The sequence below is a fragment of the Scyliorhinus torazame genome, chromosome 17 (genome assembly GCF_047496885.1).
Source record: "Scyliorhinus torazame isolate Kashiwa2021f chromosome 17, sScyTor2.1, whole genome shotgun sequence".
Classification (NCBI taxonomy): domain Eukaryota; kingdom Metazoa; phylum Chordata; class Chondrichthyes; order Carcharhiniformes; family Scyliorhinidae; genus Scyliorhinus; species Scyliorhinus torazame.
This window is the reverse complement of record NC_092723.1, coordinates 124,524,453-124,668,631: the sequence shown is the minus strand read 5'-3', so window position 1 is coordinate 124,668,631 and position 144,179 is coordinate 124,524,453. Positions and strand designations below refer to the sequence as shown.

General features: G+C 49.3%; 1 long non-coding RNA gene across 1 annotated transcript; it reads left to right on the top strand.

Annotated features, from left to right (window-relative positions):
• Positions 1-56,517: 56,517 nt before the first annotated feature.
• LOC140393573 (uncharacterized) lies at positions 56,518-112,464 on the top strand. The gene is made up of 3 exons (XR_011935671.1): positions 56,518-56,567; positions 109,236-109,301; positions 112,428-112,464. It is a non-coding gene; the product is annotated as an uncharacterized lncRNA (long non-coding RNA).
• Positions 112,465-144,179: the final 31,715 nt, after the last annotated feature.

Here is a 144,179-nt window from a genome sequence, read left to right as displayed (position 1 = left end):
GAGAGAGAGCAGGCACCCAGGTTTTCAGATACCGCAGTACCTCTTGGTGACAGAGGTGGAAATGAGAGTGTTCCTATATCTACTGGGTCAAAGAGGCTAGCCAGACACAGGATAGCTTTAAGTAGGGCAAGTTAGTAATGATATTGGGGTTCTCTGCAGATGTGTGCAGCCTCTGAACAGTGCCGTGAACATCAGCTACTCATAAAAATCATTATAATGAGCAAGCAGCGTGTAGTTGTCCTGCCACCTGCTTTCCATTCAACGGGTGTAAAGTAACCACACAATGCAATACCCATGTCCATTTTAAACACAATGGTGGAGATCAATGCCAAGAATATAGCCCCATGGATCTGAATGTAGTGCTGCATAATGTTTAATGTCCTCACATGAGTGGTCAAGGTCAGTGAAGGCATCTTCAATATCTCCAAATGCTATATTCCACCAAAGAGCATTAAAAATAGACCAAACGCATAACGCTCTGAGGGATTATTTTGGAGGGATTTAAAGATTCACTTCCCACAGTAGTGAGAGCTCATGTGGAAGATCAAAGGGTTAAAACTGCGAGACTAACTGCAGAAATGGCCGATGATTTTGAATGAGTTCATAAATTAAGGTCTGGTTTTCATTGTCAATTTCAATCTGTGAAGGATAGAAACTGCAGAAATTAGAAATCTACAGGTGTGCAAGGCAAAGGAGGTCTCTTGGAGATATGAAGTAGAGTTTGCCTCATGTTAGAAATGGAACCTATGACAGTGGAAGAGAGATAAGAAAACTTAAATCATTTCATTGTAATAAAATAAAGTTGCAGTGTTTGTAGCTGAAGAAAGATACTGGGAAGACAGAGCCATTAAAACAAGATTATTCTGGGCAATGATATAGCTGGATCGCAGGTGGGAATGATGCCTACTGAGGTTGAAAAGCCAGTGGAAAGTCAGACAACTGGGGTGTTGCAAGAAGCATATCCTTGGGTGTTTCCTGATTGTGTGGGGAAAAGATCACAAGACCACAAATTGAGACAGGAGGAGGAGACATTGAGGACTACAGATAGGGAGGCTGAGGTTCAGTTATCAGAAACAATCTTTGACCAGATGGTGGATAAAGAACAAGAGCAGGTAGTGGATCAAATGGATATTTTTGGTTGAAGAAAATTGGTAGAATTACAGCAGAAAGACTCAGAGATAAAGCAGTTGTATCAAAAAACATATACAGAAATATAATCTGAGTTTATGCCCGAGAGTTAGTACATTAGAAATAATGTATTAATGAGGAAATTGAGATAATTGCATATTTAGGCAGATGGGAAGTGGACAGAAGTTCATCAAGGTGGCACAGTAACACAGTGGTTAGCACTGTTGCTTCACAGTGCCAGGATCCCTGGTTCAATTCCCAGCTTGGGTCACTGTCTGTGCGGAGTCTGCATGTTCTCCCCATGTCTGCGTGGGTTTCCTCCAGGCACTCTGTTTTCCTCCGACAAGTCCCAAAAGATGTGCTGTTAGGTGAATTGGGCATTCTGAATTCTCCCTCAGTGTACCTGAACAGCTGCTGAAGTGTGGCAACTAGGGGGTTTTCAAAGTAACGTCATTGCAGTGTTAATGTAAGCCTACTTGTGTGACAATAATAAAGATTATTAACGTGGTATTACCAGTGTGTTTTGCAGGTAGAGCATGAGGTTCCAGGAGGGGTCCTTTAGGAGTAAGGAAAACTCAAAACAAAAATTAAAAAATAGTTTTTTTGGCCTGGACTGCAGAAGTACATTGCTGAATCTTGCCCTACATATCACACATGTCAGGTAATAGGAAAACCTCAAGCGGAATCACACTAGCACTCTTAATATCCCTTCCAGCATTAGAGGAACATTTTACTAAAGTCCTAATTGATCGCGTGGGACCCCTGCCTAAAACAAAAAGTGGGAATCAGTATTTGTTAACCTTAATAGATATGTCTACTAGATTTCCGGAGGCCATTCCATTAACAAATATTACAGCGAAGAGGATCGAAGAGGAGTTACCTAAATCGTTTCCCAGATATCAACTACCAAAAAAAAATCGAATTCGATCAGGGATCCAATTTTATGTCCAACTTATTCAGGGAAGTTATGGATAGCTTAGGAGTAAAGCAATTTAACTCAACTGCGCGTCAATCAGACTCACAGGGAGCATTAGGAAGGTGGCATCAAACTTTAAATTGAGAGCCTACAGCCAGAATTGTCCAGAGGATTGGGATAAAGGAATTCCATTTGTACTATTTGCAATTAGGGATGAACTTAATGAATCAACTAAATTCAGTGCATTCAAATTGATTTTTGGTTGTGAGGTAAGAGGACCACTGAAATTGATCAAAGAGAAATTGGCGAGTCAGCGTTCGGAGATTAGGTTGTTGAACTATGTGTCAAACTTCAGGGAGAGATTAACTAGGGCTGGTCAGTTGGCTAGAAAACACTTAAAACTGTCACAACATGTGATGAAAAAAGAGGCGGATAAGAAATCCAAAATTTGTAGTTTTGTTAATGGGGAGAAAGTATTAGTATTATTACCAGTGGTAGGTGAACCATTAAAGCAAGGTTTAGTGGGCCTTACCAAACCAAAATTATTTTGATGAATTATTTAATAAAAAGGCAAGACAGAAGGAAAACTCACAGGATGTATCATGTTAATATGCTCAAAAGGTATTTTGAGAGAAGGAATGGAGGAAGAGGTTTTAGTCATTTTAACTCAGGAAAAAGAGATAGATCTGGACTAAACAATTGTGCCATGTACATTGACGATTTGGTGGCGCTTAGTCACATGTGGAAGGAGCATTTGGAACATTTAAAGAAATTGTTCAATCGACTACAGGAGGCTGGATTGGTGGTAAACGTGGCTAAAAGTGAATTTGCAAAAGCTCAAGTCACATTCTTAGGCAATACGATTGGACATGGTCAGATGACCCCACAGAATGTGAAAATTAAAGCTATTGCAGAGTTTCCAGTACCATCAACAAGAAGCGAAGTTCTGAGATTTCTGGGCCTGAGTGGTTTCTCCTGGAAATTCATGCCAAACTTTAGCAGTGTGGTTGCTCCACTGATTGAACTTCTGAAGAAGCACAGGAAATTTCAGTGGATGTCGGGAGGTATTTGACAACCTGAAAACTGTGTTATCCACCATAGCATGTTGGTGACACAAATTATGCCAAGCAATTTAAGGTGGCAATTGATGCGAGTAATGTGGGTGTTGGTGCTGTGCTGTTACAGGAAGAATATAAAGGCCTGTTGGTTATTTTTCTCAGAAACTGAATATTCATCAAAATAAATATTCGACCATCGAGGAGGCAACATTGAGTTTGCTATTGGCTTTGCAATATTATGTTGCTAAGAATTCTTCGGAAACAATTGTATATACAGGCCATAATCCGTTGGAGTTTTGGGGAAGTTTAAGGATCGAAATGCAAGTCTGTTTAGATGGGGTTTATTTCTGCAACCATTTAGCTTAAAAATTATACATATAGCAGTAAGGGAAAACGTGATTGCAGATGTTTAATCATGGCTTTGAGATGTGAGAAGACTGGGACGTTTGAGGTGGGAAAAGAAAGACTGAATGGACTATACTCATGTTTAAAGTGCTTGCCTAAATCTAAAATGATAAACAAACTTATGGAGTGTTAGTGGTGTTTAGTAATGAGTAATATTTAAGATTTTAAAGGCTTTCGAAAATTAAACTATATTTTTATATTGCTTGTTCATTTATGTTATGGGTGATGTGTGTGATGAATGTTGAAATTTCAGATATATATTGTACTATATGTAGCTGGTGCAGTAATGCTTAAAAATCTGTGTGAGTGTGTGTATGGGACTGCTGCAGTAGTGTTTTGAAAAAAAACCATCCTGGTTTCAAAGACAGGTAGACACTCTGGGCGGGATTCTCTTAGCCCGGGACAGGGCCGGAGAATCCCCGTGACCGGCACAAATCGCGCCAAGCAGCCCCGACGCCGGGATGTGCCAAGCGGCCGTCGCAAAAAACCCGACTCCCGCCAGCGACATTCTAACCTTCTCTCAGCCGGTTAGCGGGACCTCGCCGTGGAAGGGTCCGGGGGCGGCCTGTGGGAGGGGGAAGGGGGGATCGACCCCAGGAGGCCCCTCCATGGTGGCCTGGCCCACGATCGGGGCCCACCGATCGGCGGGCCGGCCTCGCGGGCGGGCCTCCTTTCTTCCGCGCCGGCCCCTTTACCCCGATGCCATGTTGTGTCGGGGCCGGCGCGGCGAAGGGAGACACTGCGCATGTGCGGACCCCGCAGCTGGAGCCATGCTTGCCCCTTTTGGGGCCAGAATTGCTGATCCTGAGGCCATGTTGACGCCGTCCAGAAACGCGACGGCGTTTCCGATGGCGTCAACACTTAGCCTCAGGATCAGAGAATCCCGCCCTCTGGCTACAGAAGGGATAATTCAAGCATCATTAAAGTAAGTTCACAATTCATTCCAACCATATGTATTGTTGACTGAAATAGGGCGAATGGAATTTTGTTTACAAAAAGAAGGTTTGCTGGGGAGTAAATAATTGGAGATATTAGCCAGAATTCTCCAGCCATAGGGATTCTCTGCTCTTGTCGGTGGCGCACCCCTGCCCATGGCTTTCTCGGCATCGTGGAGTGGCTTCAATGGGAAATCAATCCCATTGATAATCGGCGGGAACAGAGAATCCCACCGCCAGCGAATGGCCTGCCGCCGAGAAACATGAGTCTGGGGGACCTGAGAATCCAGCCCATTGTGTTTCGCCTCAGTAAGATGGTCAGAACTCAGTTAGTGGCATAGGAATGATGTAATTAATGAGAGGAGCCAGGGGCTGAAGCAGTCAGGTGTTGAGTCAGTTTAGAACTTGCTGTGTGCAGAAGAGGAGCTTTTTGCAAACGCTGGGAGGTTAAACAGTGGTTTGACACAGGCAAGAATCTGCAGGCTGTTTCCTGAAGAATCTCTCTCTCTCATAGCAGGCTATCCAAGGCATCTCTATACAACAAGTATTTCTGGGTTTGCTAACTGTATTTAAAATGGGTTTTGACCTGAGATGAGTTTGCTTGATTGGATGTAAAGATAGTAGTTAGGAAACAAAGGGCGGGATTCTCCGTTGCTTGATGCCGATATCGTAATCGCCGATCGGGCGGAGGATCCCTGTTTATGACTGAATTGGGGGCGGTGCCTGTTTTCGGATGCTCTGCCCCCTCCAAAACGGCATCATCCAGGAGTACACCACATGCCATTGGAACGGCCTCAGGGCGTTATCTGAAGGCCCTCCCCAATGCTCCGCCCCAGATGGGCCGTGTTCCTGACGGTGCGGGGGACGTCTGCACTCCATTTTCGGGAACCCGGCGTGGTGGCTGCGGACTGTGTCCAGCGGTGCCACAGTTGGGGGGGGGGCGGGGGGAGGGGGGAGCGGGGGGCGTGGGGAGCCTTGTTGCTGCCGGGGTGTTCTTCGGCAAGAGCTGGGGGGACTCGTGGGGGGTGGCCCCAGGGTTGGAGAGGCTGCTGCAGGTCGTCGCCGTGGGCCTGCGCAGCCACGGATCCAGCAACGCTCCAGGTGTTTGTATCGGGAAGGCCGTGCGTTTTACATGGCACGTCTGCGATCCCCTCACTGGTCGGAGCATTGGTGCAGGGGCGGCACAAACGTTTTTGTCATAAAACCAGACAATCCTCCGGGCATAGCCTCAAAATCGGAGAATCAGCCCAAAGTATTTCATTTTATTGTTAAGCACTGTTTAATTGTTTAACTGGTCATGGTAAGCTATTTCTTGTATGACGTTAAAGTTAGTAATACTATGTTAGCAATAAAGTTTGTTTTAATATACCATATCCCTATTTGTGTGTGGAATCACTCCTCACAGTCTCACAAATTAAATTAAATATTGGGGTTTCTGTCCGGTATCCTAGCAACTACTGGGGTCTAGTCCGGGATTGTAATAAACTGCATCGCTAACCTCAACCACTGCTCAATTCACCACATCCCCATCATTCACCTACTAACAGACCTGGCACTTGCATCTCACAGGTTACACACACTGCCATCAAGTCAACCATGACAGCAACGTGACCCAGTGTGCACGACACTCGCTTACAGAGGAAGGTGGTGAACAAATTAGAGGCAGCGGGAAGAAGATAGAGGATGAGGGGCATGCCTGCACGTATGAATGTCACTGGAGGGGAGGCGGGCGTTACTATGCTGGCCATTGGGGGAAGATCCATGTTTGAGGCCTAATTTAATTGAAGGTGACGGCATCCTCATTACTATTCCTCCTTCGTACATCCCACTTCCCCTTCATCCCACACTTGATTCTGACTTACAAGATTCAGGTTGTGTAATCATGCTTTCCTCTTTTCACTCACTACCCATGTCCTTGTGTCTTTTTCCTTTCAGATGTCCAAAGATTGCAGCCTGTCGAGGTAGTCGACAAAGAGCAAGACGACAGTGATAACAAAGACACACCGTCACTTGATGTTACAGCCACTGGCTGATATTGAGATTACACCACTGTCGTGTTAGGTACACTGGTCTAACACTGTCTGCAACTGGATGCAGCAGAGATCAAAAATATACTCCAGACCTTGAAGTTAGTTCAATCAGGTTTATTGAACTAATAGCACAGTTAGCACAGTTCTCTGTGAGTTCGACTCTTTGCTAACTTAAGTGTGGTTACTCCGACTGACTGAATCAGACGAGCTCTTAGCCACGTGATGGGGGTGTGAGATTGTAACAACACCCTTGACTGACTCTCTAGATGTTCATCAGTGGAAAGAGGCGGAGTGTGAGTGCCTCGTATCTTTTATAGTCAGATCCCACCCCTGAGTGTCCTGCCTGCTTTATATCATTATGTGTGTGTCCGCATATCATGACATCTCCCATTTTTTTATGTTTGGATAACATATGTGAGTGTATTTACAAGAATAGGCCAATATTAACATATAAACATGCAGTGGATGTGGACATAGGTACATGTGAAAACAGCTCTCTAATGCGAGAACACAGAACATGGCAAACAGAACAAATGTTCATAAGTCCAGTCTCTGTGGCTTGCGTCTGAACCTGGTCGACCGCCGGAGAGGTGGTGGTGGGGACGACAGCGCCTTGATGGGCGGGATTGAAGCCTGACTGGTGGCCTCGTGAGTCGAGGTATCAGGAGGTGGCAAAACAACAGAAGGAAATGGAGAAGAATGTGGTTGCGGGCAGGCAACTTTGCGCAGTACCCGTCTGTTTCGTCGCACAACAGAACCATCAGCCAGACGCACAACATACGAGGGGGGGGCAGCCTGTCGAACAACGACAGCTGGAGCTGACCAGCCTCCATCAGGAATCTTGACCCAAACAATGTCTGACGGGAATAACACGGGCAAATCGGTGGCATGAGCATCATAGCCCTGTTTTTGCTGGTCTCGGAGTTGCTGCACCTTCTGCAGCACCGGGAGGTGATCCAGGTCGGGCACGTGTATGGCTGGAAGTGTCGTCCGCAGGTCCCTGTTCATCAGGAGTTGAGCTGGCGACATGGCAGTGGACAGTGGGGTCACCGTGTACGCAAGCAGCGCAAGGTGAATATCAGAAGCAGAATCCGCTGCCTTGCAGATGAGCTGCTTCACTATGTGCACCCCTTTCTCAACTTTTCCGTTTGACTGCGGATAGTGTGGGCTGGAAATGACGTGTTTGAATTCATACGACTGGGCAAACAGAGACCATTCATGGCTGCTGAAGCACGGGTCATTGTCACTCATGACAGTGAGTGGGATACCATGCCTGGAGAACGTCTCCTTACAGGCCTTGATGACGGTCCGAGATGTGAGGTCTGAGAGCTTCACGACTTCAGGGTAATTGGAAATATAATCAATGATTAACACGTAATCACGGCCATTTGCATGAAAGAGGTCGATGCCAACCTTGGACCACGGAGAGGTTTCGATTTCATGCTGCTGAAGTGTCTCCTTTCTCTGCGCTGGCTGGAAGCGTTGACAGGTCGCACAGTTAAAGTTAAGGACCATGTTTGCGATGTCCTGGCTGATCCCGGGCCAGTAGACAGCCTGCCTGGCTCTGCGTCTGCACTTTTCCACACCCAGGTGGCCCTCATGGATTTGACGGAGCACCAAGCTCTGGAGACTGTGTGGAATTACAATCTGGTCCAGTTTTAGGAGGATACCATCAACCACCGTCAGGTCGTCCTTTACATTGAAAAATTGAGGGCACTGCCCTTTTTGCCAGCCATTAGCGAGGTGCTGCATAACACGCTGCAAGAGGGGGTCTTTGGCTGTCTCCTGATGGATACGAATCACCTTCTCATCAGATGCCGGGAGGGTGCTAGCATCCAGCTGCACCTGTGACTCAACCTGTGACTCAATTTGCCGGATGACGTTCAGTGGTTCACTCGGCACGGTGATGGAGTGGGACAATGTATCGGCAATGATGAGCTCCTTGCCAGGCGTGTAGACCAGGTCAAAGTCGTACCTTCTGAGTTTGAGGAGGATGCGCTGCAACCGAGGCGTCATGTCATGTAATCCTTGTGGATAATGTGGACCAGGGGCCTGTGATCCATCTCGACTGTGAACGTCGGCAGGCGGTAGACATAATCGTGAAACTTGAGAATGCCAGTGAGAAGGTGCAGGCATTCCTTCTCGATTTGTGCATACCTTTGTTCGGTGGACGTCATTGCCCTTGATGCGTAGGCAACCGGTGCCCAGGATGAGATGTCATCGCGTTGCAGCAGGACCACACCGATGCCATCCTGGCTCGCATCTGTCGAGATTTTTGTTTCCCTGTCTGGTTCGAAAAATGCCAATACGGGTGCAGTGGTGAGCTTGGCATTCAGCTCCAACCACTCTGCCTGATGGGCCGCCTTCCACTCGAAGGCAGTGGACTTCTTCCCTAGGTTTCGTAGGGCCGTGGTGCATGAGGCCATGTTTGGGATGAACTTGCCCAGAAAATTGACCATGCCCAGGAAGCGCAATACCGCCTTATTGTCTTCCGGGATCTTCAAGGCTGCGATGGCCTTGACCTTGTCTGTGTCGGAGCACACGCCCTGCTGAGAGATCTGGTCTCCTAGGAACTTGAGTGTCGACATGCCAAAGCAACATTTGGCCCTGTTCAGCTTCAGACCATTGGCGTGGACACGGTGGAATACCTGCTGGAGACGGGAAACATGCTCCTCAGGGTTCGTGGACCATATGATGATGTCGTCCATGTACACACGAACCCCTTTGATGCCCTCCATCATCTGCTCCATGATGCGATGAAATATCTCCAATGCCGAGACGATGGCGAACGGCATACAGTTATAGCAGTACCTGTCAAACGGTGTGTTGAAGGTGCAGAGCCTTCTGCTGGACTCATCCAACTGGATTTGCCAGAATCCATGTGACACATCTAACTTCGTGAAAAACCTTGCACGTGCCATCTCACTGGTGTGTTCCTCCCACTTCGGGATGGGGTAGTGTTCACGCATTATATTCTGTTTGAGATCCTTGGGATCAATGCAGATGCGCACGTCTCCAGAGGGTTTTTTAACCACCACCATCGAGCTGACCCAGTCAGTCGGTTCGGTTACCCTGGAAATGATCCCCTGCTGCTGCAGCTCCTTGAGCTGTTCCTTCAGGCGCTCCTTCAGCGGAGCCGGGACCCAATGTGGTGCATGGACCACTGGCTTGGTATCAGGTCACAGTAGGATCTTGTACCATTATGGCAAAGTGCCCATCCCATCAAGCACATCTGGATACTGAGCGAGGATGTCGTCAATGCCAGCTTGAAGATCCACGCTGGAGGATGTAATTGAATAAACCCGCTGCACCAGGTTTAGCTTTTTCCAGGCATGCGCGCCCAGTAGGGATGCCCTGTCCGGCTTGACAATTTCAAACCTTAGCCGTGCATGGGTGCTCCGGTTGGAGACGAGTAGATGGCAGGACCCCACTGCCGTGATGGCATTACTGTTATAGTCCAGGAGCTGGAACGACCTTGGGGGGCTTCTTGATGCGTTTGAAGTCTGCCTGTGAGAGGTTGACAGAAGCACCTGTGTCCAGCTTGAACTGGATGGAGCAGCGGTTGACCTGCATCTCCGCACGCCATTCGCCCTCCGAATCCACAGCGAGGATGGACTGAATGCGAGATGAGTTAGGTGTGGCATGTTCACGTGTAGTACTGATGCCCACTCGGTAGGCGGACTCCAGGCACTCGTTCTCTGGATCCGTTGCACTGCCAGGATCAGAATCCTGTAATCGTCGTTGCACATTCTGGATGCGCCAACGTCGGAATTGGGAGCGCTGGTCTCTGACTGATGGTGCAGACCTGCACAAGGCTGCATAGTGTCCAGGCTTCCCGCAGTTTAAACATCGCCTGCCTCTTGCAGGGCAGTGTCCCTTTAAGTGGGCGTTGCCGCAGTTCGGGCACGTCACGACGTCGGCGTCGCGACGCGGTGTACGTCGTCGCACATGCGCAGTGCGGTCAGCAGACGTCTGCACCTGCACAGTGTGGGTGTCGGCCGCTTCGTTATCCCGTTCGCATCGCGCATGCGTGGGGCTCCGGGAAAAGTGCGCGAGATGGCCGCTGTCTTCTATGCTGAGGCGCTGCATCCGGGAGATGGTCTGCACACTCACTGCCTCGTGGGAGGCAAGTTTCTCATTTTCAGCCAATTTGTATTGGGAATACCGTTTTTTTGTGTGCTCATGCACTGTACATGTTTCAATCGCGACTGGCAGGGTCATATGCTTGATTTTTAAGAGCTGCTCTCTCAGAGGATCCGGGTGAACTCCAAACTCGATTTGGTCTCTGATCATGGAGTCAGCAAGATTACCAAATTTGCAGGACAGCGCTAGCAGGCAGAGGCTAGTTAAGAAGGCACTGAAAGATTCATCTTTACCTTGAAGACGTTGTTTGAAAATGTAGCGCTCGAAGATTTCATTGGTGTGCACTTCATAGTGATTATCGAACTTGTTCAGGATGGTCTGAAACTTTGTCTTGTCTTGGCCTTCGGTGAAGTTAAACGAGTTGAAGAGTTTGATGGCTTGATCACCCGCAGTCGAGAGGAGAAGCGCGATCTTTCTTGCATCAGACGCACCCTCGAGGTCTGAAGCTTCGATGTACAGCAGAAACTTTTGCTTGAATATCCGCCAGTTGGGACTGAGATTGCCAGAGGTCCTGTGCTGGTGAGGAGCCTGAATCTTCTCCATGGTGCCGGGATACATTTGCTGGTCGTCATGGAACGGACTGAGGTAAGCCACCTTAAATTAGTAGTCTCCTGGTATCATGTCGTGTTAGGTACACTGGTATAACACCTGCAACTGGATGCAGCATAGATCAAAAAGATACTCCAGACCTTGAAGTTAGTTCAATCAGGTTTATTGAACCAGTAGCACAGTTAGCACAATTCTCTGTGAGTTCGACTCTCTGCTAACTGAAGTGTGGTTACTCTGTCTGACTGAACCAGACTAGCTCTTAGCCACGTGGTGGAGGTGTGAGATTGTAACAACACCCTTGACTGACTCTCTAGATGTTCATCAGTGGAAAAAGGCGGAGTGTGAGTGCCTCGTGTCTTTTATAGTCAGATCCCACCCCTGAGTGTCCTGCCTGCTTATTGGTCATGTCCTGTTCTCTGTGGCCATTAGCTGCTTGTCTGTATATCATTATGTGTGTTTCCGCATATCATGACAACCACCTTGGCTGATAGCAAAGAGGGGGATCTGCATGTTATGGGAGGCTGCATGCAAGTGCACTGTAGTTTGGGCAGGGATAATACAGTGTCAGCTCGCCAGAGGATGAGAATGAGATCACACATGATTTGGGCTGAAGAGGACTCAGCTGAGAGCTTCAGTTGGTCAGGCCACAGAAGGCCGCTGATGGGGTCTACACACCCAAATGCTCTGGCCATTGAAACGTCTGCCAGAAAGCCTTTGTGCAAATATCGGGGGGCATGGGTGAATCTGCCACCCACTTGGCACAGGGCTTTGTGCACAACTTGGAGTCCATCATTTCAATGGGAACGGTGGGCAACTCCTTCAACACATTGGTCAAGACAAGCATGATGGCTAATGTCAGAGCTTTGCACGTAACTGGAGTAGAAGCTGCCGATATTTGAGTGCTGTTATGCCGGATCAGACTGCTGCCATCCAGACTGTGGACATCAGTATTCAAAGCAGCATGTCAAACATGCAAACTGTCTTCTGACAGATTATGGGCACTGTTGAGGTGGTTCCCCAGGGGACAGGCAGGGGTTCTGTGGAGCACAAGCCTGCTGGCCTCTTTCTAGAAGACAGAATTTGTCCTCTCACCGCTGCCACTCTACCAGCGGCCTTGCTGTGGTCTGCCAGCCAGTCCAGATTGCTGTGACCAAGCCTGACATGATGAACTTTGGTCTTCCAGGCCCAGAGTTTTTTGAGCGCATTGGCAGTGGTCTCCTGCAGTCTCCCTCACTGAAACTTAGAGGTTTTCTGTAATAGCCCGTACGGGGCCAATGGGGTGGCCTTGCGGAGTACAAGCTTCCCTCGCTAGGGGAGGGAGATCGCTATTAACCTTTGTATAAAAGGTTGGCCAAGAAGGCACATACCAGTACAAGAACCCGATAAGGATCTACCAGACAGTATATATATTGTGTTGTAAATAAAACTACGTTCCTTTATTTTATTCGGTGTGGACTCCCCGTGCCCTTATTACATTTTCCACCAGCCTGGGGTATCATGGTGTAGGAGCACAGACTGGGAAAAAACACATCAGGGTATTCATGAGGGTGATTAGTTTAATTTTGTTTGCAACATGGCAACAGTATCATTTATATCTGTGGTTATTTTGCCTCGGCTTTTATTTCTGACCAAGAGGATGAAATGATGACCAGTGACAGAATGAAGAGGAGTTAATGGGGAATTAGGACTGAGGTTACTGGCATTGCACTTGATTAGTATTTTCTTGAGCAGACTGACCATAAAGTGGCTGTCGAGGTTGCAACTTTCCTTCCTCTCCCCTCCTCCTCTGGCCTGAATACCAGGATGAGCCTCCCCCACTCTTCCTCAAACAGCATGAGACTTTCTTCAGTCACATGAGAAGGTGGACAAGACCTCGGTTTTAACTGCTCATCTGAACCGTGCATGTCTGACGTACAGTATGCCCCCTCAGTGCTACGCTGGACTGTCAGCATTGATTTTGTTCTCAATCTCCCGAGTGGGCCTCAAACTCACAAATGCCTGACCCCAAAGTAAGACTATCGAATGAGTCACCGCTTGTTGCAGTGCATGATTAGAGTCCCATTGGCATTATTTTAAAGGATTGTGGGTGGATGGAGAAAGTTCTTCCCATGGCATTCTTCCAGGTCTGAGGAGATTTAAATCGTCAAGGTGACGAAGGAATTGAAAATCTATATTTCAAGTACTTCCTCTACTAAACCAATGTTACCCCTGGGTAACACTTTTACTTTTAAATTTTACACATTTAAAATATGAATTAAAGATATCATCTTCAGCGTAAGGCTGGTTCATGGAGAATTTGATGAGCGAAATTACTGAACAGATTTAAAAATCATGCTCAGAGTGAACATGTTAGGAGACTGGCTCTCCCGGCATCCCCCACACTCACTCTCTGCCCCCTCACTTGCCTCGCAAACAAAAGACAAATGAAAATGGCAAAAACAGGACAGGAAAGACGGAGTGATATTGAGGTCATTGTGTGGGAGCTGAATCTGTCTGGAAGATGGCAAGTGAACGAAGTAAACAAGGTTATGCAATTGGGACTTCCTGTGTCACCATCTCTCATTCGCTGTGCGCCAATGGTCTTGACCATTGACCCTTCCAAATGATTTATGTTCAATCCTCCCAAAAGTACAAGGTCCAGTGCCGGTCCCGCACAAAGCGGAGGCGGCACCGCCTCAGAGGCTTTCTACACTTCTTTCCAGCTCAGTCTGAACAGTTCAGAAAACGAGGCTGCTATTTATGCAAACAAGAGACTTTAACACTTTTCTGCATTGAAAGCAACCCTTAACTGATATCTCTGTTCAAAGTCACACAGTTATTCGCCACTCAAGCGTCCTGGCTTGAACCCTTTTGAGTTTCCTTTGTAATCTACGCACTGTTTCTATTAACCATCTGTCTTTGGGTTCTGAAGGTCTTTGATTTAATTCAATTATCCCTGTTCTTTACATCTGAGATTCTCCCCCACAGTGCTTGGTGAGGCTAATTTTGCTCTGCCTTCCCTACTCGATGTGTCTGCCATTCCAAGGTTCATTCTGGAGTTTTGCTTCTATCCATAGTGTAGTAAAACTGATATTCCGGTCAGACTTTCAAAGCATGGCCAGGGTACAGGACATCATGGTGAACACCCGGTCCTGACACCGCTCCTTAATCTCTCACGCAATGCTTATTTTTAAATGTGAATGTTTGGCTAAGAGGCGAGCAGGGCATTGAATCAGTGGCGCTGAGCATCCCCAGGAGGTGGGGCTTACCTGCCTGGGGCCAGCAGAGAATGCAGGTGGCAGCCATGAGAAAGCCTGCCGTTGCCTTGCCGAAGAGAGCAGGCCGTCCCTTCGAGGGCGAGCAGCAGAAACGCACATGGAGGGCGACCGAGCAAAACTGAAGCGCACATGATTGAGTGCAGGATACCCAGAGGCTCAATGATTTTAAGCATTAAATTGCAGTGAATCTGACAGCTATACTGACGTGGACCAGACTGTTTTCCAGAATCTCGACTGAAAATCACATTCCCGTTATCAGTGGCCTGTTCACAAACTTCTCTAGCTTCAGGGGCCTTTAATTGGAAGAGAGCAGGTTCCCCATACCCACTAAGTCGGCCTAACTTTAAAAATTGCGGACCGTCTGGTGTTGCTATATTTACTCGCTATAAATATGGCAGTCAATAAGGTTGCCCTTCTTTTATCAAGATATTGATATTATCTTGCTTTCAGAGTCGCCAGGTATCAAATGATACCACCACAAGGTTCAACCGGATATCGATGAAAGACCCAACAACCAGTTAGTTAGTTCAAGTTCAACAATACTTTATTTACACCCAAGATTAACTTATACATGCAACATAAACACTACGAGCTAAACTACACCTAACAAGTATGACAACCTGTACTTAACTTCAGGTGCCTCACTTAGGTCAGAGGAACAGTGGCCTTTGTTCGAATCTGGATCTGCTGGGTCTGGAGAAGTAACTGCGGTTCAGCTAGGCTCATCCACCTGATAGCGAGCGTTGAACTTGGACTTGTTTCTGGTTGTGGTGATGCAGTTGGAGATGGACGTTGCCGGAGCACCAGGTCCAAAAGGGATCGAACACATGGCAGTGTCTCTCTTTATCCTTGGGGGTTTTCGCGCTCTTTTGGGCGGTCCTTAGGTTTGGACTCAATTAATTGGGCAGTTCTCGATCACTGCCTTCGATCTGAGCCAATAATGGGGCGGGTGCCTTCATGGCTGGGCATGTCCTAAGCGGTCATTGACCTTGCTGTTTATGCTTCCTGAGTAAAGGGAGTGGCGCCGATGTGTCTGGAATTGTATCGGTTGCCTGAGTGTCAGTCCTTTGTCTTACGGAGATGGGTCATTAAAATGCTAATCGGTTGGGGGTTTCGATGCTGTCTGGATTCTCTGCTCACGAATATACATGCAGGATCTGTGCCTGCCTGAATCTTACATTGTCCATATTTCCCTTTAGGCTTTGCGAACGTCCATGTTTCTCGTTGTAAGTAGCCATCCCAGATGGCTACAGTCCGTCCTCTTGATCCTAAACGCGAAGCGATTTGGATCACACTACTGAATCTTCTTCTGTTCTTTGGTGTGCCGGGTACCCTTAATCAAGAATAGGTTCTATATTACTCTGTCCTATGGATTGGAACATTTACCTAAGTTTTTAATACGTCACACATTTATAAAAAAAATCTAAGGGGCACTATAACATTTAATCAGACACTTCAACTTCTTTACACAAAGGGGAACCTCTAACTGTCCTTATCTAAACTACACTTATGCTGCTAGCTAATAACCAAAGGAACTTATATTACAGCACAAAATAAACAATAGCAGCATCACATTTCTACTTAACACTTATGCCATTTACAGAGAAAGTAATTTGTCTTGAAATCTGCGGAATTTATTAGGCAGAAAAGGGTTCAAAAAGAGTGTGGGGTCTGTTGATGTCCGAGAAAAGGGGCTCTGAGTGTGTATACTGGGGGGCGGGAGGCTCTCCTTCGCCATTTCCGAAGTCTAAGTGTCTGGACGACACTGCAAAGTATTGCTATAATCAATAGGGCTTCTACCGTGTAAGAAAGGGAATACCATTTTATGATGTTTCGCACCATGTTGGGGTATCAGTGGCTATTTCTATGTGTGGTGTAGTGTATGGTTAAGGCCTGTGTGGTGAAGGATATAGGGGCTGATAACGCGCCCAACTGTAGTGATCCAACGACGATCATGATGCAGGTTATCAGATCCGTCTTCATTGTCTCTTTGTCGTCCTCTGTCTCCTGGTATATTCGTATCTTCCTGGGGGTACAAGCATAATATCTGTTATTATCTTGTTGTTTAATATCTCGTTTGTCTGTCTATTTCTCCTTAACATCAATTTCCCGTTTAGAATTGTCACCATATGTGACTCCCTCATTTTTTTAAAAAAACAACCATTTGGGAGACATCTGAGAAAGAAATTGTGTCACAGTGCGAGCAATCTCGCAGCCTGTGTTCGATGCGCTGAGTGGGCAATTTTTCCGTCCAGTGTTGAGGTAGTTTTTCCTAGCAGCAAATTTGTTTCAAACAAGTGTTTGAACATGTAAATAGCAGGTGGGGGTTAGTGACCGAAGGGTCGCCGGAAAGCAAACAAAAACTGTGGCAAAGTGCATTCTTTAAACCACACTTTAAAAGAACAGTAAAAGAGTTTTGAAAAGAACTTTCCGAATGGGGTGCGTATGAGCCGTGGCAGGGCCACCAGCAGAGAGGTCTGAGGTGGGCAAGGGTGGATTCTATCCCTTGGTGTCCGTGTCCGTCATGGAATTGACAAATAATCTGGTTCCTGTCCTGGGTGGGGACCACATAAATACCATTCTTTAATCCATCATGTACCGTTAAAGTGTCTTTGAACCTATCATAGGGAGCTGGGAAGTCTCATTTGAAAATTTCCTTAAGCGTGTCGTCTTCCTTTTGTGCCTGTGCCAAATCTTGAATATTAGTCTGTGAGACCTGGACCGTGTGTACTGGGGCACTCTCGGGGGGTTGCCAAAAGTGACCATGTCGTGAGCCTGCTTTTGCTAGGGCATCTGTTTTTACGTTACCGGGTGGGGAGGAACAATGTTGGCTTCTAACCTTTATGATTCCATATTAGCGATCTTTAGCTTCTTTGAGAATGTGCTTTAGTAATGGCGCTGAGGGTAGGGGTTTACCATCGGCGGATATAAATCCTCTAGATTCCCACAGGGGCAGGAATTCCGTCAAGCTGTTGCAAACATATAAACTGTCCGAACATATGTCTTCTGGGGTCGGGAACGAATCTGGGTGCTGCACAATGTATGCAATGGCTGCTACATCAGCTGCCTGTGAACCTAAATGTCCTGGCAATTTTAACGATAGCTCCTCTAATGCGCGTCCCTGTGCGTCTTCTACATATATGCCACATCCTGTAATCCTTTTTCCATTATCAATGGTGGAGGAGCTATCTGCATAAATTTTTAGCGAATTATCTGTGGGCTGGGTTCTCTGTGGTCTGATGCCTATTTTTGTTGGTAACGATTTGGGAATAAAGGGTCCTGTGTTGTGCTTGGCTGCAATGATTTCACACTCATGTGGGGTTCCTGCATATTGTAAATTATCGGCCAGAAACGTGTGCGTCTTTGTCCTCTTCACTGTAATGTCGTGTCATTGTAGGAGTCGGGTCCAGCGCACTGCTCTAATTTGGCTTACTGTACCGTCATTTAGCCTACCGTCTAACAGTAGCTGTGTTGGGGTGTGTTCGGTTAAAATGGTTATGGGGTGAGTCCTGTTATGTACGCGAAGTACTGAACAGCCCAAGAAACTGCGAGCAAGTGCCTTTCGCAGGCTGAAAATCCTTGCTCTACCGGATCTAAAACTCGTGAGGCATAGGCTATGGGTCCTAAACGGTTGTGCCTTTCCTGGAGAAGTATGGCCGAAAGGGTTCGGTCGGTGGTCGCTATCTCTATTGCGTATGGGGAGTGTGGGTCTGGTGCCTGAAAAACAGGAGCTGTACTTAGGGCGCGTTTCAATGCATCTACGGCATCCGTGTGCTGTGGGAGCCATTTCCATGGGGCCTGTTTCTTAAGGAGCTTGGAAAGTGGGGCTGCCTTTGTAGCGAAACTGTCTATATGGTTCCTGCAGTAACCAACCAGTCCTAAAAATGACCGGAGAGCTGTAACATTATGGGGCAAGGGCAATTTAACAATACGTTTTTGTTCTATCTCACGCTTCCCAGGCGTTATAACTGTTCCTAAATAAGTGACCTTTTCTTGGAGAATGTGGGCTTTTTTGGGGTTGATTTTACATCCAATTTCTTTTAGGAGACCTAATAGTTCGGAAAGAAGCGAAATGTGCTCTTCCTTCATGTCAGTCTGTAGGAGCAAGTCATCCACATACTGAATGAGGCATTCGGGTCAGGAAAATTTCGATAATCCATTCGCCAATTGTCTGTGAAAAATGAAGGGGGAGTTGTGGAAAACTTGTGGAAGGCATGTCCACGTGTACTGCTGTCCCTGGAAGGGGAACGCAAATTTATACTGCCAATTTTTATCCAATGGAATGGACCAAGAGCCATTGCTAATGTCCAGAACCATGAAAAATGTTGACTGTAGTCCCTGCTTCAACATGGTCTCGGGACTCGTGGCAACAGTAGGGGCTGCTAACGGAGTTACTTTGTTTAATTCTCTATAATCGATGGTCAGTCTTCATGAACCATCTGGTTTTCTTACGGGCCAAATTGGGCATTGTTGAGGCTACGGGCCGAATCACACCTTGATCCAATAAACTTTGAATTACCTGAGCTATTTCTTCCTCGGCTTGCTGTGGAAAACCGTATTGTTTCTGGGGCTTAGGATCGGGACCTGTAATGGTGACCATTCCTGGAATTTTACTGCAATTGTGCTTGTGCTGGGCAAAAGATGCTTTGTGTTTCTTCAAGACTTCCCTAATTGTTTTGTCCGTTGTAATGGTTTATGGATCAAAGCAGTAATCTCCCACTGAGCTAATCCTGTGTGCGTAGTCTCCTACTCTGAGCGTGGCGGGGGCTCGTGCTGCTCTAGCCATTTTCCACACACACTTACTCACGGGGTCAAAAGAAAGATTGTGTGAGCTCATGAAATCTATCCCCAAGATGTGTTCTGCTGTCTGGGGTAAATCTACTAAAATGACTGAGTGCTTGGTTCTAATGTTACCGATCTGAATATCCACAGGGGCCGTAATGTGTCCCTGCTGGAGGTGTCCTGTAAATCTATTAAGTGTGATAGTGTCTGTAGTGGGCCATATATCTCACTGGTACATCGTGGAGGAGTTTAAAGTGGTTCGGGACCCTCCTGTGTCCCAAAGGAACTCTACGGGGTGTCCCCGGACTGTGCCTGTGACTACTGGTCTTCCGGACTTGTCCCAGAGCGTGTCGCAGACCCAAGTTGGGGAATCCGAACACTGTCAATCGGTGCCATTTATGGCCAAATTATTTGAACGAGCGCAACGCTGTGGATAGGCCTGGCATTGTTCCTAGGTTGGGCATTTGCGTGCTGATTCCATTGCGCGTTCGGGGGGGGGATTGCATTCTCGGGCGTAATGTCCCTTCTTTCCACAATTGTAGCATCCCTGCGTTTTAGGGTTGTGCGTGTTATTTCTACCTTCATTTACCCATGCGGAGTTTTGATGTGTCCTTACTGGATTCATGTTTGCTTCTACCTTCTCCTGCTCTATCTTTTTATGTAGGGGTTGTTCCCAAGCTCTAGAGAGTCTCTTCAGAACCCACACTTCATTGTGTGTGGCATCTGAGGGGTCATAATTTGCACATGCTTTTTGTCCTGCATCTGTGGCGTGGGAGACAAAAATACGGGTCCATTTGGCCGTATTGTCTACAGTTAAATGGGCGCGGGCTAAATCTCCAAATACTGCTGTGAAGTGTACTCAGAGGCATCTCCTTCCTACTGCCTACATCGGTTGAGTCCTTCTACGGGATCTCCTCTATTATAGCCAATCACATCTAGGATGGCTGTTTTCATATCCTGGAGGCTACCTCCGCCTACATTTTGTGGGTCGGGAAGGGCTGAACTAACGGATGGGTCAAGGCTCATTACTATGAGTTCCACTTCTTCCTGCTCGTCCAGACCGTACATGACTGTCTGTTGTCTAACTCGCTCAAAGAAATGGTGTGGGTCTGATGTGGGGTGAAAGGTTTCTATTTTATCACAGGTGTCCCTTAACTGGGTGATGGTTAGTGGGGTGGTGTACACAAAATCGGGTTGGTCTTCTGCCGGTACTCTGCGCTGTGTGGTGACTGGATTCATAGGGTTGGGTGCTGCCTGTGTGGTGCGGGTGCTTTCCTTTTTGGGGCCTGGGGGGCTCTATTCTGAATCTCTGTTCCGTTTACGTACCGATGGGCAGTTTCGTTAAGTTCCTGCCAATCGGGGCCATCTTCCTGGTGTAAATTTGGTCCAAAGGTGTCTCTGAAACCATTCTGAACTGTGAGCAGTGATTGCAATTTGCTGCCTGCATTTGGCATGGTCTACCGAACTCTGCCTTTGTTCCGTGGTGGAACCGTGGAGTGCTCGTAGAGCTGCTTTTAAGTCCTCACATTGTTTCTTTAATTGCTCTACTTGGTGTTCCATTTCTTCCCTTACCAAAACTGGGCGTTGCGTGTCTTGGTAGGCCTTATCATATTATGTCTGAAAGCTGCTTAGGTGAGCTAGACAAGATTGGTGTGCACGTTCGACATCAGCCATCTCCTTGTCCTTCGCTGCTAGCTGCTCTCGGAGTTGGTCATTTACTTTTTTGCATTCACTAACGTTTCCCTCATTACTCTTCTCTTTCTCTACAAGCTGCCTGCGGAGCGTCCTCACGACCTCCTCTGTGCCTCGCAATTGTGCCAAACAGGACACGATTGCCATCGGCTTACGAACTCTACCTAAACTCGGTCAGGTTATCCCACCAAGTTTGTCCTGTACTACCAGGACCTGTCTTTTCATTTGCACAAAACTCAGACCATAGGGGCCATCCTTTCCCCTTTAGGTATTTCCTAATTTCCTCCTCCCATATGGGACACTACTCTGCTCTATTGGTCGCTGCGACCTCGGGTTCCTGTGGGTACATAAGGCATTCCATTGCCTTCATTGCCATTTCTACGATTATGTCTTATCCTATCGTAATCTCTGGATCACTACCGTGAATTTGGGATGGGGAAATAAAGCAGTGATGCAAACACCGGGTATGGCTTAAGCTAAACTCCCAAAAGTTTTACTCAACAAAATCTAACGAGTTTACCTTATATCCCTGTTAGTACGCATGCAAATTACTACACACTTCCGAATCTTGGAGGTTTGATCGATACTGGTCTTACACTTGTGGTTTCTCTTACTTTTACAATTGGATTTCTACTTCAAACGTTTTGTGAGTTCTCTTGGAGTGACAAAATCACTTATGGGTCGAATCCCACCAGAGTCGCCAATAATGTTGCTATATTTACTTGCTATAAATATGGCAGTCAATAAGGTTGCCCTTCTTTTATCTAGATATTGATATTATATTGCTTTCAGAGTCGCCAGGTATCAAATGATACCGCCACAAGGTTCAACCGGATATCGATGAAAGACCCAACAACCAGTTAGTTAGTTCAAGTTCAATAATACTTTATTTACACACAAGATTAACTTATACATGTAACATAAACACTACAAGCCAAACTACACCTAACAAATATGATAACCTGTACTTAACTTCAGGCACCCGGCATAGGTCAGAGGAAAAGTGGCCTTTGTTCGAATCTGGATCTGCTGGATCTGGAGAAGTAACTGCGGTTCAGCTAGGATCATACGTCTGGTAGCGGTAGCGAGCGTTGAACTTGAACTTGCTTCTGGTCGTGGTGCTGCGATTGGAGATGGACATTGCCGGAGCGCCAGGTCCAAAAGAGATCGAACACATGGCAGTGTCTCTCTTTATCCTTGGGGAGTTTCACGCTCTTTTGGGCGGTCCTTAGGTTTGGACCCAATTAATTGGGCAGTTCTCGATCACTGCCTTCCATCTGAGCCAATAAAGGGGCGGATGCCATGATGGCTGGGAGTGCCCTAAGCGGTCATTGACCTTGCTGTTTATGCTTCCTGAGTAAAGGGAGTGGCGCCGATGTGCCTGGAATTGTATCGGTTACCTGAGTATCAATCTTTTGTTTTACGGCGATGGGTCATTAAAATGCTAATCGGTTGGGGGTTTCGATGCTGTCTGGATTCTCTGCTCACGAATATACATTCAGGCTCTGTGCCTGCCTGAATCTTACATTGTCCATATTTCCCTTTAGGCTTTGCGAATGTCTATGTTTCTTGTTGTAAGTGGCCATCCCAGATGGCTACACTGGGAAGTGTCAGGATACAGGGACAATCTGGGACCGTGATTTTTAAATCTCGCCTGGGGTCCCGACTCCACCAGCAATTGAAAATCTAGCCCTCTGTCACAGGCTACGATAAGAAAGCATAGACTAGAATTTTAAATACAAAGTTTGGGTGCGTGCCTGACCCGGAAGCACGTAAAATCACACGGGAGGATGTTGAGAATGAGCGCGAGTCAGAAGTGTACTCGACGATAATCAAGAAGCCAATTGAAATTAAGTAAACAGCAATTGACCGGGATTTTGCGTGGCCTGCCTGCCTTGAGAGTTGGCGGGCAGTCCGATTGGCCAGGCAACCTTTATGTTTTAGCTGCGACATCGACCAGGGTGGGATGAACTTTTGGGGCTCAAATAAAATTAACAAATGTGCCAGGGGACTGAGGTCTGTGTGTGACTGTGCCACCCAGACATTTGTGGCATCGGTTTTCACATGTCAGCAGCTCTCTGAGACAGCGGTGTAGTGGCTGTCCCCCTGAGGAAGTGCCAGGCCGCACCCGCCCTTTTCTCAGCGCCGTCCTGCTTCCTGCCCTTTTCTCAGCGCCAGCCCGCACCCGCCCTTTTCTCAGCGCTGTCCTGCTTCCTGTCCTTTTCTCAGCGCCAGCCCGCACCCGCCCTTTTTTCAGCGCCAGCCCGCACCCACCCTTTTCCAAGCACCTTCCTGCTTCCCGCCCTTTTCTCAGCGCCAGCCCGCACCCACCCTTTTCCAAGCACCTTCCTGCTTCCCGCCCTTTTCTCAGCGGCAGCCCGCACCCACCCTTTTCCAAGTGCCTTCCTGCTTCCCGCCATTTCCTCAGCGCCAGCCTGCACCCAATCTTTCCTCAGCGCCTTCCTGCCCTTTTCTCAGCGGCAGCCCGTTCCCACCCTTTTCTCAGCACCTTCTTGCTCCCCGCCCTTTTCTCAGCGCCAGCTTGCACCCGCCCTTTTCTCAGCGCTAGCCCGCTTCCCACCTTTTACTCTGCAGCAGTCCACTTCCCGCCCTCCCTGGCAGCGCTCAACCTTTCACAGAGCGCATTTAACACTGGGTGGCCGTTGATTGGCCAGCATAATATCGCGTTGACAACGCAATCTCAAAAAGAACAATAACAAAGAAATGTACAGCACAGGAACAGGCCCTTCGGCCCTCCAAGCCCGTGCCGACCATGCTGCCCGACTAAACTACAATCTTCTACACTTCCTGGGTCCGTATCCCTCTATTCCCATCCTACTCATGTATTTGTCAAGATGCCCCTTAAATGTCACTATTGTCCCTGCTTCCACCACCTCCTCCAGTAGCGAGTTCCAGGCACCCACTACCCTCTGTGTAAAAAAACTTGCCTCGTACATCTACTCTAAACCTTGCCTCTCTCACCTTAAACCTATGCCCCCTAGTAATTGACCCCTCTACCCTGGGGAAAAGCCTCTGACTATCCACTCTGTCTATGCCCCTCATAATTTTGTAGACCTCTATCAGGTCGCCCCTCAACCTCCGTTGTTCCAGTGAGAACAAACCGAGTTTATTCAACCGCTCCTCATAGCTAATGCCCTCCATACCAGGCAACATTCTGGTAAATCTCTTCTGCACCCTCGCTAAAGCTTCCACATCCTTCTGGTAGTGTGGCGACCAGATTTTAACACTATACTCCAAGTGTGGCCTAACTAAGGTTCTATACAGCTGCAACATGACTTGACAATTCTTATACTCAATGCCCCGGCCAATGAAGGCAAGCATGCCGTATGCCTTCTTGACTACCTTCTCCATCTGTGTTGCCCCTTTCAGTGACCTGTGGACCTGTACACCTAGATCTCTCTGACTTTCAATACTCCTGAGGGTTCTACCATTCACTGTATATTCCCTACCTGCATTAGACCTTCCAAAATGCATTACCTCACATTTGTCCGGATTAAACTGCATCTGCCATCTCTCCGCCCAAGTCTCCAAACAATCTAAATCCTGCTGTATCCTCTAACAGTCCTCATCACTATCCGCAATTCCACTAACCTTTGTGTCATCTGCAAACTTACTAATCAGACCAGTTACATTTTCCTCCAAATCATTTATATATACTACAAACAGCAAAGGTCCCAGCACTGATCCCTGCGGAACACCACTGGTCACAGCCCTCCAATTAGAAAAGCATCCTTCCATTGCTACTCTCTGCCTTCTATGACCTAGCACGTTCTGTATCCACCTTGCCAGCTCACCCCTGATCCCGTGTGACTTCACCTTTTGTACTAGTCTACCATGAGGGACCTTGTCAAGGCCTTACTGAAGTCCATATAGACAACATCCACTGCCCTACCTGCATCAATCATCTTTGTGACCTCCTCGAAAAACTCTATCAAGTTAGTGAGACACGACCTCCCCTTCACAAAACCATGCTGCCTCTCACTAATACGTCCATTTGCTTCCAAATGGGAGTAGATCCTGTCTCGAAGAATTCTCTTCAGTAATTTCCCTACCACTGAAGTAAGGCTCACGGGCCTGTAGTTCTCTGAATTATCCTTGCTACCCTTCTTAAACAGAGGAACAACATTGGCTATTCTCCAGTCCTCCGGGACATCACCTGAAGACAGTGAGGATCCAAAGATTTTGTCAAGGCCTCAGCAATTTCCTCTCCAGCCTCCTTCAGTATTCTGGGGTAGATCCCATCAGGCTCTAGGGACTTATCTACCTTAATATTTTTTAAGACGCCCAACACCTCGTCTTTTTGGATCTCAATGTGACCCAGGCTATCTACACACCCTTCTCCAGACTCAACATCTACCAATTCCTTCTCTTTGGTGAATACTGATGAAAAGTATTCATTTAGTACCTTGCCCATTTCCTCTGGCTCCACACATAGATTCCCTTGCCTATCCTTCAGTGGGCCAACCCTTTCCCTGGCTATCCTCTTGCTTTTTATGTACGTGTAAAAAGCCTTGGGATTTTCCTTAACCCTATTTGCCAATGACTTTTCGTGACCCCTTCTCGCCCTCCTAACTCCTTGCTTAAGTTCCTTCCTACTTTCCTTATATTCCACACAGGCTTCGTCTGTTCCCAGCCTTTTAGCCCTGACAAATGCCTTTTTCTTTTTGACGAGGTCTACAATACCTCTCGTTATCCAAGGTTCCCGAAAATTGCCGTATTTATCCTTCTTCCTCACAGGAACATGCCGGTCCTGAATTCCTTTCAACTGACACTTGAAAGCCTCCCACATGTCAGATGTTGATTTGCCCTCAAACATCCGCCCCCAATCTAGGTTCTTCAGTTCCCGCCTAATATTGTTATAATTAGCCTTCCCCCAATTTAGCACATTCACCCTAGGACCACTCTTATCCTTGTCCACCAGCACTTTAAAACTTACTGAATTGTGGTCACTGTTCCCGAAATGCTCCCCTACTGAAACTTCTACCACCTGGCCGGGCTCATTCCCCAATACCAGGTCCAGTACCGCCCCTTCCCTAGTTGGACTGTCTACATATTGTTTTAAGAAGCCCTCCTGGATGCTCCTTACAAACTCTGCCCCGTCTAAGCCCCTGGCACTAAGTGAGTCCCAGTCAATATTGGGGAAATTGAAGTCTCCCATCACCACAACCCTGTTGTTTTTACTCTTTTCCAAAATCTGTCTACCTATCTGCTCCTCTATCTCCCGCTGGCTGTTGGGAGGCCTGTAGTAAACCCCCAACATTGTGACTGCACCCTTTTTATTCCTGATGTCTACCCATATAGCCTCACTGCCCTCTGAGGTGTCCTCCCGTAGTACAGCTGTGATATCCTCCCTAACCAGTAGCACAACTCCGCCACCCCTTTTACATCCCCCTCTATCCCACCTGAAACATCTAAATCCTGCAACGTTTAGCTGCCAATCCTGCCCTTCCCTCAACCAGGTCTCTGTAATGGCAACAACATCATAGTTCCAAGTACTAATCCAAGCTCTAAGTTCATTTGCCTTACCCGTAATACTTCTTGCATTAAAACATATGCACTTCACGCCACCAGACCCGCTGTGTTCAGCAACTTCTCCCTGTCTGCTCTGCCTCAGAGCCACACTGTCCCTATTCCCTAGTTCTTCCTCAATGCTCTCACCTTCTGACCTATTGCTCCCGTGCCCACCCCCCACTACTGAAAGAAATAATACCAGGGGCCACTTGCAACCAGTCTTCCCCTTTGCTGAAGGCCCTGGTTAGAACTGCTGCCTGTGCTCTTTGAAGGATTGCTGGTCAAGCCAGGATTCAGTGTTTTGCTCAAAGCCTCTCATATTTTCTTGGTCTTCTGCACAAGAAGTCTAGGGAACGCAGTAGGAGGCGGAGATTCCTCCACAACTAATAGAATACCCCCTACTGAATCCAGAATGATAAGTTTAACATGGGGTCGGTAACCCTGCTGAATCACCCTGAAGTCTCTGGGAATTGAAGCTGAATCTCCAGGAAACAAGCTCAGGAGAAAATCCGGAGGGGCAATAAACAATATCATGTTTCCTTTTTTCTACATTTTCTTCAAACACTTCTGTAACAATATTGAAAACAGGCTGCCTCACGAACAGTCAAAATTAGTTTGACTGGACAACAATCTGTTCTCTTTCCAATTGGCAGTGCGAAGGCAGTGGTGGCCAGACGATGGACTGATGGCAATAGTGCGGGATCGTTGGAGGCAGGAGGCCATGTGAGAATGCACACAGGAATATACCCAACCCAGAGTTGGCAGCCTTATTCCAGCATGTTCTGTTCCCTCTTCCTTTGTGAACCTTTCCTTTGGCAACTGCCCACAGCGGAAGGACTGATTTCAGCGTGCAAGGGATCACAGAAGCAGATTTGGCTTCCGACATTGCATGGGCAATATGTTGAGCATTCTAGAGGATGCACACTGAGCAAGGCACTGGCTGGGAGTGTAGCCCTAACTCACACTGGGTTACAGAAATAAAGAGCTCAAGTCCAATGATCTAAACAACGCATGAATAAAATAAATCACAGTTAAGAGACAAAATTTAGGGAAACCAGCGAAAGGAGCTTGGCGTGTCTTTAACATGAATTGCCTCATGGCTGCATGTGGATATTTGCATATATGGCTTCGTTCCCCAGAAATATTGGCTTTGTTTTTAAACACACTTAGAATAAGTCACGAAGAAACAAATGCATGTCTACTGTGCCTTGAAAGTGAAAACCGCATTTTGAAATTAAAAGTTTCACCAAAAGTATGCACTGGTAATTTAGAAATCATAACAAGATGCGAAGTGACGGTGGCACAATAAAATATAGAGACACAGCAGTAAGCTGCCTCTGTGCCGCATAGATTGTCAGGGCTCCAGGTTTGATCTTCCATCTGTGCCAAGTTAGTTGAAATCAGCAGGCCTGGTAGTCAAGGTACTGCAACTAGTCCACACCAGCCTTACCACAAGCCTACACTTGGAAACGATGGGTGAGAACATGGTTGTACTCTGTTATGACATAGTCAGTGATCACTGGCCTCTTGGATCAGATATCATCCAAGCTAGAAAAGCACCGTAGGAGAGGAAAGGTTGCAGTGGAGGGTGCGTAGGGGGAGTGGGGGGGCGGGGGGGGGGGGGGGGGGGGAGCGGGGGGCGGTGGCGGAGCAGAGGAGAAATGTAGCCATGGTTTTGCCCAATTTAAAGAAAGGAGATGGGAGACAAAGGGCGTGATTCTCCCAAAAGGGAACAAAATCCGCTAGCGAGCGCATTTAGCCTTGTGTTTCCGGCGCTTGGAGTGTCGAGAAACACATGGCTATTGAATGTGGCTCAAGTTCAATAAGGGGCCTGAATGGTGATCATGCAGCTGGGCACCTTGGCAGTGCCAGGATGGCAACCAGTACTGCTGAGGTGCCAGGCTGGCATTGCTAGGGTACCCAGGTGGCACCACAATGCCAGGGCACCAACCTGACCAAAGAGCATGCAGCTGGGGGCCTCCGATCCCCTGGGAAACCTCCACAAGTGCCGTTCCGTCTGATTCCCATTTGTGAGGCCCAGTGCTGAACAGCACCTACCGAGGTCGCCGAGGCAAAACGGTTGAATCATAAATCCTAAGGTACCTCGGGAATCTGCACATCAGAGTGAGGTTTACTGTCTCGCTCTAATATGCAGATTTGTTAAAAAGTGATCTCGCCCATTTTCGGAGGGATTCACATCGCACCGTCTCGCGAGGTCGCGTTGGATGTCGCGAGGCGTTGAGAGCCGGGTACATCCCGGGAGCGGTGTCTCACGGCTTTCATTGGCCACGCTGCGCCACGGCGAGCTACTTTTCTGGCGCAGCATGGCCGATGGATTGAGTCCTAAGTGGACAACCCAGCTCCATCTCCAGGACTGGATTGCTTTCTCTTCCTTTCTCCTCCCTCGTCCTGTCCTTTCTACAACACATGTTGAATTGGGATGTTCTGGCCCAGTCATGGCGGAACCCACCACCGGAGATTCGGCGACCCAGCCAACAGTCTAATGACTTTCGGCAGGACTGGACAATCCTGGAAAACCCTGCCCGATGTCTCCGTCGAAGTGGTGAGACGAGAGCAGTTGGCTCCATTTGTCCCAATGACTGGCCGTGCCGCAAATTGCAAAATTAATTTTCGTTAGTTTACCATGCATGCAATGCGTAGCATTAGTAGATGGGTCTGCATCTCTCAGAAGGCATGCACCTGAACAGCCGACCCCAAAACATGGATATAATTGTTTTAGTAAACTGCATAAAATTGAGTTGTAAGATAAAATGAATCAATATTTTAGTTTATTTCTATGTTGTCATCTTGACCACAACTTTTTTCCCCCAATTTCCTGGAATCTATTGCACAAAAGGTCCTGCTGCCCTACAGGGCTCTCAATAACCTGCCTATACCTTGGCTGAGTTTCTGCTTCATACAGCCCAACATAGTCAAGACGATTGGGTCGATACTTTTTGCTGGATTCTCCATCCTGCCGTGCCAGATTTCTGGTTCAGCATGCCGACGGGATGCTCCGTTTCTCCGGCTGGTCAATGGGGTTTCCCATTGTGGGACAGCCCCATGGGCTGCTGGCAAAATGGAACATCCCGAGGGCGGAGAATCCAGCCCTTTGGGTCTGTACGAGATATCATCTCAGATTCAACTTCACTGGTTTCGGCTGGAAGAAGGACTAGTGTACCTGACATGCAGAAGTCTTCCCTTTCTGCCCAGTATCTAATCATACTGTGAACATGACCTAAGAAATGGTGCAATCATGTCCCTTGTGAACTGCAAATTTTACACATGCACCCACAAGAGTTTTTCCAATCATTTTGAGGGGGTAGTAATATTCACTACAGTGAAATAAGGTCATTTTCATAGCAACAAGCAAATTTGTTTCAAAATTATCATGTGAATGAACAAAATAATGTTTACAATTGATTTAAAAAAATATATTTAAAGTACCCAATTTTTTTTCCAATTAAGATGCAATTAAGCGTGGCCAATCCACCTACCCTGCACACTTCTTTGGGTTGTGGGGTTGAGACACATGCAGACACGGGGAGAATGTGCAAACTCCACACAGACAGTGACCCTGGCCGGGATCGAACCAGTGCTAACCACTGCGCCACCCACAATTCATGTTTAATCAATTTGGTTGTCCCCCTTGTAATATTTCTTGACGAGTAATTCTCCGAAACTAAATAGCATTAAACTTAAGAGGAGTCGTCTAACCCTTTATGCCTTACTTGTACTCAGGATTTCTCTTGACTTATCCCAGCTACACCGGGGGCCATAGAATCATAGAAAATTGGAGCAAGGGGAAGCCATTCGGCCCTTTGAGGCTGCTCCACCACTCAATTTAAATCATGGCTAATCATCCAACTCAAAAGCCTAATCCTGCTTTCCCCCCATATCCTTTGATCCCCTTTGCCCTAAGTGCTATATCTAACTGCTTCTTGAAAACATACAGGGTGGGATTCTCTACCAGGCGACGCTGAAATCGGGAAAGACGATTGGGCAGAGAATCGGTCGTGAGGCCAAAATTGTGGCTGCTGCCGGGAGCCCGCCAGACTGCGATGATCCGGTGCGGTCAATATGTTTCACACCACAGGTACAGTAAACGCTGTTCATATATCATTAGCCGGCCTGACACAGTTTTCTCTGGGACCTCTGCGATGCTCCGCCTCCACCAGGAGGAATTACCGGCGGCCAGTTTCACTTGTGGTTTTAAAAAGCGGGGAACAGGTGCCTTGACTGTTGAGAGGGAGAGAGGGGATACGGAAAGTGTCTAACATCTCCATAGTGTGTTGACAGTTGTGCCGCTGGCCAGGGCCGGGAGGAGTAGCGGGGGCAGCCAGGAGGTGGGCCTTGGGGTCGGGGTGGACGGGCACAGAATACCAGTGCAGCAGCCTGAAAGGCAGCCATGCTGCTGTGCATGCCGCAGACTGCCCACTGTGAACTTAGTGCCACCGGTCGTATGGGTGTCCCCTAGGCCACCCCCATAGTTACCCTCTGGCCTCAGCCGACCCATAAACAGGATGGATGCGCTTCAGCACAACCAGTGCTATCTTGTTTGCTGGAATAAATGTGTGTGGGGAGTGGAGTGCTAATATGCAGCTGCAGCTTGTCAGCCTCTTGAGTGCCAATCCCGACTCCGGCAAATCCAATAGAGTTTTCATTGGAATCGATTGTGTTCATGTGGTGCCGGTGCTAGCCCATTAACGGTTGATGAATTGTTCCGGGACAGGTGCCAATTTTGCTGTTGTAGAAGTCCACCGATTCTGTCCCAGCATCAACACTTAGGGCAGGATTCTCCATTAGTTGATGCTGGAATCGCAAAACACGATTGGGCGGAGCGCCGGTTCCGATGACGAAATCGCAGTGGGTGCCGGTTTCGCGCCAAATCGCGATTCTCCGTTGCCTCAACAGCGGAGTCAATGCATTCTTAATGCACGTACAGTAAATATCATTTGCATATCATTAGCGGGCCTGACCCAGTATTCTCCGGGGCCTTCGCGAATCTCCACGTCCGATGGGCCGGATTCCTAACGGCAAGGTTCACTTGTGCTTTTAAAAATTGTTAAACCGACATAGTGGCTGATGAGGGAGAGGGGATACAGAAAGTTTCCAACATGGCCATAGTATTCTGTCAGTTGTGCCGCTGGCCTGGGGCTTCTGCCAGGGCCAGGGGGAGTAGCGGGGGGTGTGGTCAGGAGCTGGGTTATGGGGCCAGGGTGGACGGGCACGAAGCACCATGCAGCTGCGCACGCCGCTGGCTGCCCACTGTGAACTTAGGGCCACAGGTCGTATGGGTGTCCTCCCAGGACACTCTCCTAGGTACCCTCTGGCACCAACCGACCCATCAATGGGATGGGCACACTCCAGCGCAACCAGTGCCATCTTGTTGGCTGGGGCGAGTGTGTGTGGGGAATGAAGTGTGTATATGCGGCTGCAGCTTGTCAGCCTCCTGAGTGTCAATCACAGACCTGGCGAATCGTGCACCATTTTTCATTGGAATCGATTATGTTCCATGTGGCACCGGTGCTAGCCCCTCCACAGTCGCTGAACCGGTCCAGGTTCGGCGCCAGACTTGCTGTCATGAAAGTCCACGAATCCTGCCCTGGCGTCAACACTTAGGGCTGGATTCTCTCATTTTGAGGCTATGTCCGGAGGAAGTGTCTACTTTTACAATGAAAAGTCGGCGGCTCCCCCGCCACGATGCTCCGCCCCCATACTCTTCATGCCAACTAATGTCCCGTCACCCCCCATCCCCTGCCCACAATGCCCCACGGGCCCTCATTTCCTGCATGACAGCTCCATAATCACTCACTCATTATCCACACCTCAGGAATCTGTGAAGATAAAAATAAATAAACTCGGGCAGCACGGTAGCATAGTGGTTAGCACTGTGGCCTCACAGTGCCAGGGTCCCAGGTTCGATTCCCCACTGGGTCACTGTCTGTGCGAAGTCTGCACGTTCTCCCTGTGTCCCACAGGATTGTGAGATTGTCATTAGTCCCCAGCCAATGGTAAGCAGGCAGGTTATAACACCCGCGCATGCGCGGGAGCGTCAGCGGCTGCTGACGTCATCCTCACGCATGCGCGGGGGGGGGGGGGGGGGTCACCACCGCGTCGGCCATCGCGGAGGTTAAGGCCGACGCGGAGGGGAAAGAGTGCCCCCACGGCACAGGCCCGCCTGCAGATCGGTGGGCCCCGATCGCGGGCCAGGCCACCGTGGGGGCACCCCCCCCCCAGGATCCCGGAGCCCGCTCGCGCCACCTGGTCCCGCCGGTAAGGGAGGTGGTTTAATTCACGCCAGCGGAATTCGGCGGGGGCGAGATTCATGCCGCCCCCCAGCGATTCTCCGACCCGGCGGGGGGTCGGAGAATCCCGCCCATTGTGTTTAAGTGAGAAAATATATTTTATTGCAAGAAATTTGTAAAAGTTGAGGTAGTTTTATGTCATTGTTCAACTGATAAAGTTAAACATTAAGTTAAATGTTCACGCGTTTCAAAGTTTTGTATTTATAAAATTATTTTTGTTAATAAATGTTTTACATTAAACTTTAGTAGCTTCAACAAACATCTTACTGAAACATCAGAAGACAACGTTGAATTGAAATAATTATAAATGAATAAGATAATTGAAATAAACAAGGCAGAAACATATTTAACATGGTGACACACTAGTTAGCACTGGTGCCTCGAGGGACCCGTGTTCAGTCCAGACCTTGAATGACTGTGTAGTGTTTGTACATTCCCCCCATGGATTTTCCAGAACCATGAATAGAACCATAGAATTCCTAGTGCTTTTTGCTGACACTGAAACAAAATGAAATGAAAATCGCTTATAGTCACAAGTAGGCTTCAAATGAAGTTACTGTGAAAAGCCCCTAGTCGCCACATTCCGCCACCTGTTCGGGGAGGCTGGTACAGGAATTGTCCTTGTAATATCTGATTTTATTTGATTCATCTTTAGAGAATCACTGCATTGTCGAAGAAAGCCATTCAGCCCATTCAGTCTGACCCTCTCAAAGAGTGCCTACCTGGGTCCACTCCCCTGCCCTATTCCCAGAACTTAACCTATACATCCTTGGACACTAAGGGGCAATTTGGCATGGCCAATCCACCTAACTTGCACATCTTTGGACTGTGGGAGCAAACCAGAGCATCCGGAGGGGAAACCCACGCAGACACGGGGAGAACGTACAAACACCACACAGACAGTCACTGAAGGCTGGAATTGATCCTGGACTTCTAGTGCAGTGAGGCAGCAGTGCTAACCACTGTGCTACCATGATGTTGCCTTTTCCTCCGGGTGCTTTGGTTTCCTCCCACAGTCCAAAGATGTGCAGGTTAGGTGGATTGGCTATGCTAAATTCCAAAAAGGATAGGAGGGGTTATTGGGTTAGGGGGATGGGGTGGAAGTGAGGGCTTAAGTGGGTCGGTGCAGACTCAGTGGGCCGAATGGCCTCCTTCTGCACTGTATGTTCTATGTTCTAACAATCTGATACAGGTCTCAAGCTGACACACTTAATAGTGAAAAAAAGAGCTCCCATTCATAGGACCCATTCAAAGCTTTTAAATCTCAAGTAGTTAATCTCTTATAAAAATAACTTCTATTCAGACCACATGTCAAAATTCCTCCAATAACCTCTTTAAACTGTTAATCAAACCGTGAATTTGTACCCCTGCTGTGATAATTGTAGATTCTGAAACTCAAACAAGTATTCACGATGACATTTCCCTTGAAGCAATGTTAACAATGAACTTTATGGAAATGACATAAATAGGTGCTACTTTTTTCAAACATGTGGCAAATGATTTGTCAATCAAAGCAGCCAGCAAAGGTTTTCTTTTATTCTTCATAACAGTTGCAGGCTGTTTTCTTTATAAGTTTAAAGAGTTGGTGATTTAAAAATCTTCAGATCATGACAATTATACAGAACCTAACCCCCCTTCAGGAGCATTTATATTTACTCCATCAGTTTGTGACACTCGTGCTGCATATTGAGGTGCATGCAACAGTTAAAATGGGGTCTGTTTGAACTGAGCGCTAGGTCTAAGTGGCCCTCTGAGTTCTGGTTTCCCTCCTGTGTGAATCATAGAATCCCTACAGTGCAGAAGGAGGCCATTTGGCCCATCGAATCTGCACCGACCCTCTGAAAGAGGACCCTACCTAGGCCCACTGCACCGCCCTATCTCTGCCCATATTACGCCCCATCCCCTTCCTCGACTCATCGCCCTGCTAGGAAAAGTCAGATCTGTCAGAAATGGCGGCTGGACTTCCATTCATTTTAAAACTCTGCAAAAATCCAGCTCTTAACCTGTTTGTCACCTCTGGGTTCATGAATAGGCCAATCTGTGGTAAAATGGACAGTGGCCCAAATTTTGGGCCTGATATAAAATTGGATACTCTAAATTAAAATTGGACATTTGAAATCAATTCACAGTCAGCTCCAGGACTGGCCTGATGGGAATTTGAACTTGGCCAAGTTTGCATACCCTGAACACAGACAAACTGCCAGGACATGTCTGGACCTGCCCTGTCAATCACACATCAGGAGATAATCGATCCTTGTCATATGGATTGATTGTTTTGGATTGCCAAGATGAAGCCAGACTTTCTGGCACCTAGATCACCTTATATAGGATAAGGTTGTGTGCGGATAATGCACCTAGCAATGGACCGCTGAGATTGGGTTCCTGGCGTCCTGTAGAGTTGCAATTGGCAACACCATTGGGTAATGCCACCCCGAGATCTCATTGGCTGAAGGTCAGAGAAAATTCTGGCAAGATGAGAAGAGGGGTATAAAGATTGACCACCGGAGAGCAAAGACTCGCAGAGGTAGCAGAGAAGATTGGACGACCGGCCAGAAACAGAAGGAAGCAGCGTGCGAGACCCCCCTTTGCGGTCAAAGGCCCTGAGGAATTGTGACTCAGAGAATCAGACCCAAGGCACAACTGAGTCAATTGGCTCAGATATCATTAAGGAACTTGGGATCTTTTAGTGTTGTTTTGGGATAATTTAAGAAGGGTAACTGTTTGTACTGTTTGATTAATACATTTGGTTGAATCATATACTTCTATTTGTCCTTTGTCCATCTCGCAAAGAAAGACACCTGGGTAAAACATTTGAGTGATTAACTGGCCGAAGTGTCTGAGCTTTTACAGACAACAACAATCTGTCAATCAACCAACCACCTCTCCCACCCCATTAGCATGGTCATCACTGACCATATCTCCCACTGAGTACTTGTGAATGAAACCATTTCAAAGGCACACCCAATTAACGCTCTGAGGTGTACAGTACTGATGAGTCTCATTATCTGAAGAATGTAGAGTATGCAAACAAAAATCCCAGATGGATGCTTCATTGAGCTCTAATATGATTCCTCAGATGTATGTATTTTATGGATGTAATCCATTGTGACCAAAATTGATCTCAGTAGTGATAAATTGGCTGAATATATATCACCCCAAATTCCTTCTTCCAAATAGTCAAAGATCTAGAAATGTGACAATATTTTACTGACTATAAGTTCAAAAATGTCAATTTGAGTTATTGGATTTAGCTATATCGTCAGACATGCGAAGAATAATAGTTGGGAATTCGGAATTTACCTTTGGTAATGGTGGCAAGACAAGTTGTTCTGTGCCCACTTAATCATTGAAAAGGAGCAGGATATTGAATCAGGGCAACCTACAACAGTGCACATTATGCAAGGCCTGTTGATTTAGGTGAACTTGATAGGGTAGCTGTCTTGTTCCAAGATGGAATTTCAACATCAATTGCAAAGAACTAGAATGGAAATATCTGCATGCACTGCCAACAGCAACTGAGAAATTAGTTTGGAGAAGGCACATGACTTGGGAATGTACAAACGTGAAATGAACAGATGTGGGGGATAACATTGCTCAATCGATCGGGGTTAATTATTGCATCACAACTATTATCACAGCCCTATACTGTCAACTTCAACAATTCTGAAACTATCAGTGCTCATTCTTGTAAAAGATGCCATAGGTTAATAAAACATAGCAATCGACAAAAGATAATATTATTCCTCTGGCTCCTCACTGTTAACCTTACTAGAGGCCAAAAGCTGTTTTTGGGTGCAGGAGTTACATTGAGCAAACTGCCTGCACCTAAATGTGGTGCTATCCCCGCATTTACCTGATTGTAGCTTAGGTCAACATCTGCTGAGCTGCTGGCGACCTCTGTCTAACAAGGGTCCAAGCTGCATCTGCTAACAGGACATCGTGCAGCCATTCTACTCTTCTTAAAGGCAGTCTGTCCCTCTTATCGGGCACTGTACTGAATTATAGAGGTTGCTACTGAATGCTACTGCTGCATTTTTAAACATTATGGAACAGCAGAGAGGGTGTTTCAGAGTTACAGATTTAGTCCTGGAGGGGGACAGGTAAGACAACACAGTTCTACAGAAGTTCAAGGGGCCCTTAAGGAAATATTTGAAGCTGACAAAAGTATTCAAATTGTGAAAATAAAAGGGAATAGAACAAGGGCTGGGATCACAGGCATTATGTCAGATGTGTTGATGGAGGTGGAGTGGTTACTCTTAACCTACTCAGCAACAAAAACAAGTTTTACTCCGAAACGTTGAATAAAGTCTAAAATCAAAGAACTATCAGGGAAATTATAAAATCCAGAGTTGGTAAATTTGACAGAAAAGTGCAGAATTTCCCATTAAACACAATGGTCTTTTTCAATCTTGCAGTGCGCAATCTGTGGTTGAAAGTATTTAAGTATAAGTTAAAAGAGGACCCTTGCTGCAATTGCTCCACAGTTATAAATACAGTTTAAAAGAAGAGTTAATTATGTATTTGCAAGTAAGTGTCAAGCAAAAGTAAAAATGTCAGTCTGCTATTCAGACAGCAACTTACACCTATATGACACTCTAATTTACGATAATGTCCCAAGGCACTTCACAGAAGAAATGATCAAACAAAAATATGGCACAGAGTCACATGCTGAGGTATTAGGACACCTGACCAAAAGCTTGCTCAAATAGGTCAGGATTTAAGGATCATCTTAAAGGAGGAGAGTGTGGTAGAGAGGTTTAGGGAAATTAATTCCAGCAACTGAGGCCTCAGGCAGCTGAAGGAGCAATGTCATTAACGGAGTGACTAAAGTCTGGGATGCATACTGTCATAACCACCATGAGGACCACGGGGAAACAATCAGTGAAATCCGTGTGGAACTCGTGGAGTACAAGCTCTCCAGGTAGAGGACGGAGGCCAACCACCTGGGGCTGGTTATGAGCAAGGTATAAAAGCAGGCCCAGCTTAGTGCCTGGTGAGACACGTCCTCCCCAGCTAGGATTGCACTGGGTGTGAGATGCTGCATTACACAGTGTATTGTAATTATAATGTATCTACTTGGACATATTCCTGGAGGTTTCATGACATCAGCTCCTGCTCCCAACAACTGCACAAAGAGCCTCAATTTCCCCACCACCCTATGTCCAATACTTTTATCACTAATAAACAAAAGCGTTCAAAGAAAACAAAAAGAAGTATTTTTCTGTTTGGTTTCCAGGAAGCAATGCCCGAAGAGACTAATCTTTAATTTCTGGAGAGTCCAGAGCGATCCTGATGGGTTGGTCATCCTGCCAACCTCCAAAGCATGTGCATTCTCACAGGTTAGGACAGTGAAACTAAAAAAACAATTAACTATTCATAAGGAAAATAAAAAATAACATTGATAAATGATCTGTTTAGTAACAGTGGGCACCCTTGACACCCAGTTTCATTCAAATGGACATGCAAATTTTCCACTTTGTTTGCAGGTTATTGAGTTTTTAATGAACTTTTAGTTAGCCGCAAAGCTTAGCCGCAAAGCAACAAGCAAAACTCAAGCCTCATATGTGCTCTCCGCCATGGTCTTATTGTGTCTCAAAATTGGACTTGAGAAAAGGTAATGATTCTGCCAAGACAAAAAGAAAGCAAAGGTAATTGATAAAATTTATTTATGTACTGGGAGTGGTGCCTCCTCAAGCTATAAGCCCCTGGGACAGACAAGCGACCTGCTCCAGGAATTACTAGCTATGGAAACGGATGGAAGTCTGCCTTCGAGAACCCCTAGGTGCAGGAAGAGAATTGGAAGGAATTTATATCTCACGTTTCATGGTCACTTGGCATCTCAAAGTGTTTCAGAATAAGGAGGCCTGTCCCCAAACTGTTATACAGTAATATTATTGCTGACTTTATTGTGCGAAAGACTTGCATATATATAGTGCCTTGCACAACCTCAGAATGTCTCAAAGCTAATGGGGTACCTTTAAAATTGTAATGCAGAAGATACAGCAAGATCCAAAAAAGGTAAGTTACCAAAATATGATAAAGACCACATAATCTATTTTTATTTAGTGATGTTGGTTGAGGAATAACTATTGACCAGTAAACCGGAAGAATTTCTCTGCTCTGCTTCAAATAGCACCATGGAATATTTTCTGTCCATCTGAGAGAGTAGAAAGAACTTTGGTTTACCACCACACCCACAAGGCATCCCCTCCAACTATACAGCAGACCCTCCTCATTAACTCTTGCACTGAAGTGTCAGCCTTGATTTTCTGCTCAAATCTCCAGAGTAGCTCTTGAGCCCATGAGCTGTTAGCTCAGATGGACAAGTGCTACCAATTGAGCCATGGCTGACATGATTGAGCTACATAAAATGTGTGGTGGCCAAATATTCCAATGGCGATCGGATCCTCGTCTCCAGGCATTTTCGCTTTTGGTGCAGTCAGCTGCATCTTCCATTTCCTGGCTGAGCATTTTGGAAAGAGATTAGATGAGCCAATAGGTAAAATGATCCTGTCAGAGGTGAGGCCTGCAATAAAGGACTTTCATGGCCTTGTTGCATGATATCCCTGAGAAGGCTGCATTTACTCTGTATCCTATTAAAGCGAGCTATCAGTCACCATAGCAACAAATGCAAGGCCCAAGGGTATAAAAGTCTACTCTCAAGGAGAAAGAGAAAAACTGGAAGAGACTGAAGAGGCAGGGCTGCAGTGTTTGCAAGGCGGAAGAGTCAAAACAGTGGCAGCTATGGTCTGAAGAATGGGAGATTAGCTAACAATGATTGCCCTGGCAACAAGATAAAACTAAAGGATGATGGGAGCTTTTGACAAGCGTGGCAGCTTTATTTTTTAAAGCCAGCAATGAGGGTTAGTTTATTAATAAGGACCTCATAACCCAGATCTCCATATTTAAATATTCATCTACTGCCAACATCTCAAATATGGAAAGCACTTGTAATATCTTTGGCTCATGAAACAATTAACATTTATTGCAGCATATTGGCCGGAATTATCCGACCGACCGCTGACGGCGGGATTCTCTGGGCCTGCCATCAGTGCACCCTGGACAGGTTTCCCGACGGCATGGGGGTGGCTTCAATGGGTATTTCCATTGACAGCGATGCGAGTAGAGAATCCCGCTGCCAGTGAACGGCGTGCAGCCTCCTGCTGCCGAGAAACACACGGCTGGGAGCCCGGAGAATCCCGCCCATTATCTTACAGAGTTTTGCAGCTTTGTGGCTGCCAGTCGGTGTCCGTAATTGATCCGAGGCAAAAGTCCCTGCTTGCTGGGTGAACCCCCCACCACCCTGGTCCCCTGACTGCTTTCCTGGGTCATGTGAACCTATCGACTGATCGCCCCTTGAAGGGGCCAGACAACACAGCACTCTTGTTTAGTATTTTTGAAAATAAATTTAGAGTACCAATTATTTTTCTCCAATTAAGGAGCAATTTAGCATTGCCAATCCACCTAACCTGCACAACTTTTGGGTTGTGGGGGTGAAACCCACGCAGACATGGGGAGAATGTGCAAACTCCACACGGACAGTGACCCAGGCTGGGATTCGAAGCCGGATCCTCAGCGCCGTAGTCCCATGCTAACCACTGCACCACCGTGCTACCCTCTGTTTAGTATTTTAAAAGAGTTCTCCAAATCCATCTTTTGGTGCATCCCCCAGATCAATGCAAAGTATAATTTAAAAAGAATCATGGGCTGGATTCTCCATTTCAGCGGCTAAATGCCGGCTCAAACCGAGAATTTGTGGGAGGTTTACGATGAAAGAATCGGCGCCGACTCCTCACTGATTCCGGGACCATTGAGAGGCCAGCAGTGACGCCAGGTGAAACTCCCAGATCCCACGCAGAAAATGGCCGGAGAATGGCCGGGTCCGTGGCCGAACATGCCCACAGCTGATGGCCTGCAGCGGTTGCACCGTACAACATGGCGCTGGCCGTGCGCGGACCCGACCAGCCATCCACATTCCCACAGCCCATCCCCGGCCACCCCCACCAGTCCCCCCAGCCCTCGCGGGAGCCCCCTGGCTAGTGGCACGGATCCCGGCCGAGTGTGGCGCCGCTGGACACAGTCCGCAGCTGCCACGCCGGATTCCTGCATGGCTGAGACCACACGTGCCCCGCACCGTCGGGAACTCGGCCCATTGGGGGCAGAGCATTGTGTGAGGGCCGGCCAATGACGCGCCAACGCCTTTGCAACGCCGCGGTGCAATGCCGCCATTTCTGAGGGGGCAATGCATTGCTGACTGGTGTCAAACCGGCGCCAGACCTGATTTGGGTGTTGGAGTCGATTCTCTGCCCGATCACCGATTACGATATCGGCGTCGGGCAACGGAGAATCCAGCCCCATACCTTTTCCCCCTGTGTTTTTGGTATGATTAGAAAATAGGCAGAAATTGTAAGCTGGTTCAAATCAATAGCAGTTGAAGAACGTCTCTCAGCTTGACAAGAGAATCGAGCTGGGAAATAATGGACAATCACCGTCAGTCTATGTGTAGGTATGCTACATTATCATCAGGATTCCCGAGAAGGTTAAACAACAAAGGTTTATTTAGGCATTCAAAATTGAAGGCCACAACGCAGCACAAGAGCAGGTGAGTTCTAGTCGGGACTACCGATCATGCCGGTCCCAATCCTAGCCAGCTTTGAAGTACTTGGTTCCCGAGCCCCAGCTGCTAGGCCTCCGCCCCTCAGCGGGAGAGCTCGTAGTCCATGAGCCCCACAGGAAAATCAATTGGGTCATCTCCGTGGGTCTCCTGAGGGTTATTGATATGCATCTTGAGGAAAATGAAGTATAAAATTCCCCACAGCGGGAAATCCTCCGTGCAGGCTTTGGTGGACAATTCCCCAAACGTGGCCCTGACGCAGTGGACTTCGAGGTGGGCCAAGGGGGTCAGTGCCATACTTAGCTGCCCCCAATGCAAATCATGTCCTGCCCTTTCCCCCGACCAGTAGGGGCAACCTTCCCCTTCCCACTAGGGGAATAACAGGTCACTCCCCCACAGCAAGCATACGAGGATGACCTGATACCCCCAAGACTCCCGAGCCACCCATCAGATTCCCCAACAGACTGCCCACATCAGGGACCTCCATTAGAACCCCCATTTAGAGATCCCCATCAGTCACCCCTGCCTGAAAGCTGAAGCGCAATCCAGGCTTCATTTTCACTTACCCGTCCCTAACATCTGCTGCCTCTGAAAAATGGTGTTTAAAGCAGCAGCTGTTACAAGTGTCAGAGGATTCCTTATAGCAAGTACACTTGAAATTACTTCAAATCCATTGACAGCCTTTGAAATGCAAATCTTCCATTCAATTTCACACAGCAATACATTGCACTAGCCAGGGATTAACAGCCTTATTACTCCGGAGACAAGTGCATGGTGGTTTGTTTATCTACTTTCCCTTCACGGTTGAATGCATCTCAAGTACCAAGCTTTGATGCTTACCACAATGTTTATAAACACCTTTCCTATGATTGATAGTTCCTCATCCCATCAAAAGCAGCTAAGTGGTTTCACTTCCCCTTTTTGACAGCAGAATGGAACAGCGATATATTTCCAAGTCAAGATGGTGAGTGGCTTGGAGGGGAATGTCCAAGTGGTGGAGTTTCCATTTCTACAGTGGTGTTCATGCCCTCACGATATTCAAAAGCACTTTGCAACTAATTAATTGCTTTTGGCATTGTTGTATCAACCACTGTTGTAATGCAGGAGCAACGACAATCAGCTTGAACACAGCAAGATTCCATAAGGTGCAATGAAATAAATGATCCAATCATCTGTTTTATTGCTATCGGTTGTGTAATGAATATTGCTCTGAACATCAATTCCCCTGTTTTTCAGATAATAATAATAATCTTTATGATTGTCACAAGTAGGTTTACATTAACACTGCAATGAAGTTACTGTGAAAATCCCCTAGTCGCCACACTCCGGCACCTGTTCAGGGAAACTGAGATTAGGGCAAGGAGATCTTTTACGTCCATCTGGCAGTTGGTCTAGCTCCAGTCCTCCCGCCCCAGAAATAAAGATTCTGTCTTGGCTGGCACTTTTTCCAGAGGTGGGTGGGCTGAGCCAGGCATTTTCCTGATTCCCCCTACCCACCTCGAGGATGAAAATTCAGGCAGTACACATAAATCTGAAGTGAATCCTGCGCGTTGAGTTCAACAACTTCAGATCGTAACCATTGTTCACACTGGAACTCTTGGTGTCATTTCCATCTCCTCCAGACCATTCTCGTGTTTCTTAACTTGTCCCCTTACCTTCCTCTGATGCCTTGCAACATCATTCCTTTTGTCATTTAGAGCCAGATTTTCGCTCCTGATGCTCGAATTGGGGAATTTCCTGACTCGTGCAGGGATGTGGGTCCAGGATGGAGTTAGGCCAGCCACACTGGAAGCAGATCCTAGGCAACAATGGGGACAGGCGAGTGCCAAGGTAGCTTGCTTAGAAGACCTGCCTCAGTTCTCTGAGACTTTGGACCAGTTGTAATAAAAGTCATTGGGACCTCTCGCCCTCATCCATCAAACCTCCCCTCCACTTCCCAAGGCTCTTCATAACCTCCGTGACAACTCAATGCCAATTGATGCCCCCCAGACACTCCCCATGGAAATTGAATTGTTGCCTTTGCTTATCATCTTTCAATGGTTATAGCAAGCAGTTCTTTCTGTGCTCTCTTTTGGCAATGACTCATGTTTATTTGGATAAGATCATGTTATCTGAAATGTTTGAAGCCTCGGTCATTGATACTTTGATAGCCTGTCTGCCTGACACTTTTATAGGGTTATAGGAACAGTAGGTTCTTTTCAAAGAAAGTTTCTGAATTAGTGCCTTTTCCCGCAGGAGTTCCACACTTGCCATTGTTATTATATGGCTCGTTTGTTTATGCATTGTGCATGCCAGCTGAATGGGCAGGGAAGGGTCTTAAGTTGGCACTGAGTTGGCATGGAGGTAGTGAGCTTTCCTGGGGAGTGTCTGAAAGGCATGAACCTTAAGAAATTACCTTTCTACAAGTTCCCAAATTCATATTACGTGGCACAACCCCTTGAGATCTGTGAACCCAAGTCACGAAGAAGTTGGCCTGACTCCAGGAAAATTGTGGGGAGAGTGGGGGGGGGGGGGGGGGGGTGGTTTAGGAAATATCTACCCCTGCGATGTAAGTGCCAGGTCGGAAGTGCAGGGTGTGGGCTGGCGACCTGCGTCTGATGTGTTGGGTCGATGTGGACTGCACTTGATGCAGTGTAGCGAGAGACAGACCTCCAACACTTGATAAGATGCAACACGATTTTATTTAATGTCTAAACTATTATACATGTTCAACTGTGGGTTGACACTATGCTGACTTGACTGGAGACCTGATACTAGCCTAACGAGACTTACTAGCTAGCACATGGTGTTTGCACTGGCCAGCTCACTAACTCTGACTGTCTCAAGAGGCTGGGTCCCGAGAGAGCAGGAAAACTGGTGCCCTCTGGCTTTATAGTGGCCGTGTCCTGCCTGGTGATTGGCTGCTCTGTTCTGTGTGCTTACTGGTCATCCTGTGTGTCAATCACTGCCTGTCTGCACTCCATTATATACATAGATGTATATTATGACATCTCCCCCTTTTTCTTTTTGTATTGTGTGTGTTGAGATAATAAATATTAAGGTGCATGTGCGTGTGGATGTATATGTGCGTGACTATATACAGAATGTGCTAAAATGACCTGATGTACACAGGAAGGTGTCGCTAGTGCAGATATAGGGCAGATGTAACGGTAACAACGATATTTACAGAGGTCAAACCGATAAGGTAACACAGTTGTGCAAAAGTTCAGTCTATAAGTTTAGTCTCTGCGGCGGGCAACGAATTCTGGTTGACCGCCTCAAGGGTGGATCAAGGGCCGCCTGCACTTGGATAGGCGGGACCGCCACCAATGCGGTAGTCGCAGAGGTCGGCAGGATTGCTGGTAGATCGGTTGCCTCGTGGTAGAGCACGTCTGGAGGAAGCAAACGTTCCTTTGCATGCTTTAATCACCGCCTTCGACGTGAGGTGGACAGTTCACCACTTCTGGGTAATTGGAGAAGTAGTCGATTAGGAGGACATAGTCACGCCCCTTGGCGTGGAAAAGGTCGACACCGACTTTGGACCATGGGGAGGTCACTATCTCATGTTGCTGCAGAGTTTCTTTGGGTTGAGCTGGCTGAAATTTCTGACATGTGGGGCAGTTGAGGACTGTGTTGGCAATGTCCTGGCTGATGCCCGGCCAATAGACTGCCTCTCGAGCTCTGCGTCGACATTTCTCGACCCTCAGGTGACCCTCATGGAGTTGGCCGAGCACCAAAGCTCACATGCTCTGCGGAATCACAATCCTATCGAGCTTCATGAGGATGCCGTCCACCACCGTCAGGTTGTCCTTGACATTGTAAAACTGGGGACACTGTCCCTTCTGCCAGCCATTCGTGAGGTGCTGCATCACACGCTGTAGCAGAGGATCCTTGGAGGTTTCCTCATGAATTTGGATAACCCTCTCATCAGTGACCGGAAGGTTGGAGGCACACAATTGCACCTGCGCATCGATTTGGCAGACAAAGTCAGTTTGTTCACACGGTGTGGTGATAAACCTGGAAAGGGCATCTGCAACAATGAGTTCTTTGCCTGGCGTGTAGACAAGTTCAAAGTCATAGCAGCGTAGCTTGAGAAGGATTTGTTGTAACCGAGGCGTCATGTCATTCAAATCCTTCTGGATTATGTGGACTAATGGCCTGTGGTCCGCCTCAACCGTGAATTTTGGGAGGCCATACACATAGTCGTGAAATTTGTCGATTCCCGTTAGGAGACCCAGGCATTCCTTCTCAATCTGAGCGTACCGTTGCTCAGTGGGCATCATGGCTCTGGAGGCATACGCAACTGGGGCTCATGAGGAGGAGTCATCCCGTTGGAGGAGCACCGCCCCAATACCGTCCTGGCTCGCGTCAGTGGATATTTTGGTCTCTTTGGTAGGGTCGAAGAATGCCAGACCCGGGGCTGTGGTGAGTTTTGCCCTCAGCACACGCCATTCGTTCTCATGAGCGGGCAGCCACTGGAATTCCATCGACTTTTTGACGAGATGGCGGAGGGCTGTGGTGTGTGCCCCCACGTTGGGAATGAACTTCCCGAGGAAGTTGACCATCCCTAGAAAGCGGAGGACCGCCCTCTTGTCCTCTGGGGTCTTCATGGCGTTGATCGCCGAAACCCTGTCAGCATCTGGCCGCATGCCTTGCTGCGAGATGTGGTCACCAAGGAATTTGATTTGTGATTGACCGAACGAGCACTTGGCTCTGTTGAGTCAGAGGCCATGCTCATGGATTCTGTGGAATTCCTGCTTGAGGCGAGCGATGTGTTCTTGAGGAGTTGTGGACCAGATTATGACATCGTCAACATACACGCGCACCTCCTCGATATCCTCCATCATCTGTTCCATGATGCGGTGAAATACCTCTGAGGCAGAGATGATGCCAAAAGGCATCCGGTTGTAGCAGTAGCGACCGAATTGGGTATTCAATGTGCACAGCTTGCGACTGGATGCATCCAGCTGTATTTGCCAGAACCCCTTGGAGGCGTCCAGCTTCGAAAAGAGTTTGGCATGAGCCATCTCGCTGGTCAACTCTTCTCGTTTTGGTATCGGGTAATGTTCCCTCATGATGTTGCGGTTTAAATCCTTGGGGTCGATGCAGATTCGAAGCTCCCATGACGGCTTCTTGATGCAGACCATGGAGCTGACCCAGTCCGTGGGTTCTGTGACCTTTGATATGATGGCCTGGTGCTGGAGGTCCTGTAACTGCTGCTTGAGGTGGTCCTTGAGGGGTGCCGGCACCCGACGTGGTGCGTGGATCACAGGGGTAGCGCTTGCTTTGAGCAGGATTTTGTATCGGTTTGGGAGTGTGCCCATTCCGTCGAACACGCTGTGGCACTGTGTGATGATGTCATCAATTTCAGCCTGGAAGTTCTCATCAGGTGAGGCCGTCGCCTGTGAGGATGACATGGTGTGGACTCACTGAACCAAGTTCAGGAGTTTGCAGGCCCGAGCACCGAGCAGGGATGCTCTGTCAGGTCCCACGATCTCAAATCGCAGTGTCGCTTTAAATGACTTATTGGAAACTCCGAGTTGGCATGAGCCACTGGCAGCTATGGCATTGCCATTGTTGTCAAGGAGTTGGCAGGCCGGTGGAAAAATGCTTGGTCTGACGCGGATGGTGTCGAGATCGGATTTGGAGATGAGGTTCGCTGATGCGCCGGTATCCAGTTTGAACCAGATGCGAGCCTTGTTGACTGTGAGGACAGCACACCACTCGTTGTCGGGATCCACACTGAGGACGGGAGGTGCTTCGCTGTCTTGGAGAAAGGCAGCGCATGCTTCGTAATGATGCCCACCCGGTATGGAGATTTGAGGCACGCAGCATCAGGATCTGTTGGGCCGTCGGGGTAGGAGTCTGGCATGGCCTGCTGTATTGAACGGACGCTTCTGCGCCACGGCTGGGATCGCTGGATGCTGGACAGTGGAGCAGATCTGCAAAGGGCTGCGTAGTGGCCAAGCTTGCCACACTTTAGACACCGTCGTGATTTTGCCAGACATTAGCGCTTTAAATGGGCGGAGCCACAATTCGGACACGTCATGACGCCAAGGTCAGCGCGTTCCGTGCGCCATCGCTCATGCGCAGTGCGGTCGAACAACGTACGCACCTGCGCAGTCTGGTCGGCGGTCTCGCCGTCCCCTCGGTCGTGGCGCGCATGTGCAGGGGCCCCGGGAAAAGCGCGCGGAATGGCCACTCTCGTTGATACTTAGGCCCTGCATTTGTGCGATGGCCTGCACCCGTTCCACCTCGTGGGAGGTTAGCTTTGCCGTTTCTGCCGCCCTGATGTGGGAGTACCGATTGTTAGCATGTTTGTGGAGAACGCATGTTTCGATGGCGATGATGAGGGTGAGCTGCTTGACTTTCAGGAGATGCTGCCGAAGGGAATCGGAGTGGACCCCGAAAACGATCTGATCCCGGATCATGGAATCAGTGGTCGAGTCATAGTTACATGACTGCGCAAGGATGCGGAGATGGGTCAGAAAGGATTGAAAATGTTCATCCTTACCCTGAAGCCTCTGCTGGAAAACGTACTGTTCAAAGCTCTCATTCACCTCAATGTCGCAGTGGCTGTCGAACTTCAGTAGGACTGTTTTAAATTTTGTCTTGTCTTCGCCTTCAGCGAATGTAAGGGAGTTGTAGATGTGGATGGCATGGTCCCTGGCTGTGGAGAGGAATAGTGCGACCTTCCTGGTGTCCGATGCGGCCTCGAGGTCGGTGGCTTCTAGATAGAGTTGGAACTTTTGTTTGAAGATCTTCCAATTTGCACCGAGGTTGCCGGCAATGCGGAGCTGCGGAGGAGGGCGGACGTTTTCCATGTCACCGGATGGCTGTTTGCTGGTCGACGCTGGTTCACTCAAGGTAGGTCCGTCAATTTTCAGCATCACTCACTGGTACCATGATGTGTTGGGTAGGCTGGGTCGATGTGGACTGCACTTGATGCAGTGTAGCGAGAGACAGACCTCCAACACTTGATAAGATGCAACACGATTTTATTTAACATCTAAACTATAATACATGTTCAACTGTGGGTTGACACTATGCTGATTTGACTGGAGACCTGATACTAGCCTAACCAGACTTACTAGCTACCACATGGTGTTTGCACTGGCCAGCTCACTAACTCTGACTGTCTCAGAGGCTGGGACCCAAGAGAGCGGGAAAGTTGGTGCCCTTTGGCTTTATAGTGGTCGTGTCCTGTCTGGTGATTGGCTGCTGTGTTCTGTGTGCTTACTGGTCATCCTGTGTGTCAATCACTGCCGGTCTGCACTCCATTATATACATAGATGTATATTATGACAGCATCGTTATCCCATGCTGGTGAAAATTACTTATGCCAGGAATGGAGACAGGAATCCTTGATTCAAGTCCCACCCACCATTTAGTTCACCCCCACTTACTTTCTCTGCCTCTGTTCTTGCTTGAACCTTGTTACATCTTTACTTCTGTTTTGCTCTTGATAGATACTGACAGACCTGCTGAGTGCATTCCAGCATCTTCCATTTTTAGCATCGGCAGATTACTGTAACTGTTAATTCTTTGATTGCATAACTTTGTGAAAGTTAATGCTTAAAAAGCCATTTCTGGATTTGATTTCTTCATGCATTCTCAGGACATGGGTGACACAGGTGAGGTATCTTTATAACATGCCCAGCTGTCCTGATGACATGCTCGGCCTTCTCCTTGTCCTCTCCTCCGACAAGCGCCTGCTGAGTAACGCATACTGGTTGGTGACCCAGCGATGAAGAGCACAACAATATCTGCCCAAATCAAGACAATGGGCTGGATTCACCGATTCTGAGGCTATGTCCTCACGCCGGTGTGGGAACGGTGGCGTTTTACGACAAAAACAATGTCGTAAAACAGCCACCGATCCTCCGTTTGGCCGTGAGCTAGCATGCCGGCAGCGTAGAGCACCCGGCTCTAGCTGGCAATACAGCCCGGAGAATGGCCGGGTCCGTGGCCGTGCATATGCACAGCGGCGTCCTGCAGCGGCTGCGCTGTGCAACATGGTGCCGGCCACTCGCGGACCCGGCCCGCAAAATAATCCCCACCTTCGGCCGGCTCGCCCTCCCCGGACCACCCCCTCACAGTGCCCCCAACCCCTGATAAAGTCCCCCACTGCCTGCAGATTGGCCCTCCTTGAACTTTGGCGGCACTGGTGAGTCTGCAGCCACCACGCCGAGTTCCCGACAGATGAGACCACGCGCGACCGACGCCGTTGGGAACTTGGCCGATCGGGGACGGGCCTAATGTCCTGAGGCCGTCGATACGTCGCGCGGCGTACGGCCCGGCCCCCAATTCGGTCGGGAACTTTGATTCTCCGGCCGATCACCGAACGCAATTTCAGCATCGCCCACCGGAGAATCCAGCCCGATGTCTGTCTTGGAGGGGAAGTTGGTAGGATTGGGATTCTTGTCCCTCTTGGGTTCGAAGGAAGAAGGTTGGTTGTTGCAGTGCATTCTGCAGATCATAGGTGACCAGGTCCATGCAAACTCACAGTCTGATAAAAGCCTCAGAGGTTATTAATTGATGACATGAACTTCGATTCAGCTTCTGGGCCTCTGGAGACTAAATACAAGAGAAATTTATTTTTCAATGCAGTTGCACCTTTCCACATTAAGATTATTATGGCAGTGGACTTCCGGTTGCGGCGATGCGGAGCTAAGCCGCACATTTCGGCGTCTCCCGCTAGAACGGACATTTGGGCTCTCCAGAGGAGCCCCAATGGAAATTTTTCGACCAATTCCCGTGTGGGAAGGTGAGAGAAAGGTCCGCCTTCCGTCGTGTATGGAGGGGACCAGAAGTGGAGCGGGGGAAAAAGTGGCTTTGGAGCAGCGGCAGAAACAATGGGAGAAAATAAGGTTGCGGAGGGCGGAGATCGAGCAGCATGGGGGCCCGATCAGCAGGAGTTTCTCAGGCGCTGCGTGGAGGAGCTTAAAAAGGAGGTGCTGGCGCCAATGCTGACGGCGATCGAGGGGCTGAAGGAGACCCAGAAAGCCCAGGAGGTAGAGCTCCGAGAGGTGAGGGACAAAACCACCGAGAACGAGGACGGAATCTTGGGCCTGGCGGTGAAGATGGAGGCGCACGAGGCGCTGCACAAGAGGTGGGCCGCAAGATTCGAGGACCTGGAAACAGGTCGAGGAGGAAGAATCTCCGGATTCTGGGTCTCCCTGAAGGGGTAGAGGGGGCCGATGCCGGGGCGTATGTGAGCATGATGCTCCATTCGCTCCTGGGTGCGGAGGCCTCTCCGAGCCCCCTGGAGCTAGAAGGGGCTCACCGGGTCCTGGCGAGGAGACCCAAGGCCGGCGAGCCGCCGAGGGCGATAGTGGTGAGGTTCCATCGTTTCGCGGGCAGAGAGTGTGTCCTGAGATGGGCCAAGAAAGAGCGGAGCAGTAGATGGGAGAATGCAGTGATCCGAGTCTACCAGGACTGGAGCGCGGAGGTGGCAAAGAGGAGAGTTGGTTTCAATCGGGCCAAGGCGGTGCTGCATAGGAAGAGGGTGAGATCCGGAATGCTGCAGCCAGCGCGACTCTGGGTCACATTTCAGGATCGACACCACTATTTTGAAATGCCAGAAGAGGCTTGGACCTTTATCTAAACAGAAAAATTGGTCTCAAACTGAGGTTCTGTGGTTGTGGGGAAGATGCCGAATGTATACAGGGTTGTAAATATGTGTAAAGAATGTTTCACGGGTGGGACGATGGATGGGGATGGGAGAAGAGATTTGATGGGGAGACTGTGGGGAATGTGGGCGCCGGTGCTGGAGGGAGGTGAGACCCGGGGATGGGGGAATTGGGATAAGGCCGCAACAGGAGCTGCGCCACAGGGGGCGGGGCTGGCTCAGGAAAGCGCGGGCATTTTCCCGCGTTAGGGAAGGGCGGGGTGGGGGGGGGAGGAGATGGAGGAGCGCAAGGAGGAGGGGGGATTTCCACACCGGGGGGGGGTTCAATGGGAAGGCGGGGGAAGCCGGGGTCAGCAGACTTACGGAAGTATTATGGGGAGAGCAAAAGAGCTAGATCTGGATCTAGCGGAGGGGGGGGGGGGGGGGGAAATAGGGTTGCTGCTGCATTGGCCCAGGGGGGACTGAAAACAGAAGAGGTGGTTGGGGCGGGGGTTCCCCGACTGGGGGACTGGAGGGTGCGGGAGGCGCGGGCACGGGACTGGCCTAAAACAGGAGATGGCTAGTCGGCAGGGGGGGTGGGAAGCCCCCCAATCCGGCTGATAACGTGGAATGTGAGGGGCCTAAATGGGCCGGTTAAGAGGGCCCGAGTGTTCGCGCACTTAAAGGGACTGAAGGCAGACGTGGTCATGATTCAGGAGACACATCTGAAGGTGGCAAACCAGGTCAGGTTAAGAAAGGGATGGGTAGGACAACCCCATTCGGGGCTGAATGCGAAGAATAGAGGGGTGGCAATACTGGTGGGGAAGAGGGTGTCATTTGAGGCCAAGAACATAGTAGTGGACAATGGAGGTCGATACGTGATGGTGAGCGGTAGGTTGCAGGGGACGTGGGTTGTATTGGTAAATGTATACGCCCCAAACTGGGACGATGCTGGATTCATGAAGCGTATGTTGGGGCACATTCCGGACCTGGAGGTAGGAAGCTTGATAATGGGTGGGGATTTCAACACGGTGTTGGACCCAGCACTGGATCGCTCCAGATCTAGGACCGGAAAGAGGCCGGCTGCGGTCAAGGTGCTTAGGGGGTTTATGGACCAGATGGGGGGAGTGGATCCGTGGAGATTTGCCAGGCCTCTGGCCAGAGAATTTTATTTTTTCTCCCACGTGCACAAAGCCTACTCCCGGATAGATTTTTTTGTTCTGGGCAGGGCGCTGATCCCGAACGTGGAGTGAACGGAGTATTCGGCCATAGCCATTTCAGACCACGCCCCGCACTGGGTGGAACTGGAGTTGGGAGAGGAGAGGGACCAACGCTCGTTGTGGCGGTTGGTTTGGGACTGCTGGCAGATGAGGAGGTATGCGGGAGGGTGCGGGGGTGCATTGAAAGGTATTTGGAGGCCAACGACAACGGGGAGGTGCAGGTGGGGGTTGTATGGGAGGCGCGGAAGGCGGTGGTCAGGGGAGAGTTAATCTCCATCAGGGCTCATAGGGAGAAGAGAGAGGGCAGGGAAAGGGAGAGGTTAGTGGGGGAGATTTTAAGAGTAGACAGGAGATATGCAGAAGCCCCTGAAGAGGGACTACTCAGGGAGAGGCAAAATCCCCAGACGGAGTTTGACCTGTTGACCACAGGGAAGGCAGAGGCACAGTGGAGGAAAGCACAGGGGGCGACGTATGAGTATGGGGAGAAGGCGAGCTGGATGCTGGCACACCAGCTCCGTAAGAGGATGGCAGCGAGGGAGATAGGTGGAGTCAAGGATGGAAGGGGAACTACGGTGCGGAGTGCGGTGAAAGTAAATGAGGCATTCAAGGCCTTCTATGAGCAGCTGTACAGATCCCAGCCCCCAGCGGGGGAAGAGGGGATGCGACGATCCTTGGACCAACTGAGGTTCCCGAGGGTGGAAGAGCAGGAGGTGGCTGGTTTGGGGGCGCCAATTGGGTTGGAGGAGCTGACTAAAGGACTGGGGAGCATGCAGGCAGGGACGGCCCCGTGACCGGATGGGTTCCCGGTTGAGTTCTATAGGAAGTACGTAGACCTGTTAGCCCCGTTGCTGGTGAGGACTTTCAATGAGGCTAGGGAGGGGGGGACCCTGCCCCCGACAATGTCTGAGGCGATGATCTCTTTGTTCCTGAAGCGGGATAAGGACCCACTGCAATGTGGGTCGTACAGGCCGATCTCGCTCCTCAACGTGGATGCTAAGTTGCTGGCAAAAGTGCTGGCTACGAGGATCGAGGACTGTGTCCCTGGGGTGATTCACGAGGACCAGACGGGATTTGTAAAGGGCAGGCAGCTAAACACCAATGTGCAGAAGCTCCTAAACGTGATAATGATGCCATCGGTGGAGGGAGAGGCGGAGATAGTGGCGGCTATGGACGCGGAGAAGGCCTTTGACCGAGTAGAGTGGGAGTATCTCTGGGAAGTGTTGCGGAGGTTTGGGTTCGGGGGAGGGTTTATTAGCTGGGTTAAGCTCCTATATAGAGCCCCGGTGGCGAGTGTGGTTACGAATCGGCGGAGGTCGGAGTATTTTCGCCTGTATCGAGGGACGAGGCAGGGGTGCCCCCTGTCCCCCCTGTTGTTTGCATCAGCAATTGAACCTTTGGCCATGGCATTAAGGGAGTCCAGGAAATGGAGGGGGGTGGTCCGAAGGGGAGAGGAGCATCGAGTATCGCTGTACGCAGACGACCTGTTGCTGTATGTGGCGGATCCAGTGGAGGGGATGGTGGAGGTCATGCAGATTCTAAGTTGTTTGGGGACTTTTCGGGCTATAAGCTCAATGTAGGGAAAAGTGAGCTCTTCGTGGTGCATCCAGGGGACCAGGGAAGAGGGATAGACGATCTGCCGTTGAGGAGGGCGGAAAGGAGCTTTCGGTACTTGGGGGTCCAAATAGCTAGGAGTTGGGGGGCCCTGCATAAACTTAATTTGACGAGGCTGGTGGAGCAGACGGAGGAGGACTTCAAATGATGGGACATGTTGCCGCTCTCGCTAGCAGGCAGAGTGCAGTCGATTAAAATGGTGGTCCTCCCGAGGTTTCGTTTTGTGTTCCAGTGCCTTCCAATTGTGATCACCAAGGCCTTTTTTAAGAGGGTAGGCAGGAGCATTATGGGTTTTGTGTGGGCGAATAAGACCCCGAGGGTAAGGAGGGGGTTTCTGGAGGGTAGTACAGAGGAGTGCTGGCGTTGCTGAATCTGGGTGGCTACTATTGGGCAGCCAATGTGGCGATGATCCGTAAATGGGTGATGGAGGGAGAGGGGGCGGCATGGAAGAGGTTGGAGATGGCGTCCTGCAAAGGAACGAGCCTGGGGGCTCTGGTGACGGCACCGCTGCCGCTCTCGCTGACAAAGTATACCACGAGTCCGGTGGTGGCGGCAACGCTAAAGATCTGGGGCCAGTGGAGACGACACAGGGGTGCGATGGGAGCCTCAAAGAACAAGAACAAAGAAATGTACAGCACAGGAACAGGCCCTTCGGCCCTCCAAGCCCGTGCCGACCATACTGCCCGACTAAACTACAATCTTCTACACTTCCTGGGTCCGTATCCTTCTATTCCCATCCTATTCATATATTTGTCAAGATGCCCCTTAAATGTCCCTATCGTCCCTGCCTCCACTACCTCCTCCGGTAGTGAGTTCCAGGCACCCACTACCCTCTGCGTAAAAAACTTGCCTCGTACATCTACTCTAAACTTTGCCCCTCTCACCTTAAACCTATGCCCCCTAGTAATTGACCCCTCTACCCTGGGGAAAAGCCTCGGTGTGGTCCCCGATCAGGGGTAGCCATCGGTTTGTCCCAGGAAGGATGGACGGGGGGTTTCAGAGCTGGCATCGGGCAGGGATTAGAAGAATGGGGGACCTGTTAATTGATGGGACGTTTGCGAGCCTAGGGGCGCTGGAGGAGAAGTTTGGGCTACCCCCGGGATTTGCTTTCAGGTACATGCAAGTGAGGGCGTTTGTGAGGCGACAGGTGAGGGAATTCCCGTTGCTCCCGGCACAGGGGATTCAAGACAGGGTGATTTTGGGTGTATGGGTCAGAGAGGGCAAGGTGTCGGCGATATACCAGGAGATGAAAGAAGAGGGGGAGGCTTTGGTAGAGGAGCTGAAGGGTAAATGGGAGGAGGAGCTGGGGGAGGAGATTGAAGAGGGTCTGTGGGCTGATGTGCTAAGTAGGGTTAATTCCTCTTCCTCGTGTGCCAGGCTTAGCCTGATACGGTTTAAGGTGATTCACAGAGCGCATATGACAGGGACAAGGCTGAGTAGGTACTTTGGGGTGGAGGACAGATGTGGGAGGTGCTCAGGAAGCCCGGTGAACCACGCCCATATGTTCTGGTCGTGCCCGGCACTGGATGGGTTCTGGAGGGGTGTTGCGAGAACTATATCTAAGGTGGTGAAAGTCCAGGTTAAGCCAAGTTGGGGGATAGCACTATTTGGAGTGGCGGACGAGCCGGGAGTGCAGGAGGCGAAAGAGGCCGGCATTCTGGCCTTTGCGTCCCTGGTAGCCCGGCGGAGGACCTTGTTAGTGTGGAAAGATGCGAAGCCCCCCAGTGTGGAAGCCTGGATAAATGACATGGCAGGGTTTATCAAGTTGGAGAAGATAAAGTTTGCCTTGAGAGTGTCTGTGCAGGGCTTCTACAGACGGTGGCAACCGTTCCTAGACTATCTCGCGGAGCATTAGATGAAGTTTGGTCAGTAGCAGCAGCAACCCAGTGGGGGAGGGGAGGGGGGGGATATCTCTTTCGGGGGGGGAAGAAGGGTGGACGGGGAAGGTTTTTTTTCCTAGGGGCACTTGAGCAAGAAAATACATAAACGTTTGGGAAAGTCGATACGTGCGGGAGGAATCCAATGTACAAAGTTCTGTACTATGTTGAATTGATATGTTTATGTCTTGCTATGCGACTTTTCTTTTCTTTTTGTTACGGGGGGGGTTTGTATGGTTGAAAATTTTGTTGAAAAATTCTTAATAAACATATATTTTTTAAAAAGATTATTATGGCAGTTACATTTTTTTTATTTCCAGCCTCTGAGTTGTCATTCTGTTAGCAGTTGCTGCATGTGTCCTTGGTTGGGAGATCGTTACAGGGCATTTTGGAACATGGAATGCTTTACAATAGCCAATATTTTTCACATAAAATGGGAACACCATTTTCAAGGTATATCGCCGCAGGGAACTGTTGTACCCTGACAATAATTCTCAAATTAAGTTCCTCTCTCTAAAGTGGGAGTGTTGTGAAGAAAAAGACATTGCAATTATTAAGCCCAGAGTAGTACACGCAACCTTTGCTCTGACTCAGTATCATCAAGTTGCACCACACCTTTGATTTCAAGCCAAAAATACAAGGCACGTTAAGTTAATTCTCTTTTCTGTTGGTTCCCCAAGACTGTGTGACAAGTTTTGTTTTGTTGTTACTTCAACGGAGGCATATTTTAGTCTGTCGGGACTGGTGTAAACTAAACATTTGTTTTAATCTCCTCAGAAAAGCCTTGGAATGTAATTTTGATGAGCTGAACGCGATGTCACGACACACACTTCGGAAATCGGTGAGCCCCCCTGTAAGAAACCACCCTCCTTGAACATCCAACCCTTTGGCTCAGCAAGAAAGGCATGGCTGGCATTCAGGGTAGGTGTGCATGCAGAGTCCTGCTTATATTCTCATGTACCATAGGGAGAATTTGGATATGAGTAATCCTACCCCACCTTTCTATGAACTGGGCAAATTCACTCCTTGGATTGTAGGTTAAAGGTTGGGAAATGGATAAACAATGGCGCTGAAGTCATCCTTCACCTCAACATTATATTCATGGGACAGGTTTAGATCAGTGGGCTAGACAGCTGGTTTGTGATGCAGAGCAAGGTCAACAGCGCGGGTTCATTTCCCATACCGGCTGAGGTTATTCATGAAGGCCCATCTTCTCAACCGCATCCCTCACCTGAGGTGCGGTGATTCTCAGGTTACATCACCACCAGTCACCTCTTCCCCCTCAAAGAGGAAAACAGCTTGAGTCACCTGGGACTATGGTATCTTTGCTATTACAATAGACATGGATGTGAGTACAGTGGGACAACATCAAGTCTTACTGAGGGCACAGAAATAAAAAACACGTAATTTTACATTCCCGTCCTGTTTCAAACTCACCCGGGCTGGGTGGGAACATAAAATGCTGGCCATGGTTAACAGTGAAAAGGATTGAAGACAACCTCAAGAGTGGAGAGATAGATTTGATACAGAGAAATATGTGATGATACGTTTTGTGAAGGAGGGAAGGACACGTGCACTGAATGTGAAACAAAACCTCTAAACTAAAGGAGCAGATAACAGCTCAGACTGGGAAATCTGAACAAGTGAGCAGACAGATGGATAAAGTTGTCACAATACGCAGTTGGGACCGTAGGTTTTATAAATAGGATTTTAGGAGAGTTAGATAAATAATTGAGGATGGTAAATGAGGGTATAGAGGGAATTGGAACTGGCTGAATGCCCCCCTTTGTCTCTTCTGCTGTCCCCTGTGCACAACATACGCACTTAAATCACTCATTGCTGTAATTTTGATGATTTCAAATGTGGCTACTGAGTTCACTTTGTTGCTGTGTCTGTTGCTTTATATATTGTTTCAATTTAAATCTACAGCAAGGTCAGTTAAGTATGAAGTATGCAGCTTGTGTAACATTGCTCAGCAAGCCTTTTGGCAGATAGGCTGATATAAATATCATTTTCATACAACCAATTCTGTCCACTGTCTTCAGAATATTTTCAGAATAACGGCGGCACAGTGGTTAGCACTGCCACTTACAGCGCCAGAGATATGGGTTCGATTCCCACCTCGGGTGACAGTGTGGAGTTTGCACGTTGGCCATGGTAAATTGCCTCTCAGTGTCCAGGGATGTGCAGGTTAGATTATGTGGTTATGGGGATCGGGGGGGGGGGAATGGGCATTGCTAGGCTGCACATTTGAAGGGTCGGTGCAGACTCATTGGGCTGGATGGCCTCCTTTTGAATGAGAGGGGATTCTATAACTCCCCCTGTGGCTGCTTAGGTTTCCTCCCACAGTCCAAAAATGTGCGGATTAGGTGGTTTAACCATGCTAAATTGCCCCTTAGTGTCCAAAAGGTTAAATGGGGATAGGTCGGAGGATTGGACCGGGGTGGGATGCTCTTTCGGAGGATCAGTACAGATTTGATCGTCCAAATGACTTCCTTCTGCACTGTACAGATTCTATGATTCAATTTATTTGAAAATTGAGACATATTTATTTGAAAATTGATGTCGGATATCATGCAAAAATGTAAGGTGGGTGCTGATTGCACAGGTGCAGAGGGCCCCGTTCAACTGAAACCACCCATTGGAAGACATAATGAAGTTTTCAAACGGGTTTTATGCAGCTGAGACGCAGACACCTAATTGTGAGTTTAACATCAAAAAGCACATGCACCTCTGTTTAGAGATTTGTTTGACTTTCAACTCCAGAACAATGGAAATAATTGATAATGAATAATAATTTTAGGTAAGAGAAACAATACCTTTTCTTCCCAGAATTTATCGGTGCTATTCAATATTTGAATATTATCACTGAGACTCTCCTTAATAATTTCTTTACTCCATCATTGAAATTCAGACGGAAATTTGGCGCACATTTTCTGCCCAATTACCAGAGTAAAAACAGAAGAATTTGAGCGGGGACAGGCCGCACAGCATCATGAGCTTGCACATGTTATTGAGGAAAATCACAGCTGGATTTTGTGAACCTGAACTCTATTTTCCTGTGTTATCACCATCCATTGTATTCATCTCTGTCCTGAATGCCCTCAAAACCGAGTTTCCACAGCCCGCTGAGTGGAGCAGGCGAGGTGAGGTGGGGGGATTTACGATTCGACCCAGTGCAGGCCAGTAACAGTGAGGCCCCGAATCAAGCCTTAGCCACAAGGAGACAACGAGTGAGGCAGGGTGATGCCTTGAAGAGAGGTGAGTGAGAGTGTGAGGGGACACAAAAGAGTGCGAGCGTGTTGGGGGAGAGTGTGTGAGGAGGCTTAGCCAGGATTTTTGACCCGCAGGGTGGGTGAGTGTGTGAGGGCAGGGTTGCAGTTTGAAGGGAGAGAGAGTTTTGATGGGGTTGGGGCCCAAGGGGAGGGAGAGCTTGTGAATTGTGAAGGGGGAATGGGCAGGAGAGGAGTAGAGCTCGTGTTGTTTGAAATCCAGAATCACAGCTTCATAGTTAAAAGCTAAATCCAATTTTTGCAGAGCTTGACTTGATGTTAAGAAAATTTGGGACTGACTGTGCAAATGCCCGCTCTTTCAGCCACTTCATTGAATTAAAATCAGTTTTCATCAGCAATATGAAGCGACGTTATCAATCTGGCAGTCAAAAACGCAGGAAATTGAAGGTGAGGCAAGTTTGTCATTTTACTTTCAAAAGTTTGAAATATTTAACAGTGCACAAACTGCACTTTCATCCTCATCAAAATGTATGGGTGAATTATCTGGTGACTTAGACTTGTCGATTTCCGGAGATACCATATTGCCTGAAAAAGTTGAACAAGTGGACTCTGAAATGATCAAGGAACAACAAGCTATTGCTGATCATGAAACTTCCAAAGTTCGTATTCAGACGATGTGTGCGTTCGTTCAAAGATGTAAATGATCTGAAAGAAAATGGGTGGGATACTCCGGTCTCCTACGCCAAAATTGCTTTAGCCGATCGTCCGGAGAATCCCTGTTGGCGGCAAAATCGGGGGCACCGCATTTACGATGTCCTGCCCCTCCACAGCGCCGTCCTCGCAGAGTGCGCCGCACGCTGTCAGAATGGCTTCAGGACATCACCTGAGGCCCTCCTCCAATGGGCCGAGTTCCTGACGGTGTGTGCTATGTTTTGGGGGGAACCCAACGAGGCGGCTGCAGACTGAGTCCAGCGCCGCCACAGTCGGGGGGGGGGGGGGGGGGGGGGGGGGAGGTCAATCTGCGGGCATGGGGGGGGGCACTAGTGGTGGGTGGTCCAGGGGTCGCGAGCCTGGCCAAAGGGGAGCAGCTTTTGGCAGGTTGGGTTCGCGCACGGCTGGCGCCATGTTGCATGACGCAGCCACTGCAGGCCGCCGCCATGCACATGCGTGGCCACGGACCCAGCAATTCTCCGGCCATATCCGCAGCTAAAGCCGGGGGCTCTACCCTGCGTGCCTGCTAGCCCCCCACCAGATGGCGGATCGGTGCAGCTTTTACGCCATTTTTCGGGTGTAAAATGCCACTGTTCCCAAGCCGGCGTCAGCACATAGTCTCCCAAACGGAGAATCCAGCCCCTGATTCTGCATTACTGGCTCAGTTTGAAAGGAGTGTTCTTATTGGAGGCAAGTGCTGAGATGTGTTGTTGCCACAGCAAATTGCTGTCTTCTTTGGGACTTCCTAAGAGGATGTCCACTCAAAGAGGTAATTTTATAGCCTGCCTTGAGTATCTCAGTGAACATGATGAGCTTATCAAAGAGCATTTGAAAAGTTATCAATATTGTGGTTCAGGGAAGGCCAACGTTTGAAAGCACGAAACCTACGATAACTTTATCACTATAATAGCAGAGCGACTCAGAAACCAATTCAGTAATATGAGATAAAAGATGCCAAACACTATTCCATAATAGTTGATTCAACACCAGATGTGAGTCATGTGGACTAATTAACATTAATTTTAAGATATGTGACCAGCAATGACGAAGATGTGGAGATGTCCAGTTACAATCCCACACTTCTGAGTCTGGAGATAACTTTTTTGGAAATCTTTGTAAATTTAGGTTTGGACATCAAACATTGTCGTGGGCAAAGCCTCATTAATGCCACAAATATTCAAGTCTACAAGCAATACTGAACAATGGTCCTGTGCATTATTCATTCCATGTTCCAGTCATTCCTTGAATTTTATCAGCAATGCTACAGCTGAATTCTGTGAGGGAGCTGCATATATTTTTTAGTTTGTTCAAACGTGTATGCCTTTATTTTGGTTTCCAGGCATTGGTGCAATATGTTGCAATCACGCTGGAGCAGGGAAGTGGAAAACAGTCAAAAGAATTTGTGACACTTGTGCAGATTATTTTTTTTAGCTTTGAAAATTAACTTTGCTGATATAAAGGAAGCTTTATCAGACATGGCCACATCAGATTTAGAAAAACCATGGGCTGCATTCTCCAGTCGCCAATGCCAAAATCGCATTCGGCGACTGGCCGGGAATCCAAATTCCAGTCATAATTGGGGGCGGTGCCGCTTCCGCGATGCTCCGTCCGCTCAAAAGCGGTGTACGCCACGTATCCACGGCCTCAGACCATTGCCTGAGGCCCCTCCCCCGATGCTCCGCCCTGACCGTCCGGGTTCCCGACAGCGATCCGCGGGTAAGGGGGACATCGGGGCTGGGGGCACTGTGGTGGGGTGGTCCAGGGTGCGTGAGCCAGCCAAAGGGGGGAGCTATTTCGTGGGCCGGGTCCGCGAGCTACATCCGCCATGAAGCACGGCATGGCTGCTGCAGGCCGCCGCCATGGATATGCGCGGCCACGGACCGAGCAATTCTCCAGGCCGTATCGGCAGCTAGAGCCGAGTGCTCTACGCTGCCTCCCTGCTAGCCCCCTGCAAGACAGGGAATCGGTTGCCATTTTGCACCAGTTTTCCTGCCGTACCCACACCGGCGCGGGGACATAGTCTCCAAATCAGAGAATCCAGCCCCACGTGTGAAAGCCGTCCTTTGCAGAGAAGTTTAAAAAGTACAATATTGCTGTTTTTACTTTTTTGTGCATTATACCTGGCCTCGGGCTTGATCTGACGCTTGAACCGGCAAGCTTCGATTTAATTGTCGATTAAGCTCCTTGAGGAGCTTGTTGATAGATCAGAGTAAATCAAAAGCTGACTTTCAAATCATAAACTGCCATAACTGAACAGTTTGTTGCTGTTGGGTTCATTGTGGAAATCTTTTACCAGTAGGCCTCTGGTTCTGCACAGTACTTACCGATGGCCATTCGGCCAGTTTTATGCATTGTGATGTTTCAAGGGGCCGGGTTATTTTCGATACTCGCTCCTCCACATTCTAGATCACATCCGTGCCTCACTCAACATGGCCACCAAGTACAGCCAGACCTTACACAGATGGTCGCCAGCAATTCCAGAAGGGGCTGGGTGCCCTTCAACTCGGATCTTGGAGATAAGATTCAGCTGCAAACCCTTAGACTGTATAAGTAGATCACTGAGCAATAACAAAGGGCGGAAGCGAGGAGGATGTTGGATTCCTGTGTGAATTACTTGCTGTGTGTTTTATGGGATGCAACCAATACCACACAGCAAACCTTCTGACTACGGATTGTATGAGAACCTACCTTGGTAACTTGAGCCCTTTTTCTGTTTCTACGACCATGATTTTGGCTCCGTGCCTTCACCTGCGTTATTCAATAAATTGTCTATTGATTTGACTTGGTTGCTTATGTTGTGTGTCTAAACCCCAAATATAACGTCGTCTGACTCCTTGCAACATCACAGCGTGCTGAGTCTGTGGGCCTTCTGATGTGCTGTTTCCTCTCCTTTGCATGGCAGAGGCAGCATCAGGCCCTGTCATGGATGCATCTGCCTTTGTTGCTAAGCAGCCAGTCCTCGCCTCCTGGCATAATTTGGCACTGCTAATTGGGCACCGGCTTTCCGAATCCAGATTAAAAATCAAGTCCATGACTCGACCTTGCTGTTTATCCGATGGATTGATTGCTCTCCCAACACCAGGGACAGAATTTTGTGTTGATCGGACAGGCGCACGCCCGACCCGAAGACGTGTGAAACTGCGCGAGAAGCCATCTTGCTCACGTGCAATATTACGGTGAACACATGGGTGTCTGAAGGTGCTGACTGACAATTGAGACGACAATTAAGCCCATTAAGGGGCAATTGTTCCAGATTTTACGTAGCCCATCCACATTTATGGTTGATGGATGGGCCAAGTGGCTAGGTGGCCAGCACATTTCTGCTACAACTTCGATCCAGGGTGGAATACCCAGGGTGAAATATAATAAAAACTGATGTCTGGAGACTGAAGTTTTTTGAGTTTTGGCTGTCAGGCACACCCTCACTCTTCCCACCAACTCCACCCTACTCCCACAGCCCTGAGTCTTTCTCCATCCACATTTCATTCCAGATGCCCATTAATTGCAGTCGGGGTCGAACTGTGGCCAGAAGCGCACATCGCCTCTGCTTCCAAGCCCACCAATTGCAAGATTCAGGCCCTGGTCTAGATTCACTATTCAGCAGGTTGAAACTTCACTCCTGTGCTAAACTTGGGATGGCAGAAGCACCCCTGGCTGGACAGTCTTGCAATCTATCTCGGAGGGGTAGCCAGTAAAAGGGCAGCGCTGTCATTTCAAGTAGCAGAATTGGGAACCCTGAGGTGTGATAAAAGACTGACAGCATTCTGTAAGAAATAGAAAAAGCACTTCTTTCAAACAATGTAAATATTGACAGCATTGTGTCAACAAAAAGTTGGAGACAGGAACCATGCTTGTGGTTTTAAAACACAGAAGTCTCTAAACTGCTGACCAAAACGACAACAAACAGACTGCAGCAAAATGCTCTCAGAGGGAGTTAGTTACACAATAACGTGTGGGTTGAATCATTCTAGTCAATTCTGTCTGCCAGGGCTTGCCGTATCACTATATGCAGCTTTCATTTTAAATTTAAAAAGCCAAAATAAAAGATCTTATAGAATCACTACAGTACAGAAGGGGGCCATTCGGCCCATCGAGTCTGCACCGGCCCTATCCCTGTAACCGCACCTAAACATTTTGACACGAAGGGGCAATTGATCATGGCCAATCCACCTACACCGCACATCTTTGGACTGTTGGAGAAAACCGGAGCACCCAGAGGAAACCCACGCAGACACGGGGAGAAAGTATAAACTCCAAACAGACAGTTACCCAAGGCCATAATTGAACCCGGGACCCAGGCGCTGTTGGGGCAGCAGTGCTAACCACTGTGCCACCGTGCCTCCCTGACGATATCAGTCTGTTCTACTCAGGAATTGACACCTGTGTGCCAGCTGTGTGAGGAGTAGATGGTTATGCCCCTGATGTGCTCTTGGTGTGCAGAACGAAAAAGCCAAGAACTACGTTTTCCTGTGCACAGTGTCGATTTTTCAGGTGCTATTTGGGCACCAAACCCAAGAAAATCTCTCCAAGGAGGTCATTACCAAGGCTCGAAACCAGGCCTGAATGTACACATGGTCAAATCCATCAATCAACTCAAAAGCCCTGACCATGCATATTAATCTGGATAATATAACTTTTAACATGAACAAATTGGCTTTGATTGCATTATTTGGTAATACTGGCTCCAATTGTGAGATGCAATCTCTCAATGTAATAAATACTGGTTCTGAAAGCACAAAAATGGGAGGATAGCTGCCCAGATACTTTGGTAATGCTCTGTAACTGTGAAACACATTCCTCTCTAAATCAGATGCACACACTCTGTCTCGCTCGGGCTGTGACCTGCCTTTCCTGTTCAACACCGCACATTGCATCAAGAAATGACCCCAATCAATACGTAATGCTTCTAAAATGTAGGGAACGTTCTTACGCATCTGCGAGCATTCCAGTCAACCTGTAGCTGCCTTGACTCAAAGAAATGGGCAAAACAGCTTTTAGATCATGCCTCTAATGTAACAAAATGTCCTGGGTTGTTTCATAGAAGCACCATCAAACAAAAATCCACACTTTTAAGGAGATATTAGGACATAGCTTGGTCAGAGAGAGTTAGCTTTAAGGAGCCACAATGAAAAGCAATGAGATGCAGAAAGATTTAGGGAGGGAATTTCAAAGCTACTGAGCTTAGTAAGTTTGTGAAAAGAGCACAGGAAGTGGGAATCACAGTCATGCTATTTGTTCTACCCTGGAGGTAGGAAATGAGCAATGTTTTAACTGTAACAGTTCTAATATGTCCAGATGTTACCATCATTATCCATCCATTATATCACTTGTACCATTGATAGCGGAGATGATCTTGCAGATAACGCGAATCAAAGTGATCTTGTGAGAGTCATAAAAATAATGTTAGCCACCCCTTCAAATCGTATTTAAGAGGTTTACAACCGTCTGGCCCTCCCTGATCAATGCATCATTGGGACAATTTTGCAAGGGTCTCACTTACTCGATGGAAAGGCTTTGAACCGACGGAAATTGGCTCGTTCGAATGGTGAAATGTGGCATCCACTGGAGTTATTTAACAAATGGCAGCAACAGATACCGTAGAGATCTGGGTATTTTTTTTGCATGGACTGTATAAAATAATCTGACAGAAAGAGGCTGCAGCTCTTCTTTCAAGTGTCAATTTTGAACAGCTATGGTAGATTCATTAGCTATTTGATCACTATCTGTGGGACTGGCACGAAACATGGAGATGCATTTTTGTCTTTAGGCTGCACATGGTAACATTCTCATGATTTTCTCGGGTATTTTTTAGCCATCGTCCTCAGGGAGCCTATGAGCAATGACATTGATACTGACAGTTGAGTTATAACTCTGAAGTGTAATAGACACCATAAGGAATGGCAAAGGAACTCTGCTATGCAATCCACAGACGCCACCTGACCTGGTGAATGCTTGCAGTATTTCAGTGCTTTTCATTTCAGATTCCCAGCATCCTCATTACTGTATTCTCTTTCTACCCCGTTTATTCCTTCAAATCAGAAACAATGTACAGAGGTTTGAGCCGCCAGTCTGGGCCTCTCATCCTTGCATGTGGTTTGCAGTTCATTATTGTCTGCCCAGGTAAGCGTTTGAGAGGAGGTCAAATAAATACAGATGTAAGATTTGATTTAGTTATGGAACCAACAGATTTTTAAAAAAGGCTAGCCATTATTATTTTTAAAATCAGTTCTGGCTAAAGCTAAAAAAGAAAAGGAAAATTTGAATCAAACAAACTAAAATCTTCGCCAAAAAGCAGGCAGATTTTAGCCAGCTGATGTGCCTCTGCACAGGTTCCTCCCTCAGCTGCTAGAGGTGCAAAGGCAGAGCCAGAAATACCAGGAGGGTTTGTCAGTGACATTCCTGCCACTGCAAGGCCGATTGTAGGGTCCCAGAGCCTTCAGTTGCAGGAGCTGTTGCTCGCATTGCATGGCACCCAAGTCAACACTGCAAGGGTGACTGTAGGAGAAACCCTGGATCAAGACATCAGAGCCATGACTGGCAAACTCCAAGGCATGGCTCAGTCTCTGAGGACCATGGAGGAGGGCTTCGAGAACTTAGGTGCAGACACAGATAACCATCGGTGAGGGACCCGAGAGCATGGTGCAGGCAGAGGAGGACCATTGCTGAGGACCTCAACACCATGGTGCACACAATGATGGGCCTGCAGTAGCGGCAGCGCCAGATGGCACTGAGACTTCAGGTGATCACTCCTGCTGCTCCTTTGTCCCATGGAGTAACCCAGGGGCCCAGGAGCACCCAAGGGAGGAGGAAACACTTGAGCCCATCCTGGGCCTTCTACCAAGGAGACTGGCAGAGACCAGCCCTTCGAACTTCCCCCTTCCTCAAACCCGAGCATCTCAGGGGCAGTGGGTAGAACCGGGTGATGCCGTTACACAAAAATGAAATGAAAATCGCTTATTGTCACGAGTAGGCTTCAATGAAGTTACTGTGAAAAGCCCCTAGTCGCCACATTCCGGCGCCTGTTCGGGGAGGCTGGTACGGGAATTGAACTGTGCTGCTGGCCTGCCTTGGTCTGCTTTAAAAGCCAGCGATTTAGCCCAGTGAGCTAAACCAGCCCCTGTGCTTCCTGAAAGTTGTCCGGGTCCCTCCAGGTCCAAGCCCTCCAGACGGCACCCACCAAGGACATCTCAGGTAACAGGGCGTGGAAGACAACAGGCCACATCCACTTCTGATATGCATTCTGGGAACACACCTAGACATGGTGGGAGGGATCGCAAGATGGAGTAGGTTCAGAGGCACAGAGTGGGCATCAGTGAGGTAAGGCACAAGTAGTTAGGGTTCAAAATAATTTGTCCCACTTTCTATGTTTCTATTTGTAAGATTTTCTTTGAGTTGGTAGATACCATTTCTACTATAACCTGACGTAATATTTTTACTTGTTATTTTAATAGACCTGCATGCACATCAACTATTTTGCACTGTTGCACTCAGCCCAAATCTACCCTATTGTCCCTTCACAGAAATGACTTCAACTTTCCTTCCACCCTCAGCACTCCAGAAAAAGAGATAAACAACAATAAATCAGACAAAGAAAAGGCAGCCACATTTACAAAGCTTGAAGTGTTGTCTAGTATTTATTCCTATATACCATGAATACTGAATACTGGATGTGGGGAACTGATGGCATTGAGGTTTTGTCACTGGGCTAGTAATCCAGCGACCCTGGGCAGTGCTCAGGGGACCCAAATTTGAATCCCACCACAGCAGATGGTGAAACTCGAATTCAATAAAAATCTGGAATTAGAAGTATAATGTTTACCATGAAACCGATTATTGTAAAATGTCACTCATGTCCTTTGGAGAAGGAAACCTGGTCTGGCCTACATGTGACTCCAGATCCACAGCAATTAATTAATAGAAGAAAATACTGAAGTGTTGCATAGTACTTATTCCTGTATAATACTGTACACAAAGGTGTTGCATCGTATTTATTCCTGCAGACTGTATATTGAAGTGTGTCGTACTTACTGCTATACTATGAATACTCTATGCTGAAGTGTTGTATTTATTGCTGTATCTATGCACTCCCTTGCTGCTTTGCTTGGGTTAAAACACCAAAATATTATATTGGTCCAAAAGATTTTTTTTTTTATGGTAACATATTCTGCACTCACTTGGCCCTCCCAACCCCTCGTTTCTACATCTCACTGGGTACACACACACCCACCCTTTACAGTGGGTCCATAAGACCTTAAGAAATAGGGAGAGGAGTAGGCTGTTCGGCCCCTCAAGCCTGTCTGCCATTCAATAGAATAATGGTTGATCTGACATTCCTCACAGACACTTACCTACCCTTTCCCCATAACCCGGGCCTGGGGAGGAGGCTGCCGCCGCCGTTCACCGTGCCTGGCCGCAGGTGGCAGAGGCGGTCAGTGCCAGCAGCAACACCATCTGGACCGGCCTGAAATACCGTAAAAAACTGCACACCCTCCTCAGTGCGTCCAGGGTGAGTAGGCAATACTGTGCCCCTAGCACTAAACGCGCAACGCTACACCCCCCCCCCCCCCCCCCCATCCAGAGGGCGGCCTAACCCCCACCCTGCGCCACATATCGGCACCTATACCAGTCTCCATGGTCGGGAGCCCTGGCCACTAAGGCCACTGGCTACCTGCCCCCTCAGGTTGCACGCGTCGTCGGACTGTCGAACACCATTGTTTTCTTTCCCCTCACCCAGGAGATGAATGCCCATGACCGCCAGGAGCGAGAGCACAATGGAGGGGGCCATCGGACCTGTGTCCCCTCCCATGGCAGAGCTCCAGGACCTGGACGTAGTTTTGTACCCATGCCCTCAGCCAGTGCCACAGCCGGAGCCCCCGTGTGCACACCAGCAATGAGGAGAGCAGCACGGATGGGAGCCATATCCCTGTGACCCAAGACACCCCAGATCTCGAGTCTGGGGATGACACTGATTTCCCATCACAGCTGTCTTCAATACCCTCCACTATCCCAGATACACTCACCTCGGTCGGACGAGGACTTATGTTCATCCGCTTCCTCCAGCACGTCGCCCCTCTGCTGTGTGATGTTGTGGAGCATGCAGCAGGCCGCCACGGTGCGGGCGACCCTCTCAGCATCATACTGGATGACCCTCCAGAGCGGTCAATGCACCTGAACTGCATCTTCAGGAGGCCCAAGCACTGGTTGATAATGCCCCTGGTCACTGCATGGCTGTAGTTTTACCGGGTCTCGGCATCAGTCTGTGGCCTCCGGATAGGTGTCATCAGGCAGGACCACAGTGGATAACTCCCGTCACCCAGGAGCCAACCTCCAAGCTGGTGGGGGTGTCAGCAAATGTCAGGAGTCATCGAGTGTGCCAAGATGAAGGTGTTGTGCACTCTGCCTGGGTATCCGGCAGACGTTCATGATGCGCATCTGACGGTCACATATCAGCTGTACGGTTTGTGTAGAGCAGCCTGTCATCTGCAGGCGTTCGTAAGGGTCTTGCATCCCGTCGATCACCCCCTGGACCCGTTGCATCCCATCGATGGTGCAAACCCCGCTGCCCAGGCATCCTGGTGGCTCAGTCCACATTGAAATTGATGTACTGTGCCAACTGGACATGTAGGGTCTCCATGATGTCATGGATGAACCTGTGCTCCGAGCTCTGTGAGATTCCAGAAAGGTCGCCAATCGGCGCTTGGAAGGACTCCGTGGCGTAAAACTTCTGGGCGACCATCATCTTGACGGTCACCGGGGGCAGGTGTCCTCCACCATTTCACTGCGGTGCCAAGTGCACCATGATCTGGCAGATATGTCGCACTGTCTTCCTGCTCTGCCAGGGTCTTTGACGGCATGCGCAGCCCGGAAGGTCCTCGAATGACACGTGCTTCCGGTACACACGAGGACTCATGCAGCACCTCCTTTGCGCTCCTCACCCTCCTTGGCCTGTTGAGCAGCCAGCTCTCTATCCTGGGTTGCTGCCTCCTGTTCTTATAGTCCTGCCCTGCCAATGGGATTTTCCATTGAATTCACCCCCAGCCATCGGAAAACGAGCGGTTGGGGTTCACCGTCAGCGGGACCGGAAGAACTGTCTGGCAAGAGCAATTGAAAAATCCCCTCCGATGCCTTCAGCTGCACTAAGGAATGGAATTCTCTCCCTACACTTCTTTGTCTCTCTACCGCTCGTCATATAAGCAGCTCCTGAAAAGCTACCTCTTTGGCTAGGTTTTTATGCAACTCTCCTCATACCTCCCTGTAGCCTGTTGTCAAATTCTGACTAATGCTCACGTGGCAGTGCCTCGGGACATTCTACTCAGTTAACGGCGGTCAACAAATGACACGGTGGCACAGTGGTTAGCACTGCTGCCTCACGGCGCCGAGGACGTAGGTTCGCTCCCAGCCCCGGGTCACTGTTCGTGTGGAGTTTGCACATTGTCTTCGTGTCTGTGTGGGTCTCACCCCCACAACCCATAGATCATAGAGTTTATCATAGAATTTACGTGCAGAAGGAGGCCATTCGGCCTATCGAGTCTGCATAGGATCTTGGAAAGAGCACCCCACTCAAGGTCAACACCCCCACCTCACCCCCATATACTAAGGGCAATTTGGGGCACTAAGGGCAATTTATCATGGCCAATCCACCTAACCTGCACATCTTTGGACTGTGGGAGGAAACCGGAGCACCCGGAGGAAACCCACGCACACACGGGAAGGATGTGCAGACTCCGCACAGACAGTGACCCAAGCCGGAATCAAACCTGGGACCCTGGAGCTGTGAAGCAATTGTGCTATCCACAATGCTACCGTGCCGGGTAGGTGGATCGGCAACGCTAAATTGTCCCTTAATTGGAAAAAAATTGAATAAGAAATGAAAATAGTTGTTATCGTTTCCTTCACTCCATAATGCAATTAATTATTCGGTGCTCCATAACACCATCTTGTGTGAGCACTCATGTATCAAGATGCCTCAAACGTTTTAAAGGCTTTCTTGGCAAAGCCTTTGATGAGTATGTGTGGGAAAGTATGCCGTCTCAAATCTTCCCACTCCCCAGCAAAAAATGGACAATGCCCGATTTCCCCCCTTGTTTTGTAGGATTGAAGTGACTGCATTGTGAAAAGATTGAGTAATGCAAAGCGTGAGGGGGGCTGCTTTGCCAGTGTGCTATCCTCCTGGAATTTAGTCAAACGCAAGGAGAATGGAATAACTTTGAAAACTAACAGCAGTTTAAAATGATTAATAAGTCCACTGGACTCCAATACATTAAAATTCAATGTTGAAGTGATAAATTTATTTATTTGTCACTTATTTGAAATCTTGGACTGAACAGTTTGTTCCACGCAACCAGTTGTCATGGAGATCAGTAAACAATCACAGTTGTGAATTAAATATGTATTCATAAACAATACATAGCATATGAAGAGTTAAATAGGTATTGTTACAAATTGGATTCTTTTGCCAGAATGGTAATTCCTTTGTTGAAAATCATTTCACTGCAACTCTATTGAAAGGAATAACATTTCTCATGGTTCGTTCTGGGTTTTGGGGTTTTGTTTATTTTCGTGCATTGAAACGTTTGCTTTTTGACAGTAGCAGGACTTTCTACGATGTTGAGTGCCATGATTGCACACTTCGCCAAACGTGCACTGTTCAAAATAAAAGCTCTGCTGAATGGGTATCAGTGTAATATGGAGAGGTTTTCAGCCAGCACCGCTCTTGAAGCAAGAACAGGCTGTTATTCAGCAGCGTACATTTCAGAGTCCATGGGCTTTGATGTATCTTACATATTTACGCTTGTGATGGAGACAATAAATAAAATATTTAATTTCTGAAGCTCCTTTTGCGACATTAGGGCCTCGTCGCAAAATGATTTACAACCAATAAAATGCAATTTAGGCACTGTTGCTCAGTGGGAGAAGGCAGTCAATTTGTGCACAGCAAGCTCCCACAAACAACAATGTGAAAAATAATGACATGATCATTTTTTAGTGACATTGGTTGAAGAGATAAATATTGGGTAGGAAGCCCTTCCTCAAAATAACACGATGGCCAGGATCTCCCAGTCCTGCCGAAGGCAAAGCCCCTGCGACAGGTTCCCCATCGGCGGGTTGAATGAGCCACATAAAACAGCGTAGACGTCAGCGAAACCGAAGGTCCTGCCGGCAGCCAATGACGAGCTGCCTCCGCCACCAGAAAACAGGCAGTGAGGGCGGGGGCGGGGGGGTAAATCTACTAAGGGTTAGACTGGGTCTAGGTTTAACATCTCATCGAAAAGATGGCACCTTAGACAATACAGCAGTCCCCCAGTACCACATGGGTATGCCAGCCCAGCATGTTCCCAATTCCCTGGGTAATGGAGCACCCACTATACACGTTGGTTAGCATTTCTGATTGGAGGGAAGGCAAATTAGCTTCACAGCACATTCATTCATTACCAGCTGCTCTCTCCAGTCATTTTTCTACTCGCAAAATACACAATATCATGTCTCGGTGAGTGCCAGCAACTTTTCGATTGGAAAAGGAAAATCAAGATGCCATTTCACCACAGATGATTTCCACCTACCTTCTCCACACATGTCCAGCATTGAGGAATTTTACTTGTGAACAGGCAAACTGAGCATTATCCTTATAGAAAGGGATAGTTTGAGCATATCAAAGATGGACAGAGTGGACTGCAATCCAGATTTCTTCACAATAGCCAATATGCGTTGCCATCTTTTGTTGGATGCATTCTTGGCGGTTTCATCACATGACCTCCTCTGTTCAACTGCCCCACCCCACACGGTTCATAGAACATAGAACATAGTGCAGAAGGAGGCCATTCAGCCCATCGAGTCTGCACCGACCCACTTACACCCTCACTTCAACCCTATCCCCGTAACCCAGTAACCCCTCCTAACCGTTTTGGTCACTAAGGGCAATTTATCATGGCCAATCCACCTAACCTGCACGTCTTTGGACTGTGGGAGGAAACCGGAGCACCCGGAGGAAACCCACGCAGACACGGGGAGAACGTGCAGACTCCGCACAGACAGTGATCCACTTGTGCTACCGTGCTGCCCGGTTTCCCCTGTCATGTCAATTCCCATGAAACAGCAGCTTCCCATGCCAGCTGGACTGAAAAACAGACTGTTTGGGCAGAATCCTCTGGTCTGAAGTCTAAGTCGGTTCAGTGGCGGGCACAGAGGCACGAGCAATTTCCGTTGGAAGGTGGGACGGTTGAATGCGATCTTGCAACGTTCGGCGCATTGCTTATGCATCCGTGTGGAGCACAGCAATTCTTTTGGTGGGGGAGGGCAGGAAGTCAGCCTCCCACTATTATCTCACAGGCTTGAAGGTCCAGGTCCCATATTTGAAGGGCACCCATCAGCCTCCCCTCCTTCCAAGTATAACCTGTGCTCCACGCTATGACCGCCCACCTCTTCCCCGGCCTGCTAGCCCCTCTCCTTAAGCCTTCACACAGCTTGTGCTACTGGCACCCAATCGGAGTGAGATTATGAATGGAAGAATTGGAGCTTGCCACCTCCGTGCCACTTAAAATATTCATAAAACTGATGCTCTAATTTCCCCCTGGTGGGTTTTGTGAGGGCCACGAAGAATCCAGCACGCGTTTTAAGGATACAAAGTAATAACATTTATTTACAATAACAGAAATATATATAACAGCAGCAGCAAATTCCCTTGCTGCTCACTCCTTCCTGCTGGTTCCAAACTGGCCAGCTTTATTTATACTTGGAGTTTACTAATGGTTTCTCCGCCCCCCTCTTTGGGGAAGCTCATACTCCCACAGGATTGTGGGATTGTCATTAGTCCCCAGCCAATGGTAAGCAGGCAGCTTATAACATCCCTCCCCCCCCAAAGTCCAAGGAATCCACCGAAGATCCTGGTGAAGGAGGGCGTCGGACTCGTTTTGCCGCAGGCCGGACACCATTTGCACGCGGCGCTGGATCAGGCGGCGGGTAACGAGACGGAGACCGGCGCTTCCGTGATGAACGGCATAACGGTTGTACATCCACGGCCCGTGGACCCGAGGATTCCCCCTCTGATGCATCCTGTGTCTCCATCTCGGAGTCAGAGTCTGCTGCCTCCGTCATGTCAGCGTCTCTATCTCCATTCGGTTCTGTAATGACCTGCGCAGGCTTCGAGTGAGGCACCAGTGGAAGATTGTGAGGCCTACCTTCCCTTGACTCTGGTCTCGGCGGCTGTAGAAATGAGCTCCGGGGGCGGGGAATCTTTGGAGGGGATAGTCTTCTGGACCGAATGTGGTCTACATGTTTGCGCTGGAGACGACCCTGGGCTTGCACCTGGTAGGATATAGGGCCCGTTTGGCGAAAGATTATGCCAGGAACCCACTGGGCACCACCAGCAAAATTCCGAACGAACACTGGGTCACCGGGCGCAAACTGCTGAATCGGCCAATGCCGAGAAAATCCCTGTCCCTGCCGTTCTTGTGTGCGGCGTACTTTTGCGCCAATGTCTGGGAAAATCATACAAAGGCGGGTGCGAAGTCTCCGGCCCATTAGGAGTTCTGCGGGAGCTACCCCAGTCATCGCATGGGGGGTGGTCCTATACGTAAACAAAAAGCGAGCCAGTCGCGTGTCCATTGATCCGGAAGACTGCTTCTTTAGGCCTCTTTTGAATGTCTGCACTGCACGCTCTGCCAACCCATTTGACGCCAGGTGGTAAGGGCAGTGCGGATATGGCGTATGCCGTTCATCTTCATGAACCGTGCAAACTCCTCACTCGTGAATGGAGTGCCGTTATCCGTGACCAGCACCTCGGGGAGGCCATACGTACTAAAAGACAAACACATCTTTTCAGTTGTTGCGCAGGACGTTGTCCCCTGCATCTTATGCACCTCCAGCCATTTAGACTGGGCGTCGATTAACAGAAGGAACATGGATCCTTGAAAAGGGCCTGCGAAATCTGCATGCAAGCATGCCCAAGGCCGCCCTGGCCATTCCCAGTGATGTAGGGGCACGGCCGGCGGAAGCTTCTGATGCTCCTGGCAAATGGAGCAGTTTTGGGCCACCTTCTCAATGTCGGTGTCGAGGCCTGGCCACCAGACATAACTCCGGGCCAACATTTTCATTTTGGTCACACCTGGATGCCCATTGTGCAAGTCTCTTAGTATCAGCTCCTGGCCTTTTTCCGGGACAATCACACGCGTCCCCCACAAGAGGATGCCGTCTTCCACGCTGAATTCTGACAGCTTGGAGGAAAATGCCCGCAACTCGCCTGGGAGCTGTCTATGCTGCCCACCATACAGGACTATGTGCCGAACCTTTGACAGGATTGGCTCCGTCTGGGTCCACTCACGGATCTGTGATGCCGTGACAGGCAAGGTGTCCATAAAATGTAGGGTTGCAACCACCTCACCGGTCGTGGGGGTCGACATGGGGCCGGTCGATAAAGGCAATCGGCTCAGTGCGTCGGCATTTGCTATCTGCGTTCCTGGTTTGTGCTCCAGAGAATACTCGTATGCAGCAAGCAACAAAGCCCAGCGCTGGATCCGTGCGGAAGCAATGGGCGGTATTCCTCTCTGAAAAGTCCCAGCAGAGGCTTATGATCAGTCACGAGAGTGAAATGGCGGCCATACATGTACTGGTGGAAGCGTTTCACCACAAAAACCACTGCCAGACCCTCCTTCTCGATCTGCGCGTAATTTTTCTCCGCTGCAGTCAATGTGCGGGAGGCGAAAGCTATCGGTCGCTCGGTCCCGTTCTCCATCTTGTGGGACAGGACGGCCCCAATACCATACGGGGATGCATCACATGTGACAAGCAAAGGTTTTCCAGGATCATAGTGGGTTAGTAACCTAGACGACGACAATTGTTGCTTTACCCGCCGGAAAGCGGTTTCTTGCGGCTGACCCCAAACCCAGGTGTGATTTTTCTTTAGCAGAAGGTGCAACGGGGCCAGTGTAGTTGCCAGATTGGGGAGGAACTTCCCGTAATAATTTCCGAGACCGAGAAAAGAACGAAGATGCGAAGTGTCAGTAGGGGCGGGGGCCTGTTGAATCGCACGCACCTTCTCTGCGACGGGGTGCAAACCTTCGCGGTCCACCCGATAACCTAGGTAGACTACTTCCTTTGCCTGAAATACGCACTTTGTGCGACGTAAACGGACTCCAGCCTCCGAAAAGCGTCTAAGGACAGCCTCCAGATTTTTCAAATGTTCCTGCTCCAACGTCCCTGTAATCAAAACGTCATCTAAGTAGACAGCAACACGTGGTAAACCTCTCAAAATGCCCACCATAACACGTTGAAAAATAGAGCAGGCAGAGGATACTCCAAAGGGCAACCGTGTATATTCATACAGGCCCCGGTGTGTATTAATTGTTACATATGGTCGGGAGGCAAGGTCCAGCTCCAACTGTAGGTAGGCGTGACTCATATCTAATTTTGTGAAGGAGAGTCCGGCTGCAAGCTTCGCGTAGAGATCCTCTATGCGAGGCATTGGATATCGGTCGAGTCAGGAAGCCGTATTCACTGTAAGTTTATAGTCGCCACACAAGCGAACTGTGGCATCTGGCTTCATTACAGGTACAATTGGTGCTGCCCAGTCAGCAAAACGGACGGGCCTGATAATACCCAAACTCTCCAAACGAATGAGCTCCCCTTTTACCTTCTCGAGCAAGGCGTAAGGCACCGGGCACGCCCGGAAATAGCGCGGCGTGGCTCCTGGTTCGACTTGGATACGGGCTACGGCCCCTTTTATTTTCCCCAAACCAGGCTGGAAGACGTCTGGGTATCGTCCTAGCACCTCAGTCAACCCTTCAGAAACTGTTTGGAGGATGTGCTGCCATTGCAACCGCAAATGGCGCAACCAGTCTCGACCCAACAGGCTGGGCCCATGGCCGCGCACCACGATAAGTGGGAAACACCCCTCCTGGCGTCCATAAACAACAGGGGTCATTGTAGTTCCTGCAATGTCGCGCCTACAAGTCTGACACGGACATGGCTCCTCATCTATTGGTTCTGGAGAAGGCTCCCTTTGGGGAGGAATGTCCGACGGCCACTGGCGTTGGTCTGGACGTCGCCTCGCCCAAGTTACCGCAGGAGTGCGGAGGGATGTTTTCGGACGGAAGGGGTTGCGCCCCAAGGCATGCACCTCCATTCCCTGTAGCTCCTGCACTCCTCGTTCTGCGCTCTCTCGGGACAATACTATTTGAATGGCCTGTTGAAAAGTCAATGTTGGCTCAGCTAACAACTTTCTCTGGGTGGCCGGATTGTTAATACCGCAAACCAAACGGTCGCGTAACATTTCTGACAAGGTCTCACCATAGTCACAGTACTCCGCAATCCTGCGTAGCCTGGATAGAAAATCGGCAAGGGATTCTCCAGGGATCCTCTCAGCGGTTTTTCACCGGTAACGCTAGATTATTGTGGACGGGGTTGGGTTAAAATGTTGCCCCACTATATTCGCAAGTTCATCAAACGTTTTGGTGTCCGGCGCATCTGGGTACGTAAGGCTCCTAATCACCCCAAACCTTTGCGGGCCGCAGGAGGTGAGCAATATGACCACCTGGCGCTCGTTTTCGGTGATATTGTTTGCCCGGAAATAGTAACGCATCCGTTGTGCGTACTGGTTCCAGCTTTCCAGCGCAGCATTAAAAACATCCGTACAGAGGCGTGGTATAATAGAAAACAACTTCCAACCTGTATCCAACAAAAATCCAGGGAGGTGGCTTCAGCAGTGTAGACAGCTATTCACTTTAACCCTCGACGCCAGTTTTGTGAGGGCCACAAAGAATCCAGCACGAGTTTTAAGGATACAAAGTAATAACATTTATTTACAATAACATATATATATATATATAACAGCAGCAGCAACTTCCCTTGCTGCACACTCCTACCTGCTGGTTCCAAACTGGCCAGCTTTATTTATACTTGGAGTTTACTAATGGTTTCTCCGCCCCCCCCCCCTCATTGGGGAAGCTCATACTCCCACAGGATTGTGGGATTGTCATTAGTCCCCAGCCAATGGTAAGCAGGCAGGTTCTAACAGTGGGGAATATAAAATTTGCGGGAATCTATTTAATGATTTAAAAAAATCTTTTCCAATTAAGAGGCAGTTTAGCATGGCCAATCCACTTTGGGTTGCACATTTTTGGGTTGTGGGGGTGAGACTCACGCAGACACGGGGAGAATGTGCAAAATCCACATGGACAGGGACCCGGGGCCAGGATCGAACCCGGGTCCTCGGTGCCGTGAGGCAGCAGTGCTAACCACTGTGCTGTCGTGCCACCCTTTTGCAGATATTTAATTAATGAGTTCCGACAATTCATCTCCAATGTTATGGAACTGATTTTTGACTTCATGCCAAGTTAAGATCCCCCATCCACGATGCTTCTTGCTGCTGGAGGGAACGGAAGATTCCACCCTTTTTTACAATACATTTTTATGGGATGTGGTGTTCGCTGGCTAGTCCCTAATTGCCCATCCCTAATTGCTCTTGAGAAGGTGGTGGTGAGCTGGCATCTTGAATTGCTGCAGTCCACGTGGTGTGGGGACACCCACTGTACTATTAGGGAGGGAGTTCCAGGATTTTGACCCAGCGATAGTGAAGGGACGGCCATACATTTCCAAGTCAGGGTGGTGAATGACAGTCAAACAGCCTTTTTTTTTTCCAACTCCAAAACGTATTAATGCCCCTATGATTTTCCTCTGGGTTGTTCCCTGCAGTGGTCTGAAGGTTAATCCTCAATTCTTCAAGACATCATGGACAACCCACAATGTTTTGACTCAGACGGGAGGGTGTTGCCATGTTACTGGCCATGCTGCAACTGAAGGCTGTTGAATTGTTATCACAGGACAGCTTTGCTATCTGTCTATTATGTGGTCCAATATGGGACAGTCAATTCACAAGAGGAGAAGATTGTTGATGCCGTTTATGGGAGGGGGCTTCTGCAACTTTTTAGAAAGGATACCAGCGATGATAACGTACTTATTAGTGAGCCAGAAATAAAACAATACATATGTGGGGCTGTATTCTCCATTGACGGGATCCTCTGTTTCGCCGGCAGCGCACTCACGCCCGCGGATTTCCCGACGGCGTGGGGGTGCCCACAATACGAAACCCCATTGGCCGGCTGCTGGGACGGAGGATCCCTTGCTGGCGGGGCGAGCTGCACCGAAAAACGGGTGCGGCAGGACGGAGAATCACACCCATGGAATTCGAAGCCTGACAAGGACCGTGGAAATCATTGTCAATTGTTGTAAAAAATCCGTTTGTTTCACTAATGTCCTTTAGGGAAGGAAATCTGCCATCCTTGACTGGTCTGGCCTACACCTGGGGCGGAATTCTCCGGAAACGACGCGATGTCCGCCGACTGGTGCCCAAAACGGCGCAAATCAGTCGGGCATCGCGCCGCCCCAAAGGTGCGGAATGCGCCACATCTTTGGGGGCCGAGCCCCAACCTTAAGGGGCTAGGCCGGCGCCGGACGAATTTCCGCCCCGCCAGCTGGCGGAAAAGGCCTTTGGTGCCCCGCCAGTTGGCGCGGAAATGACATCTCCGGGCGGTGCATGCGTGGGAGCGTTAGCGGCCGCTGACGGCATTCCCGCGCATGCGCAGTGGAGGGAGTCTCTTCTGCCTCCGCCATGGTGGAGACCGTGGCAAAGGCGGAAGGGAAAGAGTGCCCCCACGGCACAGGCCCGCCCTCGGATCGGTGGGCCCCGATCGCGGGCCAGGCCACCGTGGGGCACCCCCCCGGGACCAATCGCCCCGTGCCCCCCCCAGGACCCCGGAGCCCGCCTTGTCCCGCCGGTAAGGTAGGTGGCTTAATCTACGCCGGCAGGACAGGCATTTTAGCGGCGGGACTTCGGCCCATCAGGGCTGGAGAATCGCACGGGGGGGCCTGCCAACCGGCGCGGCTCGATTCCCGCCCCCGCCGAATATCCGGTGCCGGAGACTTCGGCAACCGGCGGGGGCGGGATTCACGCCAGCCCCCGGCGATTCTCCGACCCGGCGGTGGGTCGGAGAATCTCGCCCCTGAATCCAGACCTACAGCAATGTGGTTGACTCTTAAACGCCCTGTGGAATGGCCGAGCAAACCACTCAGTTCAGGGCAATAAGGGGTCGGCAACAAATGCTGGCCCAGCCAGCGCGACATCCCATGAGTCAAATTTTTAAAAATCTGAATTTTATGTCAGAAAGCACTTTGGGTATAGTGCTTATTTTGTTCAGTTCTAATGCAATAGGGACAGAATCATACAGATAATTGGAAGCTTGTACCCAACTTCAGCAGGACAGAACTTTTACTCCTGGGGGCAAATCTAAGGCAGATACATGAAAGTATACTGCTGGGTCACAAGGAAAAATTGGCTCTTTATAATCATAAAGTTTATTGACCAGAAAGCCTCGTTTATTGGTACTGGAAATTTGGTGGGGCTCGGGATAATGGTTAAAGAGGAACATTCGTGGAGAAAATATCTTTAAAAGTATAAAGTACTTCACCAAGTATAAAGAGTGGAATGGTCAGAAAATAAGAACAATTATTACAAAAAAAAAGCTGAAGATAATTAAAACAGGTGTTAAGAATGTCAGGATCAAAGGGGTAGTGGACAATTCAAGTGCGGAAGGTGATTTTTTTTCCAGTTAGATTCGGAAGCAGAAACTGATCAATGATCACATCGGGCCATTAAACGGTTAACTGACGTATAAAGATGATGGCTGATAAATTAAATACATTATTTGCATCTGCTTTACTTTCAATATAACACACTCCCTGCATTGTACAATTGCTTGGCTAAAATTTACTTCAGCAAAAATAAGCTGAGGACGTGTTTTGGAAAGATTACAACATCTAAGTTTGAAGGATTCCGTGTCATTTTGAGTTCTCAGGGAGAGGGAGGGTTTCGGTTGTGAGGGGATGGGTGCATTGTCAGGTAGCTGTAGGTGAGTCACTGGTTCATGTAATCAATGACGTATTGACGTTCAAGTTGGTTCCTGAGGATTGGAGGGTGGCTCATGTGGTCGCTTAACAAAGAGTGTGACCTGTCTTTTTGTATTGTTGCAGGTTGACCAATATCATCAATGTAAACTAACTTTATTAAGAACAGAACATGCAGGCATGCAGCCCGGTTACAGTTTACATTTAAAAAAAAATATTTATTTAGAGTGCCCAATTCATTTTTCCAATTAAGAGGTGTCATAATATACACCAGTATATCATGGTGCAGACACACACTGATGGACACACAGTGGGACAAATCAACATACACAACATCGCAGCCAATCACCAGTGAGAGCACACGCACTATAAAGACGGGGGCATCAGAGTTCCCGCTCATTCGAGTAGCAGTTAGCTCGGAGCACAGAGCTCACAGCCTGCAACACAGACATTCACCATGTGCTGAGTGCATCGACTGGTTAGGACAAGGCAAAGGTCTGAAGTTAAAGCTAGTATCGTATTTACCCACAGTTCAAGTATGTTTAAATAGTTAACCTTTTAATAAAATAGTGTTGCACTACTTCAAGTGTTGAAGGCGGTCCTCCGATTTCTGGGCATGGTCAACTTCCTAGGGAAGTTCATCCCTAACCTCACCTCTCATACCACAGCTCTCAGGAACCTGGTCAGGAAGACAACAGACTTCCAACGGCTTCCTGCCCACGAGCGCGAATGGACAGAACTTAAAACCAAACTTACCACGGTCCTGGTATTGGCCTTTTTGACCCAGCGAAACAGACAAAAATTTCGACCATTGCCAGCCAATCTGGCATTGGGGAAGTGCCCCTGCAACATGATGAGGCCTCATCATGGGCCCCCGCTGCATATGCGTCACGCGCCATGACCCCCACAGAACAGCGCTATGCGCAGATAGAAAAGGAGTGTCTGGGCCTTTTAACCGGTGTCGTCAAGTTTCATGATTATGTGTGCGGCCTTCTCCAATTCACCGTCAAGACCGTCCATCGCTCGCTGGTCAATATAATACAAAAAGACTTGAACGACATGACGCCTCGCCTTCAGCGTATTCTGCTCAAGCTCCGGCGATACGACTTCCAGCTGGTATACACCCCGGGCAAAGACCTGATCATAGCCGACGCTCTGTCCAGGGCAGTCAACACTCCATGTGACCCAGCGGGATTCGTCTGCCAGGTTGATGCCCATGTGGCCTTCTTGGCCTCCAATCTACCGGCCACGGATGAACGGCTTGTCCAAATTCGCCGCGAGACTGCGGCTAACCCCCTGCTACAGCATGTCATGCGCCTTCTAACAGACGGGTGGCTCAAAGGCCAATGCCTGCAGTTCTACAACATCAGAGACGATCTGGCGGGAGTCGATGGTGTCCTCCTGAAGCTGGACCACATTGATATCCCGCACAGCATGCGCCAGCTTGTCTTGGAACAGCTACACGAGGGCCATCTTGGCGTGGAGAAGTGCCGCCGACGGGCCCGAGAGGCAGTGTACTGGCCCGGCATCAATGACGACATTGCCAACACAGTGCTCAACTGCCCCACCTGTCAGCGCTTCCAGCCGGCCCAACCATGTGAGACCCTACAGCCCCATGAGTTGGTCACGTCCCCTTGGTCCCAGGTCGACATCCACCTGTTCCACGTGCTGGGCAGGGACTATGTTCTGATTATAGACTATTTTTCAAACTACCCGGAGGTGGTACATTTACACGACATCACATCGTCTGTAGTCATCCGTGCCTGTAAGGACACCTTTGCTCGACACGGCATCTCACTCACTGTGATGTCGGACAATGGCCCCTGCTTCGCAAGCCAGGAATGGTCCAACTTTGCCAGGAGGTACAACTTTGTGCATGTGACATCCAGTCCCCTGTACCCCAATCCAATGGCAAAGCGGAGAAGGGCGTCCACATAGTCAAACGGCTCCTCTGCAAGGCTGCCGATGCGGGATCCGACTTCTACCTCGCCCTGCTGGCCTATCGCTCGGCCCCACTGTCCACTGGCCTGTTGCCAGCCCAGCTGCTCATGGGTCGCACCCTGAGGACGACGGTGCCGTCCATTCACGTCACAGACCTCGACCACGTTCCGGTCCTTCAACGAATGCAACTGTCTCGTGCACAGCACAAGGCAGCTCATGACTCCCGTGCAGCTGATCTCCCTGCTCTGGCTCCAGATGACAACGTCCGCATCCATCTTCCGGATGGTGGCTGGTCTGCAACTGCTGTGGTTCTTCGGCAGGTGGCACCCCGCTCGTTCCTGGTTCGTCTACCGGATGGTTCCATTCTGCGCCGTAATCGGCGTGCCCTGTCTCGTTCCGCACTCGCTACATGATCCCCCGCCAGTGCCACGCCCTCCTGTTGTCCCTGACCTGGACTATGCGGAGATTCCGGTTACTCTGCATCCTCCTCACTCTGACGCAGTCCAGCCCGCTCCTGACCCACCCTTGAGGCGGTCAACCAGAATTTGTCGGCCACCTCAGAGACTTAATTTGTGAACTTTGTGCACTAATGGACTCTCTGGTCTGTTCTGTTCTTCCGTTTAATCGTTCAAGTGGTTTGTATGTAGTGTTCATCTCGTTATTTATGTGACACACTGTTTTTTCTGCACCAGGCACCTTCCCATGTAAATAGCTTAGTTTTATGTACATATTCCTGTAAATATTTCGCACACACGTAGTCAGAAACATTCACCACACACTATTTATTGTCATGCAGGCACATTTTTAAATATAAAATGGGGGATGTCATAATATACACCAGTATATCATGGTGCAGCCACACACTGATGGACACACAGTGGGACCAACCAACATACACAACACCGCAGCCAATCACCAGTGAGAGCTCACACACTATAAAGACAGGGGGCAGCAGAGTTCCCGCTCATTCGAGTAGCAGCTAGCTAGGAGCACAGAGCTCACAGCCTGCAACACAGACATTCACCATGTGCTGAGTGCATCAACTGGTTAGGACAAGGCAAAGGTCTGAAGTTAAAGCTAGTATCGTATTTACCCACAGTTCAAGTATGTTTAAATAGTTAACCTTTTAATAAAATAGTGTTGCACTACTTCAAGTGTTGGTGACCTGTATGCGATCCAGAACACCCAACACATAAAGAGGCACTTTAGCTCGGCCAATCCACCTACACATCTTTGGGTTGTGGAGGCAAAACCCACGCAAACATGGGGAGAATGTGCAAATTCCACATGGACAGTGACCCAGAGCCGGGATCAAACCTTGGACCTCGGCGCCATGAGGCGGCAGTGCTAACCACTGCGCCACCATGCTGCCACAGTTTACATTTACATGTGCTATCTGACTCCCAGGGCAGGTGGCCCAATGAATTACTGAGGGTTGCATTCTTCTATTTTTCTGTTCTTCCGTTTAATCGTTCCCATTGGGAAGCGGAAAATGGAGAAGTCCATTGACCTCGGGCAGGATTCTCCGGTCGCCGGGCGGATGCGGCCGGAGACTCCCACCCTGAGTGTCCCGTATTATATGTATTACTGGAGAGCACTACCACAATCACTCTTATATCATGATAGGAACAACACCTGGGAACCTGTAAGATCATAAGCTTAAACTCACCTGCAGAGAAACTGTGAGAAAGTGCTTGGCGCATTGTGATCTATGGTCACTTGGAGAGGACAGTGGTTAGTAAAGGTACCAACACGACTTTGGAAAGCACAGGTCCTGGCTCACTAATTTGATTTAGTTCCTTGAGGAAATGACCAGTGTGATGGATAAAGGCAATTCATGGGGCACCATGCTTTCCAAAAAGTAACATTACTCATGACATCACCAGCCAGTCCTTCAGAATCAGTAGGCATCTATAGGCTATAGATGAGCAGCATTTATTTTTGTCTTTGGATCAAATGTCTGCTCTTGCGGTGAGCATGGGATTCCATTAAAAGGCAACTCCAGTTTCTGAGAAAAAGGACATTGCCAATTGTAAGGGCTAAGCATTGAGTCAATTCAGATTAGAATATATTTTTGGGCATCTGTTGTCTCGAGCTAGCATGATTGCTTCTGTCCGTCAAAGAGGAGTTTCCCCAGCATTGACTCGGATGGATTTCTTTATAATTCTTTGAGGAAACAACACTGCTGAAGGACGAGAGGAAGGTATGCAGTGTTGGAACATCATTTACTAGATGGGGCGTGCTTGGTATTCCTGATGGTTTTCTCTCGCCCTTTTTTCTCCTGCATTTTCGACTGCCCATTAGCCTCAAACAGCATAAAAGGAAAAGAGAAATGGAAGGTCTTGCATTTGAGATCGCATCTTTCAAAGGTACTTTCTTGAAGTGTGGTCATTTGAATGTGGGGCAGTGTTGCCAAACTGTGGACTCCTGTGGGCACGACCGTTCATTCACAGTGTCAGCAAGATAACTAAGTGACAGATGGAGGCGAGTTTAGTGCAAACTGGGAAGGTGGAAGTGAAGAGCTGCCATCACAGGTGCCATTCAGTATAACCGCTGCTCTGCAAGTCTTTACAATGACACCGGGCCAGCAGTGTCCCAGTTTGTGAATGGTACGGCTTTGGTTAAAAACTCACTATTAATTGATTGTCTGATAACTATTTATTCAAATAACACTTAGAAACGTTGACGGTTTGTTCGGGCATGTCGCTCACCATCTTCATTCTGCTCTGTAGGTAAAAGAAGTTCATCCATAATCGTCAAAAAAATAATTGCAACATGCTTTGCGCCCAATAAGATGTATAATGGGGAAATGGTGACATAATGAGCAAATGCTACCGCAGTGGTAATGTCACTGGACTAGTAATCCAGAGGCCTAGGCAATGCTCTGGGGGACATGCGTTCAAATCCAGTGCTGGAATTTTATTTCAATCATTTAATACAAATCTGTAATTTCAAGTTAGGTTTATTTATGGTGTTGTGAAGCTACTGTCAGAAAAGAAATCACCTGATTCCCTCGTGTTCTTTGGGGAAGCAAATCTACCATCCATATCTGGTCGGGCCTCCATGTGACTCCAGACCCATTGCTGTGCGGCTGACTCTTCAGCGCCCTCTGAAATGGCCCAGGCCACTCGGTTGTACCAAATCGTGACAGAAAAGTCAAAAAGAAATAAAACCAGGTGGGCTAGCTGGCATCCACCTCGGTGCTGGGAACAAAGACAGCAGATTCAACTCAACCCTGAAAAGTCCTCCTTACAACATTTAAAAAAAATTCATGGGATGTGTGCAGCTCTGGCTGAGCCAGCATTCATGGCCCGCCCCTAATTGCCCATAAACTGAGTGGTTTACAAGGCTATGCTGTCAAACTCATCACTGGTTTAATTGCTGGGTCAAAGCACTTTGGCCTGGTCAGGGCCCACCTGGAGCACTGTGTTCAATCCTGGGCATTACGCATTTGCCTTGTAGGAGTTGCAGCACAGATTCATTGGAATGATGCCAGGCTTGAAGCATTAAATTGCGAGACATTGATTATCAACCCTCCGAGGGTCGGTAGCATCTTTCCAGGGGGGCCCGCAGCATAGGTGAGTGGGGACTAGAGGTGGATTTGGTGCGAGCTGGGAGGAGGGAGTGGAATGCAGCTGTCGTATATAAAGTGCAAAGTAGGCTGTCTATCTCACCTAGGAGGAGAGACTCCGCGCATGGAGAAACACAGAGCACAACGATCACCAGCTAAACGTCCAGCTATCAAAACTAGCATGGGGGGCAAGGTCAATTTAAACTTCCTCAAGCAAAGAGTTTTTAATCATGGGTTGAAAACCACTGATCTATGCAACCAGTCTCCATGCTCGGAGACCAGTAACATTCTGGTGAATATTTAAATATTACCCATTTAGCTAATAGTTGAGAGTGAGATCTTACTTTTATAAATGCTCCTAAAGCACTTCTGCATGATGAGTATTATTTAGTATTATAAATGAATTGGGGGCCCACGATTACTGATCTATTTCAATGGTGCCATTCAACCCAAAACATTTGAGAACCACCTACTGTAGGAACCATGACAGTCAATTTGTGCACAGCAGGTATCCCTAAACAGCAATGGGAAAATGAGCAGATAATCCGTTCTCAGATATTGCTTGAGGGATCCTAGTGAGGTTGCCAGGGAGAACTTCACCGCCCCTCTTTGGGTGGCACCATGAAATTTAATGGCTGGAATTGTCCACCCTGGGGGGGGGGGGGGGGGGGGATCTTCTGGTCCCGTTGATGTGAATGGAGATTTCAATGGCTCGCCGGCCCCACCGCGGGACAGCTGGGGCTGGAGAATTACGGCCTCTGTACCCACCTCAGCTCGACAGCTTGGTTGAGCCTCTTGACCAACGGAATGGCACCCTGACCACGCAGCCTTCCCTCAGTGCTGCACTGGGGCGATTTAATGACGGAAGCTGGCTCGATTTAGTGTTCACGTGACTTGAAACCGCAGACTAAGGAGGGGAGGGTGCTGTACACTGAGTCACAGGAAACACCTAAAGTGATTTAACCTACCATGCGTGTGATGGCACTCGGAAAGAGGTGTTCCATTACTCCCACTCCTCTGGACTTTCCCTGTCGCCCTATCCCGGCTTGCTATGTAAAAGGAAAACAGCAAATCTTAAACATTGCACCTCCCAATTACTTGCATTGAAAGGCAACAGATATCCACCCCCCACCCCTTCAAGGTTGACACTTTACTAAGCTCAATTTAATTTCTTCAGCATTTCCAATAGTTTGTTTTTGTCTGGGCTTGTCCTGCTAATTGAAATGTTTCATAAGCCGGCTACTTCAAGCCTTGATAGTTGGCTGAAAAAATCCGACCCTTCCAAATATAACACAATCTCCCTGGGCACTGAAGTACCACCAGATGCTTAAATCTTTAGTGGTCATTACATTTTCTGGCCTTGCCCAGTCTTTCTGTTTTTTTGAACCCTTGCCAAGAAGGCTTTTAACCTCCATAAATTCTACGGACAGCTTTATGAGAAAATCTATCACTATGGATTTATAAGGTTTGATCACGTAATTGTTTTAAAGGTCAAATAGATTATTTTGAAAGGAAAAGAAAATTGACAACATGGCTGCATGAATGTTGTGGTTCTGTCGCCAGCCTCACATCACATCTTTAATCAATTAGTTGACTATTTCTCAGTTGGGTAGTGGGAGAGGGGACTTTGTGGAGTCACAGCAAACTGCTTCAACGGCCTCCAAGTGGATTGTCCTTCGACAGCACTGATGATGACCACAGGAGAGCTTGCATTCAACCCATTGCAGGTAATATTGGACTTAAGGTACAGGAAATGAGGATTGAATTCCAATGGTTGTGTGGTGGAGAGTGCCAATGTGCGTCGTGCAAAGAAATGTCAAGTAACTGCCGACGGTTTACGCCGACTGTGACCGTTCTAATATGACTGTGCTGCCCTGGGGCACTACAAAGTTCGAATCAATTACCTGCAATCATTTTAATATATAGCCAGCCATAGGATGGTGTTGATAGGAGGTCTCCGGCTACCCTAACAGAACATAGGAGGAGGAGGCCATTCAGCCTCTCAGGCCAGCCAGACAGATCGTGGTTGACCTGCACAGCAATTCTACTTTCTCACTGTGGTAGCATGGCCCCTTTGCCCCCAATGGATCACGAGACCGGTTCGGCGCCAATCACGCGGGAGCGCGCATACCTCAGCCAGTAGGGAGTTTGTGCGGGGCCCAGGGAGCAGGGCCCTGGGCAAATTGGCCCCCAGAGCTGAAGTGTTAAGACCTGTTACATTGAGTTCTGTGCCTGTTACTTATCTGCCTTTGCCTTTAAGGGGATAGGTCGGGGTGTGGGTCTAGGTAGGGTTGTCTTTCAGAGGGTCAGTTCTGACTCAATGGGTCGAATCATCTCCTTCGTCTTCCTCTGATATTGGACGGAGGTGTGATTCACCTGGGGAATCATTTTTTGCACCAGTGTGGGTGAGTTGCAATCTGGATCACGCCAGTTTCCCGCCTTAACGTAGTCATTTTTTTTAGAGAATCATGCCCTATGTCTGGATTCTATGCCCGAGCTCTTCAGAGCTAGACCAGTGTCATATGCACTGCATCAGAAGACTGAAGCAGAGCTCAAGAGATTGGAAGAGCTGGACATAATCAAACTGGTTCCTTTTTCTGAGTGGGCAGTGCCAATAGTTTTCGTTCTCAAATCTTTTTGTTTGATAAAGATTCGTGGGGATAACAAACTAACCATAAATCAGGCTGCCCAGACTGATAGGTAACTGATTCCCCGGATTGAGGACCTCTATGCTAAGCTGGCAGGGGCTTTACCTATTCAAAATTGGACCTTAGTCACACCTACCTGCAACTAGAATTGGACGAAGAGTCTCAGAAATTTGCCACAATACACAATGCAATTGGTGCCTCGTTCAGTACACAAGACTACCTTTCGGCATTGCTCCAGCCTGTGCTATTTTCCAAAGTACAATGGAAAAATCTCCCCCAGGGAATTCCCAAGATAAAGGTCTACCTTGAAATGAAATGAAATGAAAATTGCTTATTGTCACAAGTAGACTTCAAATGAAGTTACTGTGAAAAGCCCCTAGTCACCACATTCCGGCACCTGTTCGGGGAGGCTGTTACAGGAATTGAACCGTGCTGCTGGCCTGCGTTGGTCTGCTTTCAAAGCCAACGATTTAGCCCTGTGCTAAACAGCCTCTTGATGACATTCTACTCACTGGCACCACACCTGAAGAGCACATGCCTAGCCTGCAGGAAACACCAAAGACGTTTTGGGATGCGGGGTCTGCCTCAAACACAAAAAGTGTACCTTCCAAGCCTTAGAAGTGATGTACCTAGGATATGCACTGCTGTGACAGGGTTGCATCCCCTCGAAGAAAAGGTCAAGGCCAAACGAGACGTCCCTGTATCCTAAATTTCCATGAGCTCAAATTCTTCCTCGGTTTGGTAAATTATTATGGAAGATTCATTTCGGATTTAGCCACAACATTGGCACCATTACACCTACTACGAAAGAAGCATCAATAGTGGCAATGGAGGGAGCCCCAAGAGGAAACCTTCTGAGTTATGAAGCAACCTTGTAGTCCTCGAACCTCTTGGTGAATTTTGACTCGGGGAAACCGATCATACTCACATGTAATGCATTCCCTTACGGTATAGGGGCAGTTTTCTCTACCAAAATGGGAGATGGTTGCGTGCCCTATTATCTCTGCTTCAAGTTATATATGGTAGGAAGAAATTCCATCTGCATGTGTTAATGATGGCAATTTGACATAGTTTCTGACCATAAGCCACTATGGGGACATTTAAGGGAAGACAAGCCCGTACATCCCGTAGCCTTGGTGAGGGTGGAATGTTGGGCCTTGCTGCTGGCGGCCTACAATTATGCTTGCCAGCAACAGCCTGGGATTCAAATTGCCAATGCAGTTGCATTAAGTCCCTACCTCTGCCGAAGAACATCCCGCCACCACCATGAACTGAGGAGATCATGCCGGCTTTGAACTTCTCGACACATTGCCAATGTCCACAACACATTCGTAACTGGATCCAGAGAGACCCCAAACTATCAAAGGTGAAAAGAATGTTACAGACTGGGTGGCACTACCAGAAATCTGAGCAAGTAAGGATGGGTTGTCCTGCGGCGATGGTGTGATTTTGTGGGGATCACAAGTAGTTGTCCCGCCTCCAGTCAGGGGGTCTCTCCTACAGGAGCTACATACCGTCCACCCAGGGCAGATAAACATGAAGATGCTGGTACACAGCTACGCCTGACAGCCAGGCATAGATAAATCCACTGAAGAATTGGTACAAGTGCCACCATTGCTAAACGCAGCAATCCTTGCCTCTGTCCGCCGCTCGTCCCCCTTGGGAATGGCCAGGTAACCCATGGACCCTGGTCCACACTAGGTACATGGGCCCTTTTAAGGGCAAGATGCTTTTAATCCTGGTGGATGCCCCACTCTGGCTATTGGCTCAGGAGATGCGGACCCCACCCCCATGGGTGGATGCCTTGTGCCGAGTATTTTTGCTATTTATGGACTTCCCGAAACCGTCGTGTTGGACAATTGCATCCCCTTTACTGGCCATGGTTTCCAGGTTTTTAATAAGAGTAAAAGTGACTCACAAGGACAGCCCCGGATCATCCAAGGTCTAAGGGATTGGCTGAGAGCGCTGTTCAGACCGACAAGAATACAATGAGAGAGCAATCTGACAAACCACTTCACCAGCGCTTGGCTAATGTTTTCTTCTATAACTCAACCCCTCACTCCACCATGAGGATCACACTCGCTGAGCTGCTCATCGACCATCGCCTGAGAACCCGATTGGATCTTGTGTTTCCAAATCTGACAGGGAGGGTGAAGGTCAGAGCAGAGGGATGATAGGTCGTTCTGGGTCGGCGACCCGGCTTTGCTTTGTATTTGGCTTCAGGCTCTCCTTGGTTAGCTGGGCGAGTTGTAGCCCAGTCAGGGCCGGTGTCATATGTGGTCAATGAAAACGGGAAGACCATCAGAAAGTACATCAACCACTTGGTCAGGGAGCGGCGACCCCCAGCCTGGAGCCAACAATCCCCACCAGTATTGTGAACACTCCTATGACTCCGTCCGGCCAAGGCGAATCTGCTCAATCAGCTGCACCAGTCGAGGCCGGTGAGGCCAGTCCGCCTGTCATTGAGCACCAACTACTGACAATTTGATTACCCAGCTGAGCATGTGGTGGGGTTTTGGTGGTCCAGGAGGACCAGGAGGTCTCCAGACCGATTGACTTTTAGATGGGCTCTCTTTCCCCTGTTATCTCTTACGATGTTTGTAACTTCTGGATATAGTTTTTGGAGTAGTTGTACTAAGGAACTAAAGGGGAGAGGCATCTGGTAGTGTGGCCCCTTTAAGGGGGCGAGCTCAACAGACCACATGACTGGTTCGGGGCCAATCGCACGCGAACCCCGACTAATAGGGAGTTTGCGCAGGGCCCTCGAGCAGAACCCCGAACAGTGTGGACTTCAGAGCTGAAGTGTTATGACCTGTTATATTGTGTTCCGGGCCTGCTACTTAACTGCCTTTCATCAATAACCCGCTTAGTTAACTGCTGGAAGCCTCCAGTGTGTGTTTTGAGACACAACACCCGCCTTTGCTTCAGATCCCGTGATACCCATGCCTAACAAAAATCCAAATATCTCTTTTGAAAGCTCAAATTGTCCACTACCTTTTGGAGCTGGTGCAATGTGTGGAGAGACTTCAGAAGGTGGAAATAGGGGAGAAAGGGACACAAACCAGGACAACAGTAGTCATGTGATAGTTGACAATCAGTGCTTAACATTCACATTTACTGACTTGAAACATTCAAGAAGAAGTTGTTCAAAAGATGTACAAGACCTCTCCTTTGTCTCCTCCATGTCCAGCAGACGTTTGGTAGAAATGATCAAAAAATAAAACACAGCCCACAACCAGTTAGTAAAAAATGATCACAATCACATGAAGTGGAAGCACGCATGAGGCGATTTGTTTGCTTCAGCAGACTATGCTTGCTTGCCTGAGCAAATGGAGAATTAATATTCTTCCACTTGCAATTATTTTGAGAGATTTTTCAAAAGGCAAGCTAAAGAAAAACACTTAATGGCAAAATCAATGCATAAATTCTGTGCACCCATTCCCTATGACCTCCAAATCCTGGAGCTAAATGGGGACCGATTCGGCAATCCTATTTTTGGGGAGTGAAGACAATGCCAAAATCTGGTTAGCGGTTCTTGAGCTGGTTCATCTGAAAATTGGTTGAGACTAGTACAAAGGGAGATTTATGACAGGGGATGCATGGGAAACCTCAGCTGCTTCCCAAAGAGGTAACTTCAAATGAGTCACCGGGCAGTCTGACAGCCAGCTGGCTCAAATGTCCAATACAGGTCAGTCCGATGATTGATTGGCCAGTTGTGAAACTTCATTGTTCTGAACCAAATCTGATAGACATATTATACTTGGCTGCTGTTTTACCCACCATGCACCAGGGTGTTGGCAGTGTGAGACACTTTTAGCTGAGAGTGACAAATAGATCCAATTTATTTGTGAGCAAAACAAAACAGTGAAATTTTCAACACACTGTGCGGTGTCCCAAGAAGCACTCCGCTCTAACTTATGACTCTGCCAAGTTCGACATGTTTATGAGCTGGGAGGTAGCCCAGTAATTGCTGCAAAGAATACTGGACCCCTATTTAGTGGGCTCAAGTTCAAGTCCCTGACTTGAGTACCTTGTTAACTTAATTCTCTTCAGTGGCTCGATTTCATTTGATCTAAGGCCCCCCCTCCCCACCCCCCATAATTGTCACATCTTTTGAAGAATTATGAAAGTAAAGGAATTGCCGCTTCCTTGCTCCACTTGACACCCAAATGTTTACTACAAATACATTGAGGCCGATTCCTCAGCCCCAGTTGCTGGCGCACAAACCGCGTTATGGCCAGAGACTCCAGCGAGAGGGCCATAACGCCAATTGAGCAGGCAAGAACTCATTTTGAGATTCACCCCGCCCTCGGCTGACGACGTAATTGTCATGATATGCAGACATGCACAGAATGAGATACAGACAGGCAGCTAATGAACACAGAGAACAGGACATAACCTATCAGCAGACAGAACACTTGGGGATGGTTTCCCACTATAAAAGGCACGAGGCACTCGCACTCCGCTTCTTTCCACTGGGGACATCTACAGAGTGAGTCCGGTGTACATATCACGTAACACCTACAGCATGTGGCTAAGAGCTAGTCTGGTTCAGTCAGACAGAGTGATGCACGATCAATGACCACTAAAGCGAGGTTGTAGTCCAACTGAAGGCTTTAATAAGCTAGATGTTTCCCCCAGCAGCTCAGGTACAGAATGAAGGCTGTTGGGGCAGCACGGGTTCTTATACCCCGCCTATCAGGGCGGAGTTATCATACATTTTAACCAATAGAAAGCATACAGTTTCCACCAATGGTGCTTTAGCCTATCAGGTACCGTAATACCTATAATACCACACAGAGTAATCACACTTAGGTTAGCAGAGAGTCGAACTGTGCTAACTGTGTGACAGGTTCAATAAATCAAATTGAACTAACTTCAAGGTCTGGAGTATATTTCAGTTATCGCTGCATCCAGTTGCAGCCCGTGTTATCTCAGTGTGCTTAACACGACAGTAATCTGGTTCACACCCTCTGTGGGCATGAACCAAATTATCATATTTAAATTTAAATATGCAGAATCAACTTTAACCTGAATTCACCCGGTTCCTTTGCGCCGGCTGGAATCACTGTTAGTCTCCATTTGATGTGATGACCACGCCGAAGGGCTCGGAAACAATTGAAACCCTCAGGTGGTCAGGGACATGGCTGGAAAGTGCATTGGCACTGCCCCCTCGGGCACACTGGCAGTGCAAAGGAAAGGGGCCTGAATGAGGGGTGTTATGGGCCAGGGTTTAGAGAACCCCAAAGTGTATCATGGAGTACACCTGACCCACAACTTTTAATAGATTGTGGTATGGGGAGCACACGGCCCACTCTACAGGTGTGGTACAGCAGAAAATCTAAAAGTATTTTTTAAAGCAAAACAATGTTTATTCTATGAACTCAAGTTAACCTTTTTAAAACATACAGTGAACATCTGAGCAACCATCAATTCAAATACAACCCCCAAAGAATACACTAAGTAATCCTTAATAAATTCCCAAACAACATCCAGAAGACAAAAGACCCTTTTAACACAGAGATCAGGTTTAAATTCTCTAATGAGAGCAGTTATCCCTTTGAAATCACCCAAATGAATATTCTTTAGCTTGTAGAGAGATCCATGTACATCTGCTGGCTTTCACTGCAGCATTTCTCTCTGAAAACGAAACTAAAACTTCACTCTATAGCAGCCTGCTCAAAAACGAAAGTAAAGCAGATAGACAGCCCAGCTCCACCCACTCTCTGACATCACTGCAGTAATAAACACCCATTTCTTAAAGGTACACCCACTACAGTTATTCTATAAAAACACCCATTTCTTAAAGGTACTCTGGGGGTGTTTGTTGGCCCCATAGAGCGGTGTCTCTCACTTGGGAATGGGAGGGGGGGGGGGGCTGATGGAGGGGGTGTGTGCTGTTCTGTAGAATTATCTTAAGATCAGGACGCCCTATGAGGAGCCGGACCTGCCGGCATCTTCAGTTCCTGCACACCTCTTTCACGGCGCAAATCACTCCAAGAAACCACAATTTCAGCCTCCTGCCTGCTCTATTAAATATATTTTACTTTCCATCCTTTCAACCACATGATCAACTCATTTCTAAATGATCTCAGATCTATTTAGGACCAAGGAATGTGGTATTAATGTTCTTATGAGGAATGCTAGGGAAGGATCAACTCCTCAGGGTACAGCTTGCTCTTAAAGTGTTAATTTAATGTTTAGATTCTCTACCTCACCGAAAGTGTTGATGTATTGTTTAAACTCAGTGGCAGGGATTTTCTGGTCCCGCCAGCAGCAGGAACCATTGCGGATCAGACAGGAAGATTTGGAGATTGACCAAATTTGACTTTGGGCGGGAATTGTGTTCCAACTCTATCTCATCTCTGTGTATGCTTGCATGATGTTTAGGCTTGCACAAGTCAATGCATGTCTACCTGATTGACAAAGCTTGGCAGCACACCAAATGTTCTCTTTTACAAAAAAAACCAAATTATTTGAATTGTACAACACCGATGAAAGATCTGGATTAAAGTTTAACAGGCTTGATCCATCAGCTTAAGCAGTTGAGTGCTCCTGTCCAGTCATGGGGTCAGCCCCAGGGCACAGACACTCAGGCTCTCTTAACTGTGAACCTGATCTGAGTTTAGTCAACGCTCAGCTGAGCTGCCAAATACAGCAGCATTTCAAAACTCCAGGCCGATATCCCAACCTCGGGAGGAAAAGGGAAATTGGTCTTAGCGTGCCTAATTTTACTTACAACTGACTGTGAAGCAGTGTAGCAGGGTGTGGAAGAAGCTCTTGGGGCAGGGGAGGGAGTAGCTGGGTGGAAGTGAGCAGGTTGTCATGGAAGCCGCTTGCTAGGTGGAGGAGATTGTAATTAAAATATAAACCCCAATATGGTTCTGTGGTCTCACCCAGTGTGAGACCAAACCATAAAGGCCAGAGAATCAGTAATGCTTCAGATCTCTGTGTCCCTTGGCTCGGTTGATGGAGAAAGAAATCATCCAAATTCTCATCCTCTTTGTGCTAATCCCTCCATGGCATGGTCACTCCCTATCTCTATAACCTCTTCCAGCTCGAAAATGTCTGTGCTCTTCTAATCCTGGTCTGATGCTATCATGTTTCCACCGGTGGTCTTAAGCTACCTAGGTCCTCTGCTCTGGAATTCCCATCCCGAGCCTCTCCGCTTCTCTCCCTGTCTCTCCTCCTTTAAGATCCTCCTTAAAGTCTACCTTTGACTAAACTTTTGATCATCAGCGCTAATATCACCTCATGAGACTGTGCATCAAAAGGTTTACATTTAAAAATATGAATTGGTTGCAGGAAACCCTTCAGGGGCACCCAGAAGCATAGTCCCTTTGGGGAGAGGGACATGTCTACGCCCTTGGCACTCCCCCCCCCGGCACTGCCCCCAGCACAGCTGTGCCTGGAGGTAGTGTTAAGGGGGCCCATCTGGGGAGCTCCAGTGGGCGATTTCTCTTATGTGTGTTTGTGGGGGTGGGGGCTTCCCCTTATCCATGGCAGAGTGGGGGGGGGGGGGTACTTCGAATAGCGCAGATCTCTGTGGGGCCGGCAGTTCCAGCTCTATCAGGCCTCGCCCCGCTCTGCCAGTGTGACGGCGTCAGAGATGACTACCGCATATCTTACTGCAAGTTTTGCATTATCTAGCAAGATATGTTGCTTGTGCAGCTGGGGAGCTGCACGCCGGTTTTCTCGCCAGGGCCCGCACTTCGAGAAAATTTCGGACAATTTTGCCCGTGATGTTTTATTGTGTGACACGTGTTATATGAATACAAGCTGTTGTTGGCCCTACACAGTAACTATCTAGTGACCCCTGTAGGGAAAGCTGATGGAACCTTGTTCAATTGTGGTTCCTTCCACAGTGAAATAGCCTGCTAAGGCTCACACGTGAAGAATATTCACTTGTATATGTCACCCGAGGATAGTCAGCTTGAATTTGCAATTTCAGGAGCACTAAAAAGCAATGGAAATCCAAAAAAGAGAAAACTTCCAAAGCTAATTCTTCAATACCACAACTGGCACAGTGTGAGTTGATTTGCAAAATGACACCTGGGATTGTGCCAGCTTCTCTTCTAAAACAAGTACTTAAGTGGATGTTCAATGAAGGACAAGATATTTTGGAAGAAACTGCAAGGAAAAGAAAGTAAGTTGAGGTTTCGCAATGAGATTTGAAGCAAGATAAATCTTCACATAAAATTAGGCCATGGTTCCACCCACATCCTTGTAACTTCAAGATACCTCAAGGCTTTCTCACACTATTAAAGTGGTTTTAACAGGGTAAGGTTTGATTTTGACACGATAAAGCAACAGAAGTAGAAAGATAGTATTTGCATTTCTATGGTCTGTCTCATGTGATCATGGCATCCCAAAGTGATTTACAATCAACAAATTACTTTTGAATTGTAGTCATTCCTACTTTTGGAGGTCATTGTTTATAATAATTTGTATTTCTGTACATGCTACATGCACAGTGGGCTGAATCCTTCGTTTTGCGATGCCGGAAATACGAATCGTGATCGGGCGAAGAATTGCGCAAAATTAAAATATCAAAGTTTGCACCCGGCACCAATTCCGACACTATGCTCTGGTCCCTCACTGGTGACATCATTGAAGTTTGTGCCCCTTGCCGGCAGATCCATGAAAAACCTCCATTTGCATGAATTTAAATTTAATTAGCAGCTCAGACACAGTGGGCTGGATTCTCCGAAATCCCGGCCAAGTGTTGGCGCCGGTGTCAAAACCGGCGCGAGTGACGCCCCCACAGCCAGAATGGCGAGGTCCCGCCAGGTAGGACCACACGCGAACGATGCCGGCGGGACTCGGCGGGCACTCAGCCTGTCGAGCGCAGAGAATCACCGCGGGGGCCGCTTTCAACGGCCCCTGACCGGCGCGATTGCCGCCACCGGCAGTGGAGTGGCGTGGCAGGATTCGCGCGCGCCCCCCCCCAGGCGATTCTCCGACCCGGCGCGGGCTCGGAGAATCCCATCCAGTATGTTTCTGCCTTCCGCGATGCTCCATCCCTCTGAGATGGCGGTCTTGTGGTTGTGAATTACTACAAGTATTGACAAGCGGGGCCTGGGCACCATGGCTGGGGACGGGGAGTGGAAGGCTAAAAAACCCTCAAACATTGTCAGACTTGCTGGGAGCGGGCTGCCCGGGCCAGGGGCAGTAGTAGTGGGGGGTGGAGGTGGCTTGGCGCCAAGTCCATTGTTGCAATCTGTCTTTTAAACATACCCCTTTTGTGCTCCTTATAGGGCCCTGGCTGGTCACTCTGCATGAGTGCTTTAAATGCTCAGAAGCCTCTGGTCATCTGGGAGCTCACCCAGGCCGCCCCACTGGACACCCTCATACCTCAGCTTTTTCATCAAGAGGATGGGAGTGGCCAAGCTCAATCAGGGGCCCACCGGGTGTTGGCACTCCTCAGAAGCGCTGCCCAACTGCAGAGGAAGCAACAAGAGGACACTTGCACCATGGCTTAGAAGCCCTCCCTGGTCCCATTCGGCCCATCGAATCTGCACCAATCCACTTAAGTCCTCACTTTCACCCTATCCCCGTAACCCAATGACCCCTCCTAACCCTTTTGGACACTAAGGGCTATTTACCATGGTCAATCCACCTAATCTGCACATCTTTGGACTGTGGGAGGAAACCGGAGCACCTGGAGAAAACCCACGCAGACACGGGGAGAACGTGCAGACTCCGCACAGACAGTGACCCAGCGGGGAATCGAACCTGGGAACCTGGCGCTGTGAAGCCACAGTACTAGCCACTGTGCTACCTTGCTGCCGTGCACATGGCATGTGCACGCATGGATTTCCACTTGGGGGCTGTGAAGTGCTCCTAGAACTGACAATGCCAATTTACTATTGGCAAATAGCCTTCAGCTGTGTGGCCAGAGACTGCTCACAGTCAGCGGGAGTTAAGTGACCTTCACCATATTACTACAGACAGGGCTCTGCCATGGGGGTGTTCAGTGGGCCAACGGGCAGCAGTTACTGTTGCCCCTCTTATGGGTATTGACGGTCCAGGAATGGCCCTTAGGACCTGCGGGCACCAGGCCCCTTGCCTCCCATCTCAGAGGCAACCTCCGACAGATGGCACCCATTCCCCCCGACCAGGCCTACCTCCCCAACCCCCCCTAGCATTGGGGCAGCTGCTCCAGAGCCTCAGGGACGCATGCCCAACTTCGAAGATGGCTCCTCGCCTCCTCCAATCCCCTGACCAGCCATTTTGCCAGCTTCCCATTGTTAAATAGTTGTGCTGAATGGCGCCCTCGTGACCTCCCACTGGGGAGCCGTCGTAGATCTCGGGAGGCCATTACATACGGCATCCGTCCTGTTAATGATATGGAGATTGCCCTCAATTGGTGTCAATTGGAACCTCACCACATCGAGGCGGGTTCCCAAACTTGCCAACGGGTGCAGGTCAGTTAGATGGGAAATCGATCCGCTCCTGAAGTGGATTTCGATCTCTCCCGAGATCTAACCAGCTCGCACGGTTCCGCGCTGGGCGCCACACAGAAATTAGATGGTGTCCCCCCACTCTGCATGGGTTTCTTCCAGGTGCTCCCTCCGGTTTCCTCCCACAGTCCAAAGATGTGCAGGTTCGGTGGATTGGTCATGCTAAATTTTCCCTTATTGTCCAAAGATTAGATGGAGCTATGGGGATGGGGATGGCGGAGTGGGCCTGGGTAGGGTGCTCTTTCAGAGGGTCGGTGGATCAGAACATCCCAGGGATCTGGCACTCAGAACCCTGGGCTCTACAGAGCCCCAGGTTGATGGTCCATGGTGAAGGGCTTCAACTGCATGGTGCAGGCACTAGTGGGAATCTATAAGTGTCAGCGACAGAGAACAGTTGGGCTACTGGATCTCACTGCAGCTGCCTCTCTATCCCATGGAGGAGCCATGGGGCCCTGGACTCCCGAATGGAATCAGGAGCACAGCCTGGGACCTTCTGCCCAGGAGACCCTGGTGGTGTCCAGCCCATCTGACACCCCCATCACTGTGAGCGACACACCTCCAGTTCTGCAACACACATGCAGCCCGAAAGTAGGCCCGACCCTCAAGGACCAGGCCCTCTGGGGACATCTGTCATGGTGATCTCAGGCAACAGTGCGTGTAGTCTGCAGGTCGCCTCACCTCAGCTGTGGTCCTGGGGATATACCTACATGTAAGTGGGAGGGTGAGGAGCAGTAAGAAACAATAGGCACCCCATGGACATGGATGACCCCAGGCACTCAGAGATAAGTCACCATTGTACTCTTGCACTTGTATTAAAAATCTCTTTGTTCACCCATACAGATCCTCCACAATGTCATGTCATGCCGCTATGCTCCGCAAACCCCCGTGCAAACGCGGCACTTCATCCCTGTGCAGTGTGAGAATGGCAGCGCAATGTCTCCCCCACCACCCATACTGATGATGCAGTAAAGCTGTGCCACTCCTGGCACCGGCCCCCCAGGCCCCCCCGCCTAAACCCCCAATCATGGAAGGTTCACCCCCACGGCCCCCCCCCCCCCCCACCACCATCAGCGCTCAGGCCTCTCATGTCTGTCAGTATTCTCTAGTTAAGAGGATGCCAAGGTCTGAAAACGTGTCAAGAGTCTGTCCACCACATCAGTAGAGAAACCTCCCTGACCTCGGAGGAAGCAGTAGCTGCTGAGATGTGTCGTTCAGCTTCTCTGGGTCCCTGGATCACCCCGTTCAGTGGCCGGTCGCACTCAGCTCTTAGTCAGGCAGGAGTCAGCCACATCGCTGAGGATAAGGAGTGTTGCTCTGTCCTCACTTTAACTCATCATCATTCTCTTGCAGCAATTGGCCAATCGCTTTAGCGTCCTTACTATAAATGTAGTCACCATCACAAGGACCTCACGCATGCTTCACAGGTATCTGGCACCACCAGCCACCTCCTGAGTTGGTACCCTTTATCCCCGAGGAACCATCCCTCCAGCTGCTGTTCTCTTACAAAAACCGCTGGGATCTGCGATAGATGAACTATTATGGATGCTCTGTGGGAAATGGGCACACATCTGCAATAATGTGCATTGCGTGATCATAGATGATCTGGACATTGAGGGAATGGTATCCCTTGTGGTTCACAAGTGGTGCCCCATGTCGCCATGGGGAATGCAGAGCCACGTGGGTGAAGTCAATGACACCCTGTACCTGGGGCATGCCTGCTATGCGGGCGAGGCCCATGGTCATGGCGTCTTGGATCGCCTGGTCCCAGTCCAAGTTGAGACTCTCAACAAAGAGGCTCATGTGTCAACACGTGCAGTGGTCACCAAGTTGGTCTACATGTGAGCCTTCGCAAATAATGATTCTCCCTTATGCACTTGTGTCGGCTGATTGGGAAATGATGTACAGATCACGCCATGAAATTAACTCCTGGCATAGAAGCTCAGAGCAGCAGTGACTTTCAGGGGCACAGGCTATAGGTAACCTCCCAGTCCATGTGGTGCAAACGCCTGCATCACCTGGCAAAGATGGTCCACCAACCTCCTGGACAGATGCAATCTTCTCCGGTATTGGAACTCTGATATTTGGAGGTAGGAAGTTGTGAGGTGGTATACCTGTGGCCGGTAGGGTCTCCTCCGAAGCTCCACATCTATGGTCCTACTCCGGGAAGATCAATGTGCCCTTCCTCCCCTCCTCTGCATGGCACTGGTCCTGGCATGTCGATGTTGCTGCTCGATAGCAATCAAAAGAATTGCCAACTCGACTGTCTCCATGGTTCTCTACAATCAAAAACGGAAAGTTAGAGAACATCAATGTGAGCAATGAGTCTTGACAATGGCTTGATCCACAGCTCTCGCAGAATTTGGGACATCTCTCCATGCCCACCCCTCTCTGTAAGTGCCTTTCCATTGAGCCTCACTCCGTCTCCTGTCATACAATCGCCACGTCCCCACAGTTGCCCCTATCAACTCCACTTAAATGAAATGCTTCGACCCTTGAGATACTCAGCGGGCCCCATGATTCCCCCAAGAGTGGTGAGTGAGGGCAGCTGAGTGCATTCCATGGACCTGTGTTATAATCTCATGGGGGAGTGAGACGCTGCCATCCGTCATCTCCTGAATGGGATGCCATACAAGTGCCTTCACCACAATGCCTTGCCACATCTGTTACCCCTCACTTACTTAGCAGCGAGCATTAGCCTTAACAATTGGATGCCAATCAATGGCACACTCATGCATTGCAATGCTGACGCAATTGGCACAATTGACTGACACACCTGATGCTTGTGGAGACTGGAATTTGCAATTAACTTCACCCTTAGCAGGCAACGTCATTCCGCTACATGGGCTGTGAATTAAACAAGCCTTCCAACTATTCCGTGACAGCCTGGCCTCCATAACCAGTGGGCTTGACCTTCCAGACGTCTCATGTCCTCTGGTTTCACAGTACTGCCTGCTTGTGGGTCTTCATTCTGACTGCATTCATCCTTCCACCGTGTGAGGGTCTTCAGCCCTCATGGGACTGGGGACCACCCCTTGTCAGAGTACCCCATTCTGCCCATGCACCCTGGCATTTCACGGATCCCCACCCAGGGACCTCACAGTCGCACTCTGTGCTGACTCTATGGATTCACCTGCTCCCACCCACTTTCCAGCTTTGAGTAATCCCTCAGCGGTGATATCACCACAAGCTCAGCAACGAGGCCACAGGATGTACTGCTAGCAAAACAACAGCCAGACTCCTATAAAGCTAGAGGATCACAGACAGAAGGGGTGCTAAGGCCTGCAAGTGATCCCAAGACCTGAGATGCTGATACTGTGAACCCCCCACCTCAGCCACGGGTTTCACTTTTCTGGATTCCCCACGTACTCTCCGCCGACCCCACTGCGACTGGTACCATTGATGGTAATGGCAACCTGGACTTTCACCTCCGATATCCCCTTTGGAGGGGAGGTAGCCAGGTTTGTGCCTTGAGATCTTGAGACAGCTGTTGTAAATCACCCTGCCAAGATGTCAAATCGGCACACAATGAATATTCATGGCGGGGGGTGTAAGGCTCGGTGGGGGGGGGGGGGGGGGGGGGGGGGGCTCTAATAAGATGAAGCAAGGCGCAATTTAACGGAAAGGTTTCTCAGTGTCATTTCAGGTGGGTTTTGCCGGGAGTTTCACCCTGGCATGTTCCCCACTGCTATCTAATCGGCACTTTTTTGGACCATGGGGAGTTTCTCCCCGGTTAGCCCACACTTAGAATTCTTTTCATCACTGGGGAGCTGGGGCAGCACGGCGGTACAGTGGTTAGCATTGCTGCCTCACGGCACCGAGGTCCCAGGTTCGATCCCGGCTCTGGGTCACTGTCCGTGTGGAGTTTGCACATTCTCCCCGTGTCTGCGTGGGTTTCGCCTCCACAGCCCAAAGATGTGCAGGTTAGGTGGATTGGCCACACTAAATTGCCCCTTAATTGGAAAAAATGAATTGGGTACTCTTAAATTTTTATTTTTAAAAAATCACTGGGGAGCTGAACTCACTGCCCAGACAGGGTCCTCAGTGATCAGGCCACCATTTTGAAAGGGTGCCCAAATTTCTAAGTGAGTTTAAGGGTCCCCCAAGAGCCCCCACAAGGGCAATGTCACCCCAGGGCATAATCCCACACCCGCCCAAGTGAGGAAACCCTTTTCAGGCCTTCCCACACCCACATAAGGGCCCCCCTTCCAGGACCCAGATCCTTCACACCCATCCTCCCAATCTTCTGGAGGCCCCTTCCTACCTGCCTATTCGACCCCCCTTCAGGCCCTAACCCTTGGCAGTGTCACCTGACACCTTGGCAGTGAAAGGGTGGCAGTGCCAAGATGCCCAGGTGCCAGATGGCGAGCCAGGGTGCCACCCTATCCTGTCCCTGACCACCCAGGGGCCTGGGAGACTCTCCAGGCGCCATTCCGCTGGGTCCATGTGTGTGTGGACCAGTACTAATTGGCCCCGGCTGGGGTCTCCTTCGGGAGGTCAATAGATGCCAAGAGCTGGTTAGATCCGGCGTCAGTACGGTTGCGTGGGTAACCGTGCAATACTGGGTCCCACCAATTGTGACACTGCAGCCGTTGGGGATCCTGTGGGAGGCCTCTCCCACTCTCCCGGCATTTACCGGCCCCATCCCACCCCGGCAGGACCCAGCTGGTAGATTGTGCCCGCTGAATTAAGATGAAGTTCCCGACCTTCTGTGGTGGGATTCTCGGTTTGTCACCGGTGATGGGCCTGGAAAATCGGCAAACGCAATCTCGCTGGCGAGATATGTGTTTCCCAATTTGCGCTTACATCGCCATTCTCGCTGATGCTTAACCGGCTTAAAATCAACCACTTCCTTTCACTACCCAATGTATAGCTTGAGTTTGACAGGATATTTTTTCCAATTGGGTGCCTGTTGGCTATTTGGCCCAAATCCAGTTGGTTGTCAGGGATTCAGAAAGCCCTCCCATAAGCAAGCCCAGTGTTTTCACAAGTTAGAAATCGAGGGACTGCCAACACATTCTGCAGGGAATATGCTGTACAGATCCTGCCTAATGTCCCCTTAGGGTTGCGAAATGGGAAGACCACAAGGAAGCATTCTAACATTTATTTTGAGCACTACCTTAACAAATACAAAGTTTAGCTGGACTTCACAACAAGCAACTTGTGTCACTGTCTGTGAAGAAACCAGATAGACCCCATGAAGAAAGCAACTGGAAAATGACAGAGTGCAGTGCAGTACTATATACAAAAGTATTTGGAACATTTACTCCAATTCCACAATGAATATAAAACCTTTCCATCATGACTTTGAATGGGCTCAACACAAGTAAGACTCAACCCCCCACCCCATTTTGGAGTGACTCTGCAGAAAGCCAATTTTAACCAGAGTTTAACTCATTAAAGCCTTGTGTATTTTTATAGAATATTAAAGCAAGGCAAGGCGATGCAATTTAACTGAGCCCTAATGTTTGTCTGTCTGGTAAGATGTGGCACATCAGTTCCATATAAGGCAAGTTCCTCATCTTGGTCAGGCCCTCAGGAGTTAGGAAATGAAAATGAAAATCGCTTATTGTCACAAGTAGGCTTCAAATGAAGTTACTGTGAAAAGCCCCTAATCGCCACATTCCAGTGCCTGTTCGGTGAAGGCTGGTACGGGAATTGAACCGTGCTGCTGGCCTGCCTTGGTCTCCTTTCAAAGCCAGCGATTTAGCCCTGTGCTGAACCAGCCCTTGCTGAGTAGAGGCTCGATGCTTCCTCACAGGGGTGTGGGGTATAAAATGATGACAGGAAAAATTATTGTATCTCTTTAACGGCCAAGTGTTGACAGGCTCTGGCAAAGTGCAACCAACAGACCCAAGTCATACCACTGTCTCTGCAATGTATTCTGTTTCGTGATGAAAAAAGCTTGGGAATGCAGGAGATTGTATTTCAAAGTTGGAGCAAGTCTTCTGAACATTTGATGTTGAAAAGGACGACCCTCATGCTAATGGGGCTGGATCTTCAGAGCGGTGGGAGCAAGTGGCGGTGTTCACATTGTAAGCTTGTTGGGCTGCGAGGAAACATTTCTGCTCCTGCTTCTGGGTCCCACACTTCTTGTCTCACTTATCCGTTGGCTTTCCTGATCCAGGGAAACCCCAACCGACATGGGTTAACGATAAGAATGTTGTTAAAATGGAGGCACTCAGTCTCCTTGAAGAATTTTCCCAACTTGCCCACATCATGCGAGCACATTGGTCCATGCCCGAGTGGGGGGCTGGCAACTTTGAGGCAGGCTGGAAGATTTTTTTGAAAAATGTTCACTCCTTCAGTCCACACGCATCCATTTTTATGGGTCGAAATTATTCTCTGGCGTTTAAAACGTTCCCGTGGCTGACCCAAGAACCTTTTAAACTTGGCTTTGTAGCAGGTACAGTGTTTGCCTGAAATAAAAGCAATTTGAGGTAGTATCTTGGGAGGCTGCTACAAAGTTCTTGGCATTAATGCTTCACTTTATTACTATTATTTTGAGAGTTTCGCCGCCACTTTCATATTGATGCCCATCCAAAACCACTTTGCATCGATACTGAAGTGGAAGAATCACAGAGTTAAGAACTAAATTACCTCTGGTGGACTCAAAGTAAGAGAAACTAATTACTATCTACTGTCCAGTTCTCATCATCAATCTATCCAGAACTAGTGGATGCCAGTGAAGCTCTTCAGGCAGAAAAACACTTTGGACACAGGAAATTAGAGGGGTCATTTTGAGATCAGCGAGATTGCTATTGATTCAGTTACAACATTTAACAGAAGTGAAATTTTGTGGAGGTGGACAATAGACCATGAGGCCCATTTGTAAACTGTCACCCAAAGTCTAAATTGTACTAAAAAGGTCAAAAGGCAATGGACACACACAGTAGAAGGTGTATGTTCAGTGTGCACACTCGACACACATAGACTGGAATGGATTGCCACTTAATGGAAGTTAGGGCTCACTGTTCTCTAGCTCCCAGCTCCGTCCCTCCCTCTGACAAGTCTCAGGTGGCTGGAACACAGGTTGTTCGCAACCTTGGTGTCATATGTGACACCAGAGTTTCCGACCAGATAATTGTGCCGTCCTACATCTATCCACTTCAGTATCACCTGACTTTACCCCTGCCTCAATACATCTATTGGGAAACCCTCATCTATGTCTTCGTCACCTACAGACTTGAACACATTGTCATGCGCTATCCGCCACCGGCCTCCCACATTCTACTCTCTGGGCGTGATTCTCCCAAAAAAGTTCAAAAGTAATTTGTGGTGGGGTTTTCAGGGAGATTCCTGCCGGCTGTGCCGGCGAGTTCCCCACTGCTTTTCAATGACACTTGGTCACTTTTTTGGGCCCTGGGGAGTTTCTCACCGGTTTAGACCACACTTTTTTTTAAGCACGGAGGAGCTGAACTCAGAGATCAGGGGCGAAATTCTCCGGAAACGGCGTGATGTCCGCCGACTGGCGCCCAAAACGGCGCAAATCAGACGGGCACCGCGCCGCCCCAAAGGTGCGGAATGCTCCGCATCTTTGGGGGCCGAGGCCCAACCTTGAGGGGCTAGGTCGGCGCCGGATGAATTTACGCCCCACCAGCTGGCGGGAAAGGCCTTTGGTGCCCCGCCAGCTGGCGCGGAAATGACATCTCCGGGCGGCGCACGCGCGGGAGCGTCAGCGGCCGCTCACGGCATCCCCGCGCATGCGCAGTGGAGGGAGTCTCTTCTGCCTCCGTCATGGTGGAGACCGTGGCGGAGGCGAAAGGGAAAGAGTGCCCCCACGGCACAGGCCCGCCCGCGGATCGATGGGCCCTGATCGCGGGCCAGGCCACCGTGGGGGCACCCCCCGGGGCCAGATCGCCCCGCGCCCCCCCAGGACCCCGGAGCCCGCCCGTGCCGCCTTGTCCCGCCGGTAAGGTAGGTGGTTTAATTTACGCCGGCGGGACAGGCATTTTAGCGGCAGGACTTCGGCCCATCCGGGCTGAAGAATCGCGCGGGAGGGGGGCCCGCCAACCGGCGCGATTCCCGCCCCCGCCGAATATCCGGTGCCGGAGACTTCGGCAACCGGGGGGGGCGGGATTCACGCCTGGCCCCGGCGATTCTCCGACCCGGCGGGGGGGGGTCGGAGAATCTCGCCCCTGGCCACCATTTTGAAAGGGTGTCCCGATCTCAGTGAACATTTGGGTCCCCCACACTTCCCACGCAGGGGCAATGTCACCCCCCACACACATGGGCTCTACCACACACCCCAAGTGAGGTCACCCCGCTATGGGGCCCTGGACTGCCCAAACAACCTTTCAGCAGCCCCTCCCTTCCAGGACCTGAACCCGGCATCCCCCCGCCCCCCAAATAAGGAAGCCCCTACTTACCTGTCTGCACTCCATCAACCATCAAACCCGCTCTCCACCCTTATGTAGTGGGCATGGCCCCCCTCACCCCCTGGCAGTGCCAGGGTGGCAATGCCAAGGTGCCAGCTGGACAGTGCCGAGGTGCCCACATTCCAGGGGGACGGCTAGGGAGCCACCCTGCACTTACCCTGACCACCCTGGGGTCTCCAATGGTCCACGTTTGTGTGAACCAGCACTGATCGGTGCCTGGTTGCAGCCTCCCTAGGGAGGTCAGAGAATCAAGGGAGGCTGGTGTATCACGGGCAGGTAGGTCGTAAGCAAGTTTACGACCTACCTCCATGAGTGTCATTTGGTCCCATTCATTTTGGGCCGAGTTCCGACTCCGACGTCTCGCAGGACTTCAGTGAATCACGCCTGTCCAAATCCTGCTGAAGCAACTTTGCATCCTTTGCAAGGCGCGGTGGTTGTCGCCAGGTCCGCAGGAGACCTCCTCCGAGATTCTCCGGCCGTGCTATGCTCTCGTTTGAGTGCAATGCGGCAAGAGAATCGCCCCCTCAGTAATTTTGAGGTCAGCCAAAATTCCACTGCTTGCCGCTCTATTTGCATCATCTCCCATTCACTTCCTACCCCTGTGTCTGCTGACCAACCGACCTTCCTATTCAAGCACCATCTTGACTTTTGAATTCATATCCTTGTTTGCAAATCCCTCCATGGCCTTGTCCCTCCCTACCTCTATAATTTCTCCAGCTCCATAACCCTCCCAGATATCTGCACTCCTCTAGCTCTGGTCTCTGGAGCATCCCTGATTTTAATTACTCGACCACTGATGGCTGTGCCTTCAGCTGCCTCTCAGAGCAGATTAATGGGTAAAGTTAAAGCGCATGGGTTTGCGGGTAGTGTCTTGAGATGAATAGAAGCAAAGAGTTGAAATAAATGGGTCTTTTTCCGATTGGCAGGCATTGACTAGTGGGGTACCACAGGGATCTGTGCGAGGATCCCAACTGTTCACATTATATATTAATGATTTGGACAAGGAACTAAAAGTATTATCTCCAAATTTGCAAATGGCATAACATTGGGTGGGAGGGTGAGCTGTGAGGAGGATGTAGAGATGCTTCAGTGGGATTTGGACAGGCTGAGTGAGTGGGCATATGCATGGCAGATGCAGTTTCACGTGGATAAATGTGAGGTTATCCATTTTGGTAGCAAAAATAGAAAGGCAGATTATTATTTGAATAGGTGTAAACCGAAAGAGGTGTGCAGTGATCTCTGTGTATCAATATACATGATCAATATATGTAATGCTAGTACAGGCAATTGAACACTAGGGGCTGGATTCTCCACCCCACTGCCCCACATTTCTGCCTCGACCCGCCGGCGGATGGTCAATGGGGTTTCCCATTGTGGGGCAGCCCCACGCCGTCTGGAAACCTCCGCGCGCCGGCAAAACAGAGAATCACACCAGCGAAGAATGCCGCCCTACATGTCTCACTATCAGGACCTATATTAATCGCTTTCCCGCTCTTTCTGAAGGAGTGCAGAGAAAACAGACATAGGAAAGCTAGAGAGAGAAGTTATTAGTTATCAAAGCATTGTATTGTATAATTTAATTAGTTACCTCTACAATTGTTTCTTTGTGTTACTAGTTGAGTATGAAGTAAAACAAACTCACAATATTTATTTATATTACTCAATAAATTAGTTTATCTTTACAAGAAGACTACTGCTTATTTCAACAACTCGGCTGGTTCAAAAGAGTAATATATATTTTACACAAAATAATAGAACAAGGCGGATACTCAGCAAGATCGTGGTGTTCTCGTGCATCTGTCGCTGCAAGTCATCGCACAGGTAAGCAGTAAAGAAGGCAAATGGTATGTTGGCTTTCATAACCAGAGGATACGAGTATAGGAATATGTATGTTTTACTACAATTGTACAGGGCATTGGTGAGATGAGGCCACATCTGGAGTATTGTGTACAGTTTTGGTGTCCTTATCGGAGGAAAGATGTTCTTGCTATGGAGGGAGTGCAGCAAAGATTTACCAGGCTGATTCCTGGGATGGCGGGACCATCAGAAGAGGAGAGGCTAAGTCGGTTAGAATTATTTTCATTGGAGTTCTGAAGAATGAGAGGGGATCTCATAGAAACTTACAAAATGCTAACAGGATTAGACAGGGTAGATTCAGAAAGAATGTTCCCGATGGTGGGGGAGTCTTTCTTCATAAGATCTTCCCTCCATACCAGGCAACATTCTGGTAAATCTCCTCTGCACCCTTTCCAATGCTTCCACATCCTTCCTATAATGCGGCGACCAGAATTGCACACAATACTCCAATTGTTGCCGCACCAGAGTTTTGTACAGCTGCAACATGACCTCATGGCTCCGAAACTCAATCCCTCTCCCAAAAAAAGCTAACACACCGTACGCCTTCTTAACAACCCTCTCAATCTGGGTGGCAACTTTCAGGGATCTATGTACATGGACACCGAGATCTCTCTGCTCATCCACACTGCCAAGAATCTTACCATTAGCCCAGTACTCGGTCTTCCTGTTATTCTTCCAAAATGAAGCACCTCCCATTTTTCTGCATTAAACTCCATTTGCCACCTCTCAGCCCAGCGCTGCAGCTTATCTATGTCCCTCTGTAACTTGTAACATCCTTCCGCGCTGTCCACAACTCCATCGACTTTAGTGTAATCTTCAAATTTACTCACCCATCCTTCTACGCTCTCCCCCAGGTCATTTATAAAAATGACAAACAGCAGTGGCCCCAAAACAGATCCTTGTGGTACACCACTAGTAACTGGACTCCAGTCAGAACATTTCCCATCAACCACCTCCCTTTATCTTCTTCCAGCCAGCCAATTTCTGATCCAAACTGCTAAATCACCCTGAATCCCATGCCTCCGTATTTCCTGCAATAGCCGACAGTGGGGAACCCCATCAAACGCTTTACTGAAATCCATACACCACATCAACTGCGTTACCCTCACCCACCTGTTTGGTCACCTTCTCAAAGAACTCAATAAGGTTTGTGAGGCACGACCTACCCTTCACAAAACCGTGTTGACTATCTCTAATCAAATTATTCCTTTCCAGATGATTATACATCCTATCTCTTATAAACCTTTCCAAGATTTTGCCCACAACAGAAGTAAGGCTCACTGGTCTATAGTTACCGGGGTTGTCTCTACTCCCCTTCTTGAACAAGGAGACAACATTTGCTATCCTCTAGTCTTCTGGCACTATTCCTGTAGACAAAGATGATTTAAAGATCAAAGCCAAAGGCTCAGCAATCTCCTCCCTAGCTTCCCAGAGAATCCTAGGATAAATCCCAGCCGGCCCAGGGGACTTATCTATTTTCACACTTTCCAGAATTGCTAACACCTCCTCCTTATGAACCTCAAGCCCTTCTAGTCTAGTAGTCTGAATCTCAGTATTCTCCTCGACAACATTGTCTTTTTCCTGTGTGAATATTGACGAAAAATATTCATTTAGCACCTCTCCTATCTCCTCGGACTCCAAGCACAACTTCCCACTACTGTCCTTGACTGACCCTACTCTTACCTTAGTCATTCTTTTATTCCTGACATATCTATAGAAAGCTTTAGGGTTATCCTTGATCCTACCTGCCAAAGACTTCTCATGTCCCCTCCTGGCTCTTCTTAGCTCTCTCTTTAGGTCCTGCCTAGCTAACTTGTAACTCTCGAGCGCCCTAACTGAACCTTCATGTCTCATCTTTACATAAGCCTCCTTCTTCCTCTTGACAAGTGTTTCGACTGCTTTAGTAAACCACGGTTCCCTTGCTCGACCACTTCCTCCCTGCCTGACAGGTACATACTTATCAAGGACACGCATTAGTACATTAAGTGCGCTATATAAGTATAAATTGTTGTCTGAGACATTCAACTGAGACCACACTCCAGCTGCCTGCGTCAGTGAATTCAGTGCATGCGAAAGGTACCACAAAGAAACGGAAGAATAGCACACTGTTCTTCCAATATCCAGGCCAAGATTCCTCCTTCAATTAACAGCATCAAGTTTGGGGTCATTAATGACAAGACCAGGGAGGTTTGTTAGCACCCCGGGCAAATTGAATTTCAGGGCCCGGTAGAGTTTTTTGCCATTTTTATAATTACTTCAAAATGACAAAAAAAAACCAGCAAAACTACAAATATCACAATGCCGAATTTATTACAGATAATTGAGAAAATTACCTTAAATGAAACTTTAAAACTTTTACAAATTTTACTTGTGACAATAAAATGGAAGGACAAAGAGAACTGAAATTAATACCATGTTCAAATAAATAAAAAAAAACAATCAAAGCCAATTCAAACGCAACACCAGACACGCTCTTACATTATCCTTACCATTTTCTTCTTTTACTGGGCGACAATGGTTCGGTATTTATTATTTGCAAGAATGAAACGCTTAAATGGCAAAGAGGAAAATGGTGGTTGATCAGAAAATATAGATCGCAAAAATATCTACAACCCGCCAGCCTTACTCACCATGCGGCCTGTAACACCACGAGCACCACTGGTTTTAGCATTATGCAGCCAGCAACAATACTAACTATATGAATACCACTTACGTAGAAAATATCGTAGATAATTACGTGTCTTTGCTTCCCCACGCTCACATGACAGGTTAAGGCAATATTAAGCATACTACTACTAATAATAATAATCGTTTATTGTCACAAGTATGATGTTATTGTGAAAAGTCCCTAGTCGCTACATTCTGGCGCCTTTTCGGGTAAGCCGGTACGGGAATTGAACCCACGCTGCTGGCCTTGTTCTGCATTACAAATCAGCTGCCTAGCCCACTGAGCTAAACCAGCCCATATTGGCTAAAATGAAGTTAAATAGCATTAATTAAGATTGTAATGCAGTATCATGTACCTTAAATAATTCAATTTTTAATTTATTATCTTTTTTTTTTCTCTATCCATCTTTTGGCGCCCCTCAGCACATTGATGGCCACCCAATTAGCTGGGCTACAAGCCACTCCTGACCAAGACCATTTATGGAATGTTGCTGATGACAGAATGGTGGCTGCTTGGCTTGGCGGCAATCAATAAACTTGGTGAAAAGTGCTTTGAGACATTGCTATACGAAGGGTTTAATATGAATACAAATACATTTGAATACATATACTAGTGCAGAAATAGTTGAGTGACATGAAACAATTCTTTCCCTCATGGCAGTGCAACATTAAACCTCCACATAGCGCTGTCTCTTTAATTCTGTTCGCCAGCACAAGTTCCTTCTCTGAGGGAAATAGACGTATAATTTATGCCTATTCCTTGGTCCAGAATGCAAGATGTCGGAGAGCATTTATGCACTGCTTAATGCATTCACCAGGCGACATTGTGCCGGGCACAAAGTCCTGACGGGCTGCGCCAACTTGAACTGCCACGCTGGACCACGCCAAGGTGAGTTGAGTCCGCCTCTTTCCTGTAGTCTGGAAGGGGCTAGACTCTTGGGAGAGGACTCTTTCAAACAGCACTCCACTCTGGTGCACTGTTACCAACCTGATGCCAAAAATATGACAACACTGGCATCAATTCAGAACTAAATTGGTAATATTACAGCACCATAATGTTGCCTAGCAACAGAAGGCACAAAATAAAGAGGAACTGGGGGCCACTATTATTTCTTTCCCGAAACATAAGTGCAATTATTTTTTGATTTATTGAGGTCCTGCTCACTTACTGAAATTACTGAAAAGAGACCTATTTCCTCGTTCAATGCGTGACACAAAATGTTGAAAACTCTAGGTGACTATAATAAAGAAAGTGGTGACTGAACACAATTGTAAGTCACTGAGTACGCAGCAAGATGCAAGAAATTGACCAGAAATACCAACGCAGTAGCGTTTCTTCAGTCCAGATACATGATACAGCATCTCTTGTTCTACAAGTGATGATTAAACTCTGGTGTTCAAAATTCTACACACATGAGTTCCAGTGGAAAGCGATATCAAGGAGAGGGATTTACAATCAAAAGAAAATTGATGGGTGGTGTTATATTCAATAAATGCTCAAGTTGGTGTGGCAATGTCATGGCTGCTTTTGCTTCAGGCTCTCCGGAACATTCCCTCTGGACACAAAATAATAATACTGGGGCTTAGAGGATTAACTTACAAGGACAGGTTGCATTAAATTGGCTTGTGCTCTGCCAACTTGGGATTTGACTGGGATCATCGCAGTGGAGACCAATCCTGTCCTCGTCCAACGTCCGCACATGCCAAGAGTCTAGCGAGAGCCATGATGTTGGCTATTTTTATTGGCTCCTCTGGGCAGGAAAACAGGTGGATGGACCCATAAAGTGCCATTTGCGGCAAGCCCACCATCTGCCCGTATGCCTCCACCCCGATTTTCTGAACGGCAAGGGAGACGTCAGGTGGGCTGCCCACCCAGGGCTTAGACCCAGTTGGACAGTAAATGCTCAATTATGGCTCTCATCCCGCCACTGCTTAGATTCAATGGGCAGCGCAAGAGGCCTGCGCACAAGTCATTTTGATTTGACCCTGTGGGCTGCTGGCCTGGCCAGTGAAAGGTCCCCATTGCCAATTGAAGGCCCTTCCCCCTCACAGTTTTCCATCTCCACCTCCACCCTTCCCACCCCCGCTGGTCCAACATTCCTGTGGGGACATTTGCCTGAGCGTATGATCCAGCCCTACCTCTAGAAAATCTATTTAATAAGCCAGAAGATCTTTGGTGTTGCATTTCACCTGATAAACAGCACCTCTGGAATTCAGTATTCCCTCAGTGCTGCACTGGAGTGTCAGTCTGGACCTTTATGTTCAAACCTCCAGAGCGGGACTTAAACCCAAAACCCTCGGCCGCAGAGACAATTGTGCTACCAGCTGAGGCGCAATCAGCACCCCTGAGCAGCATACTGTATTCTAACTGAAGAGAAACGGGAAAAAAATAGTTAAACTAGGATTGAATAAAAATCAAGGGCATCTTGCTAATTTATTGCAGCTTTATTCTGCTGCTTTTTTGCCAACATTTTAGAATGTACAATCTCTTTTTACTTCCTACAGTCAAATTGTAATTTTTTTTTTTTGCATTTGTGTAATTGTCGACACATGTATGCTTATTAAACCACGGTTTCCAGTCTTATGACTTCCGAAAATGGCTTTGTAATATGGCGGCTGACCCAGTTAGCAAGCAAAGGTCACATTATGGTTCCTCACAGTGGGAACCTAAAGGCATTCGATATCTTTGATATGCAAAAATTAAAAAAGGAACACTGAAAAGATTCACGGTAATTCGCAGTGGCTGTCAAAATGAGCACTGTCCAGATAAAGCAAAGGGAGACAGGATGGTTTAGACTACAAATGGGGGCTGATTCGGAAGTGGCTTTGGCAAGACGACCTGCAGCTTAGTATCCACAGTTGCTGAGAAAAAATGTACAACTTTGAAAGCAAAAAAAAAAGCGGCATTTAAATATCCTAACACAAAACACCACCGTTTGCCTTAATTAGAAAGTTTAGTTAAAGGTGCCGCATGAGCACGAAAGACCACACTGAGGTTGTGATGTTTTGTGACAGATTGACACAAGGGATATGGTCCATATCTGCAGCCAAGCTCTTGCCTTCGGCTGAAACTTGCTTTTTCTGGAGATATCTTTCCAGTTGAGGTAATAAATGGATGTTTATCTTGAATTATGCAAAGGGCCCCAAGGCTGTAGGAAGAGACTCTCTCAAGGATGGCAGACAGGAACTAATCAAAAGTACTTCGATGTTTCACATGGAATGAGTGACTGGAGGCAGGGAGCTCCCTGAGAAAAATGAATGCGAAGTGGGTGGGGGCGGGGGATGGTGAGGTATGCAAATCAGAGTATTCATCACCTCAGGAAATTGTGCATGTTCTGGCGACCAGCTGCATTGCTTGCTTTTCAGTTTAATCGGTTGGTGATACTATGCCGTACGAGAGGGGAAGGGGTGAAAATAGTGACTTTTCTTACTGTTCACATTTCAACAGCGACTCACTTAAAAAAAATGCTTGCTTCGAAAAACGATGACCAAGTTACAAACATCCACACCACGCTGTTATTTAGGAGGGGGAGGGGGTTGGCAGGGCCACTGCCGCTGGCATGGAGTTATCAGGCGAGTCATCAGTTTTTATTTTGGTCACTGGCAAGAACTGAGGAATGCCTGTGTGGCCGACTTCGACCTCTGTGGTGACTACTTTTCATGGTTGTTGCTGACATTGGGGCAAGGCAGAAATATTGCCTCAGTAGGGAGTTAGCTCCTTGCTGCAACTTTTATTGCATCGCCTGTGGTGGCCATGCTACTTTTGATCATGGGAGCTGACCACTACTGACCATATAACCCTGACAATAGGCGGGATTCTCCAATCTCGTCCGTGGCGGGACCCATTGCGAGCGAGAACAGAGAATTTGGCGTCCCACCCAAGACTCCATTCACTCCCAGCGGCTCCTGCAGGGAACCCCAGCCGCGAATGAGGTCGGAGGATTTCGGCACATGTCTGAATTGAGAGGGTAAAATGGCAGACACAGAAACCTTTGGAAATGCCTGTTGAGACACAAGGACTGTTCTACCTCTTCCCAAAACTGACTAGGAACAATACGGGTACAGTGCACTGGAAGACGTTTGAACAGCACTGTGGGAGTAACTTCACAGAGAACGCAGTGGCCAGTAACTTCCTCAGAGGGCAGGAAGCCATGGGCTGCCGATTTTAAAAGAGAAATGTGCGCATTTACTTGCGCTCCGGTGATGCGTTGAACTTTCCTTTCTCTGCAGCAGCCACGGGCCTCCAGAGCCCCAGTCTGTGCAGGCTCCAACGCAACGCAGGAGGAGTGCAGCCATGCTCCCTTATGATGTGGCCAGCTTGGGATTGCCCATTGAGAGCAGGCATTTAAACAATAGATTTGAATAGAAAATAACAGGTAACTTTTTAAACATGTTTTTAAAAAGTATGTGGACATTTTTAACATTTTGATTTGATTATTCTTCTAAACAGGCATTACTATTGTTATTCATTCCCTCAGTGAACCCGAACAGGCGCCGGAGTGTGGCGACTAGGGGATTTTCACAGTAACTTCATTGCAGTGTTAATGAAAGCCTACTTGTGACACTAATAAAGATTATATTATTATTAATTATTTTCAAGTAATTTTTAATTTTTTTATGATTAAAGGTGATTATTTATGTGAACATAGGTTTTATTATTTGTTTTAAATCAGCAAAACTATTTAAATCTGCATTATATTATTGCATAATTTTAAATGTGGCATGCTTAAAAATGTTCATCTGTTTTAATTTAGATTATGGTCATGAGATCTTAAAAATGCCCCAGGGCTATTTGTTGTCACTGTCCTTGTAATATCTGATTTTTTTTGATTCGTCTTTATAGAATCACTGCAGTGTAGAAGAAAGCCATTTGGCCCATCAAGTCGTCACTGACACTCCTAAAGAGCATCCTACCCAGGTTCATGCCCTATCCCCATAACCCCACCTAACCTTTGGACATTAAGGGACAATTTAGCATGGCCAATCCACCTAACCTGCACATCTTTGGACTGTGGGAGGAAACCAAAGCACCCGGAGTTAAAGGCAACATCATGGTAGCACAGTGGTTAGCACTGCTGCCTCACTGCACTAGAAGTCCAGGATCAATTCCGGCCTTCAGTGACTGTCTGTGTGGTGTTTGTACGTTCTCCCCGTGTCTGTGTGGGTTTCCCCTCCGGATGCTCTGGTTTGCTCCCACAGTCCAAAGATGTGCAAGTTAGGTGGATTGGCCATGCTAAATTGCCCCTTAGTGTCCAAGGATGTATAGGTTAAGTTCTGGGAATAGGGCAGTGGAGTGGACCCAGGTAGGTACTCTTTGAGAGGGTCAGACTGAATGGGCTGAATGGCTTTCTTCGACAATGCAGTGATTCTATAAAGATGAATCAAATAAAATCAGATATTACAAGGACAATTCCTGTACCAGCCTCCCCGAACAGGTGGCGGAATGTGGCGACTAGGGGCTTTTCACAGTAACTTCATTTGAAGCCTACTTGTGACTATAAGCGATTTTCATTTCATTTTGTTTCAGTGTCAACAAAAAGCCCTAGGAATTCTATGGTTCTATTCATGGTTCTGGAAAATCCATGGGGGGAAGGTACAAACACTACACAATCATTCAAGGTCTGGACTGAACACGGGTCCCTCGAGGCACCAGTGCTAACTAGTGTGTCACCATGTTAAATATGTTTCTGCCTTGTTTATTTCAATTATCTTATTCATTTATAATTATTTCAATTCAACATTGTCTTCTGATGTTTCAGTAAGATGTTTGTTGAAGCTACTAAAGTTTAATGTAAAACATTTATTAACAAAAATAATTTTATAAATACAAAACTTTGAAACCCGTGAACATTTAACTTAATGTTTAACTTTATCAGTTGAACAATGACATAAAACTACCTCAACTTTTACAAATTTCTTGCAATAAAATATATTTTCTCACTTAAACACAATGGGCGGGATTCTCCGACCCCCCGCCCCCGCCGAATTCCGCTGGCGTGAATTAAACCACCTCCCTTACCGGCGGGACCAGGCGGCACGAGCGGGCTCCGGGATCCTGGTGGGGGTGCCCCCACGGTGGCCTGGCCCGCGATCGGGGCCCACCGATCTGCGGGCGGGCCTGTGCCGTGGGGGCACTCTTTCCCCTCCGCGTCGGCCATAGCCTCCGCGATGGCCGACGCGGAGGTGACCCCCCCCCCCGCGCATGCGTGGGGATGACGTCAGCAGCCGCTGACGCTCCCGCGCATGCGCGGGTGTTATAACCTGCCTGCTTACCATTGGCTGGGGACTAATGACAATCTCACAATCCTGTGGAAGTCTGAGCTTCCCCAATGAGGGGGACAGAGAAATCATTAGCAGACTCCCTGTATAAATAAAGCTGGCCAGTTTGGAACCAGCAGGAAGGAGTAAGCAGCAAGCGAGATTGCTGCTGTTGTATATATATATATATGTTATTGTAAATAAATGTTATTTCTTTGTATCCTTGAAACTCGTGCTGGATTCTTTGTGGCCCTCACAAAACTGGCGACGAGGATGGGATGTAGTCCTCACAATCTTTCTCTGGTGCCTCACTCAAAGCCTGCACAGGTCGTTACAGAACCGTGTGGAGATAGAGACGCCGAGATGACAGAGGCAGCAGACTCTGACTCCGAGATGGAGACACAGGACGCATCAGAGGGGGAATCCTTGGGCCCACTGGCCGTGGATGTACAACCGTTACGCCGTTTATCACGAAAGCGCCAGTCTCCGTCTCGTTACACGCCGCCCGATCCAGCGCCTCGTGCAAATGGTGTACGGCCTGCGGCAAGACAAGTCCGACACCCTTCTTCGCCAGGGTCTTCGGTGGATTCCTTGGACTTGGGGGGAGGGATGTTATAACCTACCTGCTTACTACTGGCTGGGGACTAATGACAATCCCACAATCCTCGGAGTATGGGCACAATTTACCGGAGTGGTTGCCGTTCCGCCGGCTGGCGTGGAAGGCCTTTGGCGCCACGCCAGCCGGGGCCGAAGAGTCTCTGCCGGTCGGCGGAAGCCCGCTTTTGCGAGGGCCACGAAGACTATGGCACAAGTTTCAAGGATACAAAGAAATAACATTTATTTACAGGTTGGCACTGCTGGGGTACATGGATGGCAGTACCCAGGTGGCAGGGGTGCCAGGGTATCACCCTGCCCAGAGCCTGACCACTCACAGGCCTCCAATGGGTTGGCAGACCACCCCAGGTGCCGTTACACCTGGTCCACATTTGTGTAGGCAAGTGCTAAAAGGTGCCATGAGGAAGTCTCCCTTCCATGTCCTTGGGAGGCTCTGGCATAGCCATATTTAAGTAAGCCTAACTGCTCTCTTAAATATGTAAATCTGGATCTCGCAAATCCCACGATGGTCTTGATGCGTCACCAAATCATGCGCAGCAAGGCTGTTCGATTGTACTCATAATCTCGAAAGTAAAATGTCAATGTTTTGCTTCTCTAATTTTTTTTTTCATCTTTTTCTGGCCTCCAAATGGGCCATCCTAAACTCTTCCTGGTTTTCGTTGAAAATTACGACTCACCCTTTTATCTCATACTCTAATATTTGTTTTCCTCTTTGGACATCAAAATTGTTGGGATGTGTAGCTTAATCATTCTTTCCTCCTACAAATCATAAAGTTTTTAAACTTGATGCCACCTGAAGTGTTGGGTACTCTGATACACAGACGAACCAACATGATTGGTACAACGCAGTTTTATTTCAATGAACTATTAACATATTGAACTCTGGTATTCAGCACATGGTGAACCTCTGAGTGGCTGGCAATGAGGTTTGTGCCCTGAGCCCTCTCCTGCTCGAGTGCCCAGGAAGTGTTGTGTTCCCTGCTTTGTACTGTGTATGCTCTTGTCCGTGATTGGCTGTCATGTTTTGTGTGTTGATTGGTCCGTTGATCTGTCCATCATTATGTGTGTATGTATGTGATGTGATGTTCATCAGAATATCATGACATCCCCCCTTTCTTACAGGATTATGTGCCTATGTGTTTATAAATAGAGATGTGTACTGAGTGTAGCTAAATGTGTGTGTGTGCAATATTTACAGTATGTACATGGGGCTTAACTATATACAAAGGGCGATGTTGGGTGGGACATAACAACGAGGTTGTACCATAAACAAAGAACAGGGAAATGTTGAACTATAAAACAAATTCCTGTAACGATAAGAACATAAACATATTAACAAAGTGGTTGCATGAGTTCAATGTATAAACAGTCTCATAAGTCCAGTCTAGTAGGTGGGCGACGAATTTGGGTTGACCGCCTCAGGGGTAGGTCTGGAACCACCGGCTGAGGAACGGGCCTGGCCACGGGCAACGACGGAAGGGGCATGGTAGCAGGCAGTTCCACAAAGTCTAAATCAGGAACAACAGGAGGGCACGGTGTCGGTGTAAGGTCTCGTAGCGAGCGTGGAAGCAGGTGAAGAGCCCGGCGATTGCGCCTACGAACGGATCCATCAGGCATGCGAACCAGGAACGAGCGGGGAGCCACGCGTAGGAGAACTTTGGCAGGTGCTGACCAGCCACTTCTGGTAGGTGGATGCGGACTTCGTCTCCAGGGGCCAGGGCGGGAAGATCAGTTGCCCGTGTGTCATATGACCTCTTCTGGCGACCGCGCTGCAGTTGCATTCTGTGTAGTACCGGAGCATGGTCGATTGTGGGTGCCAGAATGGAAGGCACAGTAGTCCTGAGGGCGCGACCCATCAACAGCTGGGCTGGTGAGAGACCAGTGGCTAGTGGGGCCAAGCGATAGGCCAGCAGGGCGAGGCAGAAATCTGATCCGGCAGCAGCAGCCTTACAGAGGAGCCACTTGACAATGTGAACACCCTTCTCTGCCTTTCCATTGGACTGGGGGGTGCAGAGGGCTAGACGTCACGTGTGTTAAGCCACACGAGGCAGCAAAGGACGGCCATTCATGGCTGGCAAAACAGGGCCCATTGTCCGACATGACAGTCATCGGAATGCTGTGGCGAGCGAAGGTGTCTTTGCAGGCCCTTATGACAGCGGACGACGTCAAATCGTGCAGGCGTGTGACCTCTGGGTAGTTGGAGAAGTAGTCAACGACGATGACATAGTCCCAGCCGAGCACGTGAAAGAGGTCCACACCCACCTTCGCCCATGGGGACGTCACCAGCTCATGGGGCAGAAGCGTTTCAGGAGGTTGCGCCGGCTGAAACCTTTGGCAGGTGGGGCAGTTGAGCACCATATTGGCAATGTCGTCACTGATGCCCGGCCAGTATACCGCCTCTTGGGCCCTCCTTCTGCACTTCTCGACCCCCAGTGGCCTTCGTGTAGTTGGACGAGAACCAGCTTGTGCATGCTGTGCGGAAGCTTCAGAAGGACACCATCAATGACGGCCAAGTCGTCTCGGACATTGTAGAACTGCGGGCACTGTCCTTTGAGCCACCCTCCCGTCATGTGGCGCATCACACGTTGTAGAAGGGGGTCGGCCGCAGGCTGTGGGCGAATACGGGCCAGACTGGAGTCGTCAGCTGGCAGATTTGCCGATGGAAAGGCCACCTGCGCCTCGATCTGACATACGAACCCCTCCGAATCTGGCGGCGTGCTCACTGCTCTCGATAGGGCATCCGCAATGATAAGGTCCTTCCCTGGGTTTATATAGGATGCGCTGGAGGCGAGGGGTCATCTCGTTCAGGTCCTTGTTTATGATGCTGACCAGGGGGCGGTGGTCAGTTTCAACAGTGAAACGGGGAAGACCATACACATAATCATGGAACTTGTCTAAACCGGTTAGCAAGCCCAGGCACTCCTTTTCGATCTGCGCGTAGCGCTGTTCTGTGGGGGCCATGGCCCGCGAGGCATAGGCGACCGGGGCCCATGACACAGTGTCATCCCGCTGCAGGAGCACTGCCTCAATGCCGGACTGGCTGGCAGCAGTCGAGCTTTTAGTGGCACGAGATGTGTCGAAAAACGCCAATACCGGTGCTGTGGTGAGCTTAAGTTTGAGCTACTCCCATTCCTGCTGGTGTGTGTGTAGCCACTGGAACTCCGTGGGCTTTTTGACGAGGTGGCGCAGAGCTGTCGTGTGGGAGGCAAGGTTGGGAATGAACTTCCCCAGGAAGTTGACCATGCCTAGGAAGCGTAGTACTGCTTTCTTGTCTGCCAGCTGCGGCATGGCTGTGATGGCGCTCACCTTGTCTGCATCCGGACGGACCCCTGACCGGGAAATGTGGTCCCCCAGGAACTTCAGGTCGGTTTGGTCGAAAGAACACTTGGCTCGGTTGAGGCGCAAGCCGTTTTCACGTATGCGTGCAAAGACGTGTTGGAGACGATAGATGTGCTCCTGTGGTGTGGTTGGCCAGATGATGACGTCATTCACGTAGACACGCACCCCTTCGATGCCTTCCATCATCTGCTCCATGATCCTATGAAAGACCTCGGATGCCAAATGGCATTCGGTTGTAGCAGAATCTGCTGAAAGGGGTGTTGAAAGTGCACAGCTTTCGGCTGGACGGATCCAGTTGGATCTGCCAAAAGCCCTTAGAGGCATCCAGTTTTGTAAATATTTTCGCCTGGGCCATTTCACTCGTGATCTCTTCCCGCTTGGGTATGGGATAATGTTCCCTCATAATATTGTTATTGAGGTCTTTTGGGTCAATACAGATCCGGAGCTCGCCGGAGGGCTTCTTGACACACACCATGGAGCTGACCCATGGTAGACTTGGAATTATAGAGGAAGCAAAAAAAGCGGCCAGCAAGAGTTAAACTTTATACTTCAATGCAAGGAGCATTACAAACAAGGTAGATGAGTTACGGGCACAGGTAGACATACAGCAGCATGATGTCATTGCTATAATAGGTACCTGGCTAAAGGAGGAGCAAAATTGGCAGCTCAATATCCCTGGTTACAGAGTCTTCAGACACGATAGAGTGGGAGATAAAATAAAAAGAGGGGGAGTAGCACTAATGGTGAAAGAATCAATTCCAATTGTGAGAAGGGATGATATACTAAATGGGTCAACAAACAGAGCTTTATGGGTTGAGCTTAGAAATAAAAAAGGGGCAGTGACACTACTGGGAGTATATTAAAGACCCTCTTTAATGGTATAAGTGACAGTTGGCGACCATATCAGGGATAGTGATCACAATTCAGTTAGATTTAGTATTGCCATGGAAAAGGATAGAGATAAAGCAGGAGTCAAATTTTGAACTGGGGTAAGGCAAAATTTTGCAGGCATGAGAAGGGACTTGGCTGAGGTCGACTGGCCAGCACTGCAAAAGTATAAATCAGTGGAAAACCAGTGGGAAGAACTAAAAAGCGAGATCCTAAATGTACATAGCAGACATGTCCGCTCCAAGAATAAGAGTTGTACTGCCAAATCTAGACCTCCCTGGTTTTCCAGAGGAATACAGAGAGAGATCAGACAGAAAAAGAAAGCGAATAATAGACGCAAAGAACTAAGCACTGCAGATAGCCTAGATGAGTATAGGAAGTGCAGGGACGAAGTAAAAAAAGAAATAAGGAAATCAATGAGAGGGCATGAAAAATAGATTAGCAAGTAAAGTTAAAGAAATTCCAAAGATGTTTTACCAATATATTAATAGTAAAAGGTTAGTTAAGAAAAAATGTGGGACCTATCAGAGATGAAGAAAGGGTCTGAAGAAGAGGATGTGGGAAGGGTTTTCAATAAATATTTTGTCTCCGTATTTGCAAAGGAAGTGGATGCGGCAGATATAGTAGTCCAGAAAGAACACCGTTGAGATATTGGATGGGACAATCATGAAGAGAGAGAGGAAGTACTCAATGGGTTGGAATCCTTGAAAATTGATAAGTCACCAGGGCCAGATAGATTGTTTCCGAGGCTACTGAAGGAGGTCAGGGAGGAGACAGCAGATGCTCTGAAGGTGATTTTCCAATCCTCTCTTGATACAGGGGAGGTACCGGAGAACTAGAGAAATGCAAATGCGGTTCCATTGTTTAAAAAGGGATCCAAGGAAATGCCGAACAATTATAGACCAGTTATTGTTACGTTGGTGGTGGACAAATTAGTACAATGAATTCTGAGAGATAGGATTAACTGTTACATAGAAAGGATTTGGATTTGTCACGTGTACCAAGGTAAGGTGAAAAGTATTGTTCTGCGTACAGTCCAAACAGATCGTTCCATACATGAAAAACATAGGACATACAATAAACAAATAATGTAAATACATAGACATCGACATCGGGTGAAGTATACAGAGTGTAGTGCTATTCAGTGGAGAAGATGCACGGAGAGATCAGGTCAGTCCATAAGAGGGTCATTCAGGAGTCTGGTAACCCTCTTCATGGACTACTCTTCACGGACTAGTCAGGGATAGTCAGCATGGATTTGTTAAAGGAAGGACTTGCCTCACAAATTTGATTGAATTCTTTGAAGAAGTGACAAGAAGGGTTGATGAAGATAGTGCAGTAGATGTTGTGTACATAGATTTTAGCAAGGCACTTGACAAGGCCCCACATGGCAGATTGGTCAAAGAAGTAAAAGCCTATGGGATACAGGGTAATGTGGCAAACTAGGTAAATAGTTGGTTTAGTAACAGGAAACAAAGGGTGATAGATACCCTTGCAAATGGAAGGTTGCTTAAAGTGGTGTTCCACAGAGCTTGGTTTTGGGACCCTTACTGTTTGTGTTATATATTAATGATTTGGACGTGAACGTGGGGGCATGAATGGGAAATTTGTGGATGACACAAAGATTGGCCGAGTGGTGGAAAGTGGCTATAATCTCCAAAATAATATAGATGGGTCGGTGGAGTGTGCAGTAAAGTGGCAGATGGAATTTAAAAGAAGTGTGAGGTCATTCATTCAGGGAGGTCAGTTATAGGGAGTACACAATAAATGGAAATATACTAAGAGGGGTAGATGAAGAGAGAGCTCTTGATGTAGAAATACACAGGCATCGGTTCAAGTAGACAAGGTTGTAAAGATAGCATATGGAATGCTCTCCTTCTTTGGCAGAGGTATAGGAGTAAGGATAAAATGTTGGAATTGTATAAAACATTGGTAAGGCCTGTAACTGGAGTATTGTTTTTTAAAATAAATTTAAAGTACCCAATTATTTTTTTTCCAATTAAGGGGCAATTTAGTGTGGCCAATTCACCAAGCCTGTACATCTTTGGGTTGTGGGGGCGAGACCTTCGCAGATACGGGGAGAATGTGCACACTCCCCACGGGCAGTGACCTGGAGCCGGGATCGAACCCGGGTCTCGGCGCCGTGAGGCCGTTGTGCTAACCACTGCACCACCATTCCACAACTGGAGCATTTTTTGCTATTCTGGTCACCACATTACAGGAAGGGTGTAATTACACTGGAGGGAGAGCAGAAGAGGTTTACAAGAATGTTGCCAGGGCTAGAAAAGTGTAGCCACGAGGGGAGCTTGGATAGGTTGGGGTTATTTTCCTTGGAACAAAGAAGGCTGAGGGATGATTTAATTGAGGTGTAAAAAATTATGAGGGGAAGAGATAGAGTGGACAGGATAAAATTGTCTCCCTTGGTGGAGAATTCTAAAACCAGGGGACATAGATTCAAGATAAGTGGCAGAAGGTGTAGAGGGGACATGAGGAAACGTTTTTTAGACAGAGGGTACCGGGAGTCTGGAAATTGTTGCCCGAGTTGGTGGTGGAGGCAGAGACCCTAAACTCTTTTTTAAAAAGCTGTCAGCTAAGTGCTGTCAGCTACAGGACGATGGACCAGGGTGCAGTAAGGTAGAATTAGAAAGGGCACCCGTGTGTCCTTGGGGCTGGCATTGACAAGATGGGCTGAATTACCTCCTTCTGCGCTGTAACTGTCTTTTGGTTCTATGAATCTCAACAGGGCAAGAATATCTCTCAATGCTGAATTAAAAAGATGTTTCATAATGTGACCTTTGAAGAATGCAAGGTTCCATAAGATGGTTATGTTTTGAACTCTCTTTTAATTTAAGGTAAAGAAGGAGAATGTGATCTCCTACTAGTTCTGCCCAGAAATGGAGGCTGGTCACGATTGGGATAGGGGGCTCAGTTCAAGTTCTGTTGAAATTAAAGTGTCAATGCACACACACACACATGTCATCTGCCCTGAAGAGAGAGACAGGATCAGCAGCTGCCAAAGTCAGAGGAGTAGGAAAAAGATTGTTAGCTGCCAGACAGAATGTGTTTAGGAAGATATTCTCTTGAAGAGACAGAACCTGTGGAAATTTTAAGACAACAGAAGATTCACCCTGGCATGGCCGGGTGAAGGAACTGTTGGAGTGAGCTGTGCTGCTGGAGGTTAAGTCGAGATTTCTCGGAAGACTGAGGGAAAACATTTTACAGTCACTGGACATTACGACCCAATGAAAAGGGGAGAAGGGAGCTCGTTGGAGGGTGGAGGCAATTTTGGACTGGTTCCTTAAACACTGCAATTCTGTGGTGAGCATGCTGCAATGTATAAATGCCTGGGCTGTTTAGAAATGCTCAGGAGGGCTGTCTTTTCAGTAGTTTAGTTTATTTGTTGCTTATGAAGTAATGTTTAGTTAAAGTTGATTTTAGTGTGTTACAGTTTGTCATCAAAAATCTATTCAACTCAGCCTTGAATGGATTCAATGACCCAGCCTCCACTGTTTTCTGGAGACTTCCACAGGCCAATGACCCTCAGAGAGAAACAAATCCTCATCTTCCAAAAAGGAGACTTTTTTTTAAACCATGCCCCCTTGTCCTCCCCGAGTATCCACCCTTTTAAGATCTCTCAGCATCTTGTAAGTTTCAATAAGATTGCATCTCATTCTTTTAAACTCCAATGGATAAGGGCCCCACCTATCCAACCTTTCCTCATAAGACAACCCCATCATTCCAGGAATCAGTCGAGTTAACCTTTTCTGAACTGCTCCTAATGCATTTTCATCCTTTTTCCCCCCCAACATAAAGAGATTAAGATTACACGGTACTCCAGATGTGGTCTCACCAAGGCCCAGTGCAGCTGCAGTAAAATTTCCCTACTTTTACATTCCATTTCCCTACAATAAATGCCAACATTTAATTTACCTTTCTTTTTTTTTTAAATAATATTTTATTGAAAATTTTTGGTCAACCAACACAGTACATTGTGCATCCTTTACACAACATTGTAACAATACAGATAATAATGACCTTTTTAAATTTAAACAAAAACAACAACAAATAAATAAATATTAAATAACAAAAAATAAAAACTAGCCCTAATTGGCAACTGCCTTGTCTCAGGCCACACACCACCACCCCCATCCCCCCCCCCCCCCCCCCCCCAAGTCCTGGGCCGCTGCTGCTGCCTTCTTTGTTCTCCCCTATCTATCTTTCCGCAAGATATTCGACGAACGGTTGCCACCGCCTAGTAAACCCTTGAGCCGACCCCCTTAGGACGAACTTAATCCGCTCTAACTTTATGAACCCCGCCATATCATTTATCCAGGTCTCCACCCCCGGGGGCTTGGCTTCTTTCCACATTAGCAATATTCTGCGCCGGGCTACTAGGGACGCAAAGGCCAAAACATCGGCCTCTTTCGCCTCCTGCACTCCCGGCTCTTGTGCAACCCCAAATATAGCCAACCCCCAGCTTGGTTCGACCCGGACTCCTACTACTTTCGAAAGCACCTTTGTCACCCCCATCCAAAACCCCTGTAGTGCCGGGCATGACCAAAACATATGGGTATGATTCGCTGGGCTTCTCGAGCACCTCGCACACCTATCCTCCACCCCAAAAAATTTACTGAGCCGTGTTCCAGTCATATGTGCCCTGTGTAATACCTTAAACTGAATCAGGCTTAGCCTGGCGCACGAGGACGACGAGTTTACCCTGTTTAGGGCATCTGCCCACATCCCCTCCTCAATCTCCTCCCCTAGCTCTTCTTCCCATTTCCCTTTTAGTTCGTCCATCATAGTCTCCCCTTCGTCTCTCATTTCCCTATATATATCCGACACCTTACCGTCCCCCACCCATTTCTTTGAGATGACTCTGTCCTGCACCTCTTGTGTCGGGAGCTGCGGGAATTCCCTCACCTGTTGCCTCGCAAAAGCCCTCAATTGCATGTACCTGAATGCATTCCCTTGGGGCAACCCATATTTCTCGGTCAGCGCTCCCAGACTCGTAAACTTCCCATCCACAAATAGATCTTTCAATTGCGTTATACCTGCTCTTTGCCACATTCCATATCCCCCATCCATTCCCCCCGGGGCAAACCTATGGTTGTTTCTTATCGGGGACCCCCCCAGTGCTCCGGTCTTTCCCCTATGTCGTCTCCACTGTCCCCAAATCTTCAGTGTAGCTACCACCACCGGACTCGTGGTATAGTTCCTTGGTGAGAACGGCAATGGGGCTGTCACCATAGCCTGCAGGCTGGTCCCCCTACAGGACGCCCTCTCTAATCTCTTCCACGCCGCTCCTTCCTCCTCTCCCATCCACTTACTCACCATTGAAATATTAGCGGCCCAATAATACTCACTTAGGCTCGGTAGTGCCAGCCCCCCCCTATCCCTACTACGCTGTAAGAATCCCTTCCTCACTCTCGGAGTCTTCCCGGCCCAAACAAAACCCATGATACTCTTTTCTATCCTTTTGAAAAAAGCCTTCGTGATCACCACCGGGAGACACTGAAACACAAAGAGGGATCTCGGGAGGACCACCATCTTAACTGCCTGCACCCTCCCTGCCATTGACAATGCTACCATATCCCATCTCTTGAAATCTTCCTCCATCTGTTCCACCAACCGCGTCAAATTTAGCCTGTGCAATGTGCCCCAATTCTTAGCTATCTGGATCCCCAGGTAACGAAAGTCTCTTGTTACCTTCCTCAACGGTAGGTCTTCTATTTCTCTACTCTGCTCCCCTGGATGCACCACAAACAGCTCACTCTTCCCCATGTTCAATTTATACCCTGAAAAATCCCCAAACTCCCCAAGTATCCGCATTATTTCTGGCATCCCCTCCGCTGGATCCGCCACATATAGTAGCAGATCATCCGCATATAAAGATACCCGGTGTTCTTCTCCTCCCCTAAGTATTCCCCTCCATCCCTTGGAACCTCTCAGCGCTATCGCCAGGGGCTCAATCGCCAGTGCAAACAGTAATGGGGACAGAGGACATCCCTGCCTTGTCCCTCTATGGAGCCGAAAATATGCCGATCCCCGTCCATTCGTGACCACACTCGCCACTGGGGCCCTATACAACAGCTGCACCCATCTAACATACCCCTCTCCGAACCCAAATCTCCTCAACACCTCCCACAGATAATCCCACTCCACTCTATCAAATGCTTTCTCGGCATCCATCGCCACTACTATCTCCGTTTCACCCTCTGGTGGGGCCATCATCATTACCCCTAACAACCTCCGTATGTTCGTGTTCAGCTGTCTCCCCTTCACAAACCCAGTTTGGTCCTCATGAACCACCCCCGGGACACATTCCTCTATTCTCATTGCCATTACCTTGGCCAAGACCTTGGCATCTACATTGAGGAGGGAGATTGGTCTGTAGGACCCGCATTGTAGCGGATCCTTTTCCTTCTTTAAAAGAAGCGATATCGTTGCTTCTGACATAGTCGGGGGCAGTTGTCCCCTTTCCTTTGCCTCGTTAAAGGTCCTCGTCAGTAGCGGGGCGAGCAAGTCCAAATATTTTCTGTAAAATTCAACTGGGAATCCGTCCGGTCCCGGGGCCTTTCCCGTCTGCATGTTCCTAATTCCTTTCACCACTTCTTCTACCGTGATCTGTGCTCCCAATCCCATCCTTTCCTGCTCTTCCACCTTGGGAATTTCCAGCCGATCCAAAAACTCCATCATTCTCTCCCTCCCATCCGGGGGTTGAGCTTCATACAATTTTTTATAAAATGTCTTAAACACTTCATTCACTCTCTCCGCTCCCCGCTCCGTCTCTCCATCTTCGTCTCTCACCCCCCCTATTTCCCTCGCTGCTCCCCTTTTCCTCAATTGGTGTGCCAGCAATCTGCTCGCCTTCTCTCCATATTCATACTGTACACCCTGCGCCTTCCTCCATTGTGCCTCTGCAGTGCCTGTGGTCAGCAAGTCAAATTCCACATGCAGCCTTTGCCTTTCCCTATACAGTCCCTCCTCCGGTGCTTCCGCATACTGTCTGTCCACCCTCAAAAGTTCTTGCAACAACCGCTCCCGTTCCTTACTCTCCTGCTTCCCTTTATGTGTCCTTATTGATATCAGCTCCCCCCTAACCACCGCCTTCAACGCCTCCCAGACCACTCCCACCTGAACCTCCCCATTGTCATTGAGTTCCAAGTACTTTTCAATGCATCCCCTCACCCTTAAGCACACCCCCTCATCCGCCATTAGTCCCATGTCCATTCTCCAGGGTGGACGCCCTCTTGTTTCCTCCCCTATCTCCAAGTCTACCCAGTGTGGGGCATGATCCGAAATGGCTATAGCCGTATATTCCGTTCCCCTCACCCTCGGGATCAATGCCCTACCCAACACAAAAAAGTCTATGCGTGAATAGACTTTATGGACATAGGAGAAAAACGAGAACTCCTTACTCCTAGGTCTACTGAATCTCCACGGGTCCACCCCTCCCATCTGCTCCATAAAATCCTTAAGCACCTTGGCTGCTGCCGGCCTCCTACCAGTCCTGGACTTCGACCTATCCAGCCTTGGTTCCAACACCGTGTTAAAGTCTCCCCCCATTATCAGCTTTCCGGTCTCTAGGTCTGGGATGCGTCCTAGCATTCGCCTCATAAAATTGGCATCGTCCCAATTCGGGGCATACACGTTTACCAACACCACCATCTCTCCCTGTAATTTGCCACTCACCATCACGTATCTGCCCCCGTTATCCGCCACTATAGTCTTTGCCTCGAACATTACCCGCTTCCCCACTAATATAGCCACCCCCCTGTTTTTCGCATCCAGCCCCGAATGGAACACCTGCCCTACCCATCCTTTGCGCAACCTAACCTGATCTATCAGTTTCAGGTGCGTTTCCTGTAACATGGCCACATCTGCTTTAAGTTTCTTAAGGTGTGCGAGTACTCGTGCCCTCTTTATCGGCCCGTTAAGCCCCCTCACGTTCCACGTGATCAGCCGAGTTGGGGGGCTTCCCACCCCCCCCCCCCTTGCCGGTTCGCCATCATCTTTTTCCAGCTTCTCGCCCAGTTCCCACGCAGCTATATTTCTCCCAGACGGTGCCCCCCCGCCCATCTTTTCCCGTACCCACTCCCCCCTTTCCCCAGCAGCAGCAACCCAGTAATTCCCCCCCCCCCCCCGCTAGACCCCCCGCTAGCGTAATTACTCCCCCCATGTTGCTCCCAGAAGTCAGCAAATTCTGGCTGACCTCGGCTTCCCCCCGTGATCACGGCTCGCCCCGTGCGGCGCCCCCTCCTTCCTGCTTCTCTATTCCCGCCATAATTATCATAGCGCGGGAACCAAGCCCGCGCCTCTCCCTCGGCCCCGCCTCCCATGGCCAACGCCCCATCTCCTCTCCCTCCCCACCTCCCCCCCATCACCACCTGTGGGAGAAAGAAAAGTTACCATACCGCAGGATTAATCATACAATCCCTCTTCGCCCCCCCCCCCCCCCCACTCGTCCCACCACTTTGTCCAAACGTTCATTTTCGTAGTCCAATCATTCCAATTTTTCTTCTACAATAAAAGTCCACGCTTCATCCGCCGTCTCAAAGTAGTGGTGCCTCCCTTGATATGTGACCCACAGTCTTGCCGGTTGCAGCATTCCAAACTTTATCGTTTTTTTGTGAAGTACCGCTTTGGCCCGATTAAAGCTCGCCCTCCTTCTCGCCACCTCCGCACTCCAATCTTGATAGACGCGGATCACCGCGTTCTCCCATTTACTACACCGAGTTTTCTTCGCCCATCTAAGGACCATTTCTCTATCCTTAAAACGGAGAAATCTCACCACTATGGCTCTGGGAGCTTCTCCTGCTCTCGATCCTCGCACCATAACTCGGTATGCTCCCTCCACCTCCAACGGACCCGTCGGGGCCTCCACTCCCATTAACGAGTGCAGCATCGTGCTCACATATGCCCCGACGTCCGCCCCCTCCACACCTTCAGGAAGGCCAAGAATCCTCAAGTTGTTCCTCCTTGCGTTATTTTCCAGTGCCTCCAACCTCTCCACAGATCGTTTCTGGTGTGCCTCCTGTATCTCCGACTTCACCACCAGGCCCTGTATGTCGTTTTCATTCTCTGCTGCTTTCGCCTTCACGACCCGAAGCTCCTGCTCCTGGGTCTTTTGTTCCTCTTTCAGCCCTTCAATCGCCTGTAATATCGGGGCCAACAACTCTTTCTTCATTTCCTTTTTTATCTCCTCCACGCAGCGTTTCAAAAACTCTTGTTGTTCAGGGCCCCATATGAAACTGCCACCTTCCGACGCCATCTTGGTTTCTGCTTGCCTTCCTTGCCGTTGTTCCAAAGGATCCGCTGCAATCCGGCCACTTTCCTCTCCTTTTTCCATCCGTGTCCAGGGGGAACACCCTTCTGGTTTACCGCACGGTGTTTTCAGCCGTTAAAATTGCCGTTGGGGCTCCTATCAAGAGCCCAAAAGTCCGTTTCACAGGGAGCTGCCGAAACGTGCGATTCAGCTGGTCATCGCCGCACCCGGAAGTCTCTTAATTTACCTTTCTAATCGCTTGCTGTAGCTGCATATTAACTTTTTGTGATTCATGAGCAGGACACCCAGATCCCTCTGTACCACTGAGTTCTGCAATATCTCTCCATTTAAATTATATACTGCTTTTCTATTCTTCCTGTCAAAGAGGACAAGTTCACATTTTCCCACATTATACTCCATCTACCAAATGATTAGCCACCAGTATGTTAACCTGACTATAACCCTTTGTAGACTCTTCAGCGTCTCTTGACAGCTTACTTTCTTACCTTTTTGACATCTTGGTAAATTTAGCTACCGTACAGTTAGGCCCTTCGTCCAAGTCATTGGCATGGATGGTAAATAGTTGTGGCACCAACACTGATCCTTGTAGCACTGTGGTAAGTTTGAAAGGGTGTTATCGGAGTTGCAAACTGGAGCTGCTGACATCAAATCAGTGTTATACGCTGACTGACGCCATAATCTGTATGCTTTGCATATGGCCGGCAGACACTCACTGTCGCACACTCATGCCCTCACCAATATGGCATCCTGTGTGACTTGCCCCACAATATGGGCATGCGCCACAATCATAATTTTGGAGCACAAAGGGCACTTGAAGTTCCCCCCAAAAAACAGCAGGCAATAACAAACACAATTCCTCACCCATTCATTCTCACCATATTTAAAGCTCATCAGACCACGGGTATGTGATGCCATGTTAGCACAAGAGAGCTCACTGTGAGATTTCAAATTCCTTATTTTTATTTAAGTTTGTATTTTTGATATGATCATATTCAGCACACAAGCGAAAGATGCTATTCAATAAATGATTTATTCAGAATGATTTATTCACACATAAACCGTAACAACATCAAACAGTTCTTGTAAATGGGAGGGGGAAGGTTTTGCTGTTGCAGGTCTTATTACTATGTGTTCGATATTCTGGCACACATCCAGCGCGCTGAAGAAAATCCAGTTTTCTGTGCACTGCAAGTTGTTTAATCCCCTTCCCTCCCCCATTGTTCCTGAAGCCCTCTATACTCATTGACCACCCTTGGTCAATGAGCGAATACTTCACCTGGATAATAACAGATGACGAAAAGAAAACTTGGAAGTAAAAACCAAACTTTCTTTTGTTTCTTATGTCATGTTGCTAGTAATAACACTTTTGATAATCTGTTGAATTTATTTTGTAAGAAAATTGATTTTGACGTGAAGAAAAAGTGGCGACGTCAATTGTGCGATCGTTCAATGCCCACTGTCCCACCGGGGCATGATCAGAAGCCCTAGATGTTTCCCAAACCCAGGCGCACAGTGGAACAATTTCTCCATCTTTGTTCCTAACTTTCCCATCATTCCCGGCCGTTTGCTGCAAAACAGGAAGCTACAGCTTGCAAGCACGCAGACGATAGATGCCTCCAAATTAGATTTGGATTCTTCTAGCAAACTGTGCCAGGCGATTGAACACAGAAATCACATTTTGGAGAAATGGCACCACACACATCCTTTTTCAAGAATTTACACCGTTTTCCTGGTCTAGTTATGCCTGGATTTCAAAATTCTCATCCTGGTTTCCAAATCCTGCCATTCCCTCCCACTCCCCATCTCTGGAACCTATTCCAACTCCATGAAACCTCTGCACCTCTCCAATTGTGGTCTGTTCTGCTTCCCCAGTTTTAACTGCTCCACCAATGCTGGCCATGTGTTCAATCACCGAGGCCCTATGCTGTGGAATTCACTTCATAAACCTATCCACCACTCTCACTCCCTTTAAATCACTCCTTAAAGTTTACTCCTTTGCCTCAGCTTTTGGTCCACACATCCTAATGTCTCATTCTGCGGTTTGGTGTCAACATTTCTTTGGTGACGCTCCTGCAAAGCACCATGGGATGCCTTCCTACGTTAAAGGGACTATAAATGCATGTCAATGTTGTTGTTTATACTGAAACTTCCACCAGGTTTTTGTTGTCACTTTGGGAAAACTCGTAAAATTTCAGGGTTGAAATCTTTAAACAAACATATTCCCAGCCACACAGAGAAAATTGAAGCCACTCTATGAACTGTGCTCTTCCCCACCCCCCAAGTTAGTAGGTCACTTCCCTCAAAAGGACATTAGGTGAACGAGTTGGGGGTTTATGTGACAATTCAACAGCTTTGTGGTCACTTCTACCGACTTTGAAAAACAAATTGAAATTCTCAAACTGCAATGGTTTGAATAAAGGCAAAATCTTCAAAGCAGAATGTTTTTTCTCTCCAAAGTTGAAAGTAGAGAAATGGGTATTAAATAAAAACAAGGTGCTGGAAAAACGCAAGTCTGGCAGCATCAGTGGAGAGAGAAAATCGAGTTAACGTTTCAAATCCAAAATGGGTCTTCTTCAGAACTGCTCTTATAACAGAAAAATAGGTGAGTGATTCTGTCTGAAGGCACTTGGCTCAAGTTACTTCTCCCTTAAGCTATCACTCGAACAATGTAATCCTGCTAAACAGTAGCCACACAAGTCATTATTGGCTTCAATTATATGTCTCGGCATATGGTCCTGCATGTTAGTATTAGTATGGTACTGGTTTATGACTGACAACTGGAAACCGTCCTGCTCAAAGGAAATGAGTCACAAGTCATCAAGGACTATTAATAAAATTGGATAAAAATAGACATGTTCGGTTACCCATTCATTTTCAGTGGATCACAGGCCTATTTTGAAGACTTCATGCATGTACTTATCCTTAAGCTACATGACAGACATTGCAAAGAAAGGACTGTGCCTCATTGATGAGTTCTTTCACTATATTTATCATACACGCCCACATTAAATGTCATGTTATGAGGATATATATTTTGCTGCAACACAGAAATATGTGAGTCCAACATGGACCATACTCCAATGAAACCTGCGTGTAAAATTGACCTACTTTCTTGCATTTAACTTTTCTGTCCATTTTCCTTCACTCTGGCAGCCTGTGGTGAGCAACCCCTTCTTGCTGTGGTCCAGTTAGAACATGGCTGGTGTTATGGGCCAGGGCTTAGAAACTCCAAAGTGTATTATGAAGTTCACCTGACCTACAACCTTTATGTTGAATTTGGCTAGGATGAGCACAAAAGCCTTCACGGCAGGTGTGATTCATTAAACATCCTAGACACTTTAATCAAAACAAGGGGCTGGATTCTCCATTATTGGGACTATGACCCACGCCGGCGTCAAAACAGTAGAGTTTTGTGCCAGAAAAACTTGGACTAAAGGGACACGAATTCCCAGCCCTGCAGGGGGCGAGCAGGGACCCGGAGTAGATGTCACAGCTTTAGCTGCAGATACGGGCCCCCGCACTTCTGGGTCGGAGGCCACATATGCGCACGGCGGCGGCCTCCAGCGGCCACGTCGTGCTCCATGGCGGACTCGGACCGCGGAGCTAGACCCACAAAAGAGACCCCCCCGATCGGCAACGCGCCGGACCCTCAACCCCCGCACAAGCATTCCCCAGCCGCCAATACAGTCCCCCTGCCCTCCGACCAGCCGCCCCTGACCAGGGTGGCCACGGAGCGAGTCTGCAGCTGCCACGTGAGTATCCCGACCGGCTGGAGCACATTAGTTCTACGCCGTCGGGACTTCAGCCAGTCGGGGGCGGAGAATGGCGGAATGGGCCTCTGGCAATGGCCCCAGGTAGGTCCCAGGCGGCGCGGCGTATTTTTTTGGGGCCCGCAGAATAGGTGAACCGACACCGGTCTCGGTTTCTTGCTGGAACATGGATTCTCCGCCCCCACGCCAGTCGCGATTTTGGTGCGAAGGTGCGGTTAATCCAGCCCAAGGTTTATTCCAAGAATGTAGTTAACATACATAAATATAAACACAGCAAGAATTTTTATCAATTACAAACAAAAAGACACCACTGTTATGGGCCAGGGTTTAGAGAACCCCAAAGTATATCATGGAGTTCACCTGACCCACAACTTTTACTAGATTGTGGTATGGGGAGCACACGCCCCACTCTACAGGTGTGGTACAGCAGAAATGGAAAAGTAGTTTTTAAAGCAAAACAACGTTTATTCTATGAACTCAAGTTAACCTTTTTAAAACATACAGTGAACATCTTAGCAACCATTAATTCAAATACAACCCCCAAAGAATACAACACAAAGTAATCCTTTAAGCTTTCCTTTTAACATCCATAAGACTTAAAACGCCTTTTACCAGAAGCACATCAGGTTAAAGTCACTACTGTTATTAGTTTTAAATCACCAGGATCGATTTACAGTCTTTAGATTACAGGGAGAGATTCATATACCCTCTAGCTGTGACTGCAGCTCTCCAGCTCTCAAAACAAAACTAAAACACACCCTGCAGCAAACAGCCTAAAACGAAAGTAAAAAGCTGACAGACAGCCCAGCTCCACCCACTCTCTGACATCACTGCAGTAGTAAACACCTATTTCTTAAAGGTACTCTCACATGACACCACACAGCTACAGTAACCTATGTATATAACACTTAATGAATCCCCACTTAACTGTTCAAATTCAATTACAAAATCCAATAAACCAAAGCCCCTTTTCAAGGGCGTGGCCCAGCACACTGTATTCTCACCTGAATGGGACTGGTCCTTTTCCTGAAATTCTGATCCAGGTCTAACCGGCAGAATCAAATGTCTTCCGGAAAGCAACTATATCTTTAAAGTTACCAAGCAAGTTAGCCACAACCAATGGACGTTTTACTGGAACAGCTTTTAAAATGAAAACAGGGACAAACACTTCTTTCCCCTTCTGAGACCAAAGCAGTCAAACTGAAACCGAAACCCCCTCGCACCTCACAGCCACAGCCCAATGTGCTACAAGTCACAGGATGAGAGGCCAAACCTTTCTTAAAGGGACACTCACATGACACTGGTAATTTGCCAAGTGCTGAATCTGGGGACGGAAATCACTCCGGCGCGGGCCTAGCCCCTCAAGGTGAGGGCCCGGCCCCTCAAGATGCGGAGAATTCCGCACCTTTGGGGCGGTGCGATGCCGGACTGATTCGCACCGGTCGTCGGACATCGCGCCGACTGCGGAGAATCCCGCCCCTGATATTTATAGTGGGAGGAATCTTGTGCCCTCTCCGATGACGGGTTTGGTGATGGTGGACTGGGGGCTGTAATTGGGCAGGTGGTGACAAATAAGGATCCTGTCACCTTCCCACCTCCATCTTGGTGAAGTATATGTTGGGAAGGCCCATGGATAGCCTTTCTGCCACGCCATCAATTGAAGTGCTTAAGCATGCAATTGATACCCAATTCGGGCCTCATACCACCACTGAAGGTATTAACCCAGTGGCAGGAAGGAAATTTGCCATGCAAGGATCATAACAAGCAAACTCTGCGGGCTTATGGGAGGGAGGCTGGTGTGGGAGGTGTAATTGAAAATATGGAAAGATGTGTCATTTGAAACATGGAAGTCTGGCAAAATCCTGGGCATCATTCTCCGACCCCCCAGCGGGTCGGAGAATGGCCGTTGGCCGCCGTGAATCCCGCCCCCGCCGGTTGCCGAAGTCTCCGAAGGGAGAAAAGTCGGCGGAGCGTTAATGGCGCCGCACATGTCGGAGAATGGCACGGGTCTGCGCAAGGCAGCCGATTTTGCGCCTGCCGATATTCTCCCTTCCGGATGGGCCGAAGTCCCGTCGACGTGATGACCGGTCACGTCGACGTAAATCAAACCTCCTTTTCATCGGCGTGAACCTGTGCTCCAGGTTCACGCCGACCAGCGTGGAGGTGAGTGACGGCCAGGGGGGTTGGCCGCTGGGCAGGCGATGGCGTGGCCGCAGTCTGAATGTGTGGGGGAGAGGTGTGTGTAGGGTTTTGTGTGTGTGTGTGCAGCGGGGGGGGGGGTGTGGTTAGAGTGGGCTGGGCTCCGGGGGAGTGCCGGGAGGGGGGTCCGTGCCGGGGAGGAGGATGGGGGGGTCCATGCCGGGGAGGGGGGATGGGGGGGTCCGTGCCGGGGAGGAGGATGGGGGGGGGGGGGTCGTGCCGGGGAGGAGGATGGGAGGTCCGTGCCGGGGAGGAGGACGGGGAGGGGGGGTCCGTGCCGGGGAGGAGGATGGGGGGTCCGTGCCGTGGAGGAGGATGGGGAGGGGGGTCCGTGCCGGGGAGGAGGATGGGGGGTCCGTGCCGTGGAGGAGGATGGGAGGTCCGTGCCGGGGAGGAGGATGGGGAGGGGGGTCCGTGCCGGGGAGGAGGATGGGGGGTCCGTGCCGGGGAGGAGGATGGGGGGTCCGTGCCGTGGAGGAGGATGGGAGGTCCGTGCCGGGGAGGAGGATGGGGAGTGGGGTCCATGCCGGGGTAGGAGGATAGGGGGTCCGTGCCGTGGAGGAGGATGGGAGGTCCGTGCCGTGGAGGATGATGGGGGGGTCCGTGCCGGGGAGGGGGATGGGAGGTCCGTGCCGGGGAGGAGGATGGGGAGGAGGGTCCGTGCCGGGGAGGAGGATGGGGGGTCCGTGCCGTGGAGGAGGATGGGAGGTCCGTGCCGGGGAGGAGGATGGGGAGGGGGGTCCGTGCCGGGGAGGAGGATGGGGGGGTCCGTGCCGGGGAGGAGGATGGGAGGTCCGTGCCGTGGAGGAGGATGGGGGGGTCCGTGCCGGGGAGGGGGATGGGAGGTCCGTGCCGGGGAGGAGGATGGGGAGGGGGGTCCGTGCCGGGGAGGAGGATGGGGGGGTCCGTGCGGGGGAGGAGGATGGGAGGTCCGTGCCGGGGGAGGAGGATGGGGAGGGGGGGTCCGTGCCGGCGAGGTGGATGGGGGGTCCGTGCCGTGGAGGAGGATGGGAGGTCCGTGCCGTGGAGGAGGATGGGGGGGTCCGTGCCGGGGAGGGGGATGGGAGGTCCGTGCCGGGGAGGAGGTTGGGGAGGGGGGTCCGTGCCGGGGAGGAGGATGAGGGGTCCGTGCCGTGGAGGAGGATGGGAGGTCCGTGCCGGGGAGGAGGATGGGGAGGGGGGGTCCGTGCCGTGGAGGAGGATGGGAGGTCCGTGCCGTGGAGGAGGATGGGAGGTCCGTGCCGTGGAGGAGGATGGGAGATCCGTGCCGTGGAGGAGGATGGGGGGGTCCGTGCCGGGGAGGGGGATGGGAGGTCCGTGCTGGGGAGGAGGATGGGGAGGGGGGTCCATGCCGGGGAGGAGGATGGGGGGTCCGTGCCGGGGAGGTGGATGGGGGGGTCCGTGCCGTGGATGAGGATGGGAGGTCCGTGCCGTGGAGGAGGATGGGGGGGTCCGTGCCGGGGAGGGGGATGGGAGGTCGTGCCGGGGAGGAGGATGGGGAGGGGGGTCCGTGCCGGGGAGGAGGATGGGGGGTCCGTGCCGTGGAGGAGGATGGGAGGTCCGTGCCGGGGAGGAGGATGGGGAGGGGGGTCCGTGCCGGGGAGGAGGATGGGGGGTCCGTGCCGTGGAGGAGGATGGAGGTCCGTGCCGGGGAGGAGGATGGGAGGTCCGTGCCGTGGAGGAGGATGGGGGGGTCCGTGCCGGGGAGGGGGATGGGAGGTCCGTGCCGGGGAGGAGGATGGGGAGGGGGGTCCGTGCCGGGGAGGAGGATGGGGGGTCCGTGCCGTGGAGGAGGATGGGAGGTCCGTGCCGGGGAGGAGGATGGGGAGGGGGGTCCGTGCCGGGGAGGAGGATGGGGGGTCCGTGCCGTGGAGGAGGATGGGAGGTCCGTGCCGGGGAGGAGGATGGGAGGTCCGTGCCGTGGAGGAGGATGGGGGGGTCCGTGCCGGGGAGGGGGATGGGAGAGGTCCGTGCCGGGGAGGAGGAAGGGGAGGGGGGGTCCGTGCCGGGGAGGAGGATGGGGGGTCCGTGCCGTGGAGGAGGATGGGAGGTCCGTGCCGTGGAGGAGGATGGGGAGGGGGGGTCGTGCCGGGGAGGAGGATGGGAGGGTCCGTGCCGGGGAGGAGGATGGGGAGGGGGGTCCGTGCCGGGGAGGAGGATGGGGGGTCCGTGCCGTGGAGGAGGATGGGAGGTCCGTGCCGGGGAGGAGGATGGGGAGGTCCGTGCCGTGGAGGAGGATGGGGGGGTCCGTGCCGGGGAGGGGATGGGAGAGGTCCGTGCCGGGGAGGAGGAAGGGGAGGGGGGTCCGTGCCGGGGAGGAGGATGGGGGGTCCGTGCCGTGGAGGAGGATGGGAGGTCCGTGCCGTGGAGGAGGATGGGGAGGGGGGTCCGTGCCGGGGAGGAGGATGGGAGGTCCGTGCCGGGGAGGAGGATGGGGGGGGTCCGTGCCGGGGAGGGGGATGCGAGGGCAAGTGAGTTGGTCCACCTGGCCAGGTGCCAGCCTCCAACAGTTGGACCCATGCGGTCCATGCCACCTGGCTGGGGGGAAGGAGGGGATATGGGCAATGATGACATGTCGTCGTCCCCCTCCCCCCCCCCCCCCCCCCCCCCCCCCAAAACCAGGCCGTCATGTTTTCCGATCATCCAGCGATGTTGGCCGCCGTGGCGGCAGCCGCTAATGTCCATGTTGCCCTGGATGAGGAGGAGGAGGAGGAGCGTGCCCAGAGAGGCGGCGCAGGCTGCCGCAGAGGGGCAGGCGGCAGCCGCCCAGGCTGGAGGGACACCTGACCGACAGGACGAGGAGGGGGAGGAGGACGTCGCGGCCCCACGGCAACGAGGCACCCAAGGGCGCCCCGTGTGTACCGGCCCCGGCAGTCATACCAGGACCTCACGGACTCCGGAGGAGGCGGGAAACCGTGGCACACATCTGCCACCTGCTGGCACACCTGTCACCGCGTGGCACTGGCGGGGGACACCCTCTTCCCGTGTCCGTCAAGGTTACGGTGGCCCTGAACTTTTATGCAACGGGGTCATTCCAGGCACCGAGTGGGGACCTGTCCCGGCATATCGCAGACATCGGTGCCTCCTGGCAGTGACAGATGCCCTATATGCCATGGCGCACCGCTACATCCGCTTCCCTGTGGACCGGGCCAGCCAAATTGCCCGGGCCGTGGGCCTTCTCTGCCGTGGCCGGGTTCCCCATGGTCCAGGGCGCGATTGATGGGATGCACGTCGCTGTGCGGCCATCTGCAGATAACAGGGCCGTGTTCACAATAGGAAGGGGACCTATTCGATGAACATACAGGTGGTCTGCGACCACCGCATGATGATCCTGCACGTCTGCGCCCGTTACCCAGGCAGTGTACACGACTCATACGTGTTGTCACGGTCATCCATCCCCGGCATGTACGAGGGACGCCATCCCCGGCTGAGGGGCTGGTTGCTGGGCGACAGGGGCTGATGACGCCTATACGGAGGCCACACAATGAGGCGGAGAACCGCTACAATGATGCCCATGTAGCGACAAGGGGAGTGATAGAGAGGTGCTTTGGCGTGCTGAAGATGCGTTTCAGGTGCCTGGACCTCTCTGGGGGCGCCCTCCAGTATCGGTCAGATAGGGTCGGCCGCATCATTGTGGTGTGCTGCGTCCTGCACAACATAGCCCAGCAGAGGGGCGATGTGCCGCAGGCAGAGGAGGGCGGAGTGGAGGAGCAGCAGGAAGAGGCGCAGTCCTCCCCAGATGAGGGGGATGGGGGCAATGGTCAGGGCAGACGGACTAGACACGGGCGGGTGGCTGTCCACCGTTACCGGCTGGCCCAGCGGGCACGGGACAGACTGATAGCCGCCCGCTTCACTGACTAGATGGGCGTGGGAATCGGGTAGTGTGGCCACAGACCGCACACCATGGCAACAGCCGACCACCCACACCCCCCACCCACCCACCCACCCAGCACCCTCACCCCCCTCCCCAACCCCACCCACCCCACCCGCATGCACACCACCCCCCCCATTGCCGATCCACCTGCGGCACAATGGCCGGGCTCACACAGTTGCGGGTGGACGCGTGTCTATTGCAGGCCATGGAGGATGATGACAACCCGCCCTGCGGTGAGCTCCTGGCTCCACATCGTTGGACTATGTCTGACCCATGGCCACAGTACCACCATCCACCCGGACCATCCCTGCATGCGGCTGTGACACTGCAGCGCACGGTCCCGTCCTCTGCCCGGGGGTATGTTGATGGCAGTCCAGGGGGAAGGGGGCAGACTCACCTGGGGCTGAGGTAAGACCACCCCTCACACACACACACTTGCCCTCAACATACATGACACCCCCGCACGCTTTTGACAGAGCACAAAGGCAGCTTCTGTAGGTGTAACATTGACTTTAATAACCAAAGGAGTTCATGCACATGCCCTAGCCCCTAAAACTCATCTGTGCCCTGCACCCGTGCCAACTTACTCAGTGTCTAATTGTTTGGCCTTACGGGCCCTTTGACTACGTCTACGTGGTTCCCCAGACGGTACAGCAGAACTGGAGGTGGACTCCTGTGATTCCTGCCCTCTGACACAGGATCCCTTTGGCGGCCGTTTCCTGGGGCGTCCTGGCCTAGATGGGCCAGGCTGCGGCCCGGGCGACTGGGATGGCGAGCTGCCAGCCTGTCCTGCCCGTTGCCCACCCGGTGCACCTGGGACGGAAGGCGGGGGGGGCGTCCGAGGTGTCGCGGTGTTCCGGGACCTCCCCTACAGGGGGACCCGGGACGGACCACACCACCTCCTCCCCCCTCGGGGTGCCCGATGGCCCCCAGGCCTCTACGTGGGTGGGGGATGCGAACGGACTGGCCATCCGACGCCCCCCCGACATCTGGCGCTGCCAGTCCTGGAGGCCCGTGCTGGTATCGACAGGGGTCTGCAGGTTTGCAGCCAAGGAGCCCAGGGGGTTGGCAAACCCTGTCTGTGACTGTGCGACGTCGGCTCGCACATGGCCACTGGCGCCGATACCCTCAGCGATGGCCTGCTGAGACTGGGCCATGGCCTGCAGAGACTGGGCCATGGCCTGCAGAGACTGGGCCATGGACTGCAGAGACTGGGCTATGGCCTGCTGAGACTGGGCTATGGCCTGCTGAGACTGGGCTATGGCCTGCTGAGACTGGGCTATGGCCTGCTGAGACTGGGCCATGGCCTGCTGAGACTGGGCCATGGCGTTGTGCGCCTCTCCCATCTGGCGCTGGCACTGGCTCATGGCCTCCTGTGCAGCCATGTCCTGGACCACAGACGCCGCCTGCACGGAAAGCCCCAGGCCTCGCAAACCGTTCCCCATGTCTGACACCGTCGCACCCATTGCCTCCAACGCGGACGCCACCCGTGCGGTGTCGGCCTGGGTGGCACGCATGACCGGCACCACTCCCAGCTCCTGGACGCGGGTGGACTCCTCCACCTGCGACTGCAGCCGCCGCAAGCTGCCCGTCACCCTCTTCGCTTGTCTCCGGGTCGGTGGTTGCATCGGATCTATGTGTGGGTGTGGTAACTCCAGGAACCCGGGATCCATCTGGGCGGCAGATGTTCGCTTGGGCTGGGCTGCCCTCCGACCGCCCGGCCCCTCTGCTGCTCCTACCTCCACCTGCTGTACCGGGACGGCTGTGTTGTGCGCACCAGTGAGTGTACCAGACGCCTCATCACTAAAGTGCCCAACCGAGGTGAGTGTTTCTGCAATGGTGGAGGGTGTTGGTGACAGCAGTGGCGTTGTGTCGTGCTCTTCGTCCCACTCTGAGTCCATGGCACTTCGGGGTGGGGGTTCGTCTCCACTCATCCACTCTGAGTC